General features: G+C 46.1%; 2 protein-coding genes across 3 annotated transcripts in view; both read left to right on the top strand.

Moving 5' to 3' along the window:
• The window catches only part of LOC143809846 (protein kinase C delta type-like), a 5,311-nt gene extending 3,042 nt beyond the window's left edge, over window positions 1–2,269 (top strand). For both annotated transcript variants that reach the window (XM_077292834.1, XM_077292833.1), the window contains exons 4-8: window positions 46–108; window positions 232–370; window positions 534–725; window positions 869–997; window positions 1,148–2,269. In XM_077292834.1, the coding sequence (XP_077148949.1) occupies window positions 46–108; window positions 232–370; window positions 534–725; window positions 869–997; window positions 1,148–1,159 (535 nt within the window). In that variant the 3' untranslated portion in view covers window positions 1,160–2,269. The remainder of the gene's footprint in view (window positions 1–45; window positions 109–231; window positions 371–533; window positions 726–868; window positions 998–1,147) is intronic.
• A 24,711-nt stretch (window positions 2,270–26,980) lies between these two features.
• On the top strand, window positions 26,981–140,667 carry RNF217 (ring finger protein 217). Its single transcript, XM_077289445.1, has 6 exons — window positions 26,981–27,762; window positions 103,508–103,741; window positions 124,255–124,419; window positions 131,934–132,135; window positions 133,566–133,637; window positions 138,050–140,667. Exons 1-6 carry the CDS (start codon window positions 27,274–27,276, stop codon window positions 138,121–138,123), a joined length of 1,236 nt encoding a protein of 411 aa, XP_077145560.1. The 5' UTR covers window positions 26,981–27,273; the 3' UTR covers window positions 138,124–140,667.
• Window positions 140,668–144,179: the final 3,512 nt, after the last annotated feature.

Raw genomic sequence — 144,179 nt, 5'->3', positions numbered from 1 at the left:
TTGTGTATGTAACCACTAATCCATCCTTTACTTTCTACTCCACAGACTCTTTGCGGCAGAGATGGTGTGCGGACTCCAATTCCTGCATGAACATGGTGTCATACATAGGTAATCATCTCACCTCCATAAATCTGTCACCTGTGACTCTCTGTTGTCTCCTTACGTATCTATTGTAGAATGTTCTTTTCACGAATTATCCTCACAATCAGTGTCTGCTCCTTCTCCCTGCAGTGACCTGAAGCCAGAGAACATCCTCCTCCAAGACACCGGGCACATCAAAATCTGTGACTTTGGCTTATCAGCCATGAATGTGTCCGAGGGTGACTTAGTGTGGTACATTGTTGGCACTAAGGGTTACATAGCGCCTGAGGTAAGGAACATCTCTGTGTGATTGATGCCAATAGTGGGACTGAGGGATAGTCTGATCCCAATGTATCCTGCTGACATCTAATTACAGACCAGTCCTCATAGGTTCTGTGTGTAATTCCCCTTTCCGATATACTCAGCTTCTCTCCAATCTCATGTTCCCACAGATAATGGACGATGAAGGATACAACCATCTAGCAGACTCCTTTTCCTTTGGCGTCATCCTATATATGATGAGTGTAGGGGACTGGCCATTTTACAGCCAAGGCACAACTGACGAATACCACCAGTCTCTGCGTGAGCACATCCCTTATTTTCCACCAGGGATATGCAATAATACCATGGCTATCATAAATGGGGTGAGTAACATCAGATGGATAAGGATGATGAGGGATTACAAGAAGAGGTAGAAGATAAGATGTGGACAGTCCATAGACATTGTATAATGACTTATCAGTAATAATACATAATATAATGACTAATGGTTTCTTTCATTTTCTAGCTTCTCTGCAAAACTGCATCTGCCCGATTGGCCATAACATCATCCATCAGGTCCCACCCATTCTTCCACTCCATAGACTGGAGCGATGTGGACTGCGGCAGATCTGATCCACCATTCCCATATTACTATGTAAGTACATCACAAAAAGACATCCAGAATGTTATCACTACCCAGTAACACACTTACCAACTATACAACTTATTGTAATATCCCAGAGTACACTGTATATACTGAATGTGAGGAGATGATTCTCAGACATGTATATTTCTCTTCTTACAGCAGGAGTATTAGGCTGATAACAATCAGCTCCATTCCAGTAACATCCAGGAATGAAGATTTACATTAATCTGATGAGACTACGAAACTGGACTTCCTTATTTCCCGGACTGTGACAAACCTACCAAGCTTCCACCACATAACATCCACGTAGATTTGAGTACCAAAATCCAGGGATTTATTCCGATCGCCATATCTGGGGTCAGGAAGGAATTTTTTTCCCTTGATATGAGGAAAATCCAAGTCCTCAGGGTTATTTTTCGCCTTCCTCTGGATCAACATAGCAAGTAAATAAAGGCTGAAATAGAAGGACTTCTTTCAGCTAAACTTGCTATGTCACCATCTGGACGACTCATCTACAATGTGGTGGTAAAGAGAAGACTAACGGATATGGACACACAGAAGGCAGCGGCTGCTCCTTCACCTACCGGATATGGACAGACAGAAGGCAGCGGCTGCTCCTTCACCTACCGGATATGGACAGACAGAAGGCAGCGGCTGCTCCTTCACCTACCGGATATGGACAGACAGAAGGCAGCGGCTGCTCCTTCACCTACCGGATATGGACAGACAGAAGGCAGCGGCTGCTCCTTCACCTACCGGATATGGACAGACAGAAGGCAGCGGCTGCTCCTTCACCTACCGGATATGGACAGACAGAAGGCAGCGGCTGCTCCTTCACTTACCGGATATTTGCAGAAAGAAGGAAGCAACTGCTCCTTCTACTTGGCCGTGTACAGACAGAAGGAAGCGACTGCTCCTTCTCCTACTTGGCCATGTACAGATAGAAGGAAGCGGCTGCTCCTTCACCTACTTGGCCATGGACAGACGGAAGGAAGCGGCTGCTCCTTCACCTTCCTGCCCATGGTCAGACAGAAGGCCATATGGTTAACGCCAATGCTGTAGGAATCCAGGAAAACTCCAACTACACAGATCACATGTCATACATTCCTGCTCTTCTCCTCTCTGTCATGTGTGATCCAGACCTGGATGTCCAAAAATGGCACAAGTGCAAACCAAGGCCTGAGGAGCGGAATCATCATCATCTGCTCCTTTCTACAGAAAGTAACTGTAGCTACAGGCTTTCTGTTATCATCATTGCAAATTATTAACAACTGTATTGCACAAATACATTTATAAACATCTATGTTGCTTTTGGTTATATTCTTTTCATATACAGACCCGCATTTCCGTATTTTTATAAATATCATGATCAGGGTCAGGAAAAGGTATTTTGATGCCTTAGGCGGATGAAGCCAATGGTGTCCCCCAGCAAAGGAATGGGTTGCAAACTATGAAAAAAGACCCCTAATGCAGCACCTCCCCAATTTAATGTCAGGTAACAACCTCTGATGACCACTTCTACTTTAATTGTTACCTTTTTCACAAAAATACCAGCAAAAGTAAAAAAAAATATTGTGTATTAGGGGTGAGGCTTGCCAGGGAGCACAATTTCAAAATTACATGTAGAATCATTCATTGTTTGTGGATTATTTACACATTACAATTGAAAATGTCATTCCTGACATCCTGTATTTTAAATGTAAGACCAAGAATGGTAATAGAAACTAATATAGCTTAACTATAATGGAGGCTGATTGGTTTCAATTGAGGTCATGTGACAGATGCAACTTGCAACAAAACCGATAGTGTGAAGTGCATAGTAATGCATAATAATAATAATGCACTCCCCATAGTCCTCCTTACAGTATAATGCACCCCGATAGTCCTCCACACAATGTAATACACTCCCCATAGTACTCCATACAGTTAAATAAATACCCCATAACCCTCCATATCGTATAATATACTCCCTATAGTTCTCCATATAGTATAATGCAACCCAATAGTCCTCCACACAGTGTAATACACTCCCCATAATCCTCCCTATCGTATAATGCATTCTCCCATAGTTCGCCATACATTATAATGCAGTCCACATAGTCCTCCATAAAGTATAATATGTTCTTTACAGTCCTCCATATAGTATAAAGCACCCCATAATCCTCCGCATAGTATAATGCGCTACCCATAGTCCTCATTACAATATAATGGACCACGTAGTCATCCATATAGTATAATGCATCCCTAGCTCTCCATATAGTATAAGGCACTCCTCATAGGCCTCCACATAGCATAATGCACACCGTAGCCCTACATATAGAATAAAGCACAAAATTGTTTCTGTATAGTATAACACACTCCCCATAGTCCTCCATAAAGTATAATGCACTCCCCATAGTACTCTACATAGTATAATGCACACCATAGTTCTCCATATAATATAATGCACATCATATCACTCCATATAGTATAATGGACCTCATAGTTCTCAATATAGTATAATGCACCTTATAGTCATCCATACAGTATAATGCACTCCCCATAGTTCTCCATATAGCATAGTGCAACCCTTAGTCCTCAATGTAGTATAATGTACCCCCATAGTCTGCCGTATAATATAATACACCCCCATTGTCCTACATGTAGTATAATTCACCCCATAGTCCTCCATATAGTGTAACATACTTTCTATAGTACCCCATATAGAATAATGCAACCAATTGTCCTCTATTTGGCATAATGCACTCCCCCTAGTCCTCTTTATAATATAGTACCCCCATAGTCCTCCATATAGCATAATGCACCCCATATCCCTCCATATAGTATAACAGTCCCCATAGTACTCCACATAGTATAATGCACCCCATAGTCCTCCATGCAGTATAATGCACCCCAGTCATCCATACAGTATAATACACTCTCCATAGTTCTATGCACCCCATAGTCCTCAAAATAGTATAATGCACTCCCCATAGACCTCCATATATTATAATACCCTTCCCATAGTCCTCTGTATAGTATAATGCACCCCATAGTCCTCTATGTAGTATATAGCACCCCATATCCCTCTATATAGTTTAACCCATTTACCCCCAAGGGTGGTTTGCACATTGATGACCAGGCCAATTTTTACAATTCTGACCACTGTCCCTTTATGAGGTTATAACTCTGGAACGCTTCAACGGATCCTGGTGATTCTGACATTATTTTCTCGTGACATATTGTACTTCATGATAGTGGTAACATTTCTTTGATATTACCTGCGTTTATTTGTGAAAAAAAACGAAATTCGGTGAAAATTTAGAAAATTTCGCAATTAAATCACAGAGATATGTCACACAAAATACTTAATAAGTAACATTTCCCACATGTCTACTTTACATCAGCACAATTTTGGAACCAAAATTTTTTTTTCTTAGGGAGTTATAAGGGTTAAAAGTTGACCAGCAATTTCTCATTTTTACAACACCATTTTTTTTAGGGACCACATCTCATTTGAAGTCATTTTGAGAGGTCTATATGATAGAAAATAACCAAGTGTGACACCATTCTAAAAACTGCACCCCTCAAGGTGCTCAAAACCTCATTCAAGAAGTTTATTAACCCTTCAGGTGTTTCACAGGAATTTTTGGAATGTTTAAATAAAAATGAACATTTAACTTTTTTTCACAAAAAATTTACTTCAGCTCCATTTTATTTTATTTTACCAAGGGTAACAGGAGAAAATGGACCCCAAAAGTTGTTGTACAATTTGGCGTGAGTACCTCATATGTGGGGGTAAACCACTGTTTGGGCGCATGGGAGAGCTCAAAAGCAAAGGAGCGCCATTTGACTTTTCAATGCAAAATTGACTGGAATTGAGATGGGACGCCATGTTGCGTTTGGAGAGCCCCTGATGTGCCTAAACATTGAAACCTCCAACAAGTGACACCATTTTGGAAAGTAAACCCCCTAAGGAACTTATCTAGATGTGTGGTGAGCACTTTGACCCATTAAATGATTCACAGAAGTTTATAATGCAGCCGTAAAAATAAAAAATCATATTTTTTCACAAAAATGATCTTTTCGCCCCCCAATTTTTTATTTTCCCAAGGGTAAGAGAAGAAATTTGACCCCAAAAGTTGTTGTACAAATTGTCCTGAGTATGCTGATACCCCATATGTGTGGGTAAACCACTGTTTGGGTGCATGGGAGAGCTCGGAAGGGAAAGAGCACCGTTTGACTTTTCAATGCAAAATTGACAGGAATTGAGATGGGACGCCATGTTGCGTTTGGAGAGACACTCATGTGCCTAAACATTGAATCCTCCCACAAGTGACATCATTTTGGAAAGTAGACCTCCTAAGGAACTTATCTAGATGTGTGAAGAGCACTTTGACCCACCAAGTGCTTCACAGAAGTTTATAATGCAGAGCCGTAAAAATAAATCATATTTTTTCACAAAAATGATCTTTTCGCCCCCAATTTTTTTCCCAAGAGGAAGAGAAGAAATTGGACCCCAAAAGTTGTTGTACAATTTGTCCTGAGTACTCTGATACCCCATATGTCAGGGTAAACCACTGTTTGGGCGCATGGGAGAGCTCAGAAGGGAAGGAGCGCTGTTTGACTTTTCAATGCAAAATTGACAGGAATTGAGATGGGACGCCATGTTGCGTTTGGAGAGCCACTGATGTGACTAAACATTGAAAACCCCACAAGTGACACCATTTTGGAAAGTAGACCCCCAAAGGAACTTATCTAGATGTGTGGTGAGCATTTTGACCCACCAAGTGCTTCACAGAAGTTTATAATGCAGAGCCGTAAAAATAAAAAATCATATTTTTTCACAAAAATGATCTTTTCGCCCCCAATTTTTTTCCCAAGAGTAAGAGAAGAAATTGGACCCCAAAAGTTGTTGTCCAATTTGTCCTGAGTATACCCCATATTTGGGGGGAACCACCGTTTGAGCGCATGGCAGAGCTCGGAAGGGGAGCGCCATTTGGAATGCAGACTTAGATGGATTGGTCTGCAGGCGTCACGTTGTATTTGCAGAGCCCCTGATGTAACTAAACAGTAGAAACCCCCCACAAGTGACCCCATATTGGAAACTAGACCCCCCAAGGAAATTATCTAGATGTGTTGTGAGAACTTTGAACCCCCAAGTGTTTCACTAGTTTATAACGCAGAGCCGTGAAAATAAAAAATCTTTTTCCACAAAAATTATTTTTTAGCCCCCAGTTTTGTATTTTCCCAAGGGTAACAGGAGAAATTGGACCCCAAAAGTTGTTGTCCAATGTGTCCTGAGTACTCTGATACCCCATATGTTGGGGTAAACCCCTGTTTGGGCGCACGAGAGCGCTCGGAAGGGAAGGAGCACTGTTTTTACTTTTTCAACGCAGAATTGGCTGGAATTGAGATCGGACGCCATGTCGCGTTTGGAGAGCCCCTGATGTGCCTAAATAGTGGAAACCCCCCAATTATAACTGAAACCCTAATCCAAACACACCCCTAACCCTAATCCCAATGGTAACCCTAACCACACCCCTAACCCTGACACACCCCTAACCCTAATCCCAATCCTATTCCCAACCGTAAATGTAATCCAAACCCTAACCCTAACTTTAGCCCCATCCCTAACCCTAACATTAGCCCCAACCCTAACTGTAGCCTTAACCCTAGCCCCAACCTTAACCATAGCCCTAACCCTAGCCCTCACCCTAACCCTAACCCTAGTCCTAGCCCTAATCCTAACCCTAGCCCTAACCCTAATGGGAAAATGGAAATAAATACATTTTTTAAATTTTTTAATTTTTCCCTAACTAAGGGGGTGATGAAGGGGGGTTTGAGTTACTTTTATAGCTGTTTTTTTAACAGATTTTTATGATTGGCAGCCATCACACACTAAAAGATGCTTTTTATTGCAAAAAATATTTTTTGCGTTACCAAATTTTGAGAGCTATAGTTTTTCCATATTTTGGTCCACAGAGTCATGTGAGGTCTTGTTTTTTGTGGGACGAGTTGACGTTTTTATTGGTAACATTTTTGGACACGTGACATTTTTTGATCGCTTTTTATTCCGATTTTTGTGAGGCAGAATGACCAAAAACCAGCTATTTATGAATTTCTTTTGGGGGTGGGGGGCGTTTATACCATTCCACGTTTGGTAAAATGGATAAAGCAGTTTTATTCTTCGGGTCAGTAGGATTACAGTGATACCTCATTTATATCTTTTTTTATGTTTTGGCGCTTTTATACGATAAAAACTATTTCATAGAAAAAATTATTATTTTTGCATTGCTTTAGTCTGAGGACTATAACTTTTTTATTTTTTCGCTGATGATGCTGTATGGCAGCTCCTTTTTTGCGGGACAAGATGACGTTTTCAGCAGTACCATGGTTATTTATATCCGTCTTTTTGATGGTGTGTTATTCCACTTTTTGTTTGGCGGTATGATAATAAAGCGTTGTTTTTTGCCTCGTTTTTTTTTTAACGGTGTTCACTGAAGGGGTTAACTAGTGGGACAGTTTTATAGGTCGGGTCGTTACGGACGTGACAATACTAAATATGTGTACTTTTATTGTTTTTTTTATTTAGATAAAGAAATGTATTTATGGGAACGATATATATATATATTTTTTTAGGAATGTTTTTTTTTATTTTTTTTCACATGTAAATATTTTTTTTTTTACACTATAACATTGCCCCAGGGGGAGGCATCATGTTATAGTGTAAGATCGCTGATCTGACACTTTGCTGTGCACTGTGTCAGATCAGCGATCTGACGTGCACTTCTGCTCTGAGCAGGCGCTGGTAAGCCACCTCCCTGCAGGACCCAGATGCAGCCCCGTGGCCATTTTGGATCCGGGGCCTGCAGGAAGGAGGAGGTAGGAGACCCTTGGAGCAACGCGATCACATCGTGTTGCTCCGAGGGTCTCAGGGAAGCACGCAGGGAGCCCCCTCCCTGCGCGATGCTTCCCTATACAACCGGAACACTGCGATCATGTTTGATCGCAGTGTGTCAGGGGTTAATGTGCCGGGGCGGTCTGTGACCGCTCCTGGCACATAGTGCCGGATGTCAGCTGCGATAGTCAGCTGACACACGGCCGCGATCCCCCCATGAGCACGGCCGATCGCTATGACGTACTATCCCATCGGTGGGCATACGGGCCCACTTCGACGGGATAGTACGTCTAATGTCAGAAAGGGGTTAATGGACCCCATAGTACTCCAAATAGTGTAATGCACTCCCTTTAGTCCTCCATGCAGTATAAAGCTCTCCTAAAAAGTGCTCCCTATAGTACATGCACTCCCCATAGTCCTTTAAATAGTATAATGTAGTCCGCATAGTCCTCCGCACAGTAGATATAATGCACTCCCCATAGACATTTATATAGCGTAATGCAGTCCCCCAGGGCTGCCACTATGAATTTCGGGGCCCCATACTGGCAAACTTTTCGGGCCGCCTTGAGACTCCGTCCAGGCTCCACCCCAGCTCTACCTCCACCGTTCCATTTTTGGAAAAACTCAACTTCTCCACCACATCTTCACCAATCAGATATTAACAGTTCCCATCTAACACCAGATCACATTCATAACCAGCAGCTCTTGTTCTGGCCAAAAGAATTTTTAAACTGCCACCATGACACAGTAGACTTTTTTGGCTGGGACCTACTCTACTCTAAACTATTAAAAATAAATATATTTTTATGTAATTTTCATTAAGCGATTGAGTCACATACATTTTTTTAAATGACCATTAATCCCACATACGATGGACAAATACTGCCACACCATGACCAGACCACATATTACCACCACATAGTGACCGTATAATACCACATCCAAGGAACAAATACCGCAACACCATGACCAGATCACATATTACCACCACATAGTGGCTGAATAATACCACATACAAGGAACAAATACTGCCACACCATGACCAGATCACATATTACCACCACATATTGACCGAATACTACAATACTGATCATTAATAAAAAAAAATCACAATATTAACTGCCACTGTACACAGGAACTCTATATTCACTGTCAGTGTACAGGTAATACAGTGATCACCTGTGACATTATACACAGGAGCTCTGTATATAGTGTCAGTGAACAGGTAATGCAGTGATCACCGGTGACATTATACACACTGACTCACCCGTGACGTCTCTAGCTGAAGTCTTTCATCTTTACTTTTGTTTTTTATCCAGCACAGACTGCCATCACTTCTCTCGTCTCTGCATAAAATAACACAGTTACCTAGAGCACCGCTTCCAGAGCACATTCCCCAATTTTTCCCTTGATGATGTATTGAATGTGGGGTAGAGCAGTTGATAAGGATTAGAGGTTGGGAGAGAAAGACATGACAATGAGTTGGGGTGGAAGGGGCATGTAAATATAATGAATCGGGTTAGGGTTAGAGCGGGAGGTACAGAGTGGGGGCGTTGAAGATAAAGTGACTGGTAATGAATTGGGGGAAAGAGTACAGGTGCTAATTAATTTATATATTAAATTGGGAAAGTGGCTATTTATAGTTAGTGGGTGCACAGTGGCAGATTATAATCTACTAGCTATTGAACCCGTTCTACGCCCGGGTGGCGAGCATTTATATTGGTATATGGTCTCCATCCTGGTATGTGTTGCTTCCATCCTGCGCCCTAATCTTGTCATGTGCTGCTACCATCTTGCGCCCCATCCTGTCATGTGCAGCCCCCATCCTGTTTTGTGTGCCTCCATCTTGTGATGTGCTACTGTCTTCCTGAGCACTCATCCTGTCACGTGCTCCCATCCTGTACTCCAATCCTGTCATGTGGTGCTCCCATACTCCACCCCAATCCTGTCATGTGCTGCTACCATCATGCGCCCCCATCCTGTCATGTGCTACTCTCTTCCTGAGCCCTCATTCTGCCATGTGCTCCCATCCTGCGCCCCCATGCTGTCATGTGGTGCTCCCATCCTGCACCCCCATGCTGTCATGTGCTGCTCCCATCCTGCGCCCTCATCCTGTCATGTAGTGCTTGCATCCTGCACCCACATGCTGTCATGTGCTGCTCCCATCCTGTGCCTCCATTTTGGTTATGTTATGCTCCCATCCTGCGCCCCATCCTTTCATGTGCTGCTCTCATCCTGCGCCCCCATCCTGTCACGTGCTGCTCCCATCCTGCGCCCTTATCCTGTCATGTGCTGTTCCTATCTTGTGCCCCCATCCTGTCATGTGCTGCTCCCATCCTGTCATGAGCTGCTGCCATCCTGCTCCCCCGTTCTGTCATGTGCTGCTCCCATCCTGCGCCCCATTCTGTCATGTGCTGCTCCCATCCTGAGCCCCGATTCTGTCATGTGCTGCTGCCATCCTGCGCCCCCATTCTGTCATGTGCTGCTCCCATCCTACCCCCCCGTTCTGTCATGTGCTGCTCCCATCCTGTGCCCCCATGCTGTCATGCGCTGCTCTCATCTTGAGCCCCCATTCTGCCATGTACTGCTCCCATCCTACGCCCCAGTTCTGTCATGTGCTGCTACCATCCTGCGGCCCCATTCTGTCATGTGCTGCTCCCATCCTGCTCCCTCATTCTGACATGTGCTGCACCCATCCTGCGCCCCCGTTCTGTCATGTGCTGCTTCCATCCTGCACCCCCGTTCTGTCATGTGCTGCTGCCATCCTGCACCCCCTTTCTGTCATGTGCTGCCCTATTCTGTCATGTGCTGCTCCCATCCTGCGCCCCCACTCTGTCATGTGCTGCTTCCATCCTGCACCCCTGTTCTGTCATGTGCTGCTGCCATCCTGCACCCCCGTTCTGTCATGTGCTGCTCTATTCTGTCATGTGCTGCTCCCATCCTGCGCCACAGTTCTGTAATGTGCTGCTCCCATCCTGCGCCCCCGTTCTGTAATGTGCTGCTCCCATCCTGCTCCACCGTTCTGTAATTTGCTGCTCCCATCCATATGCTCCATACGCTGCTCCATAAAGGTTGATGGCCCCCATAAGATGCTCCATAGTATATGCCTCGTATGCTGCTCCATTATGGTTGATGGCCCCCATAAGATGCTCCATAGTATATGCCCTGTATGCTGATCCATAAAGGTTGATGGCCCCCATAAGATGCTCCATAGTATTATATGCCCTGTATGCTGATCCATAAAGGTTGATGGCCCCCATAAGATGCTCCATAGTATTATATGCCCTGTATGCTGCTGCAATAATAAAAAAAAAAACATACTCACCTATCGTCGCTAGGTGCCGAGTACTGGGGGAGTACACTTGCTATAGTCACCTGGCCTTGATCCAGTGCTGCGTGCCTCTCCGTCTTCCGGGTCCTCTGGCTGTGACTGTTCAGTCAGAGGGCGGCGCGCATTAAGCGCGTTATCGCGCCCTCTGAACTGAATGTCACAGGCAGAGGATGTGGAGGATGGAGCAGCGCGCATCACTGGAACGGGACAGGTGAATATAGCATACTCACCCTCCTGGCACGTCCCTGCTTCTCCGTTGGAGATCACGGTGTGCGTTCAGTGCTTACGCATACCGCGATCTCCTGGGCTGTGTCACTCTGTGGGGTCCAGACTGCACCGGCGCTTGCGCTTGCGCAATCTATAAAGGCTTCGGACAGAGTGACGCTCCCAGCGTTATATTATAGATATTTGGAATGGTGGGTTGCAGAATATCCAATTACACACTGCTCAAAAAAATAAAGGGAACACTTAAACAACAGAATATAACTCCAAGTAAATCAAACTTCTGTGAAATCAAACTGTCCACTTAGGAAGCAACACGGTTTGACAATCAATTTCACATGCTGTTGTGCAAATGGAATAGAAAACAGATGGAAATTATTGGCAATTATCAAGACACACTCAATAAAGGTGTGGTTGTGCAGGTGGGGACCACAGACCACATCTCAGTACCAATGCTTTCTGGCTGATGTTTTGGTTTATTTTGAATGTTGGTTGTGCTTTCACCCTGACAGGAGACATGCCAGTACACCAGGAGACGTGGAGGGGGCCGTAGTAGGGCAACAACCCAGCAGCAGGACCGCTACCTCATCCAGGATGGCACATGAATGCGAGCTGTGGCAAGAAGGTTGGCTGTGTCTGTCAGCGTAGTGTCCAGAGGCTGGAAGCACTACCAGGAGACAGACCAGTACACCAGGAGACGTGAAGGGGGCCGTATGAGGGCAACAACCCAGCAGCAGGACTGCTACTTCACTCTTTGTGCAAAGAGGAACAGGAGGAGCACTGCCAGAGCCCTGCAAAATGACCTCCAGTAGGCCACAAATGTGCATGTGTCTGCACAAACTGCAAAAACCGACTCCATGAGGATGGTCTGAGTGCCCGGTGTCCACAGATGGGGGTTGTGCTCACAGCCCAACACCGTGCAGGACAATTGGCATTTGCCACAGAACACCAGGATTGGCAAATTCGCCACTGGCTCCCTGTGCTCTTCACAGATGAAAGCAGGTTCACACTGAGCACATGTGACAGACGTGACAGAGTCTGGAGACGCCATGGACAGCAATCTGCTGCCTGCAACATCCTTCAGCATGACCGTTTTGGCAGTGGGTCAGTAATGGTGTGGGGTGGCATTTCTTTGGAGGGCCGCACAGCCCTCCATGTGCTCGCCAGAGGTAGCCTGACTGCCATTAGGTACCGAGATGTGATCCTCAGACCCCTTGTGAGACCATATGCTGGTTCTGTTGGCCCTGGGGTCCTCTTAATGCAGGACAATGCCAAACCTTATGTGGCTGTGTGTCAGCAGTTCCTGCAAGATGAAGGCATTGAAGCTATGGACTGGCCCGCCCGTTCCCCAGACTTGAATCCAATTGAACACATCTGGAACATCATGTCTCGCATCATCCACCAACGTCACGTTGCACCACAGACTGTCCAGGAGTTGGCGGATGCTTTAGTCCAGGTCTGGGAGGAGATCCCTCAGGTGAGCTGGACCGCAGAGTGAAGGCAAAAGGGCCAGCAAGTGCTAAGCATCTTTGGGAACTCCTTCAAGATTGTTGGAAGACCATTCCCGGTGACTACCTATTGAAGCTCGTCAAGAGAATGCCAAGAGTGTGCAAAGCAGTCATCAAAGCAAAAGGTGGCTACTTTGAAGAACCTAGAATATAAGACATAATTTCAGTTGTTTCAGACTTTTTTGTTAAGTATATAATTCCACATGTGTTAATTCATAGTTTTGATGCCTTCAGTGTGAATTTACAATTTTCATAGTCATGAAAATACAGAAAAATCTTTAAATGAGAAGGTATCCAAACTTTTGCTATGTACTGTGTGTATATATATATATATATATATATATATATATATATATATATATATATATTTATTTATTTATATATATATATATATATATATATATATATATATATATATAAACACACACACCGCAGTCTCACCTATATAACTTATGCACACATTAGTAGCAGTATCACCTGTATAATGTACATAGACTGCTGTGTATACAATATATAGGTGATACTGGCTGCTACTGCTGTATATAATCACAGTATCACCTATATAATGTATATACGGCAGTCTATATACGTTATATTGGCAATACTGCCACTGATGTGTATATTCGTTATATACAGTGGGGGAAATAAGTATTTGATCCCTTGCTGATATTGTAAGTTTGCTCACTGACAGCGATATGAACAGTCTATAATTTAAAGGGGAAGTTAATTTTAACATTGATAGAATATTAAATATAAAATCCAGAAAATCACATTGTATCTAATATATAATTGCCTAGAATACTACTTCCTGCAATTTGTGCCAACTTCCGTGGCTTTGTCCGGAGCTAATGTCCGGAGCTAATGTCCGGAGCTAATGTCCGGAGATAAGTGACGTCACCAGTGTCCTACACCCAGGCAGAGCACAGGGGCCCCAGGCAGCATATGGGGCCCCAGGCAGAGCACAGTGGCCCCAGGCAGAGGACAGGGGCCCCAGGCAGCATATGGGGCCCCAGGCAGAGCACAGTGGTCCCAGGCAGAGCACAGGGGCCCCAGGCAGCCTATGGGGCCCCAGGCAGAGCACAGTGGCCCCAGGCAGAGCACAGGGGCCCCAGGCAGCATATGGGGCCCCAGGCACAGCACAGGGGCCCCAGGCAGCATATGGGGCCCCAGGCAGAGCACAGTGGCCCCAGGCAGAGCACAGGGGCCCCAGGCAGAACATGGGGCCCCAGGCAGAGCACAGTGGCCCCAGGCAGAGCACAGGGGCCCCAGGCAGAACATGGGGCCCCAGGCAGAGCACAGGGGCCCCAGGCAGCATATGGGGCCCCAGGCAGAGCACAGTGGCCCCAGGCAGAGCACAGGGGCCCCAGGCAGAACATGGGGCCCCAGGCAGAGCACAGGGGCCCCAGGCAGAGCACAGGGGCCCCAGGCAGCATATGGGGCCCCAGGCAGAGCACAGGGGCCCCAGGCAGCATATGGGGCCCCAGGCAGAGCACAGTGGCCCCAGGCAGCATATGGGGCCCCAGGCAGAGCACAGTGGCCCCAGGCAGAGCACAGGGGCCCCAGGCAGCATATGGGGCCCCAGGCAGAGCACAGTGGTCCCAGGCAGAGCACAGGGGCCCCAGGCAGCTTATGGGGCCCCAGGCAGAGCACAGTGGCCCCAGGCAGAACATGGGGCCCCAGGCAGAGCACAGTGGCCCCAGGCAGAGCACAGGGGCCCCAGGCAGAACATGGGGCCCCAGGCAGAGCACAGGGGCCCCAGGCAGAGCACAGGGGCCCCAGGCAGCATATGGGGCCCCAGGCAGAGCACAGGGGCCCCAGGCAGCATATGGGGCCCCAGGCAGAGCACAGGGGCCCCAGGCAGCATATGGGGCCCCAGGCAGAGCACAGTGGCCCCAGGCAGAGCACACACCAAATCGGAGCCCGAGGGGCCCCGCCAACCAAATCGGAGGCCGAGGGGCCCCGCCAACCAAATCGGAGGCCGAGGAGCCCTGCCCACCAAATCGAAGGCCGAGCGGCCCCGCCCACCAAAGCGGAGGCCGAGGGGCCCGGCCCCGCCCACCAAAGCAGAGGCCGAGGGGCCCCGACCACCACATCGGAGGCCGAGGGGCCCCGCCCACCAAATCGGAGGCCGAGGGTCCCCGCCCACCAAATCGAAGGCCGAGGGTCCCCGCCCACCAAATCGGAGGCCGAGGGTCCCCGCCCACCAAATTGGAGGCCGAGGGTCCCCGCCCACCAAATCGGAGGCCGAGGGGCCCGCCTACCAAATCGGAGGCCGGGGGTCCCCGCCCTCCAAATCGGAGGCCGAGGGGCCCCGCCCACCACATCGGAGGCCGAGGGGCCCCGCCCACCAAATCGGAGGCCGAGGGTCCCCGCCCACCAAATCGGAGGCCGAGGGTCCCCACCCACCAAATCGGAGGCCGAGGGTCCACACCATCCAAATCGGAGGCTGAGGGGCCCCGCCCACCAAATCGGAGGCCGACGGGCCCCACCCACCAAAGCGGAGGCAGAGGGTCCCTGCCCACCAAATCGGAGGCCGAGGGTCCCCGCCCACCAAATCGGAGGCTGAGGGTCCCCGCCCACCAAATTGGAGGTCGAGGGGCACCACCAACCAAATCGGAGGCCGAGGGGCTTCGCCAACCAAATCGGAGGCCGAGGAGCCCCGCCCACCAAATCGAAGGCCGAGCGGCCCCGCCCACCAAAGCGGAGGCCGAGGGGCCTGGCCCCGCCCACCAAAGCGGAGGCCGAGGGGCCCCGCCCACCACATCGGAGGCCGAGGGGCCCCGCCCACCAAAGCGGAGGCCGAGGGGCCCCGCCCACCACATCGGAGGCCGAGGGGCCCCGCCAACCAAATCGGAGGCCGAGGGGCCCCGCCCACCAAAACGGAGGCCGACGGTCCCCGCCCACCAAATCGAAGGCCGAGGGGCCTCGCCCACCACATCGGAGGCCGATGGGCCCCGCCCACCAAATCGGAGGCCGAGGGTCCCCGCCCACCAAATCGGAGGCCGAGGGTCCCCGCCCACCAAATCGGAGGCCGAGGGTCCCCGCCCACCAAATCGGAGGCCGAGGGTCCACGCCAACCAAATCGGAGGCCGAGGGGCCCCGCCCACCAAATCGAAGGCCGAGGGGCCCCACCCACCAAAGCGGAGGCCGAGGGTCCCCGCACACCAAATCGGAGGCAGAGGGACCCCACCCACCAAATCGGAGGCCGAGGGTCCCCGCCCACCAAAGCGGAGGCTGAGGGTCCCCGACCACCAAATCGGAGGCCGAGGGTCCCCGCCCACCAAATCGGAGGCCGAGGGTCCCCGCCCACCAAATCGGAGGCCGAGAGTCCCCGCCAAACAAATCGGAGGCCGAGGGTCCCCGCCCACCAAATCGGAGGCCGACGGGCCCCGCCAACCAAATCGGAGGCCGAGGAGCCCCGCCCACCAAATCGAAGGCCGAGCGGCCCCGCCCACCAAAGCGGAGGCCGAGGGGCCCGGCCCCGCCCACCAAAGCGGAGGCCGAGGGGCCCCGCCCACCAAATCGGAGGCAGAGGGTCCCCACCCACCAAATCGGAGGCCGAGGGTCCCCGCCCACCAAATCGGAGGCCGAGGGTCCCCGCCCACCAAAATGGAGGCCGAGGGTCCCCGCCCACCAAATCAGAGGCCGAGGGTCCCCGCCCAGCAAATCGGAGGCCGAGGGGTCCCGCCAACCAAATCGGAGGCCGAGGGGCCCCGCCAACCAAATCGGAGGCTGAGGGGCCCCGCCCACCAAATCGGAGGCCGAGGGGCCCCGCCCACCAAATCGGAGGCCGAGGGTCCCCGCCCACCAAATCGGAGGATAAGGGGCCCCGCCCACCAAAACGGAGGCCGAGGAGCCCCGCCCACCAAATCGAAGGCCGAGCGGCCCCGCCCACCAAAGCGGAGGCAGAGGGTCCCCGCCCACCAAAGCGGAGGGCGAGGGTCCCCGCCCACCAAATCGGAGGTCGAGGGTCCCCGCCCACAAAATCGGAGGCAGAGGGACCCCACCCACCAAATCGGAGGCCGAGGGTCCCCGCCCACCAAAGCGGAGGGCGAAGGTCCCCGCCCACCAAATCGGAGGTCGAGGGTCCCCGCCCACAAAATCGGAGGCCGAGGGGCTTCGCCAACCAAATCGGAGGCCGAGGAGCCCCGCCCACCAAATCGAAGGCCGAGCGGCCCCGCCCACCAAAGCGGAGGCCGAGGGGCCTGGCCCCGCCCACCAAAGCGGAGGCCGAGGGGCCCCGCCCACCACATCGGAGGCCGAGGGGCCCCGCCCACCAAATCGGAGGCCGAGGGTCCCCGCCCACCAAATCGGAGGCCGAGAGTCCCCGCCCACCAAATCGGAGGATAAGGGGCCCCGCCAACCAAATCGGAGGCCGAGGGGCCCCGCCAACCAAATCGGAGGCCGAGGAGCCCCGCCCAACAAATCGAAAGCCGAGCGGCCCCGCCCACCAAAGCGGAGGCCGAGGGGCCTGGCCCCGCCCACCAAAGCGGAGGCCAAGGGGCCCCGCCCACCACATCGGAGGCCGAGGGGCCCCGCCCACCAAAGCGGAGGCCGAGGGGCCCCGCCCACCACATCGGAGGCCGAGGGGCCCCGCCCACCACATCGGAGGCCGATGGGCCCCGCCCACCAAATCGGAGGCCGAGGGTCCCCGCCCACCAAATCGGAGGCCGAGGGTACCCGCCCACCAAATCGGAGGCCGAGGGTCCCCGCCCACCAAATCGGAGGCCGAGGGTCCACGCCAACCAAATCGGAGGCCGAGGGGCCCCGCCCACCAAATCGAAGGCCGAGGGGCCCCACCCACCAGAGCGGAGGCCGAGGGTCCCCGCAAACCAAATCGGAGGCAGAGGGACCCCGCCCACCAAATCGGAGGCCGAGGGGCCCCGCCCACCAAAGCGGAGGCCGAGGGTCCCCGACCACCAAATCGGAGGCCGAGGGTCCCCGCCCACCAAATCGGAGGCCGAGGGTCCCCGCCCACCAAATCGGAGGCCGAGGGTCCCCGCCCACCAAATCGGAGGCCGAGGGGCCCCGCCAACCAAATCGGAGGCCGACGGGCCCCGCCAACCAAATCGGAGGCCGCGGAGCCCCGCCCACCAAATCGAAGGCCGAGCGGCCCCGCCCACCAAAGCGGAGGCCGAGGGGCCCGGCCCCGCCCACCAAAGCGGAGGCCGAGGGGCCCCGCCCACCAAATCGGAGGCCGAGGGTCCCCACCCACCAAATCGGAGGCCGAGGGTCCCCGCCCACCAAATCGGAGGCCGAGGGTCCCCGCCCACCAAATTGGAGGCCGAGGATCCCCGCCCACCAAATCGGAGGCCGAGGGGCCCCTCCCACCAAGTCGGAGGCTGAGGGGCCCCGCCCACCAAATCGGAGGCCGAGGGTCCCCGCCCACCAAATCGGAGGATAAGGGGCCCCGCCCACCAAATCGGAGGCCGAGGGGCCCCACCAACCAAATCGGAGGCCGAGGAGCCCCGCCCACCAAATCGAAGGCCGAGCGGCCCCGCCCACCAAAGCGGAGGCAGAGGGACCCCGCCCACCAAATCGGAGGCCGTGGGGCCCCGCCAACCAAAGCGGAGGCCGAGGGTCCCCGCCCACCAAATCGGAGGCAGAGGGACCCCGCCCACCAAATCGGAGGCCGAGGGTCCCCGCCCACCAAAGCGGAGGCCGAGGGTCCCCGCCCACCAAATCGGAGGTCGAGGGTCCCCGCCCACCAAATCGGAGGCCGAGGGTCCCCGCCCACCAAATCGGAGGCCGAGGGGCTTCGCCAACCAAATCGGAGGCCGAGGAGCCCCGCCCACCAAATCGAAGGCCGAGCGGCCCCGCCCACCAAAGCGGAGGCCGAGGGGCCTGGGCCCGCCCACCAAAGCGGAGGCCGAGGGGCCCCGCCCACCACATCGGAGGCCGAGGGGCCCCGCCCACCAAATCGGAGGCCGAGGGGCCCCGCCCACCAAATCGGAGGCCGAGGGTCCCCGCCCACCAAATCGGAGGCCGAGGGTCCCCGCCCACCAAATCGGAGGCCGAGGGTCCCCGCCCACCAAATCGGAGGCCGAGGGTCCCCGCCCACCAAATTGGAGGCCGAGGGTCCTCGCCCACCAAATCGGAGGCCGAGGGTCCCCGCCCACCAAATCGGAGGCCGAGGGGCCCCGCCAACCAAATCGGAGGCCGAGGGGCCCCGCCCACCAAATCGGAGGCCGAGGGTCCCCGCCCACCAAATCGGAGGCCGAGGGGCCCCGCCAACCAAATCGGAGGCCGAGGGGCCCCGCCCACCAAATCGGAGGCCGAGGGTCCCCGCCCACCAAATCGGAGGCCGAGAGTCCCCGCCCACCAAATCGGAGGATAAGGGGCCCCGCCAACCAAATCGGAGGCCGAGGGGCCCCGCCAACCAAATCGGAGGCCGAGGAGCCCCGCCCAACAAATCGAAGGCCGAGCGGCCCCGCCCACCAAAGCGGAGGCCGAGGGGCCCGGCCCCGCCCACCAAAGCGGAGGCCGAGGGGCCCCGACCACCACATCGGAGGCCGAGGGGCCCCGCCCACCAAATCGGAGGCCGAGGGTCCCCGCCCACCAAATCGGAGGCCGAGGGTCCCCGCCCACCAAATCGGAGGCCGAGGGTCCCCGCCCACCAAATTGGAGACCGAGGGTCCCCGCCTACCAAATCGGAGGCCGAGGGGCCCCGCCTACCAAATCGGAGGCCGAGGGTCCCCGCCCACCAAATCGGAGGCCGAGGGGCCCCGCCCACCAAATCGGAGGCTGAGGGGCCCCGCCCACCAAATCGGAGGCCGGGGGTCCCCGCCCACCAAATCGGAGGCCGAGAGTCCCCGCCCACCAAATCGGAGGATAAGGGGCCCCGCCAACCAAATCGGAGGCCGAGGGGCCCCGCCAACCAAATCGGAGGCCGAGGAGCCCCGCCCAACAAATCGAAGGCCGAGCGGCCCCGCCCACCAAAGCGGAGGCCGAGGGGCCCGGCCCCGCCCACCAAAGCGGAGGCCGCGGGGCCCCGACCACCACATCGGAGGCCGAGGGGCCCCGCCCACCAAATCGGAGGCCGAGGGGCCCCGCCCACCAAATCGGAGGCCGAGGGTCCCCGCCCACCAAATCGGAGGCCGAGGGTCCCCGCCCACCAAATCGGAGGCCGAGGGGCCCCGCCCACCAAATCGGAGGCCGGGGGTCCCCGCCCACCAAATCGGAGGCCGAGGGGCCCTGCCCACCACATCGGAGGCTGATGGGCCCCGCCCACCAAATCGGAGGCCGAGGGTCCCCGCCCACCAAATCGGAGGCCGAGGGTCCCCGCCCACCAAATCGGAGGCCGAGGGTCCACACCAACCAAATCGGAGGCCGAGGGGCCCCGCCCACCAAATCGAAGGCCGAGGGGCCCCGCCCACCAAAGCGGAGGCCGAGGGTCCCCGCACACAAAATCAGAGGCAGAGGGACCCCGCCCACCAAATCGGAGGCCGAGGGGCCACGCCCACCAAAGCAGAGGCCGAGGGTCCCCGCCCACCAAATCGGCCGAGGGTCCCTGCCCACCAAATCGGAGGCCGAGGGTCCCCGCCCACCAAATCGGAGGCCGAGGGTCCCCGCCCACAAAATTGGAGGCCGAGGGTCCCCGCCCACCAAATCGGAGGCCGAGGGGCCCCGCCTACCAAATCGGAGGCCGAGGGTCCCCGCCCACCAAATCGGAGGCCGAGGGTCCCCGCCCACCAAATCGGAGGCCAAGGGGCCCCGCCCACCAAATCAGAGGCCAGGGGTCCCCACCCACCAAATCGGAGGCTGAGGGGCCCCGCCCACGACATCGGAGGCCGATGGGCCCCGCCCACCAAATCGGAGGCCGAGGGTCCCCGCCCACCAAATCGGAGGCCGAGGGTCCCCGCCCACCAAATCGGAGGCCGAGGGGCCCCGCCAACCAAATCGGAGGCCGAGGGGCCCCGCCAACCAAATCGGAGGCCGAGGAGCCCCGCCCACCAAATTGAAGGCCGAGCGGCCCCGCCCACCAAAGCGGAGGCCGAGGGGCCCGGCCCCGCCCACCAAACAATAGTGTATTTTGTGGACCCCGATTCCCCACCTATGCTGCCGAATTACGTTACCAAAGTAGCCGTTTTCGCCTGTCAATCAGGCTGGTCTGGTCAAAAGGGCGTGGTGTCTTCCCCCAGATCTTGCTTAGTTTTCCGTTGATGGCGTAGTGGTGTGTGCATGCCCAAGGTCCCAAATCCACGTCACAGGGGAGTGAAAAGATCGTGATGTGCTGTATTTCATTGGTGATCGGTGGGCGCGGCCATCTTCCTTTGGCCGCGCGTGCGCAGAAGCGGCGCTCTGCTGGCCGCGGCTTCAGGAAAATGGCCGCGGGATGCCGCGCGTGCGCAGATGGAGATCGCGGCGGCCATTTTCCTGAAGCCGAGATGCGAACTCTGCTTCAGGAAAATGGCCGCTGCGATCTCCATCTGCGCACGCGCGGCATCCCGTGGCCATTTTCCTGAAGCCGCGGCCAGCAGAGCGCCGCTTCTGCGCACGCGCGGCCAAAGGAAGATGGCCGCGCCCACCGATCACCAATGAAATACAGCACATCGTGATCTTTTCACTCCCCTGTGACGTGGATTTGGGACCTTGGGCATGCGCACACCACTACGCCACCAACGGAAAACTAAGCAAGATCTGGGGGAAGACACCACGCCCTTTTGACCAGACCAGCCTGATTGACAGGCGAAAACGGCTACTTTGGTAACGTATTTCGGCAGCATAGGTGGGGAATCGGGGTCCACAAAATACACTATTGTAATGCACAGCTCAGGCCCTATTTAACAGTATTTTTATCTCATACTGAAAAAACGGGGTGACAGGTGCCCTTTAATACTTGATAGCAAAACCCTTGTTGGCAAGCACAGCAGTTAGACTTTTTTGCAGTTGATGATGAGGTTTACGCACATGTCAGGAGGAATTTTGGTACACTCCTGTTTTCAGATCATCTCTAAATCATTAAGATTTTGAGGCTGTCGCTTGGCAACTCAGAGCTTCAACACCCTCCATAAGTTTTCTATGGGATTGAGATCTGGAGACTGGCTCGGCCACTCCATGACCTTAATGTGCTTCTTTTTGAGGCACTCCTTTGTTGCCTTGGCTGTATGTTTTGGATCATTGTCTTGCTGGAAGACCCAGCCACGACCCATTTTTAATGTCCTGGCGAATGGAAGGAGGTTATCACTCAGGATTTTACGGTACAGGGCTTCATTAATTCTCCCGTTGTGATGCGGTCAAGTAGTCCTGTGCCCTTACCAGAGAAACACCCCCAAAACATAATGTTTCCACCTCCATGCTTGAAAGTGGGGACAGTGTTCTTTGGGTCATAGGCAGCATTTCTCTTCCTCCAAACACGGCAAGTTGAGTTATTGCCAAAGACCTCAATTTTTGTCTCATCTGACCACAACACCTTCTCCCCATCACTCACAGAATCTTTCAGGTGCTCACTGGGAAACTTCAGACGGGCCTGCACATGGACCTTCTTGAGCTGGTGAACCTTGCGGGCACTGCAGGATTTTAGACCATTACGGCGTAATGTGTTACCAATGGTTTTCTTGGTGACTGTGGTCCCAGCTGCCTTGAGATCATTAACAAGTTCCCCGTGTAGTTTTAGGCTGATCTCTCACCTTCCTCATGATCAAGGATACCCCACGAGGTGAGATTTTGCATGGTGCTCCAGATCGATGTCGATTGACAGTCATTTTGTATTTCTTCAATTTTCTTAACTGGTCTGTAGGAGCCAGGACTCTTAATTGTTGGTAGGAGATAAAATTTATATAATTTATACAATGTGATTTCAAACACACACACATACTGAGACTTTACAGTACACAGCAGTATCACGTATATAACGTATATACAGTAGTGTTTACAGGTCTTCATTCTGCTCCATCCTGCCCCATGATCCAGCACCATGTGATATGGGGCAGGATGGAAAAACATGATGCAGGATGGAGACACATGTGGCAAGATGGAGAAACATGTGGCAAGATGGAGAAACATGGGGCAAGATGGAGACACATGGGGCAAGATGGAGACGCATGGGGCAGGATGGAGACACATGGGGCAGGATGGAGACATATGGGGCAGGATGGAGACATATGGGGCAGGATGGAGGCATATGGGGCAGGATGGAGAAACATGGGGCAGGATGTAGAAACATGTGGCAAGATGGAGACACATGGGGCACGGTGGAGACATATGGGGCAAGATGGAGACACATGGGGCAAGATGGAGACACATGGGGCAGGATGGAGACATATGGGGCAGAATGGAGACACATGGTGCAGGATGGAGAGGCATGGGGCAGGATGGAGACACATGGGGAAGGATGGAAACCCATAGGGCAGGATGGAAACACATGGGACAGAATGGAAACACATGAGGCATGATGGAAACACATGAGGCAGGATGGAGACATGGGGCAAGATGGAGACATGGGGCAATATGGAGACAGATGGGGCAGGATGGAGACACATGGTGCAGGATCATGGGGTAGGATGGAGACATGAGGCAAGATGGAGAGACATGGTGCAGAATCATGGGGTAGGATAGATATGATAGAGACACATGGGGCAGGATCATGGGACAGATGGGGCAGGATGGGTAGATCATATGGGGCAGGATGGAGACAGACGGGGCAGGATGGGGAGATCATATGGGGCAGGATCGGGAGATCATATGGGGCAGGATGGGACATCACATGGGGGCAGAATGGATACTCATGAGGGCAGGATGGGAGAACATATGAGGCCAGGATGGGAAACCATATGGCTGGAGCCAGGAATGAGACACACGGGGGCAAAGATGGGGGATATTATTACCATAGGGGCTGATTAAGGGATATTATTACTGCAGTGATGTATTTATTTTATTTTTTGAGGATACTGTTTTAAATGGGGGGCAGTCCTGTTACATTGCAGAGCGACACTGTCACCTTTTTTTCTTCATCTGGTGTAGTGTAGAAGTTGGGAAAAAAGGAATGTGCTCTGCAAGCGGTGCTGTAGATAACTGTTATTTCCAGCAGAGACGAGCTATGGCTGGAAGAATTGATGGTGGTCTGTGCTTGATGAAGATGAAAAGCGAAGATGAAGGACTTCATCTAGAGACATCACTGGTGAGTCAGTGCGTTACCTGTACACTGACACTATACACTGTATACTATATACAGAGGTCCTGTGTACAATGTCACCAGTGAAAATGTATTACTTGTACACTGACGCTATATACAGAGCTCCTGTGTATAATGTAACCGGTGATCACTGTATTACCTGTACTTGGACACTGCATACTAAGTACAGATCTCCGGTGTATAATGGCACTTATGGTGATATTAGTATTGTGTTGTTTTTTTTATTAATGATCAGTATTGTAGTATTCGGTCACTATGTGGTGGTAATATGTGGTCTGGACATGGTGTGGCAGTATTTGTTCCTTGTATGTGGTATTATATGTCACTATGTGGTGGTAATATGGTGCCTGGTCATGGTGTGGTGGTATTTGTCCCTTGTATGTGATATTGGTCATTTTAAAAATTGAAAAATAAAAATATACCTAAATTGTATTGCATATTTTAACAAATGTTTAATACGTTAGAGTAGAGTAGAGCCTGGCCAGAGGAGTCTACCTTGTCATGGTGGCAGATTAAAAAATCTTTTGGCCAAAACAAAAGCTGCTGGTTATATTCTGATCTGGTGATTTGAACTGTAAGGGCTCCTTTCCACTTGCGAGATAAACGTCCCTGTCTCGCATGTGAAAACCAAGTTCTGGCGCCGGCACTTTGGAGCAGAGCGTGCAGCTCCACGTGTTGCTATGCGGCCGCTCTGTAGTGCCGGCCCCAGAGCTTGGTTTTCACATGCGAGACACGGACGTTTATCTCGCAAGTGGAAAGGAGCCCTTAATGTGTGATTGGTGAGAAGTGTAGTTTTTCCAAGTGAGAGTGGTGAGACTGTGGACAGTTTGAGGGGTGGAGGTGGAGGTAGGGCTGGGGTGGAGCCTGGGCAGAGTCACAAGGGGGGGGCCCCGAACATTTTGCCAGTATGGGGCCCTGAAATTCCTAGTGGCAGCCCTGAAGCAGTGTGTTTCAAGTGTGCATTAAAATACATCCACAGGTGTGTCTCTAATTAACTCTGATGTTGGAAAAAAAGAAGTTTCCAAACACAGGACATCATCATATGGGCAGTCCAGAATTGTTTAAAGGCATAGTAATCTTAGTATAGGTAAACTTTTGACTTTGCAGTAATAAAAATGCCTTAAAACATTCTCTCTCTTTCATTATTCTGGCATTTGGCAAATATTAATAATAATGATAATCCTAATTGATCTAAAATGGGAAAGGTTTATTCTGATTTCATGTCAGATATTGAGAAATACATGCATATGTGTCTTTTTATATAGTGTATATAAACTTCTGGTTTCAACTGTAAGTAGTTACTGTATATATTTGCCAGTGGAGTTGAGGTACTTCACACTGGGGGAAAGTGGCCACTTTAGGGTATCACACTATGGAGAGGGGGACCGTGGGGTCATCATACTGTGTGTGTGTGTGTGTGTGAGGGAAACCTAGGGTCATCATATTTTGTGGGGGTGGAATATGGGGACATCAAACTGTGTAGACCCTGGTGACATCTTACAGTATGGAGGGGCACTGCAGAGATCATAATGTGTGTGAGGGCCACTGCGCAGCCTCATGCTGTATGGGTGACAATGTATGAGCTTCAAAATGTACATAAGGGGTCGATAATGTGTGTGGTTGGCATCTTTGGTGCATTATACTGTGTGGAGGCCATAAAGGTATTAAACTGTGCGGCAACACTGAGAAGCTTAAGTAGGGGCACTATTTTTGTGTGGGTGCAGAAAAAAAATACAGGCAGGGGTTAGTCTACGTTCACATTAGCGTTCGGCGCTGCAGCATTGGGCGCCGCAGCGTCGCCGCATGCGTCATGCACCCCTATATTTAACATGGGGGCGCATGGACATGCGTTGTGCTGCGTTTTTGCGACGCATGCGTTTTTTTGGCCGCAAGCGTTGGGCGCAGAGAACGCAACAAGTTGCATTTTTTTTGCGTCCAACTTTCGGCAAAAAAGGACGCAGGCGTCGCAAAACGCGTTTTAGCGTGCGTTTTGTTGCGTTTTTAATTTTGCGTTGTGCGTTGAATCGCCGACGCAGCGGCGCACAACGCAAATGTGAACGTAGCCTTAGAGGTGTAATTTAGCTGGCAACAAAATGCTGCAAAGAGTCTCAAAAAGCACGTGAGAAAAATTCCAAGTGGTCGTAAGTTTGTGACTTGCTTGTGGGTCATAATGTGGCCCAGTCACTGTTATTATGCCGCCATACAGCTCCAGGAGGGATAGATGGATTTCTCCTACTGTAGTTAGCACACTGGGGGCCATCAGGATGTCCAGTAGTAATCACTGTAGAGGAACTTTTTCAGAACAATCCACCAGATGAAGACTGAAATGATGACACTGGATTCCACTCACGTAATAACGGTGATACAGTAGAAATCCGGGATAAAGCCGGTGATTGGCGCGTAACAATATGGTAATGGGCGAGCTCAGACGCTCTGCTGGGGCGTGAAGACTACTAGGAGGATGAGGCTACGTCCCCACCACAAGCTTTGGGGCGTTTCTGACGCTGCGTGTTTTTGCTGCATCATAAACGCAGCGTCTTACAGTTCCAGCAGTTTGTGGGATTTATAGAAATCTCAGACTCACCGTGCTGCTTTTTAGACGCTCTGCTAGGCTCTGTAGACTAAGGCGTGCGGTAATAACACACTGGTCAGCTGCAGTACTAGAGGGAATACGGTGACAAGTGCTCAGCTTTGCTATAAATAAATAAGCTAATGCTGCTCAGCTAGCTGGCCAACACCAAACTGGTCGCTGTAGCTTACTAGAAGGATTACGGTAATAGAACTAGCCATATACAGTATTGGCGATTAATGCACGCAGTATACTAGAGGGGATACGGTAGGAGCACTAGGCGCATGCAGCACTAGGATAAGTACGATACTAGTCCTCGGCTACTAGGCGGAATACGGTAACAGCTGTGCGGAGCAGGAAGATGCAGGCTGGCCCCGCCCCCGGCGCTGTGCTGGGTGCTGTGCTCGGCTATGCTCTCCCGGGGCTGTGCTGCGGACTGGACACGGACGAGGCGCGCGGCCCGCCGGTGAGACCTCGGCGCGGTGCATGGGGCTACTGCCCGCCGGAAACGGACGCCGAGCAGCAGTGTGGGCCCGGTGCGGCTCGCCACTGACAATAGTGGGAGGTGAGCGGCCCCTGCACGGACCCGGAAGCACAAGAGAAGTAGACGGCGGCGCGGTGCGGGCAGCCTGGCACCGGGAATGGGGGATCAGCATGAGGAGGCGCCGCACAGCCAGGACGTGCAGCACTCCGCCAGCACTGACCAGGAGGAGGACGACGATGAGGAGGATGAGAAGGGGCCGCCTGCCCCGGGGACGGGCACCAGCTCCGTGCGCCACAAGCCCCGGAAGAGATGCGGCGTCCTGTGCACCGTGTACTGCGTAGAGAGCGACCTCTCCGGAGACCTGTCCCCTGAGCCCCCCGCGGAGCACGCGCTGCAGCGCCCCCTGGCGGACAGCACCCCCAGGAGCTCTGTGCGGGCCACTGTGCGGGCCACCGGGGAGCTCCCCCTGAGCCCGGCCAGCCTGGAGCTCGAGCTGGCCCCCTTCCTGATCAGCAGCCTCGCCGATGGCGGCCCCAGGGTGCTGATGAGCTGCCGGGTGTGTCTGGAGGACAAGTCCATCAAGCCTCTGCTCTGCTGCAAGAAAGGGGTGTGTGAGGAGTGCCTGAAGCGCTACCTGAGCTCGCAGGTAAGGAGGCCGCGGGGGCAGGAGCTGGCCACTGATTGGTGGTGGTACAATGATCCACGCTGTACAGGCGGGCTGCTGGCCACTGATTGGTGGTACAATGATCCGCGCTGTACAGGCGGGCTGCTGGCCACTGATTGGTGGTACAATGATCCGCGCTGTACAGGCGGGCTGCTGGCCACTGATTGGTGGTACAATGATCCGCGCTGTGCGGGCTGCTGGCCACTGATTGGTGGTACAATGATCCGCGCTGTACAGGCGGGCTGCTGGCCACTGATTGGTGGTACAATGATCCGCGCTGTACAGGCGGGCTGCTGGCCACTGATTGGTGGTACAATGATCCGCGCTGTACAGGCGGGCTGCTGGCCACTGATTGGTGGTACAATGATCCGCGCTGTACAGGCGGGCTGCTGGCCACTGATTGGTGGTACAATGATCCGCGCTGTACAGGCGGGCTGCTGGCCACTGATTGGTGGTACAATGATCCGCGCTGTACAGGCGGGCTGCTGGCCACTGATTGGTGGTACAATGATCCGCGCTGTACAGGCGGGCTGCTGGCCACTGATTGGTGGTACAATGATCCGCGCTGTGCGGGCTGCTGGCCACTGATTGGTGGTACAATGATCCGCGCTGTGCGGGCTGCTGGCCACTGATTGGTGGTACAATGATCCGCGCTGTGCGGGCTGCTGGCCACTGATTGGTGGTACAATGATCCGCGCTGTGCGGGCTGCTGGCCACTGATTGGTGGTACAATGATCCGCGCTGTGCGGGCTGCTGGCCACTGATTGGTGGTACAATGATCCGCGCTGTGCGGGCTGCTGGCCACTGATTGGTGGTACAATGATCCGCGCTGTGCGGGCTGCTGGCCACTGATTGGTGGTTCAATGACCTGCGCTGTGCGGGCTGCTGGCCACTGATTGGTGGTACAATGATCCGCGCTGTGCGGGCTGCTGGCCACTGATTGGTGGTACAATGATCCGCGCTGTGCGGGCTGCTGGCCACTGATTGGTGGTTGTACAATGATCCGCGCTGTACAGTCTTGTGATGTTTTGTTAAATAGTGTGAAATGACTTCACTGCAGGGAAAAGTGAAACATTGTGATGTCATTCCTGCGTCTGGCAGCTATTGGTCTCTACCATGTTGAGACTCCAATCATGTCACCATGGCGGCAGACGATCATGGCGGTGAATATGGAAATGTACAATGGACCTGCTATGTCCTTTAGGTGTCTAGGAGACAACAAAGAAATGAAAACTACGTTGACAAAGTTCTGGTGTCGGCTGACAGTGCTGTGCTTTCTTCTGTCTATAGTGCCCCCATATAACCAGCCTTCTCGGGGCTGTCCTGCGTAGCTATCGGTGCCTTCATGAGCACTGTATAGCTTATTTTGTCTTTTTTTTTTTTCTTGTATATTTCTACTTCATTTTAAAGGGGTGGTCCAAAACTAATTATTTTAATCCTATATGTCAGAAAACTGCTGCTAATGCTGTAGTGAAATTCCTTATGTCTGCAACCTTAGATACTGTGGGTAACCTATCTCCACACTGGGCCTTTTGTGAGTGGGTCACTTCCTGTGTGGCTGACTGGCTTTATCTTCCTTCTAAGAAAACAACTGGTCTCTAGCACAGCGGAAGGAGATAGCCGAGAGAGGATGTTGGCATTAGTTGGTTTCCACTGCATTGTGTGTTGCAGGCAGTCATACAGTTGTGATAACATGTTTTACCAAGGGAAGTAAATATTCCGATCCCACCTTCAGCACTGCTATGCCCCCCATTCATGCCTGGCGGAGGGGGCTGGGCTTGGTAGCTATCTCAGCCATCTCCCATTCACAGCAGAACATTGCTGTGGTGCCTTCTAGAGAAAAAGATCAGCAGCAGTAGTGATGAGCGAGCATGCTCGCGTACTAACTGAATGTCTTCCTATTGCTGGCTATGCTGCGTCAAATACTCTACTATATTCCTGATCGTGTGCATGTGCTCTTAGTGTAGCTGCTTGGCAAGTATTCAACCATGCACGGAACAAATGACTGCCGTTTGTGGAATATATATATATATATATATATATATATATATATATATATATATATATATATATATATATATATATATATATATATATATATAACTATTAATGTTTCATCATTTACATATGCCACTGCGAGTGAGAAATGGCATATGTAAAACGCAGCCTATGAGTATTGAGTAGAAGCACCTTTTGGGCTAGTACAGCCATGAGTCTTCTTGGGAATGATGCAACTAGTTTTTCACACTTGGATTTGGGGATCCTCTGCCATTCTTCCTTGCAGATCCTCTCCAGTTCCATCAGGATGGGTGGTGAACGTAATCCATCTGCACGTCATTTACTCATGGACAGGAGCGGTGGCCTGAGGTGACCGCTCAAGCTGAAGAGCAGGGGAGAAAGACTGCAGCAAGAGCGGGCCCATGACCTGCGCTGACCTCAGTGGGACATACCACGGTGAACTGCGATGATCTCGTTTGATATTGCGTTCAGCAGTCCTATAGGCAGTGATCTTGCATTTTGGATCACCACTCCATTTAAACACAGGTCCTTCATTCTCGTGATTGGTGGTCCCTCTGCTATAATTATTAGTGTACGGTCTACTCCTAATAGGTGATAACTTGTGATTGTAGACCACCTCTATATCATGTTAGATCATTGCTTCCTGCAGCATTGCGATAGTTCACAGCCACAATGGTAGACCTCTTGGATCCCACTGGCCATACGTGCTTCCCTCTCGGCTGTTACCCAGAGACATACACTGGTTGTTTGGAGCTAGGCGTGCGCCCAACGTGTCACCACTTCTGTGCTGGTAAGAGGGAGCATGGATGGGAGACTCCAAGAATAGTGAGCATTGACCTCCCCTTATTATATTTTATTTTTTATTGGTCAGATTATTTTATGGTTTGTGGGGAAAAACCTTGTAAAGGGATTTTTTTTTTCCTTTACCTTGCTGACACCTGGCCTTCAAGTTTTCTTAGCTACAGTTCTTTTATGTCTTATCTTGGCACAGATGAAGATTACACCATGAAAGCACTAGACAGTCTTCTAATTTTATTGCTCTAGGTTATAACATTAATGTCTTCCAGTGCAAAGATCAGAAATAATATAACGAAAAACACAAGGGCTTGTTCTTGTTCAAGACTAAAATATTGAAGACTTAGCTTTATGATAAGTTATATATAGCTGATCGATGAAGGTCTGATCCCCTGCCCTCCACAATTCAGCAGTCAGCATATCCCGTGGCCTCAAGAACTACACGGTGTATGCAGTTGGAAAACCCTCCAGACACCCTGTAGTGGCCATTCTCGTTACTGCAGCTCAGCCTCCTTTTTGGGGCAAATTGGCGTCCTGCTAGTAGTATTGGTTGTGTTGGGCCCCTCTGAACTGAGTAGTCATTGTAATAGTCCTGGACAATTCCTCTATAAGGTCAGTAGGAATATTCCAATAACCTCTTTAGGAAACTGTTGTGCCATCTATTGGATGTTCCAATCCTAAAACTCTATGAACTCTTCAGGAGCGTTGCGAGATGGCATATTTAAATTGGAGCATTTCATGGCCCTTAAGTCTCCTTACGCCGACTTTAAGCTCTTCACAAGGAGAAAGTTTAACCCTTAGGACACAATCATATGCAAAAGGAAAAAATTGTAATGTTATATCATGTTTATTTTTTTTTTATTTTTTTTTTTAACAAGGTCCTATTAGTGGGTGTCCTGGAACTTGAACCTGACAATTTCCAGAGAAAGATGGTCCCAGTGCCTCTTTACATTGTGATCATTTAGTAACTCGGAGCCTTTTTAGCCATTTTTTTTTCCTGACACTTTAGCTGTATTTTAGCTATATTGTCACTACTTTACTTATTGTTTTGGTTCCCCAACTCTTCTTTATGATTATGACAAAAAAAAAGTCAGCCATGAGCCACAAGTCTAGTTTCTGATGGGTGCAGGGAGGTACAAACCTGTTCTAGCCGCAGGACTCTGTCCCCAGACCAGCCAGGTCTCCATATGATCAGTCGGTTATCTTTGGCGGATTCTATGAGTCAGATTGTGTGACATGATTACTACAGAAGTAATCTTTTTTTTTTTTTTTTTACCGGAGCCTCATGTATTGTATGGCCCATGCTGATCCCCAAAGATGGATTAGAATGGAACCTGCTCAGAGTGTAACAGAATGGCCACTGATCTAGAGGGGAATTCTGTGGAATAACGCTTTGTGGCCTTTCTATAACTTGTATCCTGCCTTTCTTCAGCATCGCTCCACTGTATCCCATCCCACTGATCGCACTCCTACTTTTCATGACAATTGGGGTTGCATTCTTTCGGAACAGAGACATATACAGTATTTTGCTGCTCTGGTCTCTTATTAAGTGACAGATAACCAAGTTCAGTGTTTGGATATTTTTCAGTCCTGTACACCTCTCATTCAATTGGGGACACAGGACCCCCATTCTTGTGATCAGTGTGACCCCCGCCGTGCAGTCAGTCATGTTTCCTGCCTGTTTGAATAGGTATTGCGCTATAGCTATGGAACACCTCTAGGTTTTAGTTACGGTACATAAAACTAGTGATCCCCCTCAAAAAAGGGAAAGACTCCTCAGAAAATGAATTGCTGTTTAAAACTGGTGTTTGTGTCAAAGGTGTTGGGTGCATATTATATCTTAAATTTGGCAATATTTTTTGGCTTCTACCCCCTATCACAATCTTTAACAAAATCGACATCTTGCAGTTTTCACACTAACTTCCTAGTTTTATGAACTTTAGATGTACGTTAGCTGCAATGAGCAATCTGTCCCAATCTTTTGTATTAAAGCATCTAATGAGCGTGTGCAAGGGTCATTGTGAAGGGAGGGGATCAGGGTCAGCTGTTACATCACCTATTGTGACTGGTGGATCCTGCTATCAGCTGTGTACAGAGATGTTGCCTGTCATTGTAATCCTGCCTCTGCTGATATAGGCCGGGGTCATACTTGCGTGTGCAATACGAGAAACTCTCATCTCATCAATACCGGCACTCGGAACCGAAGCGTTCAGCTGCATAGTGTTGCAAGCAGCTGCACACTCCAGTCCCAAGTGCCGGTGGCAGCCTCGGTATTGATGCGAGTTTCTCACATTGCACACGTAAGGCCGGCGTCACACTGGCGAGTTTTACGGACGTAAGAGCACAGAAACTACGTCCGTAAAACTCGCATTACATACGGCACAATTATTCTCAATGGGGCTGCTCCTATTAGCCGTATATTACGGTTCAGTATTATACGGCTTTCTACGGCCGTACAAAATCGCAGCATGCTGCGTTTGTCAGCGTATTGCGCAAAAAAATCGCTAATGAAAGTCTATGGGGGCGAGAAAAATACGGATTCCACACGGACCTGCAGTGTGACTTGTGAGAAATACGCAGCGGTGTTAGTGAAAAGTCAGTAATTCAATTGCCGGCTTTTCATTTCTCCTGCACAAACCCGACAGGATATGAGACATGGTTTACATACAGTAAACCATCTCATATCCCCTTTTTTTTTGCATATTCCACACTACTAATGTTAGTAGTGTGTATGTGCAAAATTTCAGCGCTGTAGCTGCTGAAATAAAGGGTTAAATGGCGGAAAAAATTGCCGTGGGCTCCCGCGCAATTTTCTCCGCCAGAATGGTAAAGCCAGTGACTGAGGGCAGATATTAATAGCCAGGAGAGGGTCCATGGTTATTGGCCCCCCCCGTGGCTAAAAACATCTGCCCCCAGCCACCCCAGAAAAGGCACATCTGGAAGATGCGCCTATTCTGGCACTTGGCCACTCTCTTCCCACTCCCTGTAGCGGTGGGATATGGGGTAATGAAGGGTTAATGCCACCTTGCTATTGGAAGGTGACATTAAGCCAGATTAATAATGGAGAGGCGTCAATTATGACACCTATCCATTATTAATCCAATTGTTGGAAAGGGTTAAAAAACACACACACACATGATTTACAAGTATTTTAATGAAATAAACACAGCGGTTGTTGTAGTAATTTATTGTTCTCTCAATCCATCAGGAACACCCTCGCTTGGAAAAATAATAAACGCACAAGATACATACCTTCTGGTGAACCGTCTCGTCCCACGAAGTAATCCATCTGAAGGGGTTAATTATTTTACAGGCAGGAGCCCTGCTAAATGCAGCTGTGCTCCGTGCCTGTAATCCCCGGCGAATGAAGGAAATGTAGGTCATTGACCTACATTTCCTTCAGTCGCGGTGATGCGCCCCCTGGTGGATGTCCTCATATGACCTGGAGCGTGGGAAAAAGTTCCCAGGCTGCAGTTCATGAGAACATCCACCAGAGGGCGCCTCACCGCGACTCAATGTAAGTACAGATCACTGCTTTCCTTTCAGCACCCGGGGATTACAGGCACGGAGCACAGCTGCATTAGCAGGGCTCCTGCCTGTAATATTAGTTAACCCCTTCAGATGGATTACTTCGTGGGACGAGACGGTTCACCAGAAGGTATGTATCTTGTGCGTTTATTATTTTTCCAAGCGAGGGTGTTACTGATGGATTGAGAGAACAATAAATTATTACAACAACCGCTGTGTTTATTTTATTAAAATACTTTTAAATCGTGTGTGTGTGTGTGTTTTTTAACCCTTTCCAACAATTGGATTAATAATGGATAGGTGTCATAATTGACGCCTCTCCATTATTAATCTGGCTTAATGTCACCTTCCAATAGCAAGGTGACATTAACCCTTCATTACCCCATATCCCACCGCTACAGGGAGTGGGAAGAGAGTGGCCAAGTGCCAGAATAGGCGCATCTTCCAGATGTGCCTTTTCTGGGGTGGCTGGGGGCAGATGTTTTTAGCCAGGGGGGGCCAATAACCATGGACCCTCTCCTGGCTATTAATATCTGCCCTCAGTCACTGGCTTTACCATTCTGGCGGAGAAAATTGCGCGGGAGCCCACGCCAATTTTTTCCGCCATTTAACCCTTTATTTCAGCAGCTACAGCGCTGAAATTTTGCACATACACACTACTAACATTAGTAGTGTGGAATATGCAAAAAAAAGGGGATATGAGATGGTTTACTGTATGTAATCATGTCTCATATCCTGTCGGGTTTGTGCAGGAGAAATGAAAAGCCGGTAATTGAATTACCGGCTGTTCACAGATATCGCGCTGAATGAAATCTAAATACAGAATATATATATATATATGTGTCTCAATGACATATATATATATATATATATATATATATATATATATATATATATACTGTATACATGTTTTCCCGAACATTTGAGCACATAAATCCATTAGATGTCAGTTTTGCAAGCCTGCGCGAAAATCTCGCAGTACGGATGCCATACGGATTACATACGGAGGATGCCATGCGCAAAATACGCTGACACACCCTGACTACGGATCACTATTTTGGGAACATTTCTCCGTATTACGGCCGTAGTACGGACGTAAAAAACGGACCGTATTGTCTTACGCCGAGTGTGACGCCGGCCTTAAGATGCTTTCACACTGCATTCTGTGTCCCCGTCGGGGCATACGTTTGAAATCCCTCGCAAAACGGGGTCCGGACACATGACGGGACCTTAGACTGTAATGTTAATAGCAGAGTGAACGTGCTCTCTGCCGTGCATCATTTTCGGGAGTGTCTGCCTACAGGAAGCGGACTCGTTAGGCCGGTTTCACACGTCAGTGGCTCCGGTACGTAAGGTGACCGTTTCCTCACGTACCGGAGACACTGACACACTTAGACCCATAAAAATCAATGCATCTGTGCAGATGTCATTGATTTTTTGCGGACCGTGTCTCCGTGTGCCAAACACGGAGACATGTCAGTGTTCGTGGGAGCGCACGTTTTACACGGACCCAATAGAGTCAATGGGTCCGCGTAAAACACGGACCTCACACGGACATTCTCCGTCTGGGGTCCGTGTGCGTGCAGGAGACAGCGCTACAGTAAGCGCTGTCCCCCCCACATGGTGCTGAAGCCGGTATTCATATCTTCCCTGTAGCAGCGTTTGCTATAGAGAAAATATGAAGAATAGTGTTAAAAATAAAGATCCATGTGTCCGCCGCCCCCCCCACCCCCCCGCTGGTCAGAAAATACTTACCCGCTCCTTCCTGGTCTGGCCGCGCCTCCTACTGTATGCGGTCACGTGGGGCCGATCATTTACAATCATGAATAGTCGGCTCCGCCCCTATGGGAGGTGGAGCCACATATTCATGACTGTAAATGATCGGGCCCACGTGACCGCATGCAGGAGAAGCCGCGGCCAGACCAGGAAGCAGCGAGGGAGCGGGTAAGTATTTTCTGACCAGCGGGGGGGCGCACAGGGGGTGGGGGGGGGCGGCGGACACATGGATCTTTATTTTAAACACTATTCTTAATATTTTCTCTACAGCAAACGTTGCTGCAGGGAAGATATGAATCGCAGCTTCAGCACCATGCAGAGTGGGTACCACACGCTCCGTGTGGTACCCACTCGCCATACGGGCGGCACACGTGTGCTGCACGTATGGCCTCCGTGAGTTCCCAGGCACACGGACACGGATAACTCCGGTACCGATTTATTCCGGTACCGGAATTATCTGGACGTGTGGGACAGCCCTAACACGCAGTCTAGTACTTCTGATTGTTTGTCTCCTGTAGGCGTACACTCCCGAAAATGGCCCCATCGGTGCATATGTCTGGACCGCATTTTGCTGGGGATTTCTGACGTATGCCCCGACCAACCTGGACGCAAAACGCAGTGTAAAAGCACTGAAAACTCTTCTAAACGGTCAGGAAAGAGAAGTCTAAAATAGTCGTGAAAAGTATAAAATTGCTAATTTTATATATATATTTTTTTTAAATATATGTAATAGAAGAAATTTAAGGCTACCTTTACATAAGTGTTGTGTTTTTTGACGCTGCAGCAGTTTCTTTACTTGCTCTTTTTTCATTGCATTGTTGTTTGCATTTTTGTTTTTGAAACTTCCTGGTATTGACTTTCTTTGGCGCGGACTACATGTGTTCGTGATGCATTTATGCTTCCTTATTGCCCAAAAAAAAAAAGTTTGTGCTTTTTTTTTTTTTTTTTTTTTTTCTTTTACCTTCAGAATTTCCTCATGTAATGCAAGTCTATGGGGAAATTCTGAGTATACTGAGCGGCCGCCGTAACTGCTCCCCATGGTCCTGACTGACACTGACTCTACATTGTGGCAGGCTATTGTCCGGTCCGGGGGGAGCAGTTACAGGGGCCGCTCCGTATACTCAGGGACTGAACCAGCGCCGCCCCTATGGCTGAATACCGAATGCTGGTGGGGAGAATAAAGATAATTTTCTCCCTGCTGCATATAAGTGTCGGACAGCATCATAGCGCTGTTACCTGTAGATTAACTCCATATCTGCAGGTTAAGTGTTATGCCTGTTGATCGGTTCCCTTTAAGAAGGGGTTATCCGAGTCGTGGCTCACCCCTCTAAGTGGAACATAGGTAAAGGATTTGTTTTTTGATTAGTGTGAGGGATAGTGACTTTTTTTTTTCTTTAGTGAAAGGATAGGACCATAGCTGCCAGAATTGAGCCCTTCACTTCCAAGGTGTTCTGGTGGAGATCAGCGAGGCTCCCAGGCTTTTAGCTTTTTAGAACTGACCTGTATCTGCAGTAGATGTGCATTGTGTGGGTATTTGAGCTCTGCCTGCCTTAATCAAGATATGAAGATAGATATAGATAAATATAGATAGATGTAGATAGATATAGATAGATATAGATATATATTTTTTTGTTTTCTTTTCTTTTCTGACTATGTAGTCCTTCTATGTGTTAAAAGTGCTGCTTACACTTGAGGCTTTTTTGTTCTTATGTTGAGCATAAACATGGCTTGCCATGGACAAAACTGGTTTCTGCTGTGCCCGCCATTGGGATGAATACTTACTGGATTCTTGACATGTGCTTCTACTTGATTGTTTTCTGTCTATTATGGGAGAGATAAGCAAGTTAAACTGCTTTAACCTGTCAGTGTTGTGCTAAAATATCTGTCCTCTGCTATGGGTGTATCAGAGAGAGAAACCTGTTTTCTCAGCGGATTACATAAGCATCTTTCATGTCATTTACTTAAAGGGGTATTCTCAAATTGTCTCTTGAGCTGTTGGAGCAACACAATCCCCTTAGGGTACTGTCACACAGTGCCATTTTGATCGCTACGACGGTACGATTCGTGACGTTCTAGCGATATCCATACGATATCGCAGTGTCTGACACGCAGCAGCGATCAGGGATCCTGCTGAGAATCGTACGTCGTAGCAGATCGTATGGAACTTTCTTTCGTCGCTTGATCACCCGCTGACATCGCTGGATCGTTGTGTGTGACAGCGATCCAGCGATGTGTTCGCTTGTAACCAGGGTAAACATCGGGTAACTAAGCGCAGGGCCGCGCTTAGTAACCCGATGTTTACCCTGGTTACCAGCGTAAACGTAAAAAAAACAAACAGTACATACTCACATTTCGGTGTTTGTCCTCCGGCGTCTCAGCTTCTCTGCACTGTGAGCGCCGGCCAGCCGGAAAGCGAGCACAGCGGTGACGTCTGACGTCACCGCTCTGCTTTCCGGCTATGGCGCTTACACAGTGCAGAGAAGCAGAACGCCGGGGGACAGACACCGGAATGTAAGTATGTACTGTTTGTTTTTTTTACGTTTACGCTGGTAACCAGGGTAAACATCGGGTTACTAAGCGCGGCCCTGCGCTTAGTAACCCGATGTTTACCCTGGTTACCAGTGAAGACATCGCTGGATCGGTGTCACACACACCGATTCAGCAATGTCAGCGGGGCCTCAACGACCAAAAAAAGGTCCAGGCCATTCCGACACGACCAGCGATCTCGCAGCAGGGGCCTGATCGCTGGTACGTGTCACACATAGCGAGATCGCTATGGAGGTCGCTGTTGCGTCACAAAACTTGTGACTCAGCAGCGATCTCGCTAGCGATCTCGCTATGTGAGACGGGGGCTTAACTGCTGTATAGAAATCAATGGCCTGGAAATAGGTGGCTGGTATATTAAGAGTTAACCCTTCTCCTAGAATTTAACTTCTTGGTACTCTCAGCCAGGCTGTAGCAACTGGGTTCCATGGCAACAGATTGTTAAAAATAAAAAATAAATAAACATATACCTTAGGCTACTTTCACACTAGCGTCGTTTGCAATACGTCGCAATGCGTCGTTCAGGAGAAAATAACGCATCCTGCAAAGTTGTCTGCAGGATGCGTTTTTTTTCCCCATAGACTTACATTACCGACGCATTGCGACGTATTGCCACACGTCGCAACCGTAGTGCAACGGATGCGTCGTGTTTTGGCAGACCGCCGGCCCAAAAAAAGTTACATGTAACTTTTTTTTGTGTGTCGAGTCCACCATTTTCGACCGCGCATGCACGGCCGAAACTCCACCTCCTCCTCCCCGGACCTTGCAATGGGGCAGTGGAAGCGTCGTAAGACTGCTTCCGCTGCCCACGTCTGGCTTTGATTTCACAGCATGTCGGTACGTCGGGCCGACGCACTGCGACGGGCCCGTACCGACGCTAGTGTGAAAGCAGCCTTATATAATCTCTCATTGCAGCAGAAGGACAACAGATAAAAGAAGCAAGTCAGTTGCGAGCTTGCTTATTTTCATGCTGTCTTATTAGAGCAATTTAAAAATTTGAGAACACCCCTTTAAAAGTATGCATGAAAAAATACTTCTAGTGAACAAGACTGAGTAGTCTGTCAGGATATGCCAGAACAGATGCCCATTCATGTAATGTAAAATGACATTTAAATTGAAAAAGGAAGAACATTTTTTATGTTGTTTAACCCCTTAAAGGGACACTGTCACCTGAATTTGGAGGGAACAATCTTTAGCCATAGGGGCGGGGTTTTCGGGTGTTTGATTCACCCTTTCCTTACCCGCTGGCTGCATGCTGGCTGCAATATGGGATTGAAGTTCATTCTCTGTCCTCCATAGTACATGCCATTGCCTTGCACAGGCATGTACTACGGAGGACAGAGAATGAACTTCAATCCCATATTGCAGCCAGCATGCAGCCAGCGGGTAAGGAAAGGGTGAATCAAACACCCGAAAACCCCGCCCCTATGGCTAAAGATTGTTCCCTCCAAATTCAGGTGACAGAGTCCCTTTAAGGACCTGGGTATTTCAGTTTTTGCGGTTCCATTTTTTTGCTTCCCTTCTTCCCAGAGCAATAACTTTATTTTTCTGTCAATATGGCCATGTGAGGGCTTGTTTTTTGCAGGATGAGTTGTATGTTTGAACGACACCATTAGTTTTACCATGTCGTGTACTGGAAAACAGGAAAAAGATTCCAAGTGCTGTGAAATTGCAAAAAAGTGCAATTCCACAATAGTTTTTGGGATTTTTTTTTTTTTTTTTTTTTTTAACCATGTTCACCAAATGCTAAAACTGACCGACCATTATGATTCTCCCGGCCATTGCAAGTTCTTAGATACCAAACATGCATAGGTTCTTTTTTATTTAAGTGGTGAATAAAAATCCAAAGGTTGTATAAAAAAAAAATATATATATTTTTTTTTTTTTTTTGAGCACCGTAGCGTCTCCAATTTTCGGGATCTCTGGTTGGGTGAGGGCTTATTTTGTTTGCGTATCTGACAGTTTTATTGATACCATTTTGGTGTAGATACGATCTTTTGGTTCCCGTTACTGCATTTTAATGCAATGTTGTAGCGAGCAAAAAAACTTAATTCTGGTGTTTTGATTTTTTTTCTCGCTGCACTGTTTAACGATTGGATTAATTCTTTTTACATATTGATTGGGCGATTTTGAACACAGCAATGCCAAATATTTGTATTTTTTATTTATTTATTTTTTTTAATTGTTTTATTTTGAATGGGGTGAATAGGGGGGTTTGATAGCGACATTTAACATGTTAACAGCCACGGGTGGATCGTGATTCCACCCGCAGCTGTTAGAGGCACATGACAGCTGATCAGATCAGCTGTCATGGGCCGGAAAAGGTAACATATTAAAATACTCATTAAACACAGCAGTATTGGATATCATCACACTCATGTCGGAGTATAGTGATGTCAGTAACATGAATGGCATAAAGAGAAATTTAAATGGATTGGGGAGTTATGTTTTTCTTGGATTCTGCTATTGTTAAGGAGGTTCAGAATACTGATGGACTTGGATAGGTCATCAGTATTAGGTAAGCGAGTTTCTGAATCCTTTTACTCTGTTTGATTTTGACAGGCGGTGCCTTTCCTGCTTGGTTTGCCTCCGCATTTTGCCCTCAGTATTTCCACGTTGTCCCGTTATGCCTCTTGGAGTCACTGATTGGTAGAAGTGTTGAAGATGAGGTCCTCCACGATCAGCTGATCAATATTCTATCCCTCATCTGTACCCCAAAATAAAGTCTTCGACTCCTCCCTCCGCAAAAAGTGGCTCTAAGAAAAAAAAGCCATGCTCACCTGATAATAGATTGTTAATAGAAGTATGCCTACCAGATTATGGTATATCGGTGTATTCTGGCTATAGCAGCTTTGTCATTTTCTATTCCTCTAACTAAAAATCATTTAGGGTCGTTAGCTGTGGATTTTTAGAAACCACTGAGAATAGGATTAAATTGCTGTTGGGGAAAAGGGCAGATGTAATGTTTGTTTCTGGAGTGCGTAAATCTCAGCCCCTGCCTCATTGGGTTCTTTCAGTGGTGCTTCCACACATTCTGGTTATATAGATTTTTTTTTTTTCTTTCCCAAACTGATTATAAAGGACCAGAAGATAAATTTAGCAGTCGATGGGGAAGGCTCACAGTGCTCGCGATCTCACTTGATAGAATTACTAATTGCTTTCAAAGTGTTAGTGGCTAAAAAATAAAATAAAATGCAGCTTTTGTCTTCTCTATATACCTGGGCTTGGGAAACGCAGCGTAAATAGCAATTCAGGAAACTATTCTGCAGCTTGAAATGTCTCCAAATTCTCCCTGCACATGGATGTGCAAATCTAGGCACTGCTTGTCACTGTAAGGGTATGTGCACACGTCGGGATTTCTTGCAGAAATTTTCCTGACAAAATCTGGACATTTCTGCCAGAAATCCGCAATTATTTTTTTTTGCGGTTTTTTTTTTTTGCGGATTTCCTCCTGACACTCCAAAATCATGGGAAATCCGCAAAAAGAATGAACGTGTTGCTGCTTTTTGCGGATTGCGTTTTTTTTGCGGAAAACAACGCAAAATTTGCACAAAAAATACGGAATGCATTCTGAATGATAGGATGCATAATTTAAGCGTTTTGTGCAGAATTATTGCGTTTTTATCGGGGAATTCCGCAAAAAAATTCCTGAAGAAATCCGGACGTGTGCACATACCCTCAGGGTATGTGCCCACCATCAGGAATTGCTGCAGGTTTAACCTCCAAAGGATTGATGGAGGGGCGGATCTGTCCATCCAATATCTTGCAGTCCACTCACAATCACCACTCAATTCAAATGGGGGCTCTTAGCAGTCGGGTCCCCACCAGTGTGGTATTCTGCATGCATGGGGCCTTGTACATCTGTATGTTTTACCTTCCTATTAGGGCATAGAACGGTACCAGACCATAGTCTGATTGGAAAAAAACAATATATATATTTCCAGGGGTCCTCAGGAATTACAATAATTAGGACCTATCGCTATTCACCAGGGTAGGCAATTAATGTTGGCTCAGTGGAGGGTTCACTCCTGACATTGGTTGTTTAAACAAACATTGCTGAACCTGCAGCAAGTGCCATAGCCCCTTCATCCAGCTGATGAGCGGTCCCACACTGATTGCTACTGATGGCCTGTCCTCTGATAGGGACACTGTATATATTAGAGAGATCCCCTTGTATTGAAATGCAAACTACAAAATACATGTCCAAAGCACTCTATTTGGAGAATGAACGTCTGTTGCATCTACTAAAAGCAAAAGGAATTTTGAAATTGGGAACTGAAAGTGTATCAGCAGCTTCCACTATGAAAACTGCCTAAGTGTACTCATTGTCTGCTCACCTGGCCTGACTGACTTCTACAGCGTGCACAAGGCAGTCCAAGTGTACTCAGTGTCTGCTCACCCTGCCTGACTGACAGCTACAGCGTGCACAAGGCAGCCCAAGTGTACTCAGTGTCTGCTCACCCTGCCTGACTGACTTCTACAGCGTGCACAAGGCAGTCCAAGTGTACTCAGTGTCTGCTCACCCTGCCTGACTGACAGCTACAGCGTGCACAAGGCAGCCCAAGTGTACTCAGTGTCTGCTCACCCTGCCTGACTGACTTCTACAGCGTGCACAAGGCAGCCCAAGTGTACTCAGTGTCTGCTCACCCTGCCTGACTGACAGCTACAGCGTGCACAAGGCAGCCCAAGTGTACTCAGTGTCTGCTCACCCTGCCTGACTGACTTCTACAGCGTGCACAAGGCAGCCCAAGTGTACTCAGTGTCTGCTCACCCTGCCTGACTGACAGCTACAGCGTGCACAAGGCAGCCCAAGTGTACTCAGTGTCTGCTCACCCTGCCTGACTGACAGCTACAGCGTGCACAAGGCAGCCCAAGTGTACTCAGTGTCTGCTCACCCTGCCTGACTGACAGCTACAGCGTGCACAAGGCAGCCCAAGTGTACTCAGTGTCTGCTCACCTGGCCTGACTGACTTCTACAGCGTGCACAAGGCAGTCCAAGTGTACTCAGTGTCTGCTCACCCTGCCTGACTGACAGCTACAGCGTGCACAAGGCAGCCCAAGTGTACTCATTGTCTGCTCACCTGGCCTGACTGACAGCTACAGCGTGCACAAGGCAGTCCAAGTGTACTCAGTGTCTGCTCACCCTGCCTGACTGACTTCTACAGCGTGCACAAGGCAGTCCAAGTGTACTCAGTGTCTGCTCACCCTGCCTGACTGACAGCTACAGCGTGCACAAGGCAGCCCAAGTGTACTCATTGTCTGCTCACCTGGCCTGACTGACTTCTACAGCGTGCACAAGGCAGTCCAAGTGTACTCAGTGTCTGCTCACCCTGCCTGACTGACAGCTACAGCGTGCACAAGGCAGCCCAAGTGTACTCAGTGTCTGCTCACCTGGCCTGACTGACTTCTACAGCGTGCACAAGGCAGTCCAAGTGTACTCAGTGTCTGCTCACCCTGCCTGACTGACAGCTACAGCGTGCACAAGGCAGCCCAAGTGTACTCTGTGTCTGCTCACCCTGCCTGACTGACAGCTACAGCGTGCACAAGGCAGCCCAAGTGTACTCAGTGTCTGCTCACCCTGCCTGACTGACAGCTACAGCGTGCACAAGGCAGCCCAAGTGTACTCAGTGTCTGCTCACCTGGCCTGACTGACTTCTACAGCGTGCACAAGGCAGCCCAAGTGTACTCCGTGTCTGCTCACCCTGCCTGACTGACAGCTACAGCGTGCACAAGGCAGTCCAAGTGTACTTAGTGTCTGCTCACCTGGCCTGACTGAGAGCTACAGCGTGCACAAGGCAGTTGAAGATGTTGTTGGCAGTAGGGAGGAGGGACTGATTTATGAATCTGGCTAAATGGGTGGTGTTTGAGCTAAAAGTTTAAGAAAACAATCTGCCATAGGATTTTCATAGTAAGTACACCAGCCTCATTTGTAAGAGGTTTTCCACTACTTTTACATTGATCACCTGTCTTTTGGATAGGTCAAACACCCAGCATCCCCACCGGTCGCTGGCAGGATGTACTCACTTGTGAAGCTGCGCCGTTTACTTGTAGAGGCCGGGGCTTGATACTGCATTCAAATCAGTAGGAGGCGGATGCGTTACCCTGTGGCAGCTCAGCAAGAGAGTATGGTACTTTTGGCTGCCGATAACATCTGACTGTCAGGTCTGTCGGACCCCAGATGATCCGACATTGATCACCTATCCTAAGGAGAGGCCGTCATGTAAAAGTGGTGGACAACCTCTTTAATGATGTATGTAGTTTAAATAGTGAAATCTGGTGACAGATGCACTTGAAAGAAGCCCATCGGTGCAGCTCCCCTCAATCAGATGCTGCTGGGTACTACATATCAATTCTTATATTACTTAATAACAAGACTTAAAGGGAATCTATCAGCAGGTTTTTTTCCTACCTCTTCTGAGAGCCGCCTGATGTGGGCAAAGAGAAGCTGAATCCAACGATGTATCACTTGGTTTACTGGGTGCAGCCGTTCTGACACAGTTTTTAGGTTTAGCAATGCAGCAGAGCCGAGTAAGCTAGTCCCACCCACACCAGGCTCCTGATGTACACTTTATGTAGGCAGTGAGCGGCTTATCGCAGGAGGGGGCATGGTCGGACTTGCAACCACTGGACCTGCAAGTCACAGCAATGCTAATCTCCAGGTGATAAAGCCTTCAGTGTAAGTAAGCAGCACATAGCTTGACATGTGACACATCTTATAGTTGTGTTTTAACCCTTTCATCATGCTGTCTTCAGATGACATAGCAGAAACCTCTTGACAGATTCCCTTTAAAGGGGGTTGTCCAGTCATCTCGTGTTCATTACTTATTGAAAGGTTAGGTGATCAGATTCATAGTCCCAGATTTTGCTCCTCCACTGATCAGTTTCTACAATGTCTTGTGGCCGCTGCCGAATACAACACATTGGCTCATATTCTACTGCAATTAAATGAACAGCAGCAATACTTGTAGATTTAGGGTGGCCCGGCCCACCTTCTAATGTGTAAGGATATGTCCTGACTTCCCTGATGGAAAAAGCAAGCCTTAAAGGGGTTGTCCAGCCAGTCATTTGATAATGATGACCTATCTGCACTATATCAGTTGGAGTCCAACACCGGGCACCCTGCCAATCAGCTATTAGGTCCCGCCGTGGCATAGGAGCTGATGGGCAGTACCTGGCAGCACTTGCTACACATTGAAGTGGTCTGCGCATTGTGGCTCAGTGTTTTGCTTCTGCCATCGGGATAGTCGGAGGCATACCACCATACACATTAGATTGTCTGCTGGTCCAATCTAAAGCTTACTGGTTCAGCTGTTCATCTAACTTCTGTGGCCACCTACATTGTCTGGCTTAGGTTTTTACTTTTAGATTCGCTTATTTAAAGGTGCGTGCAACACAATTGGTAACCCTGCACTTGTCACTCTGGCCACTAGGGGTTTTCTAGACTGATACTTCATGCATTTTCAGGAAGGTTCCTTGTCAGCAAGGCCCAGGGTTACAGTGACTGGTTACCTATTTATACACAGCTGATAACACAGGATCCACCAGTCAATATAGGGGATGTCACAGCTGGCCCTGCTCCCCTTCCCTAAACATTGACCTTTGGCTCGGAGTCTGCCCATTGTGGCTAATAAACATGAGGATTTCCTGAAACAGGAACAGAGTCTAAAAAAAAGCCCCAGTGGTCAGAGTGAAAATTGCAAGTTTATTTTTAATACAGATTTTGATAAGGGAGACAAAATGCAAAAAAAAAAAAAGTATAAGACTTTATCAGTTGGTAATTTTATGATACTTTCACTGTAACGCAGCACTCCTATGATTATTTGTAAATATGTATGTCATATAGTGTAAGTGTCCTCCCCGACTTTCAGTGCCGCTCTGGTCCCCTTCTGGCCCGTGTGACTTTAAGGGTATGTGCACACGCTGCGGATTTTGCTGCGGATCCGCAGCGGATTTGACGCTGCGGATCCGCAGCAGTTTTCCCAAAGTTTACAGTACCATGTAAACCTATGGGAAAAAAAAACCGTTGTGCACATGCTGCGGAAAAATCTGCGCGGAAACGCAGTGGATTATTTTCCGCAGCATGTTAATTCTTTGTGCGGATTCCGCAGCGGTTTTCAACCTGCACCAATAGGAAAGTGCAGTTGAAAAATCGCAGAAGAAACCGCGAGAAAATCCGCAGTGAAAACCGCAGTGGTTTTGCACTGTGGATTTTACAAATCCGCCCCGGAAAAATCTGCAGCAGAATCCGCAACGTGGGCACATACCCTAAAACAGGCTAGCCAGCACACACACATGGGTGTACCAGAAGTTGCTTTCTCAATGTAATACTATGGAGTGATTGACGCTAGACGCCACGTGAGCCAGCAGAGCTGAAGGGTGGTCCGGAGGAGGGGGAGCAGGGTGGTGCTAGTAGCCACAGAGGTCGGCTCATCCAGAAGTACTCAAACTGCATGGGAGCGAAGTGTATGTGATGAAGTAATGCAGGGAATGGCGGCCGTGATACTACTGCACTCCACCATAGGGAAATCAGGAGCCCAGTGCTACAGCCACACGTTCTGTTCTATTGCAGTTTTTAATTCCTTTATATCCGTACATCAGACACAACATCACATTACAGTTTACAAACATCAAGGTTATTGTACCTTTAGTGCTGCAGTCTGGACGTGTTATCAAAGTTAATGATTTATATCTGCCCTTTTGATTTTTTATTTTATTTCCTTCCTTATTTATTGAGGAGCTCTGAAAGGTTACATAACGACGGCTTCAGAGATCTGCAGTAGTCTGTGGTTACACCATGGGATGTTCTCTACATAGGTTTCTGCTGCATTTAGCCCTCGGCCTTTTTGATGATACTATTGTGCTAGGCCCCGGCACATAGCGATGTTATGAGTCCATCCTATACAGTGCACAATCATCTATTCTTCTGTATGACGTCATACACAGGCACATGGAGATTCAGTGAGAGAGAAACCTATAGAGCTATAGAAGCCCTGCTGTGCCATCTGGTGGCACCATATGGCAGCACGTGACGTGCCCATGGCTCCTTAATACAGGCACAATGACAATGTATACATATCTGCCATGTTCAAGAGGTCTTTATACACAGTATATATTAATCAATGGTGGCTGTTTTGGCTTTGACATTTTCAGTTTTCTATGTCAACACAGAAAAATAAAAATGGAATTGTGCCTCATTTGTGATAAGTGGGTGCAATTTTCTTAGCTAATAGAGAATAGAAAACACAAAGGTAACCAGTTGGCAGCATTTAGGCTAGTTTCACACTAGCGTTTGTAGGAGCTGCGGAGGGCTGCGGACTTCCTCCGTGAAGCCCCGCCCTCGGCCGCACCTCCGCCGCTAGCTCCGCCTACTTCTGCATGCTTCCTGCATATGGCCTGCGTACCTTTAACATTAGGTACGCAGGTTGTGCGGCTGTATGCGGATGTTTCCGCATGCGTCGTTTTGATGATGCGGGAAAAAAAAGGGGAGAGGCTGGGGAATAGTGGGGGGACGGGTGGATTAGTCGGGCAGCAGAGTTTAGAATAGATTGGAGGGGTGCGAGTGTTCGAGGGGAGGCCATAGAGCAGGAGGTTGCAGTAGTCAAGGCAGGAGAAGATGAGGGCATGGACTTGGGTTTTTGCAGATTCTAGGTTTAGGAATGTATGGATCCGGGAAGTATTTTTGACTTGGTCGGCAGGAAGTGGAAAGGGCTTGGATATGTGGTTTGATGGAGAGATCAGTGTCAAGGATTACCCCGAGGCAGCGAGCTTGTGGGACTGGGGAGAGTGAGCAGCCATTTACCTTAACGGATAGGTCCATTTTTTGGGTCAAGAGAGATGAGGGGGAAAGATGATGAATTCTGTTTTGTCCATATTAAGTTTTAGAAATCTAGCGGAGAAGGATGAAATAGCGGACAGACATTGTGGCATTCTGGTTAGTAGGGTGGTGATATCTGGTCCAGAGAGGTAGATCTGTGTGTCATCGGCATAGAGATGATACTGCAAGCCATGGGACTCAATGAGCTGTCCAAGGCCAAAGGTATAGATGAAGAGCAGGGGCCCTTGGACTGAACCTTGCGGGATAGGGTCTTAACTGATAGTAATTACTAAGGCCTCTTTCACACTAGCGTCGTACGACGCACGTCGCAATGCGTCGTTTTGGAGAAAAAACGCATCCTGCAAAATTGCTTGCAGGATGCGTTTTTTCTCCATAGACTAACATTAGTGACGCATTGCGAGACGGTTGCGTCGGACCGTCGGCACAAAAAAAGTTGCATGTAACGTTTTTTGGTGCGTCGTGTCCAGCATTTCCGACCGCGATGCGCGGTTGGAACTCCGCTCCCTCCTCCCCGGAGCTCACAATGGGGCAGCGGATGCGTTGAAAAACTGCATCCGCTGCCCCCGTTGTGCGGCGCTTTCACAGTATGCGTCGGTACGTTGCCATGTCACATTGCGACGTGCGTCGTGCGACACTAGTGTGAAAGTAGCCTAAAAATGGTATCAATATATGCTGACCTGATCTCAGGTTGTATGGCTGCTGCATATCCATGGGTGATTTCACCAGAGAAATATGTAACAAATGGAAAGTTTGTGGTCTGTATCTGTGCTGCCAGGTGATGGAGAAACCTCAAATGCCGGAGATAATGTAAAAATAGTTTTATTTTTTTATTTCTCAGTGGCCCATGACAGCACTACCAGAGAGAGGGGATCCGCCCTTCAGGGACAGGGAACCTACAGGATAAAAGGGCGGTACCTCTCCCCTACATCAGTTTTGTTTCCTGTCCCTGACGGGGAACCTCCTTGGACGGTACCTGCGTGAAGACCGACCGACGAGGACCGGGGCTGGCCAGTCCGACTTCTGGCAGCGGGGGACGCCCCTGCCACGGCTGGTCCGGTATCCGAAGCCGCCACAGCTCCGACTGATGGGGCCGGTAGTGTGTGCGGGGGGAAGCGCAGCTGCCGCTCTGATGGGAGCCTGGGGCTTCACCATGCTGTGAGAAAATGCCGAAATCCAAGATGGCGCCGCACCGGAGGTAGTAATGGAACTTCCGGTTCAGGGGCGCCGCTGTGAGTGACTGCACCAAGATGGCGCTGCCCCGGAACCGGAATACTCCATTTCCAGGTTGCTGGCTTTGGGCATGCACAGTAGAGAGAAAAAGGGGAAAAAAAAAAAAAAAAAAAAGGGACGCTTCCTCTTTTCCGCAGCCACAGGTGAAGGGGGTTAATGGCGTTTATATGAGGAAAGGTGACGGAGGCTCCTGGCTGCAGGCTGTTCCACGGTAAAACCATGGAGGACAGCGATCAGCAGCTCCATCCGCCGCTGCCGCCACCGCAGCAGCAGCAACAACAGCGCCGTCGGCAGAAATCGGACGTCCAGGAAAAACGGATTTCTGCAGGCAACCGAAGCTCTCGGTCTGATAGCCGTTCCACTCAGCGTAGTAAAAACTCCAGTGTGGCAAATCAGCTGCCTCCCACGGATGCTTCTCAGGCGACCCCTCCTCCAGAACTGGTACCTGTGGCTGCGTCAGATTGGTGAGTGATCTTCGTGAAAGTTCACCTTTTGTAATTAGGGTTCCCCTTCTCTATTTATCTTAGGCAAGGAAGAGAATGGGGAAGATGAAGCATAGAACCTGCCCCCTATGTGAAAAAGCTTTGTCACAGACGTGGGATAAAAAGCTATGTGGGTCTTGTATAGAACGAATCCTCTGTGAGGAGACCCCAAACTTTGCCTCCGAATTACGATCCGTAATTAAATCGGAAGTTGAGACTGCGTTTAATTCCTTTAAAAGTGGGAAGATTGCTAAAAAAAACAACCTACAGTTAGGTCCATATATATTTGGACAGAGACAACATTTTTCTTATTTTGGTTATAGACATTACCACAATGAATTTTAAACAAAACAATTCAGATGCAGTTGAAGTTCAGACTTTCAGCTTTCATTTGAGGATATCCACATTAAAATTGGATGAAGGGTTTAGGAGTTTCAGCTCCTTAACCTGTGCCACCCTGTTTTTAAAGGGACCAAAAGTAATTGGACAATTGACTCCAAGGCTATTTCATGGACAGGTGTGGGTAATCCCTTCGTTATGTAATTCTCAATTAAGCAGATAAAGGGCCTGGAGTTGATTTGAGGTGTGGTGCTTGCATTTGGAAGGTTTTGCTGTGAAGTAAACATGCGGTCAAAGGAGCTCTCCATGCAGGTGAAACAAGCCATCCTTAAGCTGCGAAAACAGAAAAAACCCATCCGAGAAATTGCTACAATATTAGGAGTGGCAAAATCTACAGTTTGGTACATCCTGAGAAAGAAAAAAAGCACTGGTGAACTCATCAATGCAAAAAGACCTGGGCGCCCACGGAAGACAACAGTGGTGGATGATCGCAGAATAATCTCCATGGTGAAGAGAAACCCCTTCACAACAGCCAACCAAGTGAACAGCACTCTCCAGGAGGTCGGCGTATCAATATCCAAATCTACCATAAAGAGAAGACTGCATGAAAGTAAATACAGAGGGTTCACTGCACGGTGCAAGCCACTCATAAGCATCAAAAATAAAAAGGCTAGACTGGACTTTGCTAAAAAAAACATCTAAAAAACCCAGCACAGTTCTGGAAGAACATTTTTTGGACAGATGAAACCAAGATCAACCTCTACTAGAATGATGGAAAGAGAAAAGTATGGTGAAGGCGCGGTACAGCTCATGATCCAAAGCATACCACATCATCTGTAAAACACAGCGGAGGCAGTGTGATGGCTTGGGCATGCATGGTTGCCAGTGGTACTGGGTCACTAGTGTTTATTGATGATGTGACACAGGACAAAAGCAGCCGAATGAATTTCATACTACAGATGGACAATGACCCAAAACATAAAGCCAAAGAAACCCAGGAGTTTATTAAAGCAAAGAAGTGGAATATTCCTGAATGGCCAAGTCAGTCACCTGATCTCAACCCAATTGATCATGCATTTCACTTGTTAAAGACTAAACTTCAGACAGAAAGGCCCACAAACAAACAGCAACTGAAAACCACTGCAGTGAAGGCCTGGCAGAGCATCAAAAAGGAGGAAACACAGCGTCTGGTGATGTCCATGAGTTCAAGACTTCAGGCAGTCATTGCCAACAAAGGGTTTTCAACCAAGCACTAAAAATAAACATTTTATTTAAAATTATTGAATCTGTCCAATTACTTTTGGTCCCTTTAAAAACAGGGTGACACATGTTAAGAAGCTGAAACTTCTAAACCCTTCATCCAATTTTAATGTGGATACCCTTAAATGAAAGCTGAAAGTCTGAACTTCAACTGCATCTGAATTGTTTTGTTTAAAATTCATTGTGGTAATGTCTATAACCAAAATAAGAAAAATGTTGTCTCTGTCCAAATATATATGGACCTAACTGTATTTCCCTTGCGGATTCTGACCCTTCCTACTCTGGGAGTAAGAGCTCAGATACGCATGACTCCTCATCCTCTTCTTCGGATAACGAGAGTGGAGGTCGTCATTGTTTCCCCCTAGAAGAGGTTGATGGCCTTGTTAAGGCGATAAGATCTACAATGGGGGTTCTGGACCCCCGTCCTGACAAAACTGTTCAGGACGTTATGTTTGGGGGACTATCTCAAAAGAAGCGTAAAGTATTCCCCCTTAACGAAAATATACAGGCATTAATTAAAAAGGAGTGGGAGAAACCAGAAAGGAAAAATGCATCGGTCCCCTCTATTAAACGGAAGTACCCCTTTGAAGATGAAGATTCTGCTACATGGGATAAAGCCCCCAAACTAGATGTTGCGGTGGCTAAAGCTTCAAAAAAGTTTGCCTTACCGTTCGAGGACATGGGAACCCTGAAAGATCCTCTCGATGAGAGCAGATACCTTTCTCAAAGGGGCCTGGGAGTCAGCAGGTGGATGCTTAAGGCCTACCATAGCGGCAGCTTGCACGTCACGGTCTCTAATGATCTGGGTTGATAACCTAGAAAAACAGCTCAGAGATGGGGTCCCGAGAACTAAAATCTTAGAGTCTATCCCTATGATTAGAGGAGCCGCGGCGTTCCTAGCGGATTCTTCGGCTGACTCAATTAAATTGACATCTAAATCTGCAGCCCTTTCAAACGCAGCACGTAGAACCTTGTGGTTGAAAACCTGGCCAGGGGACTTGCAAACTAAACAGAAACTTTGTTCCATCCCGTGTGAGGGCAAGTTTCTCTTTGGAGAAACTCTTTGGATGATATCCTGCAAAAAGCGGGTGATAAAAAGAAAGGTTTTCCCGTCCTGGCCCCAACATGTAATAAGCGGCCCTTTCGGAACAGGAAATTTTTTAAAAGGAGACCACCAAGAGAACAAACTCGTTGGGATGACGGGAGAAGGAAGGATAGAGGGTTCCTTTTTGGTAACTCCCCTCGCGATAAAAAACCCCCCTCCAAGTGACATATCTCCCAGGGTGGGAGGGAGATTATCCCAATTCCTCCCGGCCTGGGAGAAAATTTCGACCAGCCCTTGGATTATAAATTTAATACGAGAAGGGCTTCGCATAAACTTTCTATCCTTACCCCCAAGGAATTATGTGGTAACACCAATGAGGTCGTCTCCCCTACAGCAAGAAGCCCTGGAGCTAGAAATCGTAAAACTATTAAACAAATCTGTCATCCAAGAGGTCCCCCCTCTGGAGAGGGGAAAGGGATTTTACTCTCCATTGTTCCTGGTGCCCAAACCAGACGGAACCTTCCGAACCATAATAAACTTACGGAAGTTGAATACATATGTAAAAAACCAGAGGTTCAAAATGGAGTCAATAAAGTCAACGATGAAAAAATCTGTTTCCAAACTGTTTTATGATAGTTCTAGATCTCAGCGATGCATATTATCACGTCCCCATCCACAAGTCCTCTCAGAAATTCCTCAGACTGGCGGTAGTCATGAAAGGACAGATAAGGGAATACCAATACAAGGCTCTCCCATTTGGTATATCAATTGCACCTCGCGTCTTCACCAAGCTGATAGCAGAGATGATGGCGCATCTGAGAGAGGAAAACGTCTTGATTATTCCATATCTAGACGACTTTCTGATTGTGAGCAATTCGGCCGAACTCTGCTGCCAGCAACGCGACAGAGTCATAGACATTTTAAAAAAATTGGGGTGGTTAGTGAACCTCCAAAAGTCGAAGCTGGAACCAGCCAGGGTTCAAGAATTTTTGGGTCTCACCTTAGACTCAAATTCTCAAGTGTCTCCTTCCACACGAGAAAAAACAAAAAATAATCCACTGAGTGTCAGAAGCACGTGCGAATCCTACCATGACCTTAAGGAAGGCGATGTCACTACTGAGGTCCCTCTCTGCTTGTCTTCCAGCAGTTCAGTGGGCACAGCTCCACACAAGACCCATCCAGTGGGACGTTTTAAAAAACCAGAAACTACTGGGAGGGTGGTTAGAAGGTCGCATGACTCTAGATTTGCTTACTATTCGTTCCCTAGCCTGGTGGTTAAATCCCAGCAACTTGTCAAAGGGAGTTCCTTGGGTGATAGAGGCATCTCAGATAGTCACTACAGACGCAAGTCCAACAGGGTGGGGGGCTCACCTGGACAACAGAATCGCTCAGGGGTTATGGACAAATCGGGAGCTCGTGTCTTCCTCAAATCAAAAAGAACTGAGAGCGGTAAAGCATGCCTTACTGTACTTTCTAAACGAGCTTCAAGGTCATCATGTCCGAGTATTCTCGGACAACAGAGTAGTGGTAGCTTACCTAAACCACCAGGGGGGAACCAGATCCCAAACATTAATGAGGACCACCTCCGAAATTTTCAGCTTGGTTCAAAACAACTTTATTTCCCTTTCGGCCCTACACATAAAGGGGGTAGAAAATCAGAAAGCGGACTTCTTGAGTCGTACCCAATTAAAACAGGGAGAGTGGTCTCTAAATCAGGGGATCTTCAACAAAATCACAGATCTATGGGGAGTCCCTGTGGTAGACCTCTTTGCCAACTCTCACAACAGGAAGGTGGAAGCCTTCTGCTCCCTAGATCCCGGGGGGAACCCTCAGGCTGTGGATGCATTCACAATTCCCTGGACACAAACACTTGCGTATGCTTTTTCCCCCCACCATTCTCATTCCAGCTGTCCTGCGGAAGGTCAGGCAGGACAGATCCAGACTCATCCTAATAGCCCCCTTCTGGCCCAGGAGAGCCTGGTTCTCATGGCTGAGGATGCTATCGATCACCGATCCCTGGGTTCTTCCGGATCTTCCGGACCTCCTGTCTCAGGGACCGGTGTTCCACCCTCAGTCAGAGAATTTACATCTGACAGCATGGTATTTGAGAGGTCACTATTGAGGGAAAGAGGGTTTTCTGACAAACTAGTGTCCACGCTAATGAAAAGTAGAAAACCTGTGACCACGAAAATTTACGGTAAAACCTGGAAAAAATTTCTATCCTCCTCGGGGGTAAGGTTGCAGGACGGGGTCCCCATCACTGAAATATTAGAGTTCTTACAAAAAGGGTTAGACCTAGGCCTTTCAGTAAGTAAATTAGAGGTACAAATAGCAGCCCTAGGGGCATTATACTGTGAAAACATATCAGCCAACCCTTGGGTAGTACGGTTCATCAGAGCAGCTGCAAGATCTAAACCCGTAACTATACGGAAGCTACCATCCTGGGATTTGAACTTAGTATTGTCAGCTCTAACAGAATCCCCGTTCGAGCCTTTAGAATCACTTCCTCTTAAGATTCTTTCACTTAAAACGGCCCTCCTAATAGCCCTGACCTCGGCCCGTAGAATAAGTGCCCTCCAAGCCCTATCTGCAAACCCTCCATTTACACAGATCCTGGATGATAGAGTTATACTAAAAACAGACCCTGCCTATTTGCCAAAAGTTGCATCCTCATTTCATAGATCTCAGGAAATAATACTTCCTTCTTTTTGTCCAGACCCTAGAAATAAGAAGGAAGAAAAATTCCACACACTAGATGTGAAAAGGTGTCTAGCCCAATACCTTAAAATCACCCAGCATCATAGGAAGGAAGGGTCTCTTTTTATCTGCTTCTAGGGGCCCAGAAAAGGACTCAAAGCTTCTAAAGGCACTATTGCTCGATGGGTAACAGACGCAATAGCCTTGGCGTACTCATCCACCGGAAACGCCGTTCCAGAGGGACTGAAGGCCCACTCTACGAGGGCTATGGCGACCTCCTGGGCCGAAAGGTCGGAGGTACCATTAGATCAAATCTGTAAAGTGACCACCTGGTCATCACCTTCAACCTTCTTCAGACACTACCGCTTAGACCTAGCCTCTTCATCTGACCTGACCTTCGGAAGAAGGGTTCTGCAGGCTGTGGTCCCTCCCTAAGCAATAATCTCTGAAATTCTCTCTGGTAGTGCTGTCATGGGCGACTGAGAAAGTCATAGTTACTCACCGATAACGGTGTTTCTCAGAGCCCATGACAGCACCTGCTTATTCCACCCCTCATCACTTGTGCGGTGAGCACATTATTTTGTGTGAAGTGGCTTTCCATATAGACACGGTGCTTATTTGTTAAGAGATACGATAAATTGTATATTTTTTTGTTGTTGTGACTAACCTGGAGGACCTCCGATGCTCTGTAAACAAAACTGATGTAGGGGAGAGGTACCGCCCTTTTATCCTGTAGGTTTCCTGTCCCCTCTCTCTGGTAGTGCTGTCATGGGCTCTGAGAAACACCGTTATCGGTGAGTAACTATGACTTTTTCTATGCGTTCAGATCCTCTATTTGAAACTGATCCAGTTAGCAAGAATCTGATCCATTTTAATTGGGAGAATGGCTGGCTATTTAACGGATCCGTTTCCCATAGACTTCAATGTTGAAAAAACAGATTCAGCTGAAATCAGTTTTTCAAAAACGACCAAATTTTCCCAACGTACTGCTGCTGGCCTAGTTCTAAGAGATACCTACTGGACATGTGAACATAGGCTTGATGTCCATGTGGTCATACACCCCAATCCACAGTATTATCGCGGATTCTGTAGATATGTGGTGATTATTGTGAGTCACACTGTAAGGGTACCGTCTCACAGTGGCACTTTTGTCGCTACGACGGTACGATCCGTGACGTTCCAGCGATATCCATACGATATTGCTGTGTCTGACACGCAGCAGCGATCAGGGACCCTGCTGAGAATCGTACGTCGTAGCAGATCGTTTGGAACTTTCTTTTGTCGCTGGATCTCCCGCTGTCATCGTTGGATCGGTGTGTGTGACACCGATCCAACGATGCGTTCGCTTGTAACCAGGGTAAACATCGGGTTACTAAGCGCAGGGCCGCGCTTACTAACCCGATGTTTACCCTGGTTACCATCGTAAAAGTAAAAAAAAAAAAAACGTACATACTCATATTCCGGTGTCCGTCAGGGTCCCTCGCGGTCTGCTTCCCGCTCTGACTGACTCCCGGCCGGAAAGTAACCAGAGCACAGCGGTGACGTCACCGCTGTGATCTGCTTTCACTTTACGGCGGCACTCAGTCAGAGCGGGAAGCAAACTGCGAGGGACCCTGACGGACACCGGAATGTGAGTATGTACGTTTTTTTTTTTTTACTTTTACGATGGTAACCAGGGTAAACATCGGGTTACTAAGCGCGGCCCTGCGCTTAGTAACCCGATGTTTACCCTGGTTACCTGGGGCCCTCGGTATTGTTGGTCGCTGGAGAGCTGTCTGTGTGACACCTCCCCAGCGACCACACAACGACTTTCCAACGATCACGGCCAGGTCGTATCGCTGGTCGTGATCGTTGGAAAGTTGCAGAGTGTGACAGTACCCTAACCAACCCTCTTTAGATAACGATCTGCTTGTTCATTAACATTTGAATGTAGTTCCCTAGAAAAAAACAAAACAAAACACCTTTTCTTACACAGGACACTGGCTCCATGTAAGTAAATGGATGAGTAACAGGAATCACAGAAAAACCTGTGTCATCTGGATTGACCTCAGAAGAGGTCAAGGGGTCACAAACCACCTGGTCTATTAGGGTACCGTTACACAAAACGATTTACCAACGATCACAACCAGCGATACGACCTGGCCGTAATCGTTGGTAAGTCGTTGTGTGGTCGCTGGGGAGCTGTCACACAGACAGCTCTCCAGCGACCAACGATGCCGAGGTCCCCGGGTAACCAGGGTAAACATCGGGTTACTAAGCGCAGGGCCGCGCTTAGTAACCCTATGTTTACCCTGGTTACCATCGTAAATGTAAAAAAAAACAAACAGTACATACTCACATTCCGGTGTCCGTCAGGTCCCTTGCCGTCTGCTTCCCGCACTGACTGACTGCCGGCCGTAAAGTGAAAGCAGAGCACAGCGGTTACGTCACCACTGTGCTCTGCTTTCACTTTACGGCCGGCAGTCAGTCAGTGCGGGAAGCAGACAGCAAGGGACGTGACGGACACCGGAATGTAAGTATGTACTGTTTGTTTTATTAAATTTACGATGGTAACCAGGGTAAACATCGGGTTAGTAAGCGCGGCCCTGCGCTTAGTAACCCGATGTTTACCCTGGTTACAAGCGAACGCATCGTTGGATCGGTGTCACACACACCGATCCAACGATGACAACGGGAGATCCAACGACGAAAGAAAGTTCCAAACGATCTGCTACGACGTATGATTCTCAGCGGGGTCCCTGATCGCTGCTGCGTGTCAGACACAGCGATATCGTATGGATATCGCTGGAACGTCACGGATAGTGCCGTTGTAGCGATCAAAGTGCCACTGTGAGACGGTACCCTTATTCCTGTCCTTAAAGAGGTGGTCCACTACTTTGTATAATTCACCCATTGATTTACACCTTTTTAACTAAGTATTTTTGCAATTACCTTCTGCTGCCATATGTGCCTGTAAGCGGTGCTATCACTGCTCGCTCAGTCTGCATCACGTGACCGAGCTGCAGATTTCCTGGAGTCACCCAGGTGTGACCCAGTAGCTATGGGCGGGCGTTTCACTGCACGTCACAGCACAATATGCAGTGCACGCATTGGATACTGTACTGTGACGTGTGGAGAAATAACGCCTACAGCCCAGTCAATCGGGCAGTGTGTGCGACTGGGTCATGTATGGGTGAATCCAGGAAATCCGCAAGTTGATGTGACATCAACGGATGTCAGCGGCGGCTGCAGTCAGGGTCTTGTGTTGCAAACTGGGAGAGCAGCGATAGTGCCACTCACAGGCACGTTTGGCAGTACAAGGTGTTAACAAAAATACGTAGTTAAATGGTGTAAATCTATGGGGGCATTATACAATGTAGTGGACCACCTCTAGAATGAATAGGACATGTGGAGAGAGGGGTAAATAGCCATCCCACACAAGTTGCCTTGAATATCTTCAGAAATATTTTCATGCTTGTGATGCAAAGTACAATTTTACGACCATTTCAAATTGTAAAAACTGGGATGTCACATTTTCAGATTTCGATGTATAGAAGTTAGTGATGATCGAACGTGCTTAGATAACGTCTTATCCGAGTATCTTGTAGTGCTCGTATATTATGTTTGAGTCACCACGGCTACATGATTTGCGGCTGTTAGGCAGCCTCAACACATGCAGGGATTGCCTGTTTGTTAGAAAATCCCCTCATATGTTGAGGCTGCCTGTTTGTTAGGGAATCCCCACGTGTTGAGGCTGCCTGTTTGTTATGAAATCCCCTCATATGTTGAGGCTGCCTGTTTGTTAGGGAATCCCCTCGTGTTGAGGCTGCCTGTTTGTTATGAAATCCCCTCATGTGTTGAAGCTGCTTGTTTGTTATGAAATCCCCTCGTGTTGAGGCTGCCTGTTTATAAAATCCCCTCATGTGTTGAGGCTGCCTTTTTGTTAGCGAATCCCTGCATGTTTTGAGGCTGCCTTTTTGTTAGCGAATCCCCGCATGTGTTGAGGCTGCCTTTTTGTTAGGGAATCTCCACGTGTGTTGAGGCTGCCTTTTTGTTAGGGAATCTCCACATGTGTTGAGACAGTCTGTTAGGGAATCCCCGCATGTGTTGAGGCTGCCTTTTTGTTAGGGAATCTCCACGTGTGTTGAGGCTGCCTTTTTGTTAGGGAATCTCCACATGTGTTGAGACAGTCTGTTAGGGAATACCCGCATGTGTTGAGGCTGCCTGTTAGGGAATCCCCACATGTGTTGAGGCTGCCTGTTTGTTAGGGAGTCCCCACATGTGTTGAGGTTGCCTGTTTGTTATGAAATCCCCATATGTGTTGAGGCTGCCTGTTTGTTATGAAATCCCCGCATGTGTTGAGACTGCCTTTTTGTTAGGGAATCCCCGCATGTGTTGAGGCTGCATGTTGGGAAATCCCTGCATGTGTTGAGGCTGCCTGTTTGTTAGGGAATCTCCACATGTGTTGAGGCTGCCTGTTTGTTAGGGAATCTCCACATGTGTTGAGGCTGCCTGTTTGTTAGGGAATCCACGCATATGTTGAGGCTGCATGTTTGTTAGGTAATCCCTTAATGTGTTGAAGCAGCCTGTTAGGGAATCGCCGCATGTGTTGAGGCTGCCTGTTGGGAGATCCCTGCATGTGTTGAGGCTGCATGTTTGTTAGGAAGTCTCCGCATATGTTGAGGCTGCCTGTTAAGGAATCTTCACATGTGTTGAGGCTGCCTGTTTGTTAGGGAATCCCCACATGTGATGAGGCTGCCTGTTTGTTAGGGAATCCCCACATGTGATGAGGCTGCCTGTTTCTTAGGGAAGCCTCACATGTGTTGAGGTTGCCTGTTAGGAAATCCTCACATGTGTTGAGGCTTCCTTTCTGGTAGGGAATCCCCACATGTGTTGACACTGCCTGTTAGGGAATCCCCTCATATGTTGAGGCTGGCTGTTTGTTAGGGAATCCCCACATGTCTTGAGGCTGCCTGTTTGTTAGGGAATCCGCAGGTGTTGAGGCTGGGTGTTTGTTATTCAAATCCCCTCATGTGTTGAGGCTGCCTTTTTTGGTAGGGAAGCTCCACATGTGTTGAGACTGCATGTTTGTTAGGAAATCCCCGCATATGTTGAGGCTGCCTGTTTGTTAGGGAATCCCTGCATGTGTTGAGGCAGCCTGTTACTGAATCCCCGCATGTGTTGAGGCTGACTGTTGGGAAATACCTGCATGTGTTGAGACTGCCTTTTTGTTAGGGAATCTCTACATGTGTTGAGGCTGCCTGTTTGTTAGGGAATCCCCTCATATGTTGAGGCTGCCTGTTTGTTATGAAATCCCCACATGTATTGAGGCTGCCTGTTTGTTATGAAATCCCCGCATGTGTTGAGGCTGCCTGTTTGTTAGGGAATCCCCGCATGTGTTGAGGCTGCCTTTTTGTTTGGGAATCCCTGCATGTGTTGAGGCTGCCTGTTGTTTAATAGCGAGATGCAAATCGTGTAGCTTCAGGGACATGAACACAATATGCGAGCACATCCGAGATACTCTGATAACACTGAGCATGCTCAGATAACATGGTATCCGAACACGTTCGCTCATCACTAGACTATGTTCCAAATTATTATGCAAATTGGATTTAAGTGTCATAAAGATTTAATTGTTTTGTTTTTCAAATAAACTCGTGGATTGTATTGTGTCTCAGGGCTCAATGGATCACTGAAATCAATCTAAGGGTACCGTCACACCGTGCAATTTTCGTCGCTACGACGGCACGATCCGTGACGTCGCAGCGTCGTATGAGTATCGCTCCAGCATCGTAGACTGCGGTCACACTTTGCAATCACGGCGCTGGAGCGATGCCGAGGTTCGCTGGTAATCAGGGTAAATATCGGGTTACTAAGCGCAGGGCCGCGCTTAGTAACCCGATGTTTACCGTGGTTACCAGCGTAAAAGTAAAAAAAAACAAACACTACATACTGACCATCTGATGTCCGTCAGGTCCCTTGCCGTCTGCTTCCTGCTCTGACTGAGTGCAGCCGTACAGTGAGAGCAGAGCGCAGCAGTGACGTCACCGCTGTGATCTGCTCTCACTTTCCGGCCGGCAGACAGACAGAGCGGGAAGCAGACGGCAAGGGACCTGACGGACATCAGATGGTCAGTATGTACTGTTTTTTTTACTTTTACGCTGGTAACCACGGTAAACATCGGGTTACTAAGCGCGGCCCTGCGCTTAGTAACCCGATGTTTACCCTGGTTACAAGCGATCGCATCGCTGGATCGCTGTCACACACAACGATCCAGCGATGACAGCGGGAGATCCAGCGACGAAAGAAAGTTTCAAACGATCTGCTACGACGTACGATTCTCAGCAGGGTCCCTGATCGCAGTAGCGTGTCAGACACTGCGAGATCGTAACGATATCGCTAGAACGTCACGAATCGTGCCGTCGTAGCGATAAAAATGCTACTGTGTGACGGTACCCTTAAACACGTGATAATTGGCTTTCCAGGTGATTCTAATTAAAGGAAAACTACTTAAAAATGATGTTCCACATTATTAAGCAGGTCACAGTTTTCAAGTAACATGGGAAAGAAAAAGGATCTCTCTGCTGCTGAAAAGCATCAAATAGTGCAATGCCTTAGTGAAGGGATGAAAACATTAGAAATTTCCCGAAAACTTAAGGGTGATCATCGTACTGTTAAAGGTAGCTTCACACTGACCAACTTTCCAACGATAACGATAGCGATCCGTGACGTTGCAGCGTCCTGGATAGCGATATCGTTGTGTTTGACACACAGCAGCGATCTGGATCCTGCTGTGATATCGTTGGTTGGAGCTAGAAGGCCAGAACTTTATTTGGTCGTCAGATCGGCGTGTATCGTTGTGTTTGACAGCAAAAGCAACGATGCCAGCAATGTTTTACAATGGTAACCAGGGTAAATATCGGGTTACTAAGCGCAGGGCCGCGCTTACTAACCCGATACTTACCCTGGTTACCATTGTAAAAGTAAAAAAAAAAACACTACATACTCACCTTCTGATGTCTGTCACGTCCCCCGGCGTCCGCGCTGCTGCTCAGAGCTTCCTGCACTGAATGTGTCAGTGCCGGCTGTAAAGCAAAGCACAGCGGTGACGTCACCGCTGTGCTTTAGGGCCGGCGCTTACACAGTGCAGGGAAGCGGACGCCAGGGGACGCGACATGCACCGAAATGTAAGTATGTACTGTTTGAATTTTTTTGCATTTACACTGGTAACCAGGGTAAACATGGGGTTACTATGCGCGGCCCTGTGCTTAGTAACCCGATATTTACCCTGGTTACCCCGGGGTCTTCGGCATCGTTGGTCGCTGGAGAGCTGTCTGTGTGACAGCTCTCCAGCGACCACACAACGATGAAACAGCGACGCTGCAGCGATCGGCATCATTGTCTATATCGCTGCAGCGTCGCTTAATGTGACGGTACCTTTAGAGATTTGTGGCTGTATCTGAGCACAAATGTGTTTGTGCTGATAAAGGCATGATGAGGAAGATTTCTGCCAGGCAAGTTCATCAGATTAAGAGAGCAGCTGCTAAAAAGCCATTATAAAGCAGCAAACAGAGATTTGAAGCTGCCGGTGCCTCTGGAGTCCCTCGAACCTCACGGTGTAGGCTCCTTCAAAGGCTTGCTTTGGTTCATAAACCTACTATTCGGCCACCCTTAAACAGTGATCACAAGCAGAAATGGTTGCATTGGGCCCACACATACATGAAGACTAATTTCCAAACAGTCTTTTTTACTGATAAGTGTTGAGCAACCCTGGATGGTCCAAATGGATGGAGTAGTGGATGGTTGGTGTATGGCCACCATGTCCTAACAAGGCTGCGACATCAGCAAGGAGGTGGTGGAGTCATGTTTTGGCCCAGAATCATGGAGAAACAGCTGGTAGGGCCCTTTAAGGTTACTGAAGGTGTGAAGATGACCTCTGCAAAGTATAAAGAGTTTCTGACTGACAACTTTCCTCCATGGTATAAAAAGCAGAAATGTACCTTCAGGAGCAAAATCATCTTCATGCTGACAATGCCCCATCTCATGCTGCAAAGAATACCGCATTGACTGCTATGGGCATAAAAGGAGATAAACTCAGTGTGCCCACCATGTTCCCCTGACCACAACCCTATAGAGAACCTTTGGAGTATCATCAAACAAAAGATCTATGAGGGTGGGAGGCAGTTCACACCAAAACAGCAGCTCTGGGAGGCTATTCTGACTTCATGCAAAGAAATACAAGCAGAAACTCTCCAAAAACTCGCAAGTTCAATGGATGCAAGAATTGTGAAGGTGATATCAAAGAAGGGTCCTATGGTAACATGTAACTTGGCCTGTTAGTATGTTTTGGAGTTAAATAGCTTTTTTGTTCAGTGAATGTGACCTCCTAATGCTGCAAATTCCACCAATGAGTATTTTCAGTTCTTTAAAACATATCAAATGTTTAGAAATTCTACTGTGCTTAATAATTTGGAACAGTGCATTTTGAGGTTTTATTCATTTTGGAGATTATACTGTTACTAGATGGTGGCCCGATTCTAACGCATCGGGTATTCTAGAATATGCATGTCCACGTAGTATATTGCCCAGCCACGTAGTATATTGCCCAGCCACGTAGTATATTGCCCAGCCATCGTATATTGCGAGTGCATCGTCGGACTACGGAAGGTGAGAATAGCAGGTTTTTTTTTTTTTTTTAAATAATTTTAAACATTAGATCTTTTTACTATTGATGCTGCATAGGCAGCATCAATAGTAAAAACTTGGTCACACATGGGTTAATAGTGGCGATAACAGAGTGCGTAACCCGCGGCATAACGCGGTCCGTTACCGCTGGCATTAACCCTGTGTGAGTGGTGACTGACTGACTGGAGGGGAGTAGGGAGGGACTAATCGGACTGTGCCCGTCGCTGATTGGTCGCGGCAGCCATGACAGGCAGCTGGCGAGACCAATCAGCAACGTGGGATTTCCGTGACTGAAGTTGCTGACAGAAAGATGGAAGTACCCCTTAGACAATCTAATATATAAAGCTGAATGTATGTATGTGTGTGTATGTCCGGGATTGGCATCTGCACCGTCGCAGCTACAGCCACAAAATTTTGCACAGTCACACGTCTGGACCCCGAGAGCGTCATAGGCTATGTTGTGAGGTGAAATTTTAACCCCGCGCGTTCCAGTTCACCAAACAGTTTTGCCCCTATCAACATAATGGGGGGAAAAAGTGAAAGGAACAGTGTTGGAGGCAAATTGACAGCTGCCAGATGTGAACAAGGGGGACTTAAAGAATGAGAGCGATGGCGCCAAAGAGTATATACTGTACAGTTGCTAAGGTGGGGCCCCGACATGGGATACTCACCACACACGGGGATATGAACACAAACACAAAATGCGCCACACACTACCACGTGCTTGAACACATATACCACCCTCAGCGCACATTTCACCACACATACACCAACCTCGCCACATAAAAGTCGAAACACAAAAGTCGTCGCTCAAAACTCGCCACGCGCAAAACTCGCCACATGCAAAACTAGGTTCACGCAAAACTCGCCACACGTGCAAAACTCACCTCATGGAAAACTCGCCACACGCAAAACTTGCACATGCGGAAAAATTGCCACATGCACAAAAGTTGCAACACATGCAAAAGTTGCCTCACACAAAGCTTGTACATACTCAAAATGCACCACACATAAAACTCACCACCCGCAAAACTCGCCATGCTCAAAACTTGCTGCACACAACTTGCTACACTAACCTGTCACATGCAACTCGACACACAAAAAGTTGCTACACGCATGTCACCACACAAAACTCCTCTCACAAAAGTCGCTACATGCATGTCGCCACACGCAACTCAACACACACAACTTGACACATGAAACTCGGCCTAAAACACACACAAGTCTGGTATTATCCTTCAAAAATAAAAATCTGATTTATAAGCAGACAATCTACAAGAGCAACAAATGTACCATAAAGGAAATACGGTAGCTGTCAGTCACATGACCTGTCTATTATGTGTACGTGTGAGCTAATATATACTGCCAAGGGGGAGGGCTTCCTGTTGGCTGAGGATTTATCAGGCTGCCAATTTAGCTTACAAATACTGAGGTAAAAATACTGAGCAAATAACGTGTGAACGAGGTCTAATACAGGAGGAGATGACACACAGATATATACTATATACAGGAGGAGATGACACACAGGTATATACTATATACAGGAGGAGATGACACACACATAACTACTATATACAGGGGAGATGACATACAGGTATATACTATATACAGGAGGAGATAACACACAGGTATATACTGTATACAGGGGAGATGACACACAGGTATATACTATATACAGGAGGAGATGACACACAGGTATAAACTATATACAGGAGGAGATGACACACAGGTATATACTATATACAGGAGGAGATGACACACAGGTATATACTATATACAGGAGGAGATGACACACAGGTATATACTATATACAGGAGGAGATGACACACAGGTATAAACTATATACAGGAGGAGATGACATACAGGTATAAACTATATACAGGAGGAGATGACACACAGGTATATACTATATACAGGAGGAGATGACACACAGGTATATACTATATACAGGAGGAGATGACACACAGGTATATACTATATACAGGAGGAGATGACACACAGGTATAAACTATATACAGGAGGAGATGACATACAGGTATAAACTATATACAGGAGGAGATGACACACAGGTATATACTATATACAGGAGGAGATGACACACAGGTATATACTATATACAGGAGGAGATGACATACAGGTACATACTATATACAGGAGGAGATGACACACAGGTATAAACTATATACAGGGGAGATGACACACGTATATACTATATACAGGAGGAGATGACACACAGGTATATACTATATACAGGAGGAGATGACACACAGGTATATACTATATACAGGAGGAGATGACACACAGGTATATACTATATACAGGAGGAGATGACACACAGGTATATACTATATACAGGAGGAGATGACATACAGGTACATACTATATACAGGAGGAGATGACACACAGGTATAAACTATATACAGGGGAGATGACACACGTATATACTATATACAGGAGGAGATGACACACAGGTATAAACTATATACAGGAGGAGATGACACACAGGTATATACTATATACAGGAGGAGATGACATACAGGTACATACTATATACAGGAGGAGATGACACACAGGTATACTATATACAGGAGGAGATGACATACAGGTACATACTATATACAGGAGGAGATGACACACAGGTATAAACTATATACAGGGGAGATGACACACGTATATACTATATACAGGAGGAGATGACACACAGGTATATACTATATACAGGAGGAGATGACACACAGGTATATACTATATACAGGAGGAGATGACACACAGGTATATACTATATACAGGAGGAGATGACACACAGGTACATACTATATACAGGAGGAGATGACACACAGGTATAAACTATATACAGGGGAGATGACACACGTATATACTATATACAGGAGGAGATGACACACAGGTATATACTATATACAGGAGGAGATGACACACAGGTATATACTATATACAGGGGAGATGACACACGTATATACTATATACAGGAGGAGATGACACACAGGTATATACTATATACAGGAGGAGATGACACACAGGTATATACTATATACAGGAGGAGATGACACACAGGTATATACTATATACAGGAGGAGATGACACACAGGTATATACTATATACAGGAGGAGATGACATACAGGTACATACTATATACAGGAGGAGATGACACACAGGTATAAACTATATACAGGGGAGATGACACAGGTATATACTATATACAGGAGGAGATGACACACAGGTATATACTATATACAGGAGGAGATGACACACAGGTATATACTATATACAGGAGGAGATGACACACAGGTATATACTATATACAGGAGGAGATGACTTACAGGTATATACTATATACAGGAGGAGTTGACACACGTATATACTATATACAGGAGGAGATTACATACAGGCATATACTATATAAAAGAGGAGATGACGCATAGGTATATAGAGGAGGAGATGACATACAGCAGGCATATACTATATACAGGGGAGATGACATACAAGTATATACTATATACAGGAGATGACATACAGGTATATACTATATATAGGAGGAGATGACATACAGGTATATAGTATATACAGAAGAGATGACATACAGGTATATACTATATGCAGGAGGAGATGACACATAGGTATATACAATATACAGGAGAAGATGACATACAGCAGGTATATACTATTTACAGGGGAGATGACATACAGGTATATACTATAACAAAACCAAAATTGCCCTCTCGGCCAGCAGAGGGCATACCTCTCAGCCAAACCATATAAACCTAAAAAGAACACTGGGCTGCAAGATAGAATAGCAAATATCTGCAAAGTATGCGACCAAACAAGAGAGGTATCAAAAATCAAATTTTATTCTTACGGTATAAATACACAATATTACAGTAAATATTTATGGACAAAAAATAAGGCCCTCCTTCTGTCCATACCACGCCGGTACCAGCCTCCCACTATGTCCCAAGGTAATGTGCCTTTACTAGTATTTGCCTGCATGCACTTTTGTTAGGACTTGGATGTGCCGGTAATTTGTTATTATATGCCCTGTTCTTACGCAGCACAAACCACATTTACGGTCTAGGGTCATTGCTATTTTGAGCTTTTTAACTCCTTAGGGGGCTTTTCACTGGATACCCCCTTCCATTATTAACATTGACCATTTATGCTGCTTCTTTTATATTTTATAAAATATCAATAAATGTTTTGAACTTGGGCCACACTCTGGCGTGGATGGGCAGTCAGGTTGCCTGGACTGTGTGTGTCCTTCCCCAGCCCTCTATGACATCTTTGCTGGTGGCTATGTTGGCACGTCTTTCCAATCACTGTATTTTTTGTCCATAAATATTTACTGTAATATTGTGTATTTATACCGTAAGAATAAAATTTGATTTTTGATACCTCTCTTGTTTGGTCGCATACTTTGCAGATATTTGCTATTCTATCTTGCAGCCCAGTGTTCTTTTTAGGTTTATAAGGTATATACTATATATAAGGGAGATGACAAACATGTATATACTGAGGGGAAAATGAGGTGTGAGGTGAAAATGAAAAGGTGTGAGTGCAATATGAGGAGTGAGGGAAAATAGTGGAGTGATCGGAAAATGACAGATGTGAGGTCGAAATGACAAGTGTTAGGGGGGAATGAGAGGAGTGAGGGGGAAAGTGAGGTGTAAGGGAGAAAATGAGAGATGTGAGGGGGAAAATGAGAGGCGTGATGGGAAAATAAGAGAAGTGAGGTGCTCTAACTAACCACAGATTTTTACTATGCCCAGGCAACGCCGGGCTCTTCAGCTAGTTATATAGATAGACAGATAGATCATTGGGAGGTTTATTCAATAAAATTCGATGTATACTCTAGCGGGTGATTACTTTTTTTAGACTGACTGTCATTTGCACCAACCATTTAGGAAAATCCGATAAAAATGTCATTTGCATAATAATTTGGAACATAGTGTAATAGGAATCATTGAAGCTTTTCTTGTTGCTCTTTTGCTTCCCTAGATAAAATGACTCTCTATGATGGATACTCAATTATAAAGGTCTTTTGGGTGATGTTGTTGTGCATCATTTGGTAGATCTATGCCTTGAATGAATATATTGAAGCTGAATCCTCTTATGCAGACATAAACCTGGCCTTAAAGGGATTACCGGTATTAAAAAAGTTTTTTTTCTCATGAGCTATGGTAATGGTAAAGAAAACGGTAATTAGACATACCGGTAATTATATTTCCAGGAATCCATCCTGACAGCACCATGGAGGACGTCCTTCTTATCCGCAGTGGGACAGGAAACCACGAGAGTTCAAAAGGACCCTCCCCCTTCCACCCTTCAGTGATTTTCCAAGTAATACTTCTGGATGGATGCAAAAAGAATTTATTTGAACACAACAAACATGTATACAAATGTTACTTCACATAGGTATGTATTACATGTAATATAGGGAGGGAACTACCAGTGCTGTCAGGATGGATTCCTGGAAATATAATTACCGGTATGTCTAATTACCGTTTTCCAGGTCACCACCTGACAGCACCATGGAGAAGTACCAAAGGAGACTTTTTGGTTCTAGGGCGGGACTACTGCGTGAAGCACCTTCCTGCCAAAGGCTAGCTGAGATGACACAACGTCTAGTTTGTAATGCCTGGAAAAGGTACTAAGACTGGACCAAGAGGCAGCCCTGCAGATCTGATCTGCCGAAGCGCCCCCTTTCTCTGCCCATGAGGTGGCCATTGCCCTAGACGAATGAGCTTTTAAGTTGTCTGGGGGATTCTTACCCTGTGCTTTATAAGCTAGGCTAATAGTGGACTTTATCCATCTAGCGATGGTAGATTTTGAGGCTTTTTTCCCCTTATTTGGGCCTCCAAATAGAATGAATAAATTAGTATCCTGTCTCCATGCCCTAGTCGCCTCTAAATACTTAAGGACAGTTTCCCTAACATCCAAGTTATGATAAAACCTTTCTTTCTGGTTTTTGGGAAACTGACAGAAAGATGGAAGTACTACCTCCTGATTTAAGTTTGAGTCTGAGACGACTTTCGGAAGGAAGGCTGGATCCAGCTTTAGAACCAGCCTATCCTCAAAAATCTGCAGATAGGGGTTTTGAACAGAGAGAGCCTGGAGTTCCCCTAGTCTTTTAGCTGACGTAATGGCCACTAGGAACGCCGTTTTGAGGGAAAGATTAGAGATGTTTATATCCTCAGCTAAGTCAAAGGGATCTTTGCATAACTCATTAAGGACCAGGTTAAGATCCCAAGGAGGGATGGTTTTCCTGATCAAGGGTCTCAGTCTTGAGACTGCCCTGGAAAAACGAGCAATCCAGGGATGGGAGGCTAGAGAGGAGTCATAAAATACACTGAGGGCTGCCACCTGGACCCTCAGAGTACTTGGTTTTAGACCCTTTCTAAACCCTTCCTGCAAGAAATCAAGGATCTTGGGAATGTTAGGGCAATCAAGATCAACTATCGTATCTCCACAAAAACTGCAGAACCTCTTCCAAATTTTTAAATAAATTGCAGAGGTCACAGGTTTTCTACTTGCTTGGAGAACGGAGATGACTTCTTCCGATAGACCTCTTGCTTTCAAGATCTGGCGCTCAGGATCCAAGCCGCTAACTGGAGGCTGTCTGGGTTCTGATGAAGAACCGGGCCCTGGAGAAGTAGATCTTTTCTTTTTGGAAGGAATAGAGGTTCTTCCACTGCTAGTTTTTTCAACAAGGGGAACCAGCTCCTCTTGGGCCAAAACGGAACCACCAGGATGACCCGAGCTCTGTCCTCGTATATCTTCCTCAGGATTCTTGGGATAAGTGCAAGAGGGGGAAAGGCGTAAAGGAGACCCCTGCTCCAAGACTGGGAGAGTGCATCCACTCCTGTCGGATCTTCCCGAGGGTTTAGAGAGTAGAAGGTTCTGACCTTTGCGTTCTCTCTGGTGGCGAATAGATCCACTTCTGGAGTTCCCCATCGCTGGCATAGATTGATGAAAACTTCGTTGTTCAGTTCCCATTCTATGGCTGACAGCCTTTTTCTGCTCAGAAAATCCGCCACCTGGTTCCTTGATCCTTCCAGGTGAACTGCTGAAATCGAGAGGACTCTTCCCTCCGCCCACCTGAATATTCGATCTGCAAGATGCTGTAATCTTAAATGCCTCGGACCTCCCTGATGACGTAGGAAGGCTACCGTCGTCGTATTGTCCGAGAAGACTTTCAGGTGCTTGTTCTCTAGCAGATGTTGGGCTGAATAGAGGACCTTCCAGACCGCGTGGAGTTCTCTGTGGTTCGAGGAATTCATCCTTTCCTCTGGGCTCCATTGTCCCTGATAAAATCTTCCTAGGACATGACCACCCCATCCCTGTTGACTTGCGTCTGTGGTCACAGTGATAGCTGGAGAGAGGATCCATGGTACCCCGATCTGTAGGTTCTCTGGGACCGTCCACCATCGGAGAGATCTTCTGACCTGATGGGAAAGACGGAACTCCCTGTCCAGAGACGTCTGTCTTCTGTCCCAGGAAGTGAGGACTGCTCTCTGTAGGTGACGAGAATGAAATTGGCTCCAGTTGACGCAAGGAATGCAGGCCGTCATCATTCCTAGGATCTTCATTGCGTCTCTGATGGACACTCGGCTTCTTGAAAAATGGTGAATTTTCCTTATAATGTCGACCCGCTTCTTGTCTGGAAGAAAAGACACTCTGGCGTTTGAGTCTAGGATAACACCTAGAAATTTTATTCTCGATCTGGGGGTTAGGTGGGATTTTGACCAGTTTACCACCCAGCCTAAATTCTGCAGAGTGGAGATCACGAATTGACAGTCAATCCTGAGCTGCCCCACCGAATCTGCTGTCAGAAGGAAATCGTCTAGATAGGGTACTATCGTGACATTCTGATTTCTCAGATAAGCCACTATCTCCACAACGATTTTTGTAAAGACCCTGGGCGCTGTTGCTAACCCAAAGGGAAGGCAGCAAAACTGGTAATGGTAGATCTTTCCGTCTTTTTCTACCGCAAATCTGAGATATCTTTGGTGATATCTGTAAATAGGAACATGGTAATATGCACTTTTTAGGTCTAAAGTGCACATTACCATGTCTTTGCCTAAAAGGGGAATTGTGGAACGAATGGATTCCATTTTGAACCTCTTGTACACCAGAAATTTGTTCAGGGGTTTGAGGTTTATTATGGTTCTGGATTCTCCGGAGGGCTTTTTTATAGAGAAGAGGCCTGAATAATGACCCCTTCCTATTTCCCCCTGAGGAACTGGGGATATTGCTGCCATCTGCAGAAGATCCTGAATGTCCGACCACATAGGGGAGACGGAAGAGAGATGTATGTTGGACACGAAGTATTTTTCTGGGGGAAGAGAGCTGAACTCTATTTTGTACCCCTGAGAAATGATCTGGCGGACCCAAGGACTTTTGGTAATTTTTTCCCATGGTACCTGAAAGCCCAATAGTCGCCCTCCTATTCTGATGGCGTCATTTCTTTCGAAATTCTGTTTTGGAAGTTGAGGGACCTGAATCCCTGTACCTGTTCCTGTCTCTGTCTCCCCCTTTTTGGTAGCTCCACCTCCCCTGCTTGCCTTTACCCCTGTAGTCTGACCTCTGACCGTAATAGGGTCTGCGAAAGGGCTGGTATTTTCTCTTTTTTTCCTCTGGAAACCCCTTCTTTTCGTCAGAGGCTTTTTCCAGGATGTCGTCAAGGATAGGTCCGAAGACCCTTCCTCCTAAGAACGGGATGGCGCACAGCTTGTTCTTAGAATGAACGTCACCTGACCAATTTTTCAACCAAATAGCACGTCTGGCTGCATTCGACAAAGACTGACCCCTGGCTGTAAACCTAACCGATTCTGCTGTAGCATCTGCTAAAAAACCGGTTGCCAGCTTCAACAGAGGAATTGCATTAATAATGGTTTCTCTAGGGGTTTTGGACGATAACTGATCCTTCAAGTCGTCTACCCATAAATGCATCGCCCGTGCTACAGACGTGGCCGCTATGTTCGTGCGGATTACTGCTGCCGAACTCTCCCAGGACCTCTTTAAGAGTCCATCCGCTTTTCGATCCATCGGCTCCTTTAAATTAGAGGAGTCCTCGAATGGAATGGCGGTTCTCTTGGAAACCTTTGCCAGAGGAATGTCAATCTTTGGGATGTCCTCCCAGTCCTTGACATCTTCGTGATTGAAGGGGAGGCGGAGTCTAAAGTCCTTAGGAATTGACAATTTCTTTTCTGCCTCCTCCCATTCCTCTATAATCATAGAGCGAATGTGAGCATTGACAGGAAAGACCTTTGAGGTGTGAGCGCGCAGCCCCCCAAACATCTCGTCCTGCACTGAAGGGGTAGACGTGGGTTCTTCAATCTGCATAGTCTGTCTAACAGCACCCAACAGTTCCTCAATATCATTAGATGAGAAAAGATATCTTTTTCCCCTCTCTGGGGGATCTCTGCTCAATTCCTCCTCCTCTAGGTCGGATTCGAAAGAGCTGTCCACGGACGACAGATCAGATTCTCTCTGCCTTTTTCTGGATTTCTGGGAATCCTGGGGGTCAGGCTGCATGGGCTGGGGAAGCGATAGGCCGGATATTGAAGCCTGCACTTCTTCTCTGATTATGGTCCTCATGTTCGTCATCAGAGCGGCCTGCTCTTCCCCCAAGATACGACTGGTGCATGACTCGCATAAGGACTTCTGCCAGGAGTCTTTCAGTTTTATGGCACAGAGGGGACATTTCTTGCCTCTCCCAGATCTCTTAACCGTTGAGGCCTATAATATATAAAATATAATATATATAAAGGGGTAATTCCTTATAAGGTCTCCTTTATGAGGGGGCAGGGCCTGGGACTTACATGCGCCTGGGGCTCCTGCAGCGTATCAAGCTTTGGATTATCCTCCATTTTCGCTCGACAAGCCACCCCAGCCCACACATACCTTTTATACCGCTGCCGCCATGTTCCGGACCTCCCACGCTTCAGGGTAGAAGGAGATGAAAGACGCCGAACCCATGCTGCCGGCCGCGACCCGGAAGTGACGAGCGCAGCAGCCGCGAACTGGAAGTGACTCGTGCAGGAGCGCGATCTCCGAAGCGCCGCGCTCCCCTACCGTCACGTCGATTCCCGCTCTCCAGGATGACCTGCCATACCCCCGAAGCGCTTGGTCAGGACTCCGCCCCGCAGAGGCGCCATCCTGCAGGTACATCGTGGTTCTTGCGTCCAGGGTCGAGAGCCCCCAGGGGGGAAGCGACCCATAAACCAGGAGCAGCGCTTACACTGGTTAAAGCTGAGTGACCCTATATTACGGGTATCAGCTTGGCAGATTCTTCCAGCGGGAAGGAAGAGGCCGAGCCCCCCCGATCCACGCTGTCTGCACGGAACTGACGGGACTCTCGTCGTTCCCATCCACAGTGGGACAGGAAAAACACTGAAGGGTGGAAGGGGGAGGGTCCTTTTGAACTCTCGTGGTTTCCTGTCCCACTGCGGATAAGAAGGACGTCCTCCATGGTGCTGTCAGGTGGTGACCTGGAAAACAACTGTTCTTTATGTACTTTGGCTAGGTCCAGGTGCTGCCCCTGTGTTTGTTTGTTCTGACATCACACTGGCAGCGCTGCAGCCAATCGATGAGTTCTGCTACTCAGTCAACATGGCTTCTTAGTGATGGGCATCAGCGTTGCAAACAGATATAGTCTGCTGAGGATGGGTAAACTGCAGGAGCTTAACTAAACTACTAGTAAGGCTATGTTCACATGTCCAGTAGGGATCAGGTACATTGGGTCCAGCAGACACAACTTTTTAGGTCCATTTTTAAATAACTGATCTCTGCTGGATCCATGTTTTAACATTGAAGTCTATGGAAAATGGATCTGTCAATCAGATACCAGAGTGGATGATTGACGGTTTTGCTTATTACTCTGAATAGGGATCTGTCAATCAGGCTCCTCAGTGGCTGCACGATGTACGTTCTGCCCACCCTGAAATGAATCCTCAGACCATCTAATCACACACATGATGTATTGAACCTTTGTGCCACTTTAACCAGGTTTCTTTCCTGCCATGCCTTGGATGGATGTAAATGCAGGGACCGGTTACATCCTTAGCACCCAGATAAATTGGTGACCATTAATGGCCCTGACAAGTGTAACAAGTCCGTGTTGGCCTCGTGAGAATTTTGTCAGGCTGTGATTCTTTGCTCTTGTGCTTTGCCAATGTTCTTTTGCAGGCAGGGCACCCCCAGAAATAGCTTTCATTAGAACAAAAGGTGATCTGTAGCGTACTGTACTCTCCATTGCCTCCGAATATTAGCCATTATGTGCCAGTGACTGGGATATAATCTGCTCTAAGCATACTGGGCACATTGTTACATGGGAATCAAGTTCCACTTCTCTGGTGTTATTGTCTTTATCTGCATTTATTGTTTGCATATAGAATAACATTGGCAACTTTTTAAGCGAGACCTCACAATGTGTTTGCATGGGTCTGTGCTCTGATCTACAGCACAGTGTGGACCTGATAATTCTCATTTTTTCCCTCATTATTGGACTTTTAGAACTTTTTTTTTTTTACTATCAAATATCACTTCTTTATGCATTGTAATTATGACAAAGGGAGTCTTGGGTCAAATTGATAGCATAAACTAAGCGCACAACCTTGTAGGTGATATAGCCAATATAAATGACACCTTTAGAGTGTTAATTGCTGCGTCCATTCTGCAAAAACTGAGGTTTAATCAAATATGCAAATTAGAATGCCCGTTGCCCCATTGTTGTGGCTGTGCGCCATTCCAGCCAGTGATTATTCATGGCCCCGCCTCCCTGGAGCAAGCACTCTGGCTAAAAAGCTCAAGCTAATCCGCGCCGTCAATCACCCGTGAGGGGTGGTGGCATGCAAAGCCATTGGGTGGAGCAATGCACTGAGCGCCTCACCGAGAGTGCGCCGAGCACCCTAATTAGCATATCGCTGTTCTCAGTATATTTGGTAATCTGTATTTAAAATTCTCTGTATCTAGTCACTTCTAAGCTATCTATTCCTATATAATTAATATATTGTCTATGTACACGCATAACTTACTAAAAGCTATTCCACCAATGACGAGAGAGTATACTCTATATTTTATTAGTATGTGTTTATCTATGATCAGCTAAGTTTTTAAACCATAATTAACTACTTCCTCATTGGTTCTTATAATACAATGACACACTATTTTTTAGTAAGTTTTAATCATGTGATTTATACTAAATATTTATTTGTGCCACTTTTGTGGACGTCATTTGTATAGGGGTGTATGTCTATCTTTCAGATACTATGCTTTTAGTACATATTAAGTTACAAATAGCTATGTGGCCGTGGACATCTTTATAGGTTTTTCTTGTCATTCCAGTAACTAATGCATCGCTGGAATCAGGCTCTCTGCCCCTGCATTATGCTGCTATCAGATTACATATTGAAAACTGCTGACATATTCCCTTTAAAGGGACTCTGTCACCTGAATTTGGAGGGAACAATTTTCAGCCATAGGGGCGGGGTTTTCGGGTGTTTGATTCACCCTTTCCTTACCCGCTGGCTGCAATATGGGATTGAAGTTCATTCTCTGTCCTCCATAGTACACGCCTGTGTAAGGCAAGATTGCCTTGTGCAGGCATGTACTACAGAGGACAGAGAATGAACTTCAATCCCATATTGCAGCCAGCGGGTAAGGAAAGGGTGAATCAAACACCCGAAAATCCCACCCCTATGGCTGAAAATTGTTCCCTCCAAATTCAGGTGACAGAGTCCCTTTAAGCTTCCCGTAGACTATAATAATCTTCAATATTTCTCTCTCATTCCTAGGAGTCGCCATAAAGCAGCCGCCACTTACTATATGGAGAGTCCAGAAGGGTTTCTCTTTAGGAGCGCTCTCCAAACACTAAATCAATAGGTACCATTTGTATATAGAAGTCCTCCTCTTTACCAGGCGCAACAAATGCCTTTACCATGGCATGTCTCTAATAAAGGGATCTGTGAAAAGATTACTAAAACGGTGGTCGTCTTTATACCAGGAAAGATTAGTTTCCTTTTTAATTGGTATAAATGAGAAATCTCCCAAGATTATAGTGTTGCTTGGCGAGAATCGTCGCTGTGTTCCTTAGCACTACTTATTTGCAATGGAAACAGATTGCTTAATTCCTACTTGAGTGTTTACTAGCATGCAAAGTAAGCAAAACAAGGAAATTGTTCTAAATAGCCATCTAATTGGCAGTCTGTCGGGTACACTCCTTGCCCATCCCGTCTGGACGACTCGTTAATTAGGATGGCATGTTTTGGCACAAAGGGTTATTGCATGTCAAGAAGCCAGTGAGATGCTGCGAAACATAGTCTTTGGTATCACTATAAGGATTCTTAAAAAAACAAAACCTTGAAACCCTATTAATGTAGCAATATGTTATCATGTGAGGTACGGTAGTTATCGGGAATCAACAGTTACTGAAAACCATAGCTGGGGTCCCATATAATGTGCACTCCACAGACCTGCTGTGACGGGGAGAGCGAGTCAAGACCGTTGTGGCTGTATGACCCTCGTCCGCGCATGCATGTGTTCTCAATAGTGCCCGATACAGCCCGCAGCCGTTTCCTTCCTTAAAAGGGTTGTCCACTTCTGCGTAACCACTTAAAAAAAAAAAAAAAAATGCTATGTGAAATAGAAATAAAATATTCCCCTCCCGTACCTGTGATATTGGAGTTGTTTGCCGGCCTTCCCGTGATAATTGTATTATGCGAGTGCTGCAGCCTGATGGATGCATTGCTCACACGACGAGCGCCGCAGCATATTCACCGTCAACATCGCTGACTGTTTGCCCGTAAATATTCTTTTTATTTTCCTTCCATTGGCCTTCACATTTAACTTGCCCTTAAATCGGCTGTCACTAAACCGAGACTTTGGCCGCGACACCTGCTACATTGCCGCACAATACAAGTGAATGGGTACTGCAACAAAGTTGCAAAATATCCAACAAGATTTAATTTCTTGCAAGTTGTTTCTTGTGGTCACAATACGACTCCATTCACTTCTGTGTAGGGCTGCGATGTAGCAGTGGCACCGAGCAAATGTTGGTCTCACGACAGGTGTCATGGCCAATGTCAATAATGTGGACAAAATCAGCTATCCCCGATTCATCTGTGTCTGGCAGTCTTAAAGGGAATTTGTACCAGGCTTTTGCTACCCTATGTGAAAGCAGCATAATGTAGGGGCAGAGATCCTGATTTCAGCAATGTATCACTTACTGGGCTGCTTTCTGTCATTTTGATTAAATCGCTGTTTTCTCTTCCTCAGATCTACCAGGTCTCTGCTGAGCCCTGTATAACCCCGCCCACACCACTGATTGGCAGCTTGCTGCCCATGCACAGTGTACACACAAAGCAGCCAATTGGTGGTAGGCGTGGGTTATGCAGAACTCATGAATATGCATGACTACCAGACAGCAGATGTACTAGTCCTCTAATGACAATCTGATGATAGAGTAAATTTGATAAAATTAGTTTGAAGCATCCCAGTAAGTGACACATCCCTGGGATGGGGGTCTCTGCCTGTACGGTACGCCGCTCTCAGATTATGTGGCAATCCTGTGATAGATTCCCTTTAACCTTTCATAATTAGCAGCACATACTCTTCCCAGTAAACATAGAGAATTGCTTTCTTGCTGAAATCAAAATTAGCCAAAAATGGATATTCGGCAATCAAATGCTTAGAATGAGTCCCAACAATGTAGTTTTAGGCCGAAGTCACGTTCTTTTTTTCTACTGTGTAAAGCTTAGAGATCCATTACTCTCAGGCCAAAAAAAAGGATAAAGATTTTTATGAAATATGGTACTTCTTAGTGACAAATGCCACTCATACATATCATGCATTTCAATGGAATCCATAATAGCCCATGAATTATGGATGCTGCACAATGGCTCTTTCCATAGTGATTACAGATGACATTTTTTAGAAACAAGTGTCAGTAGATTTCTCATACAAACTACATGTATCAAATTGATCTGTTAGAGTTGACAATCCTGGGGTACTTAGAAAATCTTTATAATTGAGTGTAGATATATAATGAAATGGCTCCTGGATCTAAGTGTATTGAGTCTCCACTTGCCCAGCCTGGCTGCTGCTTGTACAGAGCAGTGTGAGATCTTAGCAGCAGGAGGAGGGACGCTGAGGAGCTGTCAGACTAGGAAAATGGTTGTAAAGCCATTCTGACATGACTTCTTATAGTATACCGAAGTCATCTGGACAAACAATTGTATATACAGTTTGTATAGTGAATGTGACTGATCCTCTCGGATGAAATCTTCGGTAAACGTAGGAGTTATACGTTACACCCATGCCATAGTAGTCTATGGGTGATTATTGCCATACAGCCTTTAACATGAGTCTGGTGTTTAGTATTTTATTAACCAAGGTAATATCAAATAAGATACATATGAATATAGCCTATGAGTGGCATATATGAACTTTGTAAATGGGGTAATTGGTGGTTGTCACAAAGTACGTACCTGCCTGTGTAGGAGGCTCAGTGAGTGCTAATATAGGTTTCCTCTTATTCAATGCCCTGTTATTACTACATGCTGGCATACTTGGTGCTGGACTGTCAGATACACGTTTTTCTTCTTCCAAATTCTTGGAAGAGATGATTATTGCTAGTAAATCACAGGCACACCTAGATCATCACTCCACTGTGCTGCTGCAATTGTAGGTAAAGATGACACCAAAATACCAATTGTGGGTACAGTCACTGCTGGATAATAAAGGCATGGCAGCTGTAATGGCGTGTGATTACAGGGCTACTGTCAGGAAATCTCGCTCTTGGTAAAGCCCCACAGATACTCTAGATGGCTAAACACAGGGGCGCTTTCTCTTTAGTCTTGTCTAAAAGCAAGCCGCTGCCAGACATATGTGGCGGTGGCTTATCTCCAGGAGCACAAAAGGGTCATCAGTCTGGAATTGGAACCTGTCACCAGCAAAAACACTATTAACCTGCAGATATGGAGTTAAGGTAATCTGCAGGTTGATAGTGTTACTAACCTGCCCTGCGTGTGCACATAGCACAAAGGTAGAAAATTTAGGCTCCCCAGCAGCATTCGGGTTCAGTCACCGCTGTAAACGCACCCCTGTAGAAATTGATCTCTATAATCTGTTATACAGTGCCTTGCGAAAGTATTCGGCTCCCTGGAACTATTCAACCTTTTCCCACATATCATGCTTCAAACATAAAGATACCAAATGTAAATTTTTGGTGAAGAATCAACAACAAGTGGAACACAATTGTGAAGTTGAACGAAATTTATTGCTTATTTTAAATTTTTGTGGAAATTCAAAAACAGAAAAGTGGGGCATGCAATATTATTCGGCCCCTTTACTTTCAGTGCAGCAAACTCACTCCAGAAGTTCATTGTGGATCTCTGAATGATCCAATGTTGTCCTAAATGCCTAATGATTATAAATATTATCCACCTGTGTGTGATCAAGTCTCCGTATAAATTCATCTGCTCTGTGATAGTCTCAGGGTTCTGTTTGAAGCACAGAAAGCATCATGAAGACCAAGGAACACAACAGGCAGGTCCATGATACTGTTGTGGAGAAGTTTAAAGCCGGATTGGATACAAAATGATTTCCCAAACTTTAAACATCCCACGGAGCACAGTGCAAGTCATCATATTGAAATGGAAGGAGTATCATACCACTGCAGACCTACCAAGACCCGGCCGTCCTTCTAAACTTTCATCTCAAACAAGGAGAAGACTGATCAGAGATGCAGCCAAGAGGCCCATGATCACTCTTGATGAACTGCAGAGATCTACAGCTGAGGTGGGACAGTCTGTCCGTAGGACAACAATCAGTTGTACACTGCACAAATCTGGCCTTTATGGAAGAGAGGCAAGAAGAAAGCCATTTCTCAAAGATATCCATAAAAAGTGTAGTTTAAAGTTTGCAACAAGCCACCTGGGAGACACACCAAACGTGGAAGAAGGTGCTCTGGTCAGATGAAACCAAAATCGAACTTTTTGGCAACAATGCCAAACGATATGTTTGGCGTAAAGGCAACACAGCTCATCACCCTGAACACACCATCCCCACTGTCAAATATGGTGGTGGCAGCATCATGATTTGGGCCTGCTTTTCTTCAGCAGGGACAGGGAAGATGGCTAAAATTGATGAGAAGGTGGATGGAGCCAAATACAGGACCTTTCTTGAAGAAAACCTGTTGGAGTCTGCAAAAGACCTGAGACTGGGACGGAGATTTGTCTTCCAACAAGACAATGATCCCAAACGTAAAGCAAAATCTACAATGGAATGATTCACAAATAAATGTATCCAGGGGTTAGAATGGCCAAATCAAAGTTCAGACCTCAATCCAATCAAGAATCTGTGGAAAGAGCTGAAAACTGCTGTTCACAAACGATCTCTATCAAACCTCACTGAGCGCGAGCTGTTTGACAAGGAAGAATGGGCAAGAATTTCAGTCTCTCGATGTACAAAACAGATACAGACATACCCCAAGTGACTTGCAGCTGTAATCGCAGCAAAAGGTGGTGCAACAAAGTATTACGTTAAAGGGGCCGAATAATATTGCATACCCCACTTTTCAGTTTTTGAATTTCCACAAAATTTTTAAATAACCAATAAATTTCGTTCAACTTCACAATTGTGTTCCACTTGTTGTTGATTCTTCACCAAAAATGTACATTTGGTATCTTTGTTTGAAGCATGATATGTGGGAAAACATTGAAAAGTTCCAGGGGGCCGAATACTTTCACAAGGCACTGTATATGCAACACAAAACAACGTGTTATATCAAAACCTGGGACAAAAATAAAGGTGATCTGCGAATGAATCGTAACTACCGCAAAGTACATAATTACATACAGTAATAAAACTCCACATTGAAAATTGCAACACCCTAGAAGGAAAAGCTGTGGTATTATGGAAATGACAGGACTAATAATGGCAATGATATGCAAATGATGAAAAAATAGGAACTTAATCAAAATGTCTTGATTTAATAAGTATTAGTGCTACTCGTTGAAATACACGCACTTTCACGCCTTGGCTTGTCATCAGTAAGGTTATCAATGGTGGCCTGAGGAACGTCCTGCCACGCTCGATGGGAGACCAGTCCATAGCTTCTGCAGCAGCTTTAGGCAATGTAGACTGCTCACAGTAACATGAGCATCATGCGACTTGGCATTGTCATGTTGAAAAATGGCGGCCCACACTATAATCCATGGAGAAGAACTCGCCGTTCAGCCGACTCAAAGAATGGCACATAGAGAGCCATTCTGTACTGCAAGTGAAATTGGATGTTGCATACCAAGTCTAAGGTGTCAAGCAATCTACACAGACCATTACAAGGTGTTTTCATGACCTTGTCTGTCCAGCTACAAATGTTCCATTGACTTCATGCCCTTCGCTCTCAGAAGCAATCATGGTGCAAAGCAAGAGTGCAATGGAGGCTGAAATGGAGGTCTGCCTTTTTCAGCAATGAGTCATTCTGTCTTTGATACAATGACACCTGGAGATTGGTCTGGAGCTCATGTAGGCAATGCATTTAAGAGGCCTTCACAAGGGAATATCACACTGGTCCTACTCCTGGGATTCTGGTGTGGGGTGGTATAATGTGTCTTCATTCCAGTTGCACGAACAGCTTGGCCTTACATCAGTTTGCCTATGGAACGAGTAATAAGGCAATTTCTCCAAAGTGTCCTAGGAGCCGTTTTCCAACCGGACAATGCCAGGTTGCATGTTGCTTTCCCATTGTCTCTGCACGCCTCTCATTGAACACGTCTGGGAGGTCATTAGTAGGCAATTGGAAAGGGAGCTGCCAGCAGCTGATTTGGATTATTTGCGTGTCCAAGTGCATTCAGCAAAAAAAAAAAAAAAAAATCTCAAGCCTTTGTTTTCGACCACATTATCTTCTTGGTGTTGGTTTCATTATTGAAGAATGCAAATAGGCTTAATTCATAAAGCCAGACCTGTGTTGTTTACGCCAGTGCTGGAGTCAGATGCTCCTGATTCATGAAGTGGTGGCACATGCCTCTTGATGAATTGGGAGCATCGGATGAGTGGTGTACACCTCTGTGTGGCTTGGCGCTAACCATACTGCAGTCGCTGCTGGAGTAAGACTTGTGGCATAGCGAATAGCCGCCAGTCATGATGTCCCCGTCCCGCTCCACCTCCGCCCATTTTTGGAAGCTTGGCAAAAATGATGTGAAGTGCAAAGTTGTAAAATTTTAGCGCAGCCTCAATTTGCGTCAAAATTATGGAACTTTTTGAATACTGGCGTCAAACCTTTGACTCAGACCCTATGTGTGATATACTGTATATAATTGTAAAAGGGCCTTGCAGTACGTGACCTAATACAAAGAACTGGCACAGTCCGCTACATGTTCGTTCTTCTATATAACATATATAAAGCGGTCTTCAGATAATGAATCTCGAAGGTTGGTTTTACAGTGGAAAATATTGAAATTTAAATTTCTTAATTGAAAACTGTCTGCTTCCAGGGCATAGGCATATTGGCCATGGCAACTGCTATGGGATCCAACTTCTAAAGGGTCCACTGCCATTATTATAGGAACCTGCCTCCACATTTCTAATTAAACAGTCAGCATGGTATAGTGGGGACTGTAACCAGTATTAACAAAAAAAATCTCTCGTATTAAAGCTTAGTTTGTGTTCCCACAAAGAAGGTTTTTGTGTTGTTTTTTTTTGTTTGTTTTTTTGTGCAGACAGTGTGCGCTAACATAAAGCTATATTTTGAACCAAAATGAGAAATAGATTACGTAAAAATGGACTTTTTTGTTCAGAATTTATTAATCGTGAGCATTTTCTAAGTGGAAGTTGCCACTAGAATGTACCAGTGTCGTTTTTTTTTTAACGGGTCTGCATCTTTGGAGACCTGAAAAGGTTAAAAGACGCAACTCATGCACAGCATCTCCTTTGTACATACAAATGCATGTGCTAACTCTTTCTTAGGCCACGTCCACACATTGCGGAATGGTGTGCGGATTTTTCCAGACTGATTTTGGTAAATCTGCAGGTAAACAGCACTGCGGATTTCCTGCGGATTTACCGCAATTTTTTTGCGGATTTTGTGCGGATTCCACCTGTGGTTTTACACATGCGGATTCCTATTATGGAGCAGGTGTGAACAGCTGCGGAATCCGCATAAATAATTGACATGCTGCGGAATAAACAACGCTACTTTTCCATGTGCACTGCGGATTTTGTTTTCCATAGGAAAATCTGCAACGTGTGCACATGGGTTTTTCTTGCAGTTTCCACAATGGAACCTGCCTAAAAAAGACATTGCGTGCACATACCCTTAATTAAGAATAAACAACACCTGAAGGGTCAAGAAAAAGGTGTAAAGACACGGGGTGTGCTGCATAGTGCTTTTACTTACCAGCTTCAAGATGCAAAATACTTGTAAAAATGACAATAATTCCGTCTTTCTGTCCGCAACTTCCGTAACGGAAATCCCGCGTCGCTGATTGGTCTCGCCAGCTGCCTGTCATGGCTGCCGCGACCAATCAGCGACGGGCACAGTCCGTTTAGTCCCTCCCTACTCCCCTGCAGTCAGTGCCCGGCGCCCGCATACTCCCCTCCAGTGACCGCAAACACAGGGTTAATGCCAGCGGTAACGGACCGCGTTATGCCGCAGGTAACGCATCTTCCGTTCCCAGAGATGCATTGCGAAATTACCCAGAAGACTTAGCGGTCTCGCAAGACCGCTAAGTCATGTGGGTAATTTCGCAATGCATCCTGGGAACGGAAGATGGCGGCAGCCGCGCACGCATCGCGAGAGCTTCGCTGGATCCTGGCGGGTAAGTATAGAACTATTTTTTATTTTAATTATTTTTTTAAACAGGGATATGTGCCCACACTGCTGTATACTTCGTGGGCTGTGTTAGATACTGTGTGAGCTGTGCTATATATTACGTGGCCAGTGTTATATACTATGTGGGCTGTTTTGTACTGCGTGGGCTGTGCTATATATTACGTGGCCAGTGTTATGTACTATGTCGCCTGTGTTATATACTGCGTGGCTGCTATATACTGCGTGGGCTGTTATATAGTACGTGGGCTGTGTTATATACTGTTTGGGCTGTGTTATATACTGTTTGGGCTGTGTTATATACTGCGTGGCAACTGTTATATATTGCGTGGCCTGTATTAATGCATCAGTTATTCTACAATATGTATGTTTATAGCAGCCACATAGTATATAGCACAGGCCATGTACTATTTGTCTGCTATACTACGTGGCTCCTATATACTACGTGGCCTGTGCTATATACTATGTGACTGCTATATACATACATATATATTCTAGAATACCCGATGCGTTAGAATCGGGCCACCATCTAGTTTTATAATAATAGATATCCATTTTATTTTTTTAGGAGGATTGAAAAGATGATAGAAAGGGCAATAATACATTGATTTAAGGATTCTTACCATCAGAATCACTTTTTTCTTATGCAAATTTCCATTACGGTATTTTGCTAGTAATCTGCACACACCCAAAATCTGATACCTATATGGTGGATTATTGGAGTTTCTTTCCAGTAGATGATGCATACAGGATGTTATCCAGCTCGGAGACATTCACCACTATGAAGCCTCTCACTAATTTAGAGAGATCTATAAAGATTTATAGCCCTAATCTGTCAAGGCTGAGGTCAATATGGGTTCCCCAGCGTGTAGGAATTGCCACGTTTTCTTGATCACTCCGCTTTTAAAGTGTCCTCACTCAATTCGTAGACGTTTCAATGTGTTAGTTTTGTGTTAATCCATTATTACGGTAATTGTATTGGATATCATTTGTGTGCATGAATGTGGGAAAACCTCAAGCCTTTAGTGGCTAGGGTGCGATTCCTCCGTTGTCAGTCTCTGGCTTGCCTCCTATGATTACCATTCTAGCCATCTGCTTCCTGGGTTATAACAAGTGAACGTTTCTGTAGGTGCTTTCTTATGACACCGCATTCTGCAGGTGCGGAGCTTGCATGTGACATGACAGCCATTTCCCAGGTGGTAGGTTTCACTATGACAAATCCTTTTACAGGTGTAGGCTAATATACTATCTTTACATGGTGACTGTGATTGCTCGACCGCTATGGAAAAGAAAAACCGCCAAATTGCAGTTTTGGCTAGTCACATTTAAGACGCATACAACTTGCCGTACATTGAAGTGTATCAGAGCAGAATTCCAAAAGATCGAAAAAGATGGCACTCGCCACCCCATAAAAGAAACTTTATCTAAAGTTCATTAAAAAGTGGAAGCCGGAGGATGCAGGAGGACAGCTTTATGGATATATCGCTGCCTGCTCCCTCCGACTTCCACTTTTTAATGATTTTTTAATAAAGTTTCTTTTATGCGATGGGGAGTACCACCTTTCTTGAGCTTTTGAAATTTTACATAGCCCTTGGTTGAGTACCACAATATCCCGATAGCCAGAAGATGTGTTTTGGATAATCCCTGAAACTAAATAAATTGGATGGCGCCGTTTCACTCAGTTTGTTTTTTTTTCTTTTAACAATGTACAGAGTTGCACTTGACTTGTGAGTGAAAATCCAACATGGATGGATTTTAGCGAATCACATTGTCTATAATTAGGTGCTATGTTCCCGTGCCACACGTGAAACACTAACCTTGCACATGTTATGCCACATCTTTGCAAACTACATTTACATGAGCGTACTTCGCCAAATTAGTTTTCTAACATGTAGGGGAAAAAAATCACACTGTAGTTTTGTTGAAGGACCAACAAACCAATTATACATATCTGAGTGGGTTTGTTTCTGTAGTGTGTGCACGTTCTCCTGCAGGCCCTATTCAAATGGATAGGACAATCATGAAAATGGACACCACTAATCTTCCACATTATAGAGACAGAGACCTAAATGTCTCTATACAGACTAAATGACGTTGGCCAAATGTGCTTAGGCTGAACCAACCATCTATTTGATGTGTATCTGGGCCTCTTGGGCCTTCCATTACCGGGACCACAGGAACGAAACCACAGAGCGGGGACTCCAAATAATGAGGCACATATGACTACAAATTTGCTATAGCATACTGCTGTGGTGTTGGTATGCCAAGACTCAGACTCCTCAATTTATCCACACACCTGTTCAGACTCATTAAGTGATTTTACTTGTAATAGTGACCTCACTGAATCTGAATTTATTTTTTGGAGGGTGGATAAATGGGGCCCTGGATTTAAAAAAAAAAAAAAATAATTATATATATATATATATATATATATATATATATATATATATATATATATATATATATATATATATATATATATAGTATGTATATATATACCTTATATACAGTATATGTGTGTGTATATGTATCTACTATATAATTGTCTAAGGGTCACTTCCATCTTTCTGTTTGTCTGTAACGGAAATCCCAAGTCGCTGATTGGTCGTGGCTGTTTTTCCGCGACCAATCAGCGACGGGCAGAGTCCGGCGGCAAAATGGCCGCTCCTTCCTCCCCACAGTCAGTGCCCGCTCGCTCCATAATCCCCTCCAGTCAGCCCTCACACAGGGTTAGTGGCAACGCTAACGGACCGCGTTATGCCGCGGTGTAACGCACTCCGTTAACGCAGCTATTAACCCTGTGTGACCAACTTTTCACTATTGATGCTGCGTATGCAGCATCAATAGTAAAAAGATCTAATGTTACAAATAATAATAAAAAAAAGGTTATTCTCACCTTCCGACGTCACGCGCTGTCCTCGGCAGTGCAAGCGGCAGGTTCCGGTGCCAAGGATGCTATGCGAGAAGGACTTGCCTTGACGTCACGGTCATGTGACCGTGACGTCATCACATGTCCTGTGGTCATACCAACCCTGGAACCGGAAGCTGCCGCGTGCACCGCACACAGGCGCCAGGACTTCAAGGGGCCTTCGGAAGGTGAGTATATGTTTATTTTTTATTTTAAGTCTTTTTTTAACCACGCATATAGTGCCTACATTGCTATATACTACGTGGGCTGTGTTACATGCGGCGTGGGCTCTGTTATATACTACATCTCTGTGCAATATACTACGTGGCTGTCCAATATGCTACGTGCTCTGTGTTATATACTACGTAGCTGTGCAATATACTATGTGGCTGTGTCGGTTCTGTTATATACTACGTCGACTGCAATATACTACTTGGCTGTGCAATATACTACGTAGCTATGCAATATACTACGTGCCTCTACAATATACTACGTGGCTATGTTATATACAACGAGGCTCTGCTATATACTACGCCGCTGACCAATATACTACATAGCTGTGCAATACACTACGTGACTGTGTTATATTATACGTGCCTGTGCAATATACTACGTGGCTCTACAATATACTACGTGACTCTGCTATATACTACGTGGCTGACCAATATACTACTTGCCTGTGCAATACACTACGTGGCTGTGTTATATACTACATAGCTCTGCTATATACTACTACGTACGCTGTGTTACATACTACGTAGCTCTGTTATATACTACGTCGGTTGTGTTATATACTACGTCACTGTGCAATATAGTACGTAGCCTGTGCTATATACTACCTACATATTCTATAATACCCGATACGTTAGAATCATCTATATGCCAATGACACTCAGATGTCACCTCTCTGCTCTCCAGAATCCCAGAGTGTCTATCAGCCATATCCTCCTTCTTCTCCTCTCGCTTCCTCAAGCTCAATGTGGACAAATCTGAACTCATTATCTTTCCTCCATCACGCATATCTTCCCTACCTGATCTATCTATCAAAATAAATGAAATCACTTTCCCCCGTCCCCAAAATCCGCTGCCTCGGAGTAACCCTTGACTCTGCCCTGTCCTTCAAACCGCACATCCAAGCTCTCGCCACCTCCTGTCGCCTCCATCTCAAAAATATTTCCAGAATCCGTCCTTTCCTCAACCCACACTCTACCAAAATGCTCGTGCATGCCCTAATCATTTCCCGCCTCGACTACTGCAACATACTCCTCTGTGGCCTACCTTCTAACACTCTTGCACCCCTCCAGTCCATCCTTAACTCTGCTGCCCGACTAATTAATCTCTCCTCGCTACACTCCTGCTTCCCCTCTTTGCAAATCCCTTCACTGGCTCCCAATTTCCCAGCGTATCCAGTTTAAACTACTAACACTGACCTACAAAGCCATCCATAACCTTTCTCCTCCGTATATTTCCACACTAATGTCTCAATATCTTCCCTCGAGTAATCTCCGGTCCTCCCAAGACCTTCTCCTCTCCTCCACGCTTATTCGCTCCTCACCCAATCGCCTCCAAGACTTCTCCCGAATATCACCCATCCTCTGGAATTCAGTGCCCCAACACATCCGGTTATCCACTACTTTTGGATCCTTCAAAAGAAACCTGAAAACCCACCTCTTCAAAGAAGCTCACAGCCTGTAAAGACCACACGGCCACCTCAACACCATTGGAGCTACCGCAACCCTCGACCTACTGTCTCCTTCCCCATAATCCTGTAGAATGTAAGCCCGCAAGGGCAGGGTCCTCTTCCCTCTGTACCAGTCTCTCATTGTTAGTTTTGTTTACTGTAAGGCTACTTTTCACACTAGCAATGCGTCGTTTTGGCGAAAAAATGCATCCTGTAAAGTTGTCTGCAGGATGCGTTTTTTCCCCATAGATTTACATTGGCGACGCATTGCGACGTATGCACACACGTTGCAACTGTCGTGCGACGGTTGCGTCGTGTTTTGGCGGACCGCCGGCAGCAAAAAACGTTTCATGTAACGTTTTTTGTGCCGACAGTCCGCCATTTCCGACCGCACATGCGTGGCCGGAACTCCGCCCCCACCTCCCCGCACCTCACAATGGGGCAGCGGATGCGTGGAAAAACAGCATCCTCTGCCCCCGTTGTGCGGCGTATTCACTGCTAGCGTCGGCCCGACGCACTGCGACGGGCCGAGTACGACGCTAGTGTGAAAGTAGCCTAAATGATATTTGTATTTTGATGTAACCCCTTCTCATGTACGGCACCATGGAATTAATTGTGCTATATAAATAAATAATAATAAATCGGGCCACCATAAAATGGGCCACCATCGAGTGTGTGTGTGTATGTATGTATGTATGTATGTATGTATATATATATATATATATATATATATATATATATATATATATATATATATATATATATGCATACATACATATACACATACATAAACACATACATACACACACATATATATATATATATATATATATATATATATATATATATATATATATACATATAATTTCTAATAGTCTGGATTCCTATAAAAACTACTACTAAATTAACCGCTAGTATTTTATATAATTTTTTTTTTTCTCCAATGTTCCCACCACCCTGAGTATGATGACTCTGCCCAAAGTACAAGTAGGGTCCATACTTGTAGAGTTGGGCAAGTTTGGTGTGGAACAGCTGTCAGCACAGAATGACTGTTCAAACGAAGTCCTGCTACTCGATGCTTCACGGCTGGGCCAATCCTTTAACTTCACCTTCCACCTGCTTGGTTTCCATCTATTGCCACCACCCCATTCTTTGATTGACCGGTCTGGCTTCATAGGGCCAGAGAAGGGTGGAGATAGATGGAAACCAAGCAGGTGGGAAGGTGTATATAAATGATTGGCCCCACCATAAAGCACTGAGCGCCTGTACTTGGTTTTAACAGTCTTTTTGTGCTGACAAGAGTCCTTTAACTGGCCTGACTGGATCAACTAGAACTGAAGGAGGTTGTAAGCCAGGCTCTCGCGTCATTCAACAGGGTTTTACCTCACAAATGATAGCTGGCTATGAACCCTTAGAAAAAATGAGTGACTGTGGTAGACACACACACTTTCCTACATGCCATGGCGGTGCCAAGTGAATAAAATGACCTGACCTAGAACTAAAAGTGTTGATTGTCTAGTGAACAATCAGTGAGAGAATTCTTTCCTTTTGACATAAAATGTTGACCAGATTGCAGTAGGCAACTGCTTCTGTTTTTTATTCACGGAGCCCCATGTGTACATAAGAGATTACTCTTTACTCAAATTTTCCATGGCATATAGTTCCATAAAAAAGTAACCTTAAGATGTAAGCAGACATTGATTGTTCTGTTCCACCTTTTTTTTCACATTTCAGGCCGTTTTTTTGTGACCCCAACCTAGCAGAGTAACTTGTCTGTCTGCATGCTTTGTGTCAGCTTATCTGATATTGAGTTGATTAATTTACCACACAAAGTCAGAAATGATGTGCTGTATACATTCATGGCAATTCTGGAATTTAGTTAGATCAGAACTTGGGCTTGAATGAAGCATAGGGGCCATTTATACTGCACAATGCGCAGTGTCGCACAGCCGGCAACATGCTTGGCGGTCGTTTAATTGCCTGTTTATACAGGCCGACCTGGCCTCAGATGCACACTGAGCAATCTGTAATCAATTTTTAGTGCACGTAGACTGCCATTGTTCTCAGCAGCGCAAGTCACAGAACAATACGCCTAGAGTGATGACCTTCTGTGCAGCGCAAAAGATCATTTCACCTGACAAACAAGCATTTGGCTCATTCGACAGGTGATCTGCAGGCTCTTAAGAGCTTTGTAGGAACACGTGTTATAATCGTGCATTGTAAGTGGCTCTGAACAGGTTCAGGAGGTGCATTACTTTAGTGTTTCTTGGAAAATTCACACTGTATAAGCCTCTTTTCTGCATTCCGTTTGCACTCTTCTATACCTACTCTAACCTTGTGTGGTGGCAACTGCCCAGTAACCTAAGATAATGCCATTCTTTTGGACAGTAGCCAACATTTCCATAAGATAAACTTTTAGCCAAACAAGAATTCTGGACTAGTGATTGTAAATGTGGCAAGTTGTTTTCACGAAAGCCACAACTTACCGTAATAATGCAGTCCTGATCAACTTTTTGGAGTCGTTGGGGCCTGGCATGCTTCAAAACTCCATAATACATCAGCCGTTAAGTCTTCATTCAGATGTAATTTTATTTTATCTCATGGTGGTTTTACTTCAGTCTCCTGGATCCATTTATGGTCCATGTTTAAGTTTCTACTGATAATGTGTCTTGTGTTTTTCTCTGAAGTAAAACCTCTGCCTTTAACTGCTCAGAGAAAATCGGTAAGCTGATGGCACTCTGGCATTCAAGTGCTGTTTATTTTTGGACCCATCACTTAAAGAAGCACTCACATGAAGATAATTTTTTTTTTTTTAACAAATCTGTGCATGTAGTGTATGTGTTAACAGGGCTGTGGAGTCGGTAAGCCAAACACCAACTCAGACTCCTCAATTTCCCTGACTTCCAACTCCACGACTCGGACTCCAACTCCCCAGCACTGCCTCACTACTGAGCATGCACCTAAAGTGCATCACGGATTCATCTCAGCTAAAAACCGAGATCCTTAGATCAGGAACAGAACAGACATTTATAGGACATTTCATAACTTCCCAAATTCTACTACTGTACCCAATTTATGGTATATTTTAGGAGTCAGTTGGTCCATTTTATGCCGACTCCACCAAAATGGACTCCGACCCCACAGCCATGTATGTTAATATACTGATGTAGCGCCAGCTGAGATCTAGAGCTATTCCGAGCCTTTTCTCAGTGGCGTCAACATTCTTCAGACTATCCGGATCACTGTGTGAGCCAGAAGTCTTTTTTATAATGGAAGTCTATGGAGACTTGTTCTGATGCTACCTAGACTTAAATGTCACCCTGAGAGTCTGGACGTAAGTAACAAGAGAAGCAAAACGGCCCTGGATTCCAAAGAAGGCAACAGTAGATGTGAGTATACTACTTATGCAAAGTGACTTGCAGCTTTAATTGCTGCAGAAGGAGGCTCTGCAAAGTACTGACTTTAGGGGGTGACTAGTTATGCCCCCTGAAGTTTCCGTTATTTTCTCCTATTCGTAGTTTGCCGCAAAAGAAAAAGAAAACCAAATGCTCACAGTTTTAGGTATGGTATGTTTTTTGTATGATCTGCTGCTAACCCACGAAAAAAACAATGAAATTCCAGGTTGTGAGGTAGCAGAACACAGAAAATGCTGGGAAGGGGGGATACTGTCGCAAGACACTGTTTACATTGTGTGTTGTCCACATGTAAGTGGTGACTACCCACCAAGGGATTGGTTACCATGGTCTGCAATGAGGTTTATACAAACCCCTTTGTTCATAGGTATGCAGTATTAAATTCTCAATGTCGATCTGTGTAGGGAAATGCCCATTATGGTTTTTCACCGATATATACATTGCTCTGTTAAAGGATTGTCTCAAGTTCCTAGGCTATGTTCACACGTTGCGTTTTTGCATATTTTTAATGCAAACTTTAAGCTGCGTTTTACAGTACCAGCAAAGCCTATAAGATTTCAGAGCACACACATTGTTTATATTTTCCTGACTGATTTGGAAAACTGCAGTGTTTTACTGCAGCATGTCACTTCTTTCTGCATATTTGCAGCATTTTTTTCACCGTAAGTGCAAAAACGTAGCAAAAAACCCCCGCAGGTATCAGTTTTTGCCTTACTTTTTGGTACAAAAATCTTAAGGAAGTTTGCTTATTATGTTTTGGGGGCGCTAACCTTTTTCAAGCATGCTCAAGAGACAAAATGCAACAAAATAAAAATACAGCAAAACCTGCCTTCTTTTGTAGCCACGTAACCATGGTGCTGTGTGAACTGTCAATCTTTGGGAGTGCACTGTCACTAACAAGCTATGAGCGGTGTACCCTTAGAGATTAGACAAACTCATTAAACGTTTCCCCTGCACTAACTGATACGTATTTTGGTTGTACCAGTCATATTCTGTGTCGGTTTGGGCTGCCGTTTGCAGGGTCTGGTGGCTGCCTGTGATCTGGCCGGGGATAACTGGCCTCTTTCATTGAGGTTGCTACACTGAATAAATACGGTTTTCTGTGTTTTGTGGCTTCCTGTGTACATGACTCGGAGGGGAGAACTATTTAATGGCTCCGATTTAAACATGTGAACATCACTATTTGCCATTACCGTCAGCTGAGTAGTTGTTAAGACCTCCGACATAAGAAAGTATTGTAGCTGGCAGCTCCCCGGAGTGGCGCTGCATGAGAACATTTCTAATTGGCAGGCAGTGAAAGTGACCCGCTGGCTTATTAATAAGCTCTTCACGGCTTCCCCTGGCTGAGCATCAGACATGTTTTCAACTTTACATCCAGTTATCCACAGACTCCAATGTGGGAAAACTTGTTGGTTTCCAGGACGTGGGTTTGTCACATCACTGGAGGCTTATGAGATTAGCTGCATTCACTATTCATAATAAATAGTGGTCAGTGTTACCCCCTCTCACCCTGCAAAGTACACAGTGGGCTTGCCTTTCAAGTAGTCCATCTTCTTTGAGTGGATTTTTCGTAGTGTGGATGCATGCTTGTTGTTTAAATCCATTCCTGTGAGATACTTTTTTTTTTTTGGTTCATTTTTGTGAGATTTTTTTTCCTTTAGAATGTGCAAAAACTGCTTTGAATTACTCCTTATACTCCTTACACACAGCGACGCTGCAGCGATACAGACAACGATGCTGATCGCTGCAGCTCTCTCCAGCGACCAACGATCAGGGGAACGACTTCGGCATCGTTGAAACTGTCTTCAACGATGCCGAAGTCCCCCTGCAGCACCCGGGTAACCAGGGTAAACATCGGGTTACTAAGCGCAGGGCCGCGCTTAGTAACCCGATGTTTACCCTGGTTACCAAAAAAAACAAACAGTACATACTCACCATCTGATGTCCGTCAGGTCCCTTGCCGTCTGCTTCCTGCTCTGACTGAGCCGCCGTACACTGAGAGCAGAGCGCAGCGGTGACGTCACTGCTGTGCTCTCACTGTACGGCCGGATCTCAGTCAGAGCAGGAAGCAGACGGCTAGGGACCTGACGGACATCAGATGGTGAGTATGTAGTGTTTGGTTTTTTTTACATTTACGCTGGTAACCAGGGTAAACATCGGGTTACTAAGCGTGGCCCTGCGCTTAGTAACCCGATATTTACCCTGGTTACCAGTGAAGACATCGCTGGATCGGTGTCACACACACCGATTCAGCGATGTCAGCGGGGCCTCAACGACCAAAAAAAGGTCCAGGCCATTCCGACATGACCAGCGATCTCGCAGCAGGGGCCTGATCGCTGGTACGTGTCACACATAGCGATATCGCTATGGAGGTCGCTGTTGCGTCACAAAACTTGTGACTCAGCAGCGATCTCGCTAGCGATCTCGCTATGTGTGACGGGGCCTTTAGGCTGTTCACACATTGCGTTTTTGCTGCTTTTTTTAATGCAAATTAAACGCTGTGTTCTTCGGTTTTAAAAACTGCAGCTTGTCACTTCTTTTAGCATTTTTGCTCTTTTTTTTCCCCCCCCCCCCAGAGAAATCAATGAGTAAGTGGAAAAAACAGCAAAACACGTTGCCATGAGTTTTTGCAGCAGTTTTGGGAATAAAAGCAGATACAGCACTATGTGAAATCCATTTAATTTTGTGATTTTTTTTTTTTTTTTACCAAGTTTAAACCAAAATCTCTTGGGATCCTCATGAGCATGGCAGTTTGTATCAGTACAGTTTACTTAAATTAGTTGTGTTAAAGAAAACTATGCATGACAAATGTTCAAAAAATAACCCTCATCCAGACCCAGATGCCGAAAAATAGGGACTCTACTGGTTTCTGAAAATGGCGGGTTTTTTTTCTTTTTTAACAAACGTTGATTTTTTTTTCTTCACTTAGGCTACTTTCACACTAGCGTCGTGCACTGCACGTCGCTATGCGTCGTTTTGTAGAAAAAACGCATCCTGCAAAAGTGCTTGCAGGATGCGTTTTTTCTCCATAGACTTGCATTAGCGACGCAGTGCGACGCATTGCCACACGTCGCAACCGTCGTGCGACGGTTGCGTCGGACCGTCGCCACCAAAAAAAACGTTGCTTGTAACGTTTTTTTGGTGCGTCGTCTGCAGCATTTCCGACCGCGCATGCGCGGCCGGAACTCCGCCCCCCCCCGCACCTCACAATGGGGCAGCGGATGCGTTGAAAAACAGCATCCGCTGCCCCCGTTGTGCGGCGCATTCACTGCTAGCGTCGGTACTAGTGTTGAGCATTCCGATACCGCAAGTATCGGGTATCTGCCGATACTTGCGGGTATCGGAATTCCGATACCGAGATCCGATACTTTTGTGGTATCGGTATCGAAACAACATTAATGTGTAAAATAAAGAATTAAAATAAAAAATATTGCTATACTCACCTCTCCGACGCAGCCTGGACCTCACCGAGGGAACCGGCAGCGTTCTTTGCTTAAAATGCGCGCGTTTACTTCCTTCCGTGACGTCACGGCTTCTGATTGGTCGCGTGCCGCCCATGTGGCCGCGACGCGACCAATCACAGCAAGCCGTGACGTAATTTTCAGGTCCTCAATGCCTAATTCTAGGCATTCAGGATTTTAAAATTACGTTCCGGGTTGTGATTGGTCGCGTCGCGGTCACATGGGCGACGCGACCAATCACAAGCCGTGACGTCACGGGAGGCAGGAAACGCGCGCATTTTAAAATTACGTCACGGCTTGTGATTGGTTGCGTGTGCCGCCCATGTGACCGCGACGCGACCAATCACAACCCGGAACGTAATTTTAAAATCCTGAATGCCTAGAATTAGGCATTGAGGACCTGAAAATTACATCACGGCTTGCTGTGATTGGTCGCGTCGCGGCCACATGGGCGGCACGCGACCAATCAGAAGCCGTGACGTCACGGAAGGAAGTAAACGCGCGCATTTTAAGCAAAGAACGCTGCCGGTTCCCTCGGTGAGGTCCAGGCTGCGTCGGAGAGGTGAGTATAGCAATATTTTTTATTTTAATTCTTTATTTTACACATTGATATGGATCCCAGGGCCTGAAGGAGAGTTTCCTCTCCTTCAGACCCTGGGAACCATCAGGGATACCGTCCGATACTTGAGTCCCATTGACTTGTATTGGTATCGGGTATCGGTATCGGATTAGATCTGATACTTTGCCGGTATCGGCCGATACTTTCCGATACCGATACTTTCAAGTATCGGACGGTATCGCTCAACACTAGTCGGTACATCGCATAGCGACGTGCAGTGCACGACGCTAGTGTGAAAGTAGCCTAAAATAAAAAAGAGAACCTATACTTGTTTGGTACCTATAAACTCAGTCTGACCTGGGGAATCATACTGCTAGGTGAGCATTAGCATTTAGTGAACATGGTAAACAAAAAAATTAAATAAATAAATTGTGTACTTTTTTTTTTGCACTTTTACTGCACTTTAAATTTTTTTTTTTTTTTTACACTTTTCCAGTACAGTATAGGGTAAAATCATAAATCGTACAACTCGTCCTGCAAAAGAAGGAACTAAAAATACGGAAGTATTGATGTATGTATACGTGGGCCATGTTCACATGTCGGTATGTGATCTGAAAGTTTCCTTTTCAGTTTGGAGGATCCCTTTACCTGTAAAAGCCATTGTTACTAGTGAATGTGTACCTATTTCTATTGTACAGTGCCCATATGTTCTTGCCAGGACATTTCATACCAGTAATTAATGATTGGTATCATTAAACCCACCTGTCAACATGGGTTTGGCTGTTACAACTCTGCTCAAACAGATTAAAAGCTTGTAATGGCTTGTTTATAGCCAGGGCTCTTGTTTCCTAGAGTGCATCTAAAATGTCCAACCAGTAACAAAAGCTCCCTCAATTATTTTTTTATGAGAATGGAATTTCTTTGAAGTCCCAGCGACATGTTGGGTAAGCTTAAACGACGTGGAACGCGGTCGTGTTGAAAGCATATCTCGCTTTGCTGTGCGTTGTATCTATCACAGCAGTTTGTTAGCGTAGCATCCCATGTGTGTATGTGGGAATGTGTGTATATATATATATATATATATATATATATATATATATATATATATATATATATATATATTTTATTATTATTATTATATATATATATATATTTATTTTATTATTATTATTATATATATATATATTTATTTTATTATTATTATTATATATATATATATTTTTTTCATACACAGATATAGAATATAGGGTTTCACTCTCAGCAGTAGGCAGCGTTCACACAGGTATGCAGATTTATGCTGCACTTTCCAGATTAGAGGATGGCAATGACCAGTCTCGCCCATCACTTACCAGTTATTCCTGGCACCTGAACCCATGCTGCTCCACTAAAGGAATACCTATTGGCACCAGGTACCTCAGTGACACATCCACTCCAACCAGGAGTTGTTTAGCTGCCGTCTTACAATATGCATGCATGTATGTATGTGTCTCTATCTTACATACACACACCGGGTGAAATAAGTGTTGCACACGTCACCAATTTTCTAAGTAAATCTATTTCTAAAGGTGCTGTTGACATGAGATTCTCTCCAGATGTCTCTAACAACCCATCCAATCCACACGGGCAAATACATCAAACCATAGATGTCCATAAATTATGTGCAATAAAGAGAAATGATACAGGGAAAAGGTATTGAACACCTGAAGAAAACAGATGTGCAAAAACCAATTGAAAGTCATGACACCTGAAATATGCCACTTAGTGGAAAATAATATCAACTGGTTCAACTGATGGCCTATAAAAAAAAAAATTCTCATTACCAAGGTGCTGCACAAGGAACCACTCACACCTTATTGTTGCAAAATATACTGATGGCATTGGTTACAGAAGGATTTCTAAACTACTGAAGGTTACAGTGAACACTATTGGGGCCATAATCCTTAATTTGAAAGAACATTTTTTTTCACCATAAACCGGTCACTAGTAAGGTGCCCCCTGCAAGATTTCAGTCAGAGGAGTAAAAAGAATGTCAGAAGAGTTGTCCAAGAGCCAATGACCACCTGTGGAGAACTACAGAAAGACCTGGAATCATCAGATACAATTGTTTTAAAGAAAACTATAAGCAGTTCACTAACCCTCCATGGCCTTGTATGCACACTCACCACGCACCTTCTTTACGGAACGAAAAGCATGCTCAAGAGCGTTTTCAGTTTGCTCAACAAAATTTAGACAAGCCTGTGAAATACTGGGAGAATATAGTCTGGTCAGATGAGACCAAAACTCTTTAGATGCCATAATACACACTTTGTTTGGAGGCCAAAAGACACTGTATATCACCCCCAAAACACCCTACCAATTGCAGTTTATAGGAGGGAGCACCATGGTGTGGGGCTGTTACTCCGCATATGGCACTGGCCAGGTGTGGGTGGTGGTAGGATAAATAAGTGTATCAGTGCTGCCATCATTTTTTTTTTTTTTTTTTTTTACACTAGTCTCCATGCAGTTAAAAAAGACATGAAGCCTTAGTTGTTGTGAATGCGGCAATAAATGTACATTTTTTTTTTCCATAAAATAAAGAACGGCGAGTGAAAAGTACTTTTTTAATTTAACATTTTTATCAACTGTCGTTTTTCCCTATCCCTCTAGGGAAACAATGATCACCTATTGGGCCCTGCTAGAGTAGGAAGATAGTTGACCTGGGGGCCATTTTTTAGCCTCCTGCCTGTATAGCAACTAATTGACACCCAGTAATCATGTTACAAGGTGGTTAACAAAAGGAAGCCCTTGATGGTGGCATGGGTATTACAGCCAAAGTGTACCTATCATTTAATGTATAAAATATTTTTTTCTCCCAAGCAATTTCTTCCTAACCTGTCTTGCTGACCAGTGGGGCCTGTTTCTAAGACTCCCACCAGTCACTCAAAAACAAACAAACCGCTCTTCATCACTCTGCTCAGCTTGCAGACGCACATGGGTCCTTCATGAGCACGTACACAGAGTGGTATGCAACCTTATAGATTTCCTGTTGTGTAATGCCCTGCAGAGTGTTTTTGAGCCGTCCATGAGGGTCTGAGGACCCAGACACTCACTGATCGGCAAGACTTGTTAGGAAGGGGATACATACGATAATTAAATATAAAATGATAGATACACTTTAATTTAGGTCTTGTTGACAGAGATGGGCTTTCACAACTACTTCTCCTGCACCCTACAACAATCATGACATACATGTACAAGTATTTTGTGAGAACTACCTCCAACTGATGACTTAGAGGTACGGCATATGTTGGGAAGAGGATATATGTGCAGCTGTGTCTAGATGCTAAGCACACATAAAGTGCTTTCTTCGAATCCACACATGAAAAAAAAAAAAAAAAATTGGAGCTCGCACTTCTCAATTCCCTTCAATAAAGACAATGCCAAGATAGTGGTGTCGTGCACGCGCAGCGGAAACGTGTCCTCTCAATTGACGAATCACGCTTCTCTATATGGCAAGTCTCATGGGTGAATCTTGAGTTTGGCGTGTGCTAGGAGAATGTTCCCTGCCTGACTGGTAGAAAGATGATTAGTGATGAGCGAGTGGTCTCCAAGTATTTTGGCGTGCTAACAAACAGGCAACCCCACATGTATTCAAGCTGTCTAGCAGCCGCAAATCATGCAGCTGTGTCGACATAAACTAAATCTCCGAGCACTCCAAAATACTCGGCGACCACCCGAGCATGCTCGGAGAAACTCGAGTAATGAGCATACTCGCTCACCACTAATAATGATATGATTGTTTTTAGGGGTAGACCTTGGCTCCTTAGTTTCAGTGAAAGGAAATCTTAATTCTTCAACATTCCAAGACATTTTGGATAATTGTACACAGCTTTGAGGGAAACGTTTGGTGAAGACCATTTTCTGTTCTAGGATGACATTGCCACAGTGCACAAAAAAATCAAAGTTCATAAAGCCATGGTTGTGTGAGTGTGGAAAAACTTGACTGGCCACAGAAAGCTCCGACCTCAACGCCATTTAACATCTCTGGGATGAACCAGAACAGAGACTGTAAGCCTGTAAGCCAGGCCCAACATCAATGTCTGAACTCATCAATGCTGTTCTTGGTGAATGGGCAAAAATTTCTACAGACCCATTCCAAAATCTTGTTAAAAACCTACCCAGAAGAGGTTGTAACCTTCTCCATATATTTAGTTACCATAAACAAATCCATAATTATGTCCCAGTTTCATCTGAACCTGCAGGTAGAGGCCAGAGTACATTTGAGTAAAGCTTAACTAGTTGTGCTGAAAGCCAAGATATGACTGACAAATTATTCTTAAGGGAGAACTTAAGACCCCTTTAGATTTTTCAAAATGCCTTCCATTATATGTATTTTCATGCTCCTCTGCAATATTGAGGCGTCCTGCTATGGGACCTTGTAGTTTTGAGCCAAGGGCCACATTTCTTCCTACTGACTTGAGCAGTCACTATTGGTGCACATTAATGGTTGAATCCAAAGGTCTCCATGACCACCATGTTTTAGTAGTGCAGCTTCGGGCCTTCAGGTGTTCATATAAATCTGCATAGATTCTAGAATTTTCTACTGCTCTATTAGATGGTGATTAAGACTTGGTGACCTACAGTAGCAGTGGTGTATACTTGCATATATTCGCCTCATCTCACGTAAGCTTTGGACGTAGATTATTTTTGGCAGAATAATTAGAAGCTCATCCATTGCATCATAGATTTTTTTTTGTGTGTGTGTTTGTGTGTTCGACTCTCCCATTAGAGTTGATCTCTTTCGCTATATTTGTATCTGATGTAATTAAGAGTGACTAAGCTTTTAAAGCTGCTGCTCCGTGTCAGGTTGTACAGAGGACTGCATTTCATTGTCAACAGAACAGCTAAACCGATTGAACTCAGATCAGTGGGTCACAAGTTACCGATCTAGATCACACCTGCTTACCAGGAGAGAACTTACTGCGGCCCTATAGGATGGGAACAGAGGGAGACTCCAAAGGCTAACCTGTTAATCATTACTGTGTGTTTCCTGATTAATAATGCTTCCATGCCCATGACTATGTATGCATCCATACCTCCCAGTGTTGGTTTTATTACACAATGTACACAAGCCAAGCTTACTTTAGAAATAGTGATGAGCGAGTGTACTCGTTGCTCGGGTTTTCCTGTGCACGCTCGGGTGACCTCCGAGTATTTGACTGCTTGGAGATTTAGTTCTCATCGCGGCAGCTGAATGATTTACATCTGTTAGCCAGCTTGATTACATGTGGGGATTCCCTAACAACCAGGCAACCCCGACAGATGCTCAGCCTGGCTAGTAGCTGTAAATTATTCAGCTGAGGTGATGAAAACTAAATCCCCGAGCAGTCATAAATACTCGGAGGTCACCCGAGCGTGCTCGGGGAAACCTGAGCAACGAGTACACTCGCTCATCACTATTTAGTAAGTATCTCGTTCATTGGAGATTACTTGATTCTTTTATTAGAAGGGAATTTTTGCCATGCGTGCTAGCTCGATCTATTTTACAAGAGTATTGGCATATCTATATCATATCATAAACTGCTCGTTCCATGCTCCGTTCATTTGTCCAGACCATGCAATGGCCTAAATGTGGAAGTTGCAGCCCTGCGGTCCAGGGTGTCCCCAGGTCTACCTGCAGTATCGAGCCTTTCAGGACCTGACGCTGAGCAGTGACATATTATGTATGGCCGAGCATACAAGGGTCCTGACGCTAACCTGCATGAGGACATGTGTATGGCAAAGTATAGTGTCCTGATACTGGTTGACATGTGCAAGAACCCTAAAGATAAGAAGGAACCTGGAGGAGGAAATAAATATCTGCTGTTTGCTTTAGGGAGTGATTTAGATGTTTGACCCGGGGTCTGACCTTGGGGTATGATTTAGAGGGATTTGGTTTAGGCTCTTGAGTCTGAATTAATCAGTGGGTTTGGGATTATTGTTGTCTTGCCCTTGTTCACACTGTTTCACTGCTGATTTATTTTGCTTACAAATGGGAACAATTGGTACATGAGTATTACTGTTTATAGACTTATTTTTTTATTTTTTATTTTTTTTGGCCCTAAGGGTTTTCCATTGCTAAAAAAAAAAAAAAGTTGTGAAGGCTTGTCATTTTGCAAGGCACCTGGCCTGAACGCTACATTAACAAGCTTCCATTACATTTCTGAAGGACAATTTTTGCAGCAATCATTTCTCACTGCAAATCCAGAAAATAAGCAAAACATTGTAAAACCATCGTGATGGCTGTTCCTATCGCTAAATGCAGCTTGTTACGGCATTTATAATGCATATTTTGCTACATCCATCAGGCATTTGAAAATAACAGCCTATTAGGATTCTGCTATAAAAATTTCCATCAGATACTTGCAAGCTAAATTTGCTTCTTCTAAATAGACCTTTTAGCTTTGCTTTGGGTGGATGATCGTTGTTTATGGTCGGCTTATTGGAGGGTTGTCAAAGCTTAGTACTGAATGCATTTGTTTCTCGCATGAGTGGTCCTACTCCCAGATTGAATGCAACTTTCCTAGTGTATACAGCACATGCAAGTTTACAATTTATAATATAAATGTTAGAGCACAGAGGGGCGAAACACTGATTAAAACCTTGCTTATTTTTTTACTTTACCTACAGGTGCAGCTTGGACAAGTGGAGATAAAATGCCCAATAACGGAATGCAATAAACACCTGGATGAAGCCACCATTTTGTTCAATCTGCCACATGATGACATCATCAAATACAAATACTTCTTGGAACTTAGTCGCATAGACTCTAGCACCAAGCCCTGTCCACAGTGCAAGCACTTTACAACCTTCAAGAGAAAGATCCACATTCCAAACCCAAGCAAATCCGAGATCAAGTTCAAAGTAAGCCAATGACTTGTGCAACGAGGATGACGAGTCGCGCCTTTTTCACAAAGTGCCTGTATGGTTAAACATTTGATCATCTATTGGGTTTTTACTGTGATCAGTTGTAGATAATGGTCTAGATCACTGTCTGTACTTGTTACAAGCTACAGCGTTTCTCAGAAAAGAAGGCAGGGTCTTATATTATGTTTTGCTCAAAAACCTAAGTTATTTTCAAGGGATTTTTTTTTCCATGTACAACAATCCAAATTTATTCTTGGACCAAAAAAAATCAACATTTATTCAAATATAATCAGGTCATCTCATTCTGGAACATCAAAATAACTCTCCAAACTCTGAATGCCATCATGAGTTTCTTGAGATCCTATTTCCTTTTTCAATGTACAGCAATCTATACTTTTCACATGCTGACTAGGGAAGATGGGGTTAGAATTGTGTATCCTGTTATCGGCAGCACATCTCCTGTTTACTCCTGGCAACGCGCTAGCGGGAACAATGGCCCTGATTCATTAAAGGTACCTTCACATTAAGCGACGCTGCTGCGATATCGACAACTATGCCAATAGCTGCAGCGTCGCTGTGTGGTCGCTGGAGAGCTGTCACAGACAGCTCTCCAGCGACCAACGATGCCGAAGTCCCCTGGTAACCAGGGTAAACATCGGGTTACTAAGCGCAGGGCCGCGCTTAGTAACCTGATGTTTACCCTGGTTACCAGTGTAAATGTAAAAAAAAACAAACAGTACTTACTCACCTTCTGATGTCCGTCAGGTCCCTGGCCGTATGCTTCCCGCACTGACTGTGAGCGCCGGTGACGTCACCGCTGTGCTCTGCTTTTACTTTACGGCCGGCACTCAGTCAGTGCATGAAGCAGACGCCGGGGGACGTGTGACAGACACTGGAATGTGAGTATGTACTGTTAGTTTTTTTTTTTACATTTACAATGGTAACCAGGGTAAACATCGGGTTACTAAGCGCGGCCCTGCGCTTAGTAACCCGATATTTACCCTGGTTACCAGTCCCTGGTTACCAGTGAAGACATCACTGCATCGGCGTCACACACGCCGATGCAGCGATGTCAGCGGGTGATCCAGCGACGAAATAAAGTTTCAAACGATCTGCTACGACGTACGATTCTCAGCGGGGTCCCTGATCGCAGTAGCGTGTCAGACTCGGCGAGATCGTACGTATGTCGCTGGAACGTCACGGATCGTGCCGTCGTAGCGACCAAAGTGCCACTGTGAGACGGTACCCTAAGATGCACCTAATTAATTAGGAATCTCACAAGTGCCGTGCGCCTCTGGCAGAAATGTACATGCACATGCATGACCACGCATATATATACCAGCCTGTCTCCTCCTCTTCAGCTCTGAACTCCTGCAAAACACATTTGGTGACCACATGGTCACATGACTGTGATGTCGCCAAAAGTTCTTAAGCAGTCTTAACCTTGGAATAGATATGCTGGGGGTGCCTAAGACAGTGGGGGCATGAGAAATTGCTTGGTTTTCTCTCCCTAATGCCAACCCTGCATACCAGCCTGTCTCCTGTTCAGTTCCTTTATACCCCTGCAGTTAAGAAACCTCTAATGACATTACGTTCACATGACCGAAGTCACCAAAGGTTCTTGAGCAGCCTTAAAGAAGTCCTCCCATCAAAGTTTTTATCCTTTTAGTATATTGTGATCATCATATTATGTAGCACTGTGTATGTACAATTGCTCATTTTGCCTTTCTACCCAGTAAGTTATTCTCTTTTCTCTGCTATATGTAGAAACAGGAAGTCTCTTGCCCCTGCATGACTCATCCCCTTCTTCAACTCCTAAAAAGCTGCTCCCCCTCACCCCTGCCATACTTTTTTTGTTACTGTAGAAACAGTAGGTCAATTTTCTCTGCACGTCATCATAGAGCTTAGAAGGATTTAACTAGTCAGTTGTTAGTCACGTGATGTCATAGACCCAGTAGAAAAGAGAAGAACTAACTGGGTAGAAAGGCAAAATGAGCAATTGTAAGTACACAGTGCTATATTATATGATGACTGGAATATATTAACAGGATGCAAACATTGATTGGAGTGCTCCTTTAACATCGGCATAGAAAGGATAAAGGCTCCTAAGCGAGGAGAGTGAGGACTGTATGCAATTACTGTAGATTGAAATACTCTGATACTTCTCAATCAGTTGATTAATTTGTTGCAAGAACCCTGCTTCATTGTCTTCACAGAAAGGAAGGGTGTGCCACTATTTTGGTTGTCCCCTATAGAAGTTTAAAAAAAAAAAAAAAGTCTATGTGGCCACTGAGAATATTGCATCAGTACCAATGTTGTATCTTGGATAATTGCTGTTTGCACTCTTATATAATAAATGCAATGGCCTTTTAGATTTACCTTTTGTTTATATTGGATTTTATCTTTAGAGTATCTGAACTTTTATTTAATTATTGATCAGTCTTTGTAAAGTTCTGAATCCTTGTAATATGCTCCATTAACTGATCTAGCTTCCTTTTGTTTGTAATACTGGGTGAAAGTGCTGGCTTGTCTGCACTTAGTAGGTCAGAGGTCCCCCAACGTTTCTGACCTTGAGAGCCACATTCAGCTCTGAGAGAGGGTCGCGAGTAGTGTTGAGCATTCCGATGCTGCAAGTATCGGGTATCGGCCGATACTTGCTGTATCGGAATTCCGATACCGGGATTCCGATACTCTTGTGATATCGGGTATCGCAACAACATTAATGTTAAAATGTGTAAAAGAGAGAATTAAAATAAAAAATATCGCTATACTCACCTGTCCGACGCAGCCGGGACTTCAGCGAGGGAACCGGCAGCGTTGTTTGTTTAAAATTCGCGCTATTACTTGGTTACGTGAATTCCCGGCTTGTGATTGGTCAGGTCGGCCATATTGCCGGGACGCGGACCAATCACAGCAAGCCGTGACGTAATTTCGTCACGGCTTGCTGTGATTGGTCCGCGTCCCGGCAACATGGCCGACCTGACCAATCACAGCAAGCCGTGACGAAATTACGTCACGGCTTGCTGTGATTGGTCCGCGTCCCGGCAATATGGCCGCCCTGACCAATCACAAGCCGTGACGTCACGGGAGGCTGGACACGCGCCCATTTTAAAATGAGCGCGTCCAGCCTCCCGGCTTGTGATTGGTTGACCGCGGCGCAACCAATCACAAGCCGTGACGTCACGGGAGGCTGGACACGCGCCCATTTTAAAATAAGCGCGTGTCCAGCCTCCCGTGACGTCACGGCTTGTGATTGGTCAGGTCGGCCATATTGCCGGGACGCGGACCAATCACAGCAAGCCGTGACGTAATTTCGTCACGGCTTGCTGTGATTGGTCCGCGTCCCGGCAACATGGCCGACCTGACCAATCACAAGCCGGGAATTCACGTAACCAAGTAATAGCGCGAATTTTAAACAAACAACGCTGCCGGTTCCCTCGCTGAAGTCCCGGCTGCGTCGGACAGGTGAGTATAGCGATATTTTTTATTTTAATTCTTTCTTTTACACATTTATATGGTTCCCAGGGCCTGAAGGAGAGTTTCCTCTCCTTCAGACCCTGGGAACCATCAGGAATACCGTCCGATACCTGAGTCCCATTGACTTGTATTGGTATCGGGTATCGGTATCGGATTGGATCCGATACTTTGCCGGTATCGGCCGATACTTTCCGATACCGATACTTTCAAGTATCGGACGGTATCGCTCAACACTAGTCGCGAGCCATATCCAGCCTTGAGAGAGGGTCGCGAGCCACATTCAGCTCCCACCCCCTCGCAATAGTGGCAACCAAAGCCCCCATTACAGGCATAATGGTAACCAAAGCTTTTCCACAAAAATCAATCACCCCAAAGCAGTATACAAAGATTCAGGGGTTCCCACAATACCCCCCATTCAGTATTCTCCTATAAAGCACTCCCAAGTCACTGTCACATCCAGCTTCAAACACCTCCTCTGACAGGTGGTGTCCTCTTGTCTCCAGCGTATCATACTTAATTCATCTCAAAACCCCTAAGACCAGTAGATGTGCATCCAGATCTGCTCTTCTCTGCAGGGCTGCTCACAAAATTCATCATTTTCAGATGTGCGCTTCATACCTGTTTGCTAGAACTGGAGCTAATGCACCAAGCTGACAGACAGCCGCGAGACACAATTCATAGGACCGCGAGCCACATGTGGCTCCCGAGCTATAGGTTGGGGACCCCTGGCCTAGATCATTCTGTCTTAGTAGCTGATTTGGACTGCAGGTCTAGATAAGGTCTGTACTGTGTGAGGGTTTCTCTGCTCCTCTCAGCCATGCTAGCCCTATTCTTTCTGTGAGCACGGAGGAGAGGAGCAGAGAAGATCACGGAGTTGGAGTTCAAATCAGCTATCCAGATAGCAGGAACTAGGCAGACAAGCCAGCACTTTCATCATGGTGTTAAAGATAAAGAGAAGCACAGTAAGGCAATGGAGTCTATTACAAAGATTTGTAACATTACAAATACTGATCAGTAATTAAAAGGTTCACCCCTAAATTATTGTGAAACTGCTGTGATTTGTGGTTTTACAACGGTTGTCTGGGCTAAGGTAGCAGAGCACTGATGTAATGGTTCGGTATATCAATGTATAGTATAGTAAGTATTGTCAAGGTCTCCTTGTATTTATTCCAGTAGTGGTCTCGCTTTCCAGTAAAACAAGCTTATTTTGACACCGTTCCTATATTGCACATAAGTGACCGCATTCCCTTTGGGATTACCCACGGATCACTCTCATTTTTAGCATACCAATCTAGTGACTAAACTGTGGCTTGTTGTACTCTTTAAATATGCAGAGCAGTTACATAACACACACATGACGACAGTGCAACAGACTGCTTGAGCACTATGACCTGTATTATCTAACTGCGATATTACTGTTGCCATAGTATATTAGGGTGCTAATTTGATTGCATTTTGTGAAAATGTGGAGGTTCACTGATCTGCTGAAAATCTTCTAGTGCACAACAGATGGCAGGTAGAGTCAGATTCTTCAGCCTTCGGAAGGTGCGCAGAGGATGCCTGCAGAGGATGCCTGCAGAGGGTGTGACAGCTCCTTCTGGTCCTTTATAGAGGAATTGCTCTACATCTTTGAGGACCTGTCACCAGGTCATAGAATGTTAAAGGTGGAAGGACCTCCAGGGTCATTATGTCCAACCCCTTGCTGAATGCAGGATTCACTAAACCATCTTTGTCCAGCCTCTGTTCAAGACGACCTCCTTTGAAGGAGAACTCGCCACTGTCAAAAAGTTATTGTATCTTCTCCCTTTGTTTCATTCCATTGCTTGGTTAGCACTGCAGCCTTGCAGCACTGGAGTCCTTGGTTGTAATCCCACCTTGGACAACATCTGCAAGGAGTTTGTATGTTCTTCCCGTGTTTGCGTGGGTTTCCTCCGGGTACTCCGGTTTCCTCCCACACTCCAAATACATCCTGATAGGGAATTTAGATTGTGAGCCCCATTGGGGACAGCGATGATAATGTGTGCAAAACTGTAAAGCGCTGCGTAATATGTTAGCGCTATATAAAAATAAAGGTAATTATTATTACTAGATGGTGGCCCGATTTCTAACGCATCGGGTATTCTAGATTATGTATGTATGTATGTCGCGCTTAGCACAGCCATGTAGTATATAAAACAGCCACGTAGTATATAGGACAGCCACGTACTATATAGTGGCCACATAATATATAGCTCAGCCACGTAGTATATAGCAACCACGTAGTATATAGCACAGCCCACATAATATACACTTTGTTCCAAATTATTATGCACATAGAGTTTAGGAGTGATAAGGTTAGATTTTTTTTGTTTTTCATTTAAACTCATTGATGGTGATGTGTGTCAGGGCTCTTTATATCACTGAAAGCAATTGCAGATACCTGTGCACATTAGTTTGGCAGTTGTGTCCAAATAAAGGCAAGACTACTTAAGAAGGCTGTTCCACATTATTAAGCAACCTACATTTTTTGCCAAAATGGGAAAGAAAAAGGATGTGTCGGCTGCTGAGAAGCAACAAATTGTGGAGTATTTAGGTCAAGGCATGACTACAATCAACATTGCCAAGACACTTCATCGTGATTATCGCACAATCAAGAAGTATGTAGCTGATTCCCAGCACACACGTGTGCGTGCTGATAAGGAAAAATTGAGGACTCTTTCCAACAGGCAATTAATTGAGGACTCTTTCCAACAGGCAATTGCGTAAAGTTAAAAGAGCAGCTGCAAAAATCCCTTGTCATAGCAGCAGACAAGTTTTTGAAGCTGCTGGTGCCTCCAGCGTCCCCAGAACAACAAGATGCAGGGTCCTTCAGAGGTCTGCAGCTGTGCGTAAGCCATCCTGTCGACCACCTCTGTCCACTGCAACAAGCAGAAACTGCTCCAGTGGGCCAAACGATACATGAAGACTGACTTCCAAACTGTTTTGTTCACCGATGAGTGCCGTGCAACGCTCGATGGTCCAGATAGATGGAGTGGAGGATGGACACCCCATGAAAACACGGCTAAGGCGCCAACAAGGAGGAGGTGGAGTAATGTTTTGGGCTGGAATCATGGGGAGAGAGATTGTCGGCCCCTTTATGATCCCTGAAGGGGTAAAGATGAACTCCATAGTCTATGTGGAGTTTCTAAAACAACAGTTCCTGCCATGGTTCAAGAGGAAGCACCGTGCTTTCCGCAGCAAGATCATTTTCATGCATGATAATGCACCGTCTCATGCTGCAAAAAACACATCTGCATCTCTGGCTGCTATGGGCATAAAAGAGGACAAACTTATGGTGTGGCCACCATCTTCCCCTGACCTCAACCCCATTGAGAACTTCTGGAACATCACCAAAAGGAGTGTCTATGATGGCGGGAGGCAGATCACATCTAAGCAACAGCTCTGGGAGGGTATTCTGTCCACATGCAAAACAATTGAAGCAGAAACCATCCAAAAACTGACAAATTCAATGGACGAGAGAGTTCAGAAGCTTCTTTCGAACAAGGGGTCCTACGTGCAAATGTAACATCACCTAGAATAAAGTTTTATTCAGTCGCCATGACAGCACAACGAGAGAGGGGATCCGCCCTTCAGGGACAGGAAACCTCAGGCATAAAAAGGGCGGCACCTCACTCCCCCGCCAGTTGGTTTCCTGTCCCTGACGGGGAACCTCTTCAGGCAGACCCTATGAAGAGGGTTGAAGATTAAAAGAAGAGATCCCACGTCTGACAGACCGATGCAGGTAGCGGGGGTCCCCTACCTCGGTCTAATCAGGTTGTGGAAGCACCACACGGCAGGGGCACTGTCTGTGTCGGTGACAGCAGAGAGAAGCGGCCTCTGAGGGTAGCCGACTTCTATTGTGGGCCGCATGTACCTGGTGAGTATTGGGGCTGCTGTCCTGGGGTTGTGCCTGCCGGTGCCTCAGGGGATCTGTGCGCTATTCCACGGGCGCGCTGTCTACTCCGGGCGGCACTGGCGTCTCCTCGCGCGTGTCGGCCGGCGTTGCTGCAGTCGCAGCCGGAAGTGACGTTTCCGGATGTTGCGACGGGCGGCACGGCTTGATGACGCGACGGGGCAGGCGCAGTAGTGCCGTCCCCGAGTAATGGCGGCGCCCTGTCGTCCGGATGGCGCCGGATCTCAGGGGCGTTGCGGGGGGGCCCTGGGGAGCGTGCCCTATTTGCACTAAGTGCAATTCGCACCACCTGGATTCCCTGCTGTCCCCCATCAGGGGGTGGTACCGTGGGGGTTTATTAAGGAGCTCGTGTGAGCTGCAAGCTGCTCCTGATTCTTCATTTCTGCAATGGATTCGTCGGACGGAGCGCAGCAGCAGCAGCAGCAGCAGCAGCAGCAGCAGCAGCAGCAGCAGCAGCAGCAGCAGCAGCAGCAGCAGCAGCAGCAGCAGCAGCAGCAGCAGCAGCAGCAGCAGCAGCAGCAGCAGCAGCAGCAGCAGCAGCAGCAGCAGCATGAATGGGGGAGAAAATGTACCTCCAAATCCAAGCATAGGGAGTGCGCCATATGTACGGAGCCACTTCCAGAGGGACATAAAAAGAAGCTGTGCAAATCCTGCATACAGCATCTATTGGAGGAGGAGGCCCCTGACCTAACGTCTACTCTTAGGGACCTGGTTAGACAGGAGGTCAGAGATTCCATGAATTCCAGCTCTCAAAAAAAGGTCACCAAAAGAAGGAAAGAAATTTCATCCCCAGTGTCAGATGTGGATTCTGAGTCAGGCGGTGTGAGCTCGGATTCACTTCCGTCTTCATCATCCTCTGAAGGAATAGAGTCCAGCCGAGCCTGTCTGTCGCTAGATAGGGTTAATCATCTAGTGAAAGCTGTTAACAACACCATGGGGATTGAGGAAACTCAGTCTGAAAGTTCTATTCAGGACATCATGTTTAAAGGCATAGACCGTAAATCCAAAAGGTTTTTTCCGGTAGTAGAAAAAATCAAGTCACTGATTACGAAGGAGTGGAAAAAGCCCGAAAGGAAGGGGTCACTACCACCAGCTTTCAAAAGAAGGTATCCTTTTGAGGAAGAGGCTTCGTCTTCTTGGGACAAGGTCCCAAAATTAGATGCTGCGGTGGCCAAGGCGTGCAAAAAATCGTCTCTCCCATTTGAGGATTTAGGCAACTTGAAAGACCCGCTTGATAGGAAAGCTGATGTGTTCCTTAAAGGAGCTTGGGAGACATCTGCGGGATCTCTGAGACCAGCAATTGCGGCCACCTGCACGGCCCGGTCGTTGATGATGTGGCTAGGCCACCTGGAAGACCAACTTAAAGATAAAACTCCTAGAAGTGAGATCCTGTCATCTATGTCCATAATTCAGGATGCGGCAGCCTTCCTTTCCGATGCATCAGCGGATTCCGTCAGGCTGGCCGCAAGATCCTCAGCCTTATCCAATGCAGCCCGCAGAGCACTCTGGATAAAATGTTGGCCAGGAGATTTGCAGGCCAGGTCAAAATTATGCGGCATCCCCTGTGAGGGGGTTCATTTGTTTGGTCCAGTGCTAGATGAGCTGCTTGAGAAGGCTGGTGACAGTAAAAAACGATTCCCTTTTTTGGGAAGACCCTTTTACAGGAAGGATTACACCAGAGGATGGTCTTATCGCCGAAGATCCGAGAGGGAGCCGAATAGAGATTCGACCAGATATTACAACAGCAGACGAAGAGGTAGAGGTTATATGTTTAACTCCTCTCGAGACTCCAAAAAACCTCAATGACTGGCGGACCAGGTGGGTGGTAGGCTTCTAGCCTTCTATCCAGCCTGGTTGAAGATCACCAATAGTCCATGGATCCTCAGTATCATCAAAGAGGGCTTAGAGTTGCAGTTCCATCAGATGCCTCAGGACAAATTCAAATTAACTCCTATCCGTTCTTCTTCCGCAGAACAATTGGCTTTGGAGTCAGAAGTCCATGATCTCCAAAAAAAGGGGGTTCTGATTAAGGTACCCACAGAGGAACGAGGTAAGGGGTTTTACTCCCCTTTATTCCTGATTAAAAAGCCAGATGGGTCGTATCGCACCATCATCAACCTTAAAGGCCTGAATGAATTCTTGCTGATCCCATCCTTTAAAATGGAATCTGTGAAAACCGCAATAAAGCTACTTTTTCACAATTGCTTTATGGTCGTCTTAGATCTGAAAGACGCCTATTACCATGTCCCAATACATGTAAATCATCAGCGCTTTCTCAGGGTGGCGGTTTCTCTTGCCGGCACGGTACAGCACTTTCAGTATCGAGCACTCCCTTTTGGTGTTGCAGTTGCACCCCGGGTTTTCACTAAGATCATGGTAGAGGTTATGGCACACCTTCACGAACAAAACATACTAATAATTCCATACTTAGATGACTTGTTAATTGTGGGACGTTCAGAGTCACACTGTAAAGACCAGTTGGGAAAAGTGATAACAGCATTACATAGCTTAGGATGGGTTATTAATCTCAAAAAATCGCGTCTTCAGCCCGTAACATCACAGGAGTTTTTGGGTCTTATTGTGGACTCGGTTCAGCAGGAATGTCGCCTGCCGGACTCGAAAGTCCACAGTATTCACCGACTGGTCACCAGAGCAATTAATAATCCTGTAATCTCCTTAAGGGGGGCGATGTCACTTTTGGGTTCTCTTACTTCGTGTTTTCCGGCAGTACTCTGGGCACAATTTCACACTAGGACTCTGCAGTGGGATGTGCTACATAATTTTCGTCGGCTGGGCGCTAGCCTAGATAACAAATTTTCTCTATCGGTTGAGGCCACTGATTCACTAGTTTGGTGGACACACATTCCAAATCTTCGTCGAGGAGTACCCTGGTCAAATCGGGTCACGCGAGTAGTGACAACTGATGCTAGCCCCACGGGTTGGGGGGCTCACTGGGAAGATAATTGCGTGCAGGGATTGTGGTCCCAACCTGAGCGAGCGTCATCCTCCAATCTAAAAGAATTGTTGGCGGTAGAACGTGCCTTAAACGAGTTTCTTATACCTCTACAGGGTAGACATGTCAGACTACTCTCTGACAACCAAGTGACCGTTGCCTATATTAACCACCAGGGAGGTACGCGGTCTAGATCATTAATGGATGTTGCAAATCGTATTTTTCAGATGGCCGAGAATCACCTGCTCTCCCTTACAGCGCTCCACATAAAGGGAAAACTAAATACCAGGGCCGATTATTTAAGCCGCAACGAGCTCAAACAAGGGGACTGGTCTCTGAAACCGGCTGTCTTCAATCAGATCGTACAGTTATGGGGATGTCCGGAAATAGATCTCTTTGCCAATCGTGGAAACAGAAAACTACATCACTTCTGTTCCCTAAGTCCAGGGGACAACCCATACGCAGTCGATGCTCTCTCAATCTCCTGGAACTTCAGGCTCGCCTATGCTTTTCCCCCTCTAAATCTGATTCCTTTAGTTCTGAGGAAAATTCGGGAAGACAGGGCCCGAGTGATTCTGATAGCCCCGTTCTGGCCCAGAAGATCGTGGTTCCCATGGCTGAGAAACATGTCCATTTCCCAGCCATGGATCCTACCAGAGATACCAGACCTCCTCTCCCAGGGTCCAGTCCTACACCCACGAGTAACCAACTTACACCTAACAGCGTGGAATTTGAGAGGTCACTTCTGAAGGGGAAGGGATTCTCTAAAAATCTTATCAATACACTGCTAAAAAGTAGGAAAGCCTCCACGACTAACATCTATGTCAGGGTCTGGAGAAGATTCCTTTCAAGTTCGGGGGCACAAATTGATCAAAAACCTAATATTACGCAAATTTTAGAATTTTTACAAAGGGGCCTAGAGATGGGTTTAGCCACCAGTACCCTCAGAGTTCAGGTTTCAGCCCTGGGGGCGCTATATAATACTGACTTAGCCAATAATCACTGGATATCTAGATTCTTCAAAGCTGTTACCAGATCCAGGCCAGTTATTAAACAAAGAATAGTCCCATGGGACCTAAATCTCGTGCTCTCAGCTCTAACACAAGCCCCGTTCGAACCTATTGATACTGTTCCAATCAAAATCCTGTCGGTCAAAACAGCCCTCTTAGTTGCCCTCACGTCTGCGAGAAGGGTTAGTGACCTACAAGCATTGTCGAGACAGCCTCCATATATGCAGTTTAGGGAAGATAGAGTGATTATGAGACCTGACCCCCTTTATCTTCCAAAGGTTGCCTCAAAATTTAATAGATCCCAAGAGGTGGTCCTACCTTCTTTCTGTTCTAATCCCTCTAATGATAAGGAACATCGGTTTCATTGTTTAGACGTACGTAGGTGTCTTCTCAGATACATTTCAGTAACAGACACCTGGAAAAAAGATCACTCCTTATTTGTATCCTACCAGGGAGTTAGGAAAGGGCTTAGAGTATCGAAAAATACACTATCCAGATGGATTAGGGAGGCGATATCTCTTGCTTATACCGCAGGTGGCGTGGAAATTCCGGAAGGTATAAAGGCTCATTCCACTCGAGCGGTAGCCACATCCTGGGCTGAGAGAGCTGACGTGTCGATTGAAGACATTTGTAAGGCGGCCACATGGTCTTCTCCATCCACCTTTCTTAAGCACTATAGATTAGATCTAGGTGACTCCTCCGACCTCACATTCGGGAGAAGGGTGCTGGAGGCAGTAGTCCCTCCCTAGTCACTTTTTAACTTCTCTGAAAGTCTCTCGTTGTGCTGTCATGGCGACTGAATAAATACGTACGCTACTTACCTGGTAGCAGTGTTTTTTCAGGAGCCATGACAGCACCCTTATATTCCCTACCCTTTTCTTTATTGGGATCAACACTTCCTGTAGTAATTCCTAAGTTTACTCACTGGGTGAATTGTACCATATTTAATATTGTTGTGTATTACTAACCTAAAAGGTCCGCTTGTACTCTGTAAACCAACTGGCGGGGGAGTGAGGTGCCGCCCTTTTTATGCCTGAGGTTTCCTGTCCCTGAAGGGCGGATCCCCTCTCTCGTTGTGCTGTCATGGCTCCTGAAAAAACACTGCTACCAGGTAAGTAGCGTACGTATTTCACTTCAAAACTGTTTGATTTCATTTTGTAATAAGCTGATAATGCTTATAACTTCACAATTGACCATTTTTTTGTTCAAAATAAAAAAAAAAAAAAGGTTGAAAACTCTGCTGTGCATAATAATTTGGAACATGCATTTTGAGTGTTTATTTTTTTTTAAAAGATACTGTTTTCATAGGCAGTTTGTTCCAAAACATTGCAATTATACTAGAATAGTAGATGACTGGAAAATAACAATGACTGCAATTCAGATAGGTAATTTAGAGAAAATATGAGGAAATATTATTTGCATAATAATTTGGAACACAGTGTATAGAACAGCCCATGCAGTATATAACACAGGGCACGTAGTATATAACACTGCCCACGTAGTATATAGCAGCCAGGCAGTGTCTCACACAGCCCGCGCAGTGTCTCACACAGCCCGCGCAGTGTCTCACACAGCCCGCGCAGTGTCTCACACAGCCCGCGCAGTGTCTCACACAGCCCGCGCAGTGTCTCACACAGCCCGCGCAGTGTCTCACACAGCCCGCGCAGTGTCTCACACAGCCCGCGCAGTGTCTCACACAGCCCGCGCAGTGTCTCACACAGCCCGCGCAGTGTCTCACACAGCCCGCGCAGTGTCTCACACAGCCCGCGCAGTGTCTCACACAGCCCGCGCAGTGTCTCACACAGCCCGCGCAGTGTCTCACACAGCCCGCGCAGTGTCTCACACAGCCCGCGCAGTGTCTCACACAGCCCGCGCAGTGTCTCACACAGCCCGCGCAGTGTCTCACACAGCCCGCGCAGTGTCTCACACAGCCCGCGCAGTGTCTCACACAGCCCGCGCAGTGTCTCACACAGCCCGCGCAGTGTCTCACACAGCCCGCGCAGTGTCTCACACAGCCCGCGCAGTGTCTCACACAGCCCGCGCAGTGTCTCACACAGCCCGCGCAGTGTCTCACACAGCCCGCGCAGTGTCTCACACAGCCCGCGCAGTGTCTCACACAGCCCGCGCAGTGTCTCACACAGCCCGCGCAGTGTCTCACACAGCCCGCGCAGTGTCTCACACAGCCCGCGCAGTGTCTCACACAGCCCGCGCAGTGTCTCACACAGCCCGCGCAGTGTCTCACACAGCCCGCGCAGTGTCTCACACAGCCCGCGCAGTGTCTCACACAGCCCGCGCAGTGTCTCACACAGCCCGCGCAGTGTCTCACACAGCCCGCGCAGTGTCTCACACAGCCCGCGCAGTGTCTCACACAGCCCGCGCAGTGTCTCACACAGCCCGCGCAGTGTCTCACACAGCCCGCGCAGTGTCTCACACAGCCCGCGCAGTGTCTCACACAGCCCGCGCAGTGTCTCACACAGCCCGCGCAGTGTCTCACACAGCCCGCGCAGTGTCTCACACAGCCCGCGCAGTGTCTCACACAGCCCGCGCAGTGTCTCACACAGCCCGCGCAGTGTCTCACACAGCCCGCGCAGTGTCTCACACAGCCCGCGCAGTGTCTCACACAGCCCGCGCAGTGTCTCACACAGCCCGCGCAGTGTCTCACACAGCCCGCGCAGTGTCTCACACAGCCCGCGCAGTGTCTCACACAGCCCGCGCAGTGTCTCACACAGCCCGCGCAGTGTCTCACACAGCCCGCGCAGTGTCTCACACAGCCCGCGCAGTGTCTCACACAGCCCGCGCAGTGTCTCACACAGCCCGCGCAGTGTCTCACACAGCCCGCGCAGTGTCTCACACAGCCCGCGCAGTGTCTCACACAGCCCGCGCAGTGTCTCACACAGCCCGCGCAGTGTCTCACACAGCCCGCGCAGTGTCTCACACAGCCCGCGCAGTGTCTCACACAGCCCGCGCAGTGTGGGCACCATATTCCTGTTAAAAAAAAATAAAAATAAATTATATACTCACCCTCCTGCGTCCACGAAAGCTGTCCCGATGCTTGCGATGCTGCCACCAGCTTCCATTCCCAGTGATGCATTGCGAAATTACCCATATGACTTAGCGGTTTCGCGAGACCGCTAAGTCATCTGGGTAATTTCACAATACATCACTAAGAACGGAAGCTGGCGGCAGCATTGCGCGCATCGGTGGACGGCGGAAGGTGAGAATAGCACAATTTTTTATGTTTTTTAATTATTTTTAACATTATATCTATTTACTATTGATGCTGCATAGGCAGCATCAATAGTAAAAAGTTGGTCCGGGATGGGGCGACACCCTGGCACTGACTGAAGGGGAGTATGGAGGGGGAACTGACTTGAGGAGAGTAGGGAGGGGCCAATTCGCGGCCGGACTAAGCCTGACACTGATTGGTCGCGGCCGGCCGCAACCAATCAGCAATGCGGGATTTCCGTTAGACAAACAGATAAACAGACGGAAGTACCCCTTAAACAATTTTTTATATATATATATCATACAGTCATGGCCAAAAGTATTGACACCCCTGCAATTCTGTCAGATAATACTCAGTTTCTTCCTGAAAATGATTGCAAACACAAATTCTTTGGTATTATTATCTTCATTTAATTTGTCTTAAATGAAAAAACACAAAAGAGAATGAAGCAAAAAGCAAAACATTGATAATTTCACACAAAACTCCAAAAATGGGCCAGACAAAAGTATTGGCACCCTCAGCCTAATACTCGGTTGCACAACCTTTAGCCAAAATAACTGCGACCAACCGCTTCCGGTAACCATCAATGAGTTTCTTACAATGCTCTGCTGGAATTTTAGACCATTCTTCTTTGGCAAACTGCTCCAGGTCCCTGATATTTGAAGGGTGCCTTCTCCAAACTGCCATTTTTAGATCTCTCCACAGGTGTTCTATGGGATTCAGGTCTGGACTCATTGCTGGCCACCTTAGAAGTCTCCAGTGCTTTCTCTCAAACCATTTTCTAGTGCTTTTTGAAGTTTGTTTTGGGTCATTGTCCTGCTGGAAGACCCATTACCTCTGAAGGAGATGCAGCTTTCTCACACTGGGCCCTACATTATGCTGCAAAATTTGTTGGGAGTCTTCAGACTTCATAATGCCATGCACACGGTCAAGCAGTCCAGTGCCAGAGGTAGCAAAGCAACCCCAAAACATCAGGGAACCTTGTGACGGGGTGTACGGCAGAGCAAGAAGGAACAACAGGCCAAGGGATGATTCCACAGATTTATTATCAAGAACGCTGGAACAACACATGCAGGTAGATCTACAGAGTCCACAATTGGTCCACCGGAACCGGTTCGGGGGCACTTCCCGATAATCCTTGTGCCAGCTAATAAAACAATAGTCCACACGAGTCCAAGGGATCCCAAAACAATCCCACGAACGACGAGATATGTCCTCAGCTCAAGTCTCGCCCCGTTCGCTTCCGCAGTCACAGATGGACATGGGGTCTTGCATCAGCTAAGAATCCCCACTCCTCCTTCAAGGATCAACTCACATCTGATCTCAAAAATAAGAATGGCTTGTCTGAGCTCCTGGGATCCGCCCATGAAGGGGGTAGGGGTCACACCTTCTATTCAATGGTTGGGTTCACCAGAAGATTCTATTCTGGTCGGCTCCGCTTAGTCTACGTAGTATGTACATTTGACTAGCCACCTGCTGTGAGGAAGAATGGCTATTCCTTCACTAGTTGACAAAGCTTAATTACATTAAAGCTAAAGGCCCCGTCTCACATAGCGAGATCGCACAAGTTTTGTGACGCAACAGCGACCTCAGTAGCGATCTCGCTATGTGTGACACGTACCAGCGACCAGGCCCCTGCTGTGAGATCGCTGGTCGTGTCGGAATGGCCTGGGCCGTTTTTTGGTCGTTGAGGTCCCGCTGACATCGCTGAATCGGTGTGTGTGACATACTCACCATCTGATGTCCGTCAGGTCCCTTGCCGTCTGCTTCCCACACTGACTGAGCGCCGCAAAGTGAAAGTGAAAGTACAGCACAGCGGTGACGTCACCGCTGCGCTCTGCTCTCACTGTACGGCGGCACTCAGTCAGAGCAGAAAGCAGACGGAAAGGGACCTGACGGACATCAGATGGTGAGTATGTACTGTTTGTTTTTTTTGGTAACCAGGGTAAACATCGGGTTACTAAGCGCGGCCCTGCACTTAGTAACCCGATGTTTACCCTGGTTACCCGGGTGCTGCAGGGGGACTTCAGCATCGTTGAAGACAGTTTCAACGATGCCGAAGTCGTTCCCCTGATCGTTGGTCGCTGGAGAGCGCTGTCTGTGTGACAGCTCCCCAGCGACCACACAACGACTTACCAACGATCACGGCCAGGTCGTATCGCTGGTCGTGATCGTTGGTAAATCGCTATGTGTGACGGGGCCTTTAGGGCGGCAAGTATTGGGGGAAGGAGACATTGTTACAGGTGACTCCCAGCACAAGAAAATACATAAATTACTGCTAATAGAAACCAGAGAACAGTTACATACATCAAATGGCATATTATTCAAATACAGGACAGGGTAAAAGTACATATCATGACAAACCTCCGCCATGTTTGACTGTAGGGACCGTGTTCTTTTCTTTGAATGCCTCTTTTTTTCTCCTGTAAACTCTATGTTGATGCCTTTGCCCAAAAAGCTCTACTTTTGTCTCTTCTGACCAGAGAACATTCTTCCAAAACGTTTTAGGCGTTTTCAGGTAAGTTTTGGCAAACTCCAGCCTGGCTTTTTTATGTCTCGGGGTAAGAAGTGGGGTCTTCCTGGGTCTCCTACCATACAGTCTTTTTTCATTCAGACACTGACGGATAGTACGGGTTGACACTGTTGTACCCTCGGACTGCAGGGCAGCTTGAACTTGTTTGGATGTTAGTCGAGGTTCTTTATCCAACATCCGCACAATCTTGTGTTGATATCTCTAGTCAATTTTTCTTTTCCATCCACATCTAGGGAGGTTAGCCACAGAGCCTTGGGTTTTAAACTTCTTGATGACACTGCGCACGGTAGACACAGGAACATTCAGGTCTTTGGAGATGGACTTGTAGCCTTGAGATTGCTCATGCTTCCTCACAATTTGGTTTCCCAAGTCCTCAGACAGTTCTTTGGTCTTCTTTCTTTTCTCCATGCTCAATGTGGTACACACAAGGACACAGGACAGAGGTTGAGTCAACTTTAATCCATGTCAACTGGCTGCAAGTGTGATTTAGTTACTGCCAACACCTGTTAGGTGCCACAGGTAAGTTACAGGTGCTTTGTGCAAAAAGAAAAAAAAGAGCATGAACCGCACATCCCAAAATCATACGTTGATCTAAAGCCGCTAGGCAAAAATTTATATACTGAACATGAGGTTTTCAGTTTAACATTCTGATCAGACTGTATGAAGCCCACTGCCACTTCACGGCAAACCTCTTAGTGGGTCCTACCGCCCTAACGGAGCGGAGCCGTGCGGCGACCACCGCCGCAGCGGCCATGCACCAGCAGGGCGGACGGCCTGTTGCCCCACAGCACCCATGCTGCGAGACTGAGCCCCCATGACTCCAGACCGCGCTGCCCCACCAGCACAAAGCCACAGCAACAATGGCCGCCACACAGCACCAGCACCAAAATGAAAGGAGCATTTAAACTCACCTTCCTCCAGCTCTTCAGTGAGAGCCAAAATGGGCTAGACCCCTTACTTTGCAGTCTCCTGCTAATTAAAATCACCTGTGCCAAATGGGAGGAGTGCTGGTCCAAGAAAAAGACAAGAACATGCTTTGTGCAAAAAGAAAAAAAAGAGCATGAACCGCACATCCCAAAATCATACGTTGATCTAAAGCCGCTAGGCAAAAATTTATATACTGAACATGAGGTTTTCAGTTTAACATTCTGATCACTGTATGAAGCCCACTGCTGGAGGAAGGTGAGTTTAAATGCTCCTTTCATTTTGGTGCTGGTGCTGTGTGGTGGCCATTGTTGCTGTGGCTTTGTGCTGGTGGGGCGGCGCGGTCTGGAGTCATGGGGGCTCAGTCTCGCAGCATGGGTGCTGTGGGGCAACAGGCCGTCCGCCCTGCTGGTGCATGGCCGCTGCGGCGGTGGTCGCCGCACGGCTCCGCTCCGTTCCGTTAGGGCGGTAGGACCCACTACGAGGTTTGCCGTGAAGTGGCAGTGGGCTTCATACAGTCTGATCAGAATGTTAAACTGAAAACCTCATGTTCAGTAAATAAATTTTTGCCTGGCGGCTTTAGATCAACGTATGATTTTGGGATGTGCGGTTCATGCTCTTTTTTTTTTTTTTTCTTTAAGTTACAGGTGCTGTTAATTACACTAATTAGAGAAGCATCACATGATTTTTCGAACAGTGCCAATACTTTTGTCCACCCCCTTTTTTGTGTTTGGTGCGGAATTATATCCAATTTGGCTTTAGGACAATTCATTTAATTTGTCTTAAATGAAAAAACACAAAAAGAAGATTGCAAACACAAATTCTTTGTTATTATTATCATTTTCAGGAAGAAACGGAGTAGTATCTGACAGAATTGCAGGGGTGTGAATACTTTTGGCCATGACTGTATATGTATGTATGTGTGTATATATATATATCTTCTCATTTTTCCATGTGCCAGTGAGAATATTGATGATCCCTCTACACTGTGACAGCCCTTCAGATATTTGTAGACAGCTATTAAGTCTCCTCTTAGCCTTCTTTTTTGCAAGGTGAACACTCCCAGATCCTTTCACCATTCCTCGTAGGACATACTTTGCAGCCCGCTCACCATCCTGGTAGCTCCTCTCTGAACTTGCTCCAGTTATTCATTGTCCTTTTTTTTAAATGTGGTGCCCAGAACTGGCTAAAAGTGGCCATTTTTTGCTCTTAATTTATTCTTGTTATACTTCTGGGTATTCTTTTTTTGTTTATTTAGTGCTAACTTTTATGGTCTTTACCAAAGGTGCTTTGCTCACAAGGTAATAGTACAGAGCAGACTAAAGACATACCCCCAAAGAATCCCATGAGCCACACCCCCTTGAAATCACCATAACAATTTGCAAAAAATAAATACATCTTTATTTTTATATAGCGCTAACATATTCCGCAGCGCTTTACAGTTTGCACACATTATCATCGCTGTCCCCGATGGGGCTCACAATCTAAATTCCCTATCAGGATGTCTTTGAAATGTGGGAGGAAACCGGAGAACCTAGAGGAAACCCACGCAAATACGGGGAGAGCATACAGACTCCTTGCAGATGTTGTCCGTGGTGGGATTTGAACCCATGACCCCAGTGCTGCAAGGTTGCAGTGCTAACCACTGAGCCTCGCTAGAATAGTCATAGGAGCAACGGGAAAAACAAAGCAAAAACTGCCAACTTTTAACTTTGTGGCTGGGTCAATGTTCAATTGTGGCGCTATTGAAGCACAGGCCTGGCTTTTTATGTATTCCACCTAAAGGAAAAGACATTCGGTCTTGCGTTTTTTTGTCTTCTACCTTTTCACAGGCAACTGACATTATCAAAATCCTGTGCAAAATATCTCATAACTGATCCTTTTGTTTTATCTATTGCTAACATCAGGAGTTGTGACATGACCGCTTTCGCTCTTCTGCATTATTTTTTGTGACAATACTAAGGTCTACTCCCTTGCTAGTGATACATTAGTGAATTTATGAACGCATCATATGGAGACTGAGATTGCATTTACTGATACTAAAGATAATACATTTACTAATCTAGCGCCAACATATTTGGCAGCTCCTTACAATTCACTGGGGGTTATGTGCAAACAGTATCAGACATTAGAGTAACACATAATTCTACAATTTGACACGAGCAGTCCCTGGCCCTGCTCTCTTATGATCTTGCCCCATAACCAGATGTAGTGAGATGTACAATCAGATTATATTTTCCTAATCTATGAAGACTACATTCATGTTGGCTCCTGGACTGAAGTCCACAAGTTTGTCCACCCCTGAAAATAGTTCACACAAAATATACTCGATTCCTAATCTGCACATGATGATTTATCACAATTTGCTTTTTTGTGACCAGTCAACACAATTCAACAAATGGTCAAACATAAATTCATAAGTAATAGATGTATTTTTATTTTATTTCTGCTTTTAGGTTCAGTGTCCATCTTGCCAATTTGTATGGTGTTTTAAGTGCCATTCTCCCTGGCATGAAGGCGTTAACTGCAGGGACTACAAGAAAGGAGACAAACTTTTGCGTCACTGGGCTAATGAGATTGAGTATGGGCAAAGGAATGCCCAGAAGTGTCCGAGATGTAAGGTGAGTATCTGAGAAGGTGCACGGGAGTCATGTTTGTTCATTCACCTTTTATTAAGGTCCGTGTAAATACTTTTATACTTTATTGACTAATCGGAAACCATATCTTTTCATGGTAAATCATCACATCGGAAAGATAATTTTTCTATGATTTTATACAGTTCTTTGCAACGTTACTGTATTAAATGGAACTAAAATTAATTTGATATTAAAGTCCCCTTATCCTATTTGGGTATACAAGGGATTGACTGGAAAAAAACGACTACTAGAGACCACCCATTAAAAAATCAATTGAACACTGATGGTCCTCCAGAGCAGTATTTCTAAATCTCATCTTCAAGGAACTTCAAAAGGTCTTAAACTACATATTTTTTTTACTATATCAGACAGACCTAATTTGGTTCTCCCTAAGTAAGCTTAGGAAAAATGGAGTTGTGATTTCTTCAAGGGGAAACTGTAACGTTGACAGATGCATTTTCCAAGCCTGTTTGCTTTCACCTGAGATGTCATGCAGACGTGCCACATCCTAACTCATCTCACCAGTTGGTGGAAGACCTGTTACCCCTGTTCCTTTTTATCAGCAACATTGGCTCTGAGCTGTATCCTCCCAAATGTCACTCAAAGGTCATGAATAATTGACCCAGCAGTGTACAAGGTTTGTAACCAGAGTTTATTTAACTAGCACAATCTTTCACAAAGGCCAAAGTAATGATCTCCTCTCACATTACAATTATCCGCTATCTCTGGAGAACATTGCCCACCTGGGCCATACAGTGAGATGTGGCAGTCCATTGTCCTGCTTTATTACTCTGTGTGCCCTCCATATGTCATCTGCTCAATTTTGAAGAACATGACTGCCAATACCCAGGCCATGTGAGGTTGAAGCTTTTGTTTCTGCAACACCTGAGTTGACAAAAGTCAAGTAAGTTTACGGTTTCACATTCCCTGAGGCAAAAACATTCAATAGCCATCTGATTGGTGTGTCATGGGAACCCCCATTCACCCTTCCGGTGCAACCTGAAAATGGGCATAAACATGCCGTGTTATCAGGTCCTGAGTGTTTGGCATGGGTTGGGAAGGAGAGTTTTGTTTGTAGAATCAACAGAAAACGGCGTGTTCTAACCGGTGCAAAAGGAACTTGTCAGGCCCTTCACTTACCCCTTAGCCACATTCTGTTTGATTGAGATGATACCCTTAAGGTTAAGTTTTCTATCAACTAAAAGAGACCTTAGAACAGTTGTAAATCAAATAATGTCAGGGGTATAAGTAAGTAGTGACTTTATTTGTTCACTTGGCAATACCTGTATTACCTGCTGCTCAGTTTTGTTTTTGTTCTTTTTTTTGCTTTTTATATGTTTAGGTCTAATGTCCAGTGCTATCTTTGAACCTATGGATTTTATCTATAAAGGAAAGCTCTCATGTTTATCCTCACTTTTTTTATGCTTTTGTTGCCAGAGATTTTTTTTCTTTTTTTTTTTACTGTTACATTTTGTAAATTTTCACAATTTTGACATGAAGATATCCAACAATTACCTACAATTTTTATGAAAGTAGACACCTGGCGCAGTAAAAAAAAAAAAAAACCTCAGATGCAATAGTGCGCATGCGATCATTGTGCACAGCGCACAAGTACTAGCCCTCTCCCTGAACCTAGCGTCATTGACGTTCTGTTTCAGGAAAGGTTGCAAGGGCTGTGGCGATTACCATAGCCTCTAACCCCTGTTGACGCTTCGTTTGCGTATCCCAGCATGCAATGGGATTCTCAAAGGAAGCCTCATCAAAAAGAAAGTAGGCAACAAAAAAAGCCGCTATTGCAGTTAAGGAAGGCTAGAGAGTTTTTAATTCACGTAGATTAGAAAATACTTTAGATTATGGCATCAGATAGATAGGGATTTAGAAAGAAAGTTACTTTTGACCTTCAGCCCATCTCTTTAAGGTGAACGTTTAATGTGTAGAGCTCATACATACCACTCAGGCCTATGTCTAATTTTTATTAAACATTTTTTTTTTTTTTTTAAATAGTCAGAACTGGAAAGACCAAAAATTTAATTTTATGCTCAAAAATTCAACTACCTTGTTACTTGATACAACAAAGTCACATAACCCGCTGAGAACAGCAACACTTCACTTGCTGGACCAACGCTGCGGGCGGTGAGCTGTTGGTCTACATAAGGTATTTTTACATTTCAGATGACTATAAATTGCCCAACGAGCCATCTTGCCAATCCTACAGCATACTGCTCCTCTAAATAGTCAGAAGGGTAGTTGTAGATTATTACTGTGTATAAAGGGTGTTGGTGATCCCTAGTGATGATGCTAATATCTGGGGAAAGATTAGATGGTATTCTCGCACATGCAATAATGCCTAGTCCAGTTTGTTGGGTGCTGTGTATCTGCAGCACCATTACAAAACATGGGACTCCATTTTTGTATTTTTCTGTTTTTAGGAAAGGATGACTGACTCTGGGGCTGGGGAGGCCAGTATTATGTTCAATGTGATAGAAACATTTGATACTGTGCCAGTAACTTTTCCCTGTCACCTTCACAAGTGTAATCCGGATTAGTAGGAGGATTACAGCAGTGGGTGGGATAAGCAGTGGGATAATAGAGGACCCTGTATTGTGGAACATTTGGAGACTGCGATCACATCAAATATTTGTGATGGGTGATTAAGCATTCTGTCTATACACACAGCTCTTCTGTCTCAGGCTACATACAGTGGGGAAAATAAGTATTTGATACACTGCCGATTTTGCAAGTTTTCCCACCTACAAAGAATGGAGAGGTCTAATTTTTATCATAGGTATGCTTCAACTGTGGGAGACAATATTCTAAAAATAAAAAAACAGAAAATCGCATTATATGATTCTTATATAATTAATTTGCATTAATTGGCAGAGTATCGAATATTTATTTTCCCCACTGAATCTATTACTTTTTTTCTGTATGACATTGACCATTTTATTTAGATACAAGTGGTATGGTATTTGTTACATATCATCCGGGATCATTGTCCATTTATGATTTAGTAAATATACCAAATGATTTGCTTTAAGGCTGTGTACACGTTCAGGATTTTTCGCATTTTTTTTTGCGGTTTTTCGCTATAAAAACGCGATAAAACCATGAAAAAAACGCATACATTAAGCATCCTATTATTAGAATGCAATCCGCAATTTTTGTGCACATGTGTTTTTTTCCGTGGCAGAATCGCATTCCGGGAAAAAACGCAGCATGTTCATTCCTTGTGCGGAATTGCGGGGATTCCACACACATAGGAATGTATTGATCCACTTACTTAGTAAGTAAGAAGTAAGCGGATCATGTGCGGTTGGTACCCAGGGTGGAGGAGAGGAGACTCTTCTCCAGGCCCTGGGAACCATATAATTGTTAAAAATAAATAAAATAATAAAACGTGATGCTTTGCGGCAATGACCTGTGATGACGTGGGTCACTATGTTTGACAAGTGTGACCAACCTGTCAGTCAGTTTTCCAAGCGATGCTACAGATCGCTTGGAAAAAGCTAGCATTCTGCAAGCTAATTACGCTTGGGAAACGCTAGTGTTTAGCGGGAAAACGCATGCCAATTCCGCATGCGTTTTACCTGCGGAATTGCCGCAGAAATTTCCGCGGCAATTCCGGATGTGTGCATATAGCCTAAGTCTCCTACGGTTTATAGCACTTAGAATGGGGTCGTTGGTTGAGTAGAATGAACACTTCCAGAATACTTTGCCCGTCTTTTGATTCATCTAGTGTCAGAGGGAAACATGGCCCTAATGTTTTTCAGCATAGCATAAAAGCAGTACTTCAGTTTTCCACAATAGTTATTCTCTACCAACGAGTTCTTTAGGCCATCTCTGCTTTGTCATCCTGAAATATATTTGATCGCACATCACAGCATGGGCCTCGTGATGGACCTTTTCCTCCAATACAAAGTGCTGCAGCTTTTCAGAGGAAACCTATCTTTATCAAAGATGTGGGCAGTGTGAGGGGAGTCCACTGAGTGGCTCCTCTAGGTTTTCCGCTGTTAGGGTGTATTGACAGGATTTTCCCCAGTGTGTAGATAACAAAACACTGACCTGCACTTCCGAATCCGAAAACTGGCGTGAACTAAGAGTAGCCATATTTATACATAACAAACAAATAACGTTGCACTCTGTAGTGCTAAGACATGTAAATATGAAATATGAATATTGTTACTTCTCTAAATAATAAAAAATGAAGACACTTGGTACATAATTTGACCAATTCATGCATACACAGCAGCCAAAGACAAGGCGATCTCTGGTTTTGTTAGGAACCTATCTAGTGTGAACACCTCTACTAGGCTAAAGAGGTGTGTAAACCTGTCAAGCTGAACCATGTGAAAAGAAGCTAAATAAAAATCTGCCATGGCCGGACTTTTTCTCTGAAACGCCATAGTGTTTAAGAGGAAAGCATGGCGCTCTCCAATGATAAAGCCTGTCTAGCATTCATGCGACCTGTAGTTCTCGCAGGTTACATGGTTGACAAGCTGCTGGTCCATATGGACAATGCAGGAACCCTTTATTCTAAATGGTACTTTGGCTGTAATTTATCATCGGGCATCTTCATCTTTTTCTACTTCCTTAGGGCCTCGCTAGCAGTCATATTCCATGACAAAATGACATATCTTTCCTAATTGTATTTTTACTTTTTATCCTTATCCCAATTTAACATTGAAATGAGAACAGGAGGAGTCAGTTCTGCTCCTGCTTCCAGAGACCCAAATCTGCAGGTGATCATTGACCTGAAACGCTCCTTGTGAGAAGCAGTGCTTCTAGACTGATACCAGAACTGGATTTACACTTGCCTTTAAAGAGGTTGTCCACTACTTTAGCATTGATGACATATCTGTAGGATGAGTAGTCACCAGTGCCTGATCGGATAAGATCTGGCCGGAAGGACTCACTTGCGGATCTGGTCTTCAAATAGTGACTGCCGCAGGGTTACTACACATCCACCTCCTATTGATTTGAATAGAAGGTGAATTATTTAAAAATCCTACAATTTGATTTTGTTTTTTATTTTTAGATTCTGTCTCTCACAGTTGAAGTGTACCTACGATAAAAATTACAGACCTCTCCATTCTTTGTAAGCTGGAAAACTTGAAGATACTTATTTTCCCCAGTATGTATCAATTTAAGAACCACATTGATTTGTGGTAAAACCACATATTCGAGTGGTTTTTCAGCGATAACATGGCCGTTGTGTGGCCTAATAATGTCAACACTTTGACAACCCTAATTATGTAATGAATCGGCAGACTCTGGCTAAATGGTAAGACATCAGTGATTTTTTTCGTATGAAAAAAGCAGCCAGAGTTCCTTTACTAATTTTTTTTTTTTTTTTTTTTTTTTTGTTAATCAGTTTCATCAGTTTAGTCAGTGTCATCAGCTTTTATGATCTAGCAGTCCTTGAAAAAAAGAATAAAAAATCATTTTCACAGACCCATAGACTTGCATTGCGAATTTTTGATCCAGTACTTTTTTCACGCAGACATTCTTGACACAAAAATTGCAGTGCGTTTTTCATTCCACAGCACATCAATTGCTGTTACAGATCTTGGCCGCAAATTTACCCCGTTTCAAAGTATAATCCCAAGAAAGGCTAATTGAATAAACGCTTACCCATAGAATTTTACAGATAACCAAATAACGAATGGATCGTCGAGCAATATTCAAAATTATACAGTTAGGTCCATATATATTTGGACAGACATTTTTCTAATTTTGGTTATAGACATTCCCACAATGAATTTTAAACAAAACAATTCAGATGCAGTTGAAGTTCAGGCTTTCAGCTTTCATTTGAGGGTGGCACATGTTAAAGAGCTGAAACTCCTAAACCCTTCATCCAATTTTAATGTGGATACCCTCAAATGAAAGCTGAAAGTCTGAACTTCAACTGCATCTGAATTGTTTTGTTTAAAATTCATTGTGGTAATGTCTATATCCAAAATTAGAAAAATGTCGTCTCTGCCCAAATATATATGGACTTAACTGTATATTCAAGTTTATTACATACATAGATAATACATAAACAACAAAGGATAAAAAGGCAAAAAAATACCAATTCAAATATTAGATTTTAATTTTTTCAAAGGGTAGTGACACCATAGTGCCAGGTCCAACAAGGTTGGTATACAAGTTTATAAATATCTATTCACAGTCAGAGGATTTATATGAAGCAAGGTATTATAATTAAAATAAGGAAATTGTGCACTGATCAAATAAATTGCAATCAATCCTGTTAAACCTTAACTGTATCAAATTATATAAAGTGCATTAATTATACGTGGTCACCAGACCTGCAAGGCATGTATAAAACTATATGATGAAGATATAAATCAATGCTCCCATTCATAAAGTACAACTATAAAGCCATATATTAATCCATAGTAGATGGCAAGAGACCCTGAGATGTAAAAGCCAGGGGGGCTATTTAGACTTAAGGAAGCCAACCTGTTGTAGGACGAGGGAAAGGGACCCCAAACCCCTTTCAAAGTAGCACTGGTGAAAACCACGGCTAATGTGTATGTAACGCTCTAACAATTTTGATGGGGTTTGCGGAAATATCCAAGGCAGATCTTTTCCTAACCTGTGTGGATTGACCCGTAAATTTTTACCATGATTTGATAGCTGGAAAATCCAGTTTTACTTTTAAGCATGACTCACCACGTATCCTATATCTACTCCTGGTATGGATCCAAGCAGGGAGCAGCGCATATGCGCATCGTACTCCATCCATTTCTGGGCTGCTTGGCCACTTTTGTAAGTGTCCTTGGTGTGAACCTGTGTTCTCATGTGCAGCCTGCGATCTATGCAACGCTTCCTAGCTGTGCTCCTACGGCCCGGAGAGAATGGGGATGGGGGGGCCAGCTTTGGGACCCAGACTGAGCTAACAGTCATCACTTGCACTGTTTTAGGCTGGGTTCATGTAGCCATATGGCCTACAACACATGAACTGTGGGTCTCCGTGCAAGGTCTTATCGGCCAGTCCAGACATTTCGGTCCGTATATGGACCATGACATTAGTTCATTTGAATCCAACCTCAAGGGGATTCTTTTATTTGGTATATATGACCTACAAGATAATTCATCCTAATTTTTTTCGCTATGAATTTATTAAAGCTAATGTTATCTTATCTACTTAATATTGAATTGCTTGTATATGGCAATGTACAAATATTCAGTTATGTGGGCTGTAAGCCCCCTCTGCTGGCCTCTTTGTGCATTTCCACATTCATTTCTTTATATATTTTTTGCTATTTTTTTTTTTCTTTTTTCCAAACTGATCCATTTACATAATCTATTAGGAAAGTGTTCCAGCGAGGAGTAATATTTGTTACCCATGGATAAGAAGCCAAACAGGTCTGGTGTATATATTTTGGAATTTGGGAAGTATTTTGGGACACCTTATTGTAAAGGACCGACAAGCCTCCACTCTTGCTACAGTTGCATAGATACTTTCTCAACTGGATTTGTTCACCTTCCAGGTCCACATTCAGAGAACCGAAGGATGCGATCACATGACTTGTTCTCAGTGTAACACTAATTTCTGCTACCGGTGTGGGGAGAGATACCGCCAGCTGCGATTCTTTGGTGATCACACGTCAAACCTCAGTATATTTGGATGCAAATACCGCTACCTCCCCGAGAGACCGCATGTAAGGAGATTAGTGCGAGGCTCTGTTTGTGGTGAGTGCATGGCGACACAACAGACTATATACAAATACTTCAGAAGGTCAAATCTTAAAGATCAGGACTTGTAGAAGACGGTTGTGTAGTATAGTGCCAACTATGTGGACAGCATTAATGACTTTACAAGTTCTCTTTTTAAAGGTAGTCAGTGACCCCCAAAATGCAGTTTTCATTGACTATACAGTGTTGTAGGGGACTTACCCCCTATAACAACCATACTAGTGTCATACCTCTTACTGGTAAGGTGCCTCAGAAATTAATTTTTAATTCATATGCAAATGAGGAGGCTTCAGTGCACTTACGTCTTCTGATTTGCATATTGAAGCCCTTCCTCCACTTCTGATTGGAGGAATACTGGCGAGTGTGTGGGCCGTACGCGATCTCCTACCGGTCTACTTTCTTCTGGCAACACTTCTGGGTGTATTTGTGAAGCTAGCGGAGACTGGATAGAGAACGGACGTGGCCGCGCACACCCCAACAGGATTTAGAGAGTGATCACCCCAGGAAGCCCATTTAAAATGCATTATGGGGATGACAGACCCCCTTATAAGATGTAGCAATCAATAGTAATAAACGAAATCGCTCTGTGAATACTGGTCTCTAAAACCTCATCCTAAACCACATAAGCGTGATGTTGTGGTCATTGCCTGGTACAACCAGTATATATATTTCCGGACCACTCTATATACTGCAGTGTCTATCCTTTGGTACATTATTCTAGACCAGAGGTCCCCAACGTTTCTGACCTTGAGAGCCACATTCAGCTCTGAGTGGGGGTCGCGAGCCACATCCAGCCTTGAGAGAGGGTCGCGAGCCACAATCAGCTCCCGCCCCCCCCCTCACAATAATGGTAACCAGAGCTTTTCCACAAAAATCAATCACCCCAAAGCAGTATACAAAGATCCAATACCCCCATTCAGTATTCTCCTATAAAGCACTCCCAAGACACTGTCACATCCAGCTTCAAACACTTCCTCTTAAATCATCTCAAAACCCCTAAGACCAGTATATGTGCATCCAGATCTGCTCTTCTGTGCAGGGCTGCTCACAAAATTCACCATTTTCAGATGTGCTCTTCATAACTGTTTGCTACAACTGGACCAAATGCACCAAGCTGACAGACTGCCACGAGCCACAATTCATGGGACCGCGAGCCACATGTGGCTCCCGAGCTACAGGTTGGGGACCCCTGTTCTAGACAATGGCAAGGGTCTCAATGCATGAAGTTAGCAATATGTGAAAGATTTTATACAGTCACACATGACTGTGAAATCATCCTATGTCTGCAATATGCAGGGCATCTCTTACATTTCAGATTCGATTTGTTATAAAAATGTCATCTGTCCCCATAATAGATTGCAGATCTCCTTGGCTGTCGTTGGGTCTTGTCTATTAATATAAAATGACGACTTCCTTTTCTTTTTCAGCTGGGAAGCTGCTTATTGCACCCTTGCTTCTAGTCATTGGCCTGGCATTGGGAGCTATTGCAGTTGTCATAGGTAAGAGTCATCCTTAAAACTAATGTAATCAGAAAATGACCTATTTAAATCTCATTTTTATGTTAAATTAAATCATAAGGTTTTCATTCTCAATTTAAAAAACAAATCACGCTACTGAAAACTGCCTTATTTGTATCCAGGACATAAAAATAAACATATATTTATTATTATCCCATTCACAACAGGACCTAATCATGCTGACAACCTCGGCTTTCTCCAGATCATAAATATTTTATGTATGGAGTGTAGGGTCACTTTAAATGGGTGATTGCTGGAATATCTAAAATGCTTTCTCTCTACAGCTGCCATGCTGTGCTTTTTCAACTTTGCCCGCTGGCAGCTGAACACATGTAGCCGTCTGCTCTCTTCGGACATAATCTGGGCCACCTGCTGTGCGTCCTGGTGCAGACTGTATACCAGCTTACACAGATGGAGGATATACATAAATCCACATTTAACATATTAAAGCCCTTTTAATGCCTTTTATGTATTTAATGTTTAAAATCCGGGAGAGGCCTCATGGGATAAAGGTCCTGTTTGGTAAAACAGTTAGGTGAACGTGCGCATCCACAAATGCACATACATGTAACCACTAGTAATGATTTCCTGGGAAATCCTATTTGGGCTGGGTTTCAGTTTATCTGTGGCATGGGGATCAGTTTTCTTGTGTCTCAAACTGAACACAGCACATGTCAAAACATTTCACAGTGACGCATACCTGACTGCAGTAGAGCAACCAGACTGATTCATGCTGACGTGGTTCGGACAGCATGGCTCAAATGACAGGTTCTTTTAAGAGAGAGAAATACTTTAAATCTTAAAAAAAAAAATTACATCCTTAAAGGACGGTGGGGTCCATAGGCTGCGGAAAAGCATGCTAAATCTTCAAGATCCCATGTATTAAGATCACTACAAAGAAGGAACGCAAAATAGGTAGCACTAGCCATAGATCTAGACAATTTTAACGCCAAGGTATAGTTACACAATAAGCATATAATCAATATATATGCAAGAATAGCCAACTCCCACTGAAAAACCCACTAAAGAAACATTAGGTGGGTTCTATATTAAACAGATGATTGACCTAAAGGAACCACTTCCTTGAGCTTGAGATGCACAAAGTAACACGTAGCCTGCTTTCTTGCAGCCCTCCCATGACTAGATCAGAAAGCTGTTCAGTGTGTAATGGCCGCCACTAGCTTTCTGTTAAACCCACCATACACATTTATAATTGGCGGAGAAAGGTTGAACTTGATGGGCCTAGGTCTTTTTTTCAACCCATGTAAGATTAGATTGGTTTTGGAAAAACGATGCTTGGGACATTTGTTTGGCAGACAGCCATCTCGGGTGTCTCTCCCAACTTTCACGGCCAAATCAGCGCTACTGTGTTCTGTATAAGAAAGCCACCAACAGATGTGCAGTCCGTAATTCTAACGTGTCTGATCACCATCTACCCCGATAATCAATTGACCAGCACCTGTATACATGTTAAACCTCATTCTGATGGATTTCTTTCCCCATAAGTCTGCAGGGCACTTTAAGTCTGTTTTTCTGCAGACTTTTTTTTTTTTTTTTTTTTTAACCGTCCTAACGGATGAAAAGTACCAATATAAATCAACGGGTGCGCAAAATTCACAGACAACACATGGATGATATCAGTGTGCAGTATGTGATTTTAAAGGGGTATTCCCATCTCCAAGATCCAATCCCAATATGTAGTAGGTGTAATAATGACAATATTAGCAAATACAGTTGTGGCCAAAAGTATTGACACCCTTGCAATTCTGTCAGATAATACTCAGTTTCTTCCTGAAAATGATTGCAAACACATTCTTTGTTATTATCTTCATTTTAATTTGTCTTAAATGAAAAAACACAAAAAGAATTGTCCTAAAGCCAAATTGGATATAATTCCACACCAAACATAAAAAAGGGGGTGGACAAAAGTATTGGCACTGTTCGAAAAAATCATGTGATGCTTCTCTAACTTGTGTAATTAACAGCACCTGTAACTTACCTGTGGCACCTAACAGGTGTTGGCAATAACTAAATCACACTTGCAGCCAGTTGACATGGATTAAAGTTGACTCAACCTCTGTCCTGTGTCCTTGTTTGTACCACATTGAGCATGGAGAAAAGAAAGAAGACCAAAGAACTGTCTGAGGACTTGAGAAACCAAATTGTGAGGGAGCATGAGCAACCTCAAGGCTACAAGTCCATTTCCAAAGACCTGAATGTTCCTGTGTCTACCGTGCGCGGTGTCATCTAGAAGTTTAAAGCCCATGGCACTGTGGCTAACCTCCCTAGATGTGGACGGAAAAGAAAAATTGACAAGAGATTTCAATGCAAGATTGTGCGGATGTCGGATAAGGAACCTCGACTAACATCCAAACAAGTTCAAGCTGCCCTGCAGTCCGAGGGTACAACAGTCTCAACCCGTACTATCCGTCGGTATGCTGTCCTCATACACGTTAGCAGGGTGTGCAATGAGACATGTAGCTAAACCCCCTGTCTTCTTTAAGAAAAGAGGCTGTAAAATTGTAACCTTCTTTTATTGATTGCAGATGTGACAGGAAAGGGTGAAACTATAGGATGCAATGACAGGAGCATTTCAGAATATATATAACTGCATAGAGCATGAAACACAAATAGTCTGCAATACACAGGTAACATGAGGTAATGTACAAACTGATGATTACCTACTTAGTACAACAAACGTATTGATAAACACAGGATTGTAACACATAGATAGTGCTTACCAACTATGCTTAGAGCAGGCTGTTTAAGGAGCATGAAGAACAGGAATGGTGTAGTTTCTCCTAAGACACATGGAGGAATAATGGCTGTTCCCTTAACAGTGTCATAATAAGACCATAATGCAACAGGAACAATCCCACAATGCCCTAGGAACTTCCCACAAGACATTGCAAATTAAACTAGAATCTATGCATTAAACGGACAGCAGGTGGTGCTGTTACCTTACAATATGAAATATATGAAGGATTAATACACACAAAAATACAATGTAATAACGGAGACATAAAAAAAATGACTAGACTTTCTAGACAGCTATTATATGGCTGGACAGAACAGTCGGCGTCTGAATGAAAAGGGACTGTATGGTAGGAGACCCAGGAAGACCCCAATTCTTACCCCGAGACATAAAAAAGCCAGGCTGGAGTTTGCCAAAACTTACCTGAAAAAGTCTAAAACGTTTTGGAATAATGTTCTCTGGTCAGATGAGATAAAAGTAGAGCTTTTTGGGCAAAGGCATCAACATAGAGTTTACAGGAGAAAAAAAAAGGCATTCAAAGAAAAGAACACGGTCCCTACAGTCAAACATGGCGGAGGTTCCCTGATGTTTTGGGGTTGCCTTGCCGCCTCTGGCACTGGACTGCTTGACCGTGTGCATGGCTTTATGAAGTCTGAAGACTACCAACAAATTTTGCAGCATAATGTAGGGCCCAGTGTGAGAAAGCTGGGTCTCCCTCAGAGGTCATGGGTCTTCCAGCAGGACAATGACCCAAAACACACTTCAAAAAGCACTAGAAAATGGTTTGCGAGAAAGCACTGGAGACTTCTAAGGTGGCCAGCAATGAGTCCAGACCTGAATCCCATAGAACACCTGTGGAGAGATCTAAAAATGGCAGTTTGGAGAAGGCACCCTTCAAATATCCGGGACCTGGAGCAGTTTGCCAAAGAAGAATGGTCTAAAATTCCAGCAGAGCATTGTAAGAAACTCATTGATGGTTACCGGAAGCGGTTGGTCGCAGTTATTTTGGCTAAAGGTTGTGCAACCGAGTATTAGGCTGAGGGTGCCAATACTTTTGTCTGGCCCATTTTTGGAGTTTTGTGTGAAATGATCAATGTTTTGCTTCATTCTCTTTTGTGTTTTTTCATTTAAGACAAATTAAATGAAGATAATAATAACAAAGAATTTGTGTTTGCAATCATTTTCAGGAAGAAACTGAGTATTATCTGACAGAATTGCAGGGGTGTCAATACTTTTGGCCACAACTGTACCTCCAATTAGAAATGTAGTATAGTTTTTGTGATTCGTCACGTCTCTTTTCTCATGTGCAGGCATTGCAGGACCTTAGGTATCCATGGTTGCATCAACTGATAGTGACAGCTAGTTGCTAGTGGTTGTGGTATCCATAGATACCTAAGGTCCTGCAATGCCTGCACATATTGGAATAGGATTTAGGAGATGGGAATACCCCTTTCACACCATAATGAATAGGAGAAGCCTTCTATTTTTATTTATTTTTTTCCATATGTTATCATTGTTCATGGTAAAAATTAACACTAGCCAAACGCTAATGAACATCCCATACAAAACACTGACTACAAGCTTTTTTTTTTCTTTTTCCTTTTGTGGTAACTTGAGTGCTGTTTTTGTTTTCCCCTAGGGTTATTTGGACTGCCTATCTATTGCCTTTGTAAAAAGCAACGGAAAAGAACACGGACCGGCATGCCGTGGTAGGAGGGGAGGACTCCTTTAAGCTTGAAAAATGTCTTGTGGGGGCCAAACCATGCAGTGTATCGGAGAACATTATCACCGTCACCTGATCTTTGAACAGAGACCGTAGACCACCACTACGTCAATATTCCGCTTTCTAGACAGCCCCCAAAGGCAGACCATAATGCCACCAGATAATGGTGCACTCCCAGCTGGATATGCCCAGAATTGCTGCTTTTTTATTTGTGATATTTGTATTTTTACTTTAGAACATTTTATTTCTCATAGAAGTGTTGAGATATATATATATATGTAGATATATATATATATATATTATACATTTTCTTTTCTATTTTTTGTTAGACAATCAAAGTAGTTTTCCTGATCTTCACTTGAAGGATTAAGCGGCCTCTGTCTATTCCTCGAGCCTCTGTCACAGGCTTGACTTACTTAAACCTTGAATCATAGGTATTGGAAAGATTAACCAAGTTCCGTACAGACCGAAATCTGTAATGAAGACAGCAGTAACGATAACTTTCAATTCTGTTGGTGGTGATGGAGATTTCTGAATTTTGGCATAAGTTTGTGAAGACAAATTTACCATTTATTTTATTGCAGGCTTCAAACCTCGCCTTCTATCCCTTGTGTATTTTCGATAGTTAAGCTGTCTAGCTCCTGTTACGGCAACATTTCCTTTTCTTTGACACCTCCGGAGGGATGCTGTATTCACTGAGTCATTGGAAATTCTATTTCCGCATCTTTTCTTCTGGTGATGACTCACAGCCCAGGAACGTTTTGCTAGAACACTAATATGAAGATATGTCAGCTGCTCTTGTTCATCGGTACAGCAGTATTCCAGCTTCTTCTAGCGCCTCTTCTGATAGTAGGGCACGTTTCGAATCTACATCAAGTAGCGGTCCTCTTCAGCAACAAATAAGATCTCCTATTCAGCCATGCCTAAGGGCGTAAAAAGACAAAATGGACATTGTTACCGTTTGATTGCATAATTGTAATCAGGCATCCGTTTCGCAATATATAACCATCATGTAGATTGAACCAATGTTATACCTGGCAGCTTACAGGTAAAAGGTTAATTTTGGTGATACGTTGTTCATTCAGCACCCCAATTAACCATTGCAGTGAAGGTACAGCTACCTGTCCAATAGATAGCTTTTGTAAAGATAAATCGGTCTTTAGTAACAGTAACTACAAAGACCTGATGCATCGGAGACTGGTGTTTTTTCATACCATTCTTGATGAACAGTCCACTGGAGCAAGATGCGCCAAATTCATTAAGCCAGCCTAAGAAATGTACTCCAACCAGAAGGTGAAGTAATTTCTGTAGTAACTTACACCACTTTTGTGGCGTAAATTAGGATGATTTTGAGGCCACTCAGTCAGGCTTCTCTGTACCCAAGTATCTAAAACATGGCAGATGCCAAAAGTCACAACATTTTTGCAACACTTCAGGCAGTTTTTTTTCTATGCTGCAGTCTCACAAAAGCCAGTGGTAAGTGAGCGGGATTTTGTTGTCCGAGCACTTCACACAGCTCTCTAGTGCTACACTAGGAATCGCCAGCTCACCAGCTCCGTTATAGAGAAGAAATGAGCATTGTGATCCCAGCACTACTTGTAGATGTGCCTAGACACCTTCAGGAGCTGTGGCCCAATTGTTATTCCGCCATCAGCTTTTCTTCAGAAAATTAAAATACTCCTCTGGTCCTTTTTTGTTTTTGAGTTGGTAGGACATCATGCACATAAGAGAGCCTCCTAGTTCCTCTCATCACCCAAAATCGATGGGGACTTAACATAAATCACACCTGGCTACGGAGGGATTTTTGTTGTTTAGTGATTAGTAGTGAAGTACCCGTGCCAAAGCAAAGTTTAGAAGGAAACTTGATTTCTGCTGGTGGGATCAACAAACTCAATGTATATTTTTGAGAAAACTAACTCGTAGCTTGCCAAGAACAAAAATGCCAAAAAAATTGTTTTGCCAAAAGCCTTACGTTACATGTTGTGCTGGTTTGTTTTATTTTTATATTTTTTTTTAAACCCCTGAAAGCCAAGCGACCATGTTCTGATTAGATGGACAAAAGGGTAATGACCATTCCTTTTTAGACTTGTATTCAGCATTATGCCAGACAAAAGGTTTTTGGTATGGTGTAAAGAAGGCCAAGTCAGAAATGATGCCGCTTGGCACTCTACAATGATAATATACATTTAGTGGCCATTATTAAGAACACCTATTATGGACTACGATTCTCCTGCTCCCCCTAGATCTTAAAAGAATGAATTCTTATCTGTGTGGATATTAGAATCATTCCATATGCATTTTGGTCACATGATGGGATCAAAACTGTCTCTGCAGATATGATGGCTATACATTTCATTTCACAAATCAGGCCATTTGGCTACACTTTTTTTTATCAGGAAAGACCTGACAATTCTTCCACATTACCACACAATCCCGCCCCCCACCACATTACCACACACAATCCCGCCCCCCAACAAATTACCACACACAATCCCGCCCCCCCACATCACCACACATAATCCCGCCCCCCACCACATCACACATAATCCCACCCCACTGCCACACATAAATTTGCCACACATAATCCCGCCCCCCCACCACATCACCACACACAATCCCGCCCCCCACCACATTACTACGGATAATCCCGCCCCCCACCACATTGCCACACATAATCCCGCCCCCCACCACATTACCACACATAATCCCACCCCCACCACATTACCACACATAATCCTGCCCCCCACCACATTACTACAGATAATCCTGCCCCCCCACCACATTACCACACACAATCCCGCCCCCCCACCACATCACCACACAATCCCGCCCCTCGCCACATTACCACACACAATCCTGCCCCCCACCACATTACTACAGATAATCCTGCCCCCCCACCACATTACCACACAATCCCGCCCCCCACCACATTACCACACAATCCCGCCCCCACCACATTACCACACACAATCCCGCCCCCCGCCACATTACCACACACAATCCCGCCCCCCACCACATTACCACACACAATCCTGCCCCCCACCACATTACTACAGATAATCCTGCCCCCCCACCACATTACCACACAATCCCGCCCCCCCGCCACATTACCACACACAATCCCGCCCCCCCGCCACATCACCACACAATCCCGCCCCCCACCACATCAACACACATAATCCCGCCCCCCACCACATTACCACACAATCCCGCCCCCTGCCACATTACCACACACAATCCCGCCCCCCGCCACATTACCACACACAATCCCGCCCCCCGCCACATTACCACACATAAACCCACCTCATTGCCATACATAATCCCGCCCCCCACCACATCACCACACATAATCCCGCCCCAACACATCACCACACTATTGTTATTAACTTCATTTTAACTTAATTTACCACCTGCGTAAGCGCTATTGAATGTTGTCAGTATTTGCTTTAGTTTAATCACCAGCAGCGTTAATTAGATAGCAATGAGCATGCCGAGCGTTAGCTGGCTGGAAACATCTAGTTCTATACTAAAGTGTAACTTTCATTTTAAGAGAAGGGACAGAAGTGCTCAGCTGACATTTGTTTAGTGTGTTTCCGCTAGGAAAACGCATGTAAACTACACCACTGTATCAAAGTTTTGTGAAAGCCATTTCCATTGATAAGCAGGTGATTTGGTATTCCATCATGGTGACCACTAAATGTTATCGTTAGAAAGTAAAACTTTGTTCACGTATCCTTTTTAGTGCCAATTATGGAATGTGGTTTTATGTTTTTTTTTATTTCTTTATGAAAATTTTGCAAGGCTTAAAAGTTTTGATTTGAGGAATTTTTATATTTCTGTGAGACTTTCATCCAATGTCTAAGAAAGTCTAGTTTCTTTATATGAACTAAAATTTACAAAAACCTAGGGGCAGATTTCATACAGCATAATCTGGGCAAAGAGGTTTAGGTGGTTTTCTTGGATCATCAACCTAAATATCGTTCTGCTTCCATCCACCTGTAAAGACGGGAGTGGATATGTTTTTAACAATGTTACTGTGGCTCGTAGACTATATTTGTTGCTGTAAGAGTACCGGTATCACGACTCCAAACTTCCAGATTAGTAATGGAACTATTCTATTACTCCTGTTCATGTTCTTCTAAATGGTTTGGCTTTTAGGAAAAGACAGCATAGAAGTCTAATAAATTTCACCAAGGTAGCACATTTTTTGAAGACTACTATGTTGACAATGCCATTTGACAGTCATTTTGCCAAATATATATGGTAAATGTGATTTTATTTTTTTGCTTTACTGATTTATGCCTTTAAGATGTTCAGGCTGGCTTAGTGCCATGTCCAGAGTCTCAGTCCTAGTCAGAAGCCATAAACGCTATCATGTATGAATTGTGCTGAAACGAGAGCCTTGGATAAAATGTTAAAACGTTTCCTAAATATCTGTGCAATTAGGGGCCACAATGTACATGGGTGTCTGACATTGTTTAGGAGGGCAACTTGTCACTGCCTTCATGATCCTTTTTCCTGCACTTAATGGAGTTTGGCTGAGATTGTGTGTCCATGGTCACACGTAGGTGAGCTTATATGTGTTGGAGCAAGTAATGCCCTCAATACAGTGACATGTATTGCACTGATAGTTTTCACACTCAAGGTCATTGGAAGTTTTTTCCCCATTGGTAAAATGATTGTTTCCAGCATCAGATTCACGCCAAATGGTTAACCTTCTATGTAACTTGATGAATGCATTTTTATGAAGTTGATGTACAAGTCAGACACCATGCGTACCATTAGTGTGTACCTTTGATTTGGAAGTATGAAGACTAATCGATCAGGAAATTGCATTACCGTCATTCATTTTCTTTAGTAGAATTTGTACTGCAGCAGACCGAAGACTTTGGAACAGGGAACCAGGCAGTCGTGGGAAAGCCATTTATCTGCACACTGTCAACAGGATACATGATGTTGTGAACCAAACTCTAGTGCTCTACACTTTTGTAACCTCCAAGGCAGAGAATAGAATTTAATCGCAGCAGTCTCCTTAAGTATCAGTGTGAACCACCACATCCATTTGTTCTAGATCAGAGTTTTCCATGATTGGTGGTTGTTCGTGGATACAGTCCGGCCCAGTGGGTCAAGAGACACTAGTGCATACTGGGCGGTACAGCTCCCAAGCCAACAGTCTGAGGTTGTCCACTATTTTAGCATTGAAGATCTATCCTTAGCATAGGTCATCAATGTCTGATCAGTTGGGACTCGGCAGCCCTGCCGGTCAGCTGTTGTCTGTGTCGGCGGCGGCCGAAAGTGCTCACTTGCGGGACTGGCTGTCTTCTGATGGTTGTGGATACTATACATCCACCTCGCATTGATTTGAATAGGAGGCAGATGTGTAGTATCCAGCCACTGCCACTATCAGTAGACGGGCAGCTCCGCAAGTGAGAATTTTCGGCCGACCCCACAGAACATCTGATTGGCAGGGGTGCTGGGTGTCAGACCCCGACCGACCAGACATTGATGACCTATCCTAAGAATTGGTCATCAATGCTACAATAGTGGACAACCTCTTTAAGCCCTGAAAAAGTGCCTGTTAGGCTACGTTCACATTTGCGTTGTTGGGCGCAGCGTCGGCGACGCAACCAACAACGCATGTACACAACGCAGCGTTTTGCGACTCATGCGTTGTCGTAAGATCCTACAGATCGGGACTTTCGGCGCAAGGAAAACGCTACAAGTAGCGTCCCCTGCGCCCTGTCTTGTGCGTCTATATGATGCATGCGTCGTAAAACGCAGTACAACGCATACCGGCGCATGTCCATGCGCCCCCCCCCCCCCCATGTTAAAGATAGGGGCGCATGACGTATGCGTCGACGACGCTGCGCCCAACAACGCAAATGTGAACGTAGCCTTACAGGATATTTCAGCGGCATACCTATGCTTCAGCAACTGCATCGGCTCAATTTGGGCATGATTGCATGTTGTTTATTTGGTGTGCATTTCTGTGGCAGAAAGTTGTGCAATTGTGCCATTTTGTCTGGAACAATCCCAGTCAGATGGA

The sequence above is a fragment of the Ranitomeya variabilis genome, chromosome 2 (assembly GCF_051348905.1).
Source record: "Ranitomeya variabilis isolate aRanVar5 chromosome 2, aRanVar5.hap1, whole genome shotgun sequence".
Classification (NCBI taxonomy): domain Eukaryota; kingdom Metazoa; phylum Chordata; class Amphibia; order Anura; family Dendrobatidae; genus Ranitomeya; species Ranitomeya variabilis.
Note: the sequence above shows the minus strand (reverse complement) of the source record. Positions and strands in the feature narration are given on the sequence as shown.

Excerpts from the sequence above, each read along its gene's own strand:
- RNF217 (XM_077289445.1), top strand. The coding sequence starts at position 27,274 with ATGGGGGATCAGCATGAGGAGGCGCCGCACAGCCAGGACGTGCAGCAC. Across the intron at positions 27,763-103,507 it reads AGCGCTACCTGAGCTCGCAG|GTGCAGCTTGGACAAGTGGA; the intron begins GTAAGGAGGCCG and ends CTTTACCTACAG. Across the intron at positions 124,420-131,933 it reads AGAAGTGTCCGAGATGTAAG|GTCCACATTCAGAGAACCGA; the intron begins GTGAGTATCTGA and ends TTCACCTTCCAG.